Source organism: Stegostoma tigrinum, chromosome 3 (genome assembly GCF_030684315.1).
Source record: "Stegostoma tigrinum isolate sSteTig4 chromosome 3, sSteTig4.hap1, whole genome shotgun sequence".
Taxonomy (NCBI): domain Eukaryota; kingdom Metazoa; phylum Chordata; class Chondrichthyes; order Orectolobiformes; family Stegostomatidae; genus Stegostoma; species Stegostoma tigrinum.
Genome location: NC_081356.1, coordinates 109,292,275 through 109,423,154, shown reverse-complemented (window position 1 = coordinate 109,423,154; position 130,880 = coordinate 109,292,275). Strand labels below are relative to the sequence as shown.

At 42.8% G+C, this 130,880-nt stretch overlaps 2 protein-coding genes across 3 annotated transcripts in view; one reads left to right on the top strand and one right to left on the bottom strand.

Annotated features, from left to right (window-relative positions):
- The first annotated feature begins 9,722 nt into the window (after window positions 1-9,722).
- Window positions 9,723-77,019, top strand: serinc5 (serine incorporator 5). Of its 2 annotated transcripts, none has more exons than XM_048527479.2 (12): window positions 9,723-10,528; window positions 41,890-42,057; window positions 44,805-44,983; window positions 45,065-45,147; window positions 52,349-52,442; window positions 53,769-53,980; window positions 61,451-61,546; window positions 61,668-61,794; window positions 63,213-63,282; window positions 68,997-69,036; window positions 71,921-72,068; window positions 74,010-77,019. In XM_048527479.2, exons 1-12 carry the CDS (start codon window positions 10,502-10,504, stop codon window positions 74,158-74,160), a joined length of 1,395 nt encoding a protein of 464 aa, XP_048383436.1. In that variant the 5' UTR covers window positions 9,723-10,501; the 3' UTR covers window positions 74,161-77,019. The 2 variants fall into 2 exon arrangements, with proteins under 2 accessions (XP_048383436.1, XP_048383435.1); XM_048527478.2 differs by having other exon boundaries at window positions 9,725-10,528; window positions 71,918-72,068.
- A 22,001-nt stretch (window positions 77,020-99,020) lies between these two features.
- The window catches only part of thbs4a (thrombospondin 4a), a 135,116-nt gene continuing 103,256 nt past the window's right edge, over window positions 99,021-130,880 (bottom strand). The window contains exons 14-22 of the mRNA XM_048528285.2: window positions 127,716-127,834; window positions 124,626-124,678; window positions 117,986-118,179; window positions 114,948-115,126; window positions 113,962-114,010; window positions 112,446-112,642; window positions 108,043-108,215; window positions 102,573-102,712; window positions 99,021-99,255 (exon numbers count right to left, since the gene is read on the bottom strand). Of these exons, the coding sequence (XP_048384242.1) occupies window positions 99,209-99,255; window positions 102,573-102,712; window positions 108,043-108,215; window positions 112,446-112,642; window positions 113,962-114,010; window positions 114,948-115,126; window positions 117,986-118,179; window positions 124,626-124,678; window positions 127,716-127,834 (1,151 nt within the window). The 3' untranslated portion in view covers window positions 99,021-99,208. The remainder of the gene's footprint in view (window positions 99,256-102,572; window positions 102,713-108,042; window positions 108,216-112,445; window positions 112,643-113,961; window positions 114,011-114,947; window positions 115,127-117,985; window positions 118,180-124,625; window positions 124,679-127,715; window positions 127,835-130,880) is intronic.

The window sequence follows — 130,880 nt, the reverse complement described above, 5'->3', positions numbered from 1 at the left end:
CGAAATGTCTGCGGAACAACAAACCAGCTCAGCGAGCCAACCAACCTCAAAGAACAATGATATATTTCCAAGTCACGTAAATGAAATGCAAGAAACAAAAGCTGAAGAGTTTTGCAAATCAGAACTGTGTCCAGGAATGCATGAGGACTTACAGTCAACAAGCAATACACAAAAGACACCACTGATTGACCATGAACTACCCAGGGTGACTTTAACCTGCATATAGATCGGGAAAATCAAATCAGTAACAGTGCTGTAAAGGAAGAATTCCTGTAGTGTGTATGAGATAATTTTTTGGATGAATACATTGGGGAGCCAACTACAGAATAGATCATCCTAGGCTGGGTATTGTGTCATGAGAATGGAACAGTTGTCAGTCCGGCTGTGTAGGACCTTTGGGGGAAGAGTGACCATAATATGATAGAATTCCTTACTAAGGTGAAGAGTGACATAATTGATTCTGAGACTTGGGTCCTGAATCTAGATAAAGGAAACTACCATAATATGAGACATAAGTTGGCTATGTTGGGGAGGCAAAGCAAAACATTTAAAGATGCATAATAGAACTATGGTAATTGTTTTGCTTCAGTAAATTCTGAAGAAGGGTCCAGACCTGAAATAACACAGTGTGAAGCTGGATGAACACAGCAGGCCAAGCAGCATCAGAGAAGCAAGAAAGCTTGACGTTTCGGGTTGGGACCCTTCTTCAGACTATTATCTCCAGACCTGAAATGTCAGCTTTCTAGCTCCTCTGATGCTGCTTGGCCTGCTATGTTCATCCAGCTCTACACCTTGTTATCTACAGTAATTGTTCATTCCTACCTGGCACAAAACTAAAATGGGAAAGGTGACCTAACTGTGGCAAACAAGGAAAAATAGTGATACTATTAGATTTAAGGAAGGGCACAAATTGGCCAAAGAAAAGCCACAGAATTGAGACTTGGGAACAGTTTAGATTTCAGCCAAGAAGGACAAAAGAATTGATTAAGAGTAGGGGAAATAAAGTATGAGAGTAAGTTTGCAGGGAACATACAAACTGATTGTGAAAGCTTATTTCGGTTTGTAAAGAGAACAAAATTAATGAAGACAAATGTAGGCCCTCCCTACAGTTGGTAGCAGGGGAATGAGGACCAGGAAATGGCAGACTAATTGAAAACATATTTTGCTTCTGTCTCTATTATCCCAAAAATGTTGGTGAACTTCAGAGTCTAGGGAGAGGCAGGAACTGAAAGAAATTGGTGTTAGTAGAGAAATGGTGTTGGGAAAATTCATGGGATTAATGACTGCCCTAGGGCCCAAAAATCTGCAACCCAGAGTACTTAAGGAAGTATTCCTAGAAATAGTTGATACAATAGTGGTCTTTATTTGAGATTCTATAAACTCCAAACAGTTCCTATGGATTGGAGGGTAGCTAACATAACCCCATATTTTGAAAAATGAGGTGAAGATAAAACAAGGAGTTGCAGACCTGACGGCCTGACATCCGTTGTGGCAAAAATGCCAGAGTCCATGATTTAAAAAGATGTAATAGCAGACCGCTTGAAAAAACAGTGGGAGAATTGGACAGAACCAACATGGGTTTATGAAAGAAAAGTCAAGCTTGACAAATCTACTGGAATTTTTCAAAGATGTAACAAATAGAGTTAATGAGGGGGAGCTGGTGGATGTGGTTTACTTGCACTTTCAGAAGGCTTCCTATAAGGTTGCGCATAAGAGGTTAGCACATAAATTTAAAGCACACAGGATTAGGGGTAGATGACTGACAATAGACAGAGAACTGGCTGGCAGTCAGGAAACAAAGATTAGGAATAATAGGGTCACTCTCTTAGTGGCAACTAGTGATTAGTGGAGTATTACAGATATCGGTGCTTGGACTTGTAATATTTTGCAAAAATCCCCAGAATTGGATACATATGGACGGAGGTCTAGACTTTTTAAACTTGTTAAACAAAAACCATGCTGGGTCTGCAGAACCACCAACAGGCCTGTGAATGGGGCCTGGAGGCTATGACAAAGGAATGAATGTAGCAGGGAACATTGTCTCAATCCAACATCTTGCATTTACAATTTATACCTCACATCCGAGACGATTAATCCAGAGCCGAAGGAATCCGAGGCGGTTTTCACATCTCTGGCCACACAGACTGTAGAAGACATTGATACATGCAGGAAGTGTGGAGCCAAGGGGCTTACTGTAACAATCACCCCACAGCCAACATCTATCTGTCAAGTTTTTTTGTCTATTCACTCATCCTATGATGGTCGAGAAGGCATGTAGAATACCTCCCATATATTAGCCAAGGCATAGAGTTTAAGAGCAGGGATGTTATGCTGGAGTGTTGGTATAAAAGATTGGTTAGGATACAGCTAGAGTATTATGTGCAGTTCTAGAATGAACATTGTAGGAGATGTCCCTGCACTGGAGAGGATGCAGAAGAGAGTTACCAAGACGTTGGTTGGACTGAAGAGTTTTAGTTATGAAGAGAGATCGGATAGAGTGGAGCTGTTTTCCTTGGAGCAGAGGACACTGAGGGAGACCTCGGTGACCGAGATGTACAAAATTTGAAGGACATAGGTATGGTAGATTGGAAGAAATTTTTCCCTTGGTGGAGGGATCGGTAACCAGGGGGCATAGATGAAAGATAAGGGGGAAAGGGTTTAGAGGGGATATGACGACTTTTTTTCCAATCAGAAGGAATTCTGGAAATCACTGCCTGTAAAGGTGATAAAGGCAGAAACCCTGGAAACATTTAAGAAGTATTTAGATGCTCACTTGCAATGCCAAGTCATACAAGGCTATGGACACGTGCTGCTAAATGGGATTAGAATATTTAGGTGCTTCTTTTACATCAGTGCAGATTTAAAGGGCTGAAGAGTATTTTTCTGTTCTCTGCAACTTTATCTATATATGTTTGCAGATTCCTTATCTCTCCAATTCAATACATTTTCCCACTTACTTTTGTACCATCAGCAAATTTAGATACACTCTGCCCCTACTCTAAATCACTAATATAGATAGTGAATAATAGATACCCTAGGTCTGACCTTTGTGTTATTCCACTTGTTACATTTTTTCAGCCTTGAAAAGACCCATTCATCTTGACTGTCTCTCTTCTGCGTGTTAATCATCAATCCTCAACCAATGCTAATACATTACCCATAAATTAGTGAGCTATCTTATGCAATATTTGTGTGACACTTTATTGAACGCCATCTGAAAATCCATATAAATGGTATCTATGGGTTCCCCTTCATCGACTGTGCTTGTTTTTCCTTAAAGAACGCTTAACAAATTTGTCAAACAATTTATAGGATGTACTGAGTTTATTGAAACTGAGCACATACATTATTGTTGGTTCCTGTCCATGGTGTACTTTACAACAATAATATTGTGGAAGGAGGAATACCAATCAGAGAAACCCGGTAAGGTACTTGGGCAAATCTTTGAAAATGGTAGGGCAAGTTGAAAATGCTGTTAAAAATGCATATAGCATATTGAGCTTTGTAAACAGAGGTATTGAGTACATTACAGAAAACCATTACATGTTATACCCTCAGGAGTAAATAACAAGTAGTACGTTATGGTCCATTAGTCGTAACATAAATATTGCTTAATCTCCCCAAATCACAAGATAATCCAAGTAATGGAAACTGCAAGTGCTGCCAGAGATCTTTATTCTTTCTGATGATGTTAGTATATTACTTGCTGTGTTCAGGGTATCCTTTTCATTAGCAGTGTATGACTCACAATGGATTCATTAATAAAGCTGTTTAACATCTTTCTGTGCTCCTTTCCTGCTCTTGGTAAACTCTCCACCAGTAGATACAAAAACAGCTTCTAGGTCATATTATTTTCACAGTTGCACAATAAATAATTAAATAATACAAACACCAAGAACCGATCCACCTACCCCATTTTCAATAAAGGAAGACGCCTTGCATTTTAAAAATATTTCTTCGCAGGATGCGATATTGATGATAAGGTCAACATTTTATGCTCCTCATGGACCTTGAACTGAGTGGTTGGCTGGGGCATTTCAGAGGATGGTTAGTTATCAACCACATTGTTGTGGATCTGGAGTCACATATAGGCCAGGCCAAGTGAGGATGATAGGTTTCCTTCCCTGAAGGACATCAGTGTATGAGATGGTTTTACAACAATGGCTGATCTGTCATTGTCGTCAATATTAACAAAAGCTTTCAATTCCAGATTGGTACAAAACTCCAGGGTTAAGGTCAGAGTTTCAGACTGTGAGGCTAAGTGAGCAGTGAGTTGTTTTCTAATGATGGATCAGAGAGATACTGTGAGGAAACCAGAACCAGCAGGTCAAACAGTACAACTGGTATTTAGGGCTAGAGGAGTTTGATGTGGTTTGATAGGGTGAAGTCATAAATTCAGTAATGAATCCAGATGTGGTCAGTGTAATTTTGGATTTACTGTAGTTTATAAAAGATGTGTGACCCTATTTGAAAAGTCAACGTGGACTTGACAAACATATGGATGAGGATTTCAGTAGAATTGGAAAGAGAGCTGGAGCAGGAACGCTAAGGTTCCAGAGGTGAAGACAGTTTGCGATCATTGACGGAAAGGATTTGAGATTTGAAGCTCAGATCAGGGTCAAACGGAATCAAAGTTGTAATCTTTCAGATTCAGCCTGAATAAGCTGGGGAAGACAATAACAACTGGGGAATATGGTTTTTGGTTGGAGTTATCCAATTTGATAAATTGGATAAAACTATAGTTCATTGGTGACTTTGCATCAGAGAAGCAACCAGAGAATACGGTGGTGATCATCAGGACAAACATGCTGGCAAATTGTAGTGACTATTATGAGATGTTACATGTGGAGGATGATCATATCTCAATCAGGGATATATCAGGAATAGAAAGGCACCAAGATGGACTTTGGGAAACATTCAAGACAGTCATGCAGAACAGGGCAAAGGTCTTTACTGACTATGTTCACTCAAGTACTAGTGAAACCAAGTAAAAAAAAAGAAAAATGATTGAAGACAATGGAATAGTGAATTATGTTGAAAGCTTCCTGGAGAAAATGGAAGGCAAAGAGGGACATTCCACGATGGTAATACTTGTGATTTTGTGGAAACTTGACTAAAGTCGTCTCAGTGCTGTGACTAGGGCAGAAGAAGACAAATGATGAAGCAGCAAGTGAAGGGAGAGGTGAGTATGGGGACGGGTATTGGTGACCTGTTGAAGAACCTTTCAGAGGAAAGGAGAGTTAGAGAGAAGGCAGTAGTTAGAGAAACAAAGAAAGCAGAAGCGTTGAAGGAAATGGAACTGAGGAAATAGGACCAACTGGTAATGCAAACATTATGTTGGTTATTATGTACCTAGACTTTGACTTGGGAGGCAATCATGGGTACAGGACAGTTGGGAGAAATGTACAGCATAAGTCACCTTAAGTGAGACATGGTGAGATTTAGAAGCTGGACACTGGTTGAGAAGGTTGACGCCAAAGCAGCCAATTAGATGGTCTTTGTTCCATATTTATGTCAATCAAAAGGAGCAAACATGTGATGTATGTCTACATACTACAAGGATGTAATCTTTGTCTTTGCTTTAGACACCCTACACTTCATCACTGTTATCTTTAAAACCTCCCACAGGACACCAGGATGACCTAATTTTTAATCTCATTAAGAAACAGACCGTGTCAATTGACAGACTCTCACCCTGTTTCTAACTGAAGCTAGAGCCCTTACTTATCTGTATTTTGCAAGGTTTTCTTCATTGTTATCTGGAAAGAGAGTTCTTCCTTTCCATTATTTCTTCCTGGTCCTAAAATATCTTACCATTTGTTAATTATACCAGCGTATTTTTAAAAATTTTATTCATTGGTTGTGGGTGTCACTGTCTCAGCCAGCACTTGTTATCCATTTCTAATTACCCTGGTGAAGGTGGTGGTGAGCTACCTTCTTGAACCATTGCAATTTTTGGGCAATTAGGAAGGGAATTACAGTACCAAAATGATATGTTTGATACTCGCTTTGTATTCTGATGTATTCTGTTATTAATTCTTAGGCTACTACATAATAACCATTATATCTCCTATTGTTTCTAGTTCCCCAATTATATCTTGTTCTAAAGTTATCTGTTCTGGATGGGTACAGTTTGTTGTCTCAATGTCTCTTCTTAGTCTGTTTTTTTCACAGAATTCATTGCTGTACTTTCAAGCTTAGAGAGCTTCAGCAGATAGGGGTTGTCATTGAGAAAAAAATGCTTGGCATGACCTCAAAGGTAAATCTCAAAATATATCAGGATTTGGCAATGAAAATGGAATTGTGGTTTTGCAGCTAAACCAGATGGCCATGAGCTTAAACATTTAAAGACTTAAACATATAAACAGGAAAATAATATTCAAGGAAAGAGAAGTGATTACAAACAAAAAAAACCTTCTTGTGCAGGCAGATACCTGAGGTGCTGAGTATTTTAGATCCATTTTCACAAAGAACGATACAGCCAGAGTCTTGGTAAAGGAGTGGGTAGTAGAGAGATTGAACAAAATCATAAGAGATAAAGAGCAGATACTTAAATGTTTGGCTATGCTCAAAATAGAAAAGTCAGCCTGTCCATGTGGGCTGCATCCTGTGTTGCTGAGGGAATTAAGGCTGTACATTACGGAGAATCTGTTGACAATTTTCCAATTCTCTTTAGATTTGGAAGTGATGCCAGAAAAGTAAAGAATCTCAAATGTTACCCCTCTTGTTCAAATAAATGTTGTGGGGATGGGAGAGTGGGGAGGCATAATTAAAGGTAGCCAATGTATATGGTGGCTTTTCAAAGTCAAATGTACTGTCACTTAAAAATATGGAATAATAAAGAATAACCAGTATGATTTTTGAATTGAATTAGCTTTATTTAACATGTATGTAGATGAGTGGTGAAAAGTTTACAAATAACCACTTTCGGCACTGTTTTAGGTACAAGGTACAGATTTTTGAGTACGAGTTCTTAGGAAAGATAAATCAAAAAATAAAGGAAATAAAAAGCCCAGCATTACAGATCATAGGAGTACTTAGAAAAATAGAGAAATAAAACATTCAGAAAAACAGTCCTTCCAACCCAGTCCATGCCACACCCTTGCCTCCCATCCAGGCTGGACTTTGCATCACCTTGAGGCTGCAAGTCCACACTGAGGCCACGCTGGGTCAAAAGGCCATGGTGTTGCATCGGGGCATTGCCACACCAGGCTGGGAGACTGCCGGACCACCATGCCAGGCCAAGAGGAAACCACGCCAGGTCAGCGCTGAGGCTGATAGTCCATGTCTGTGCTGAGGCTGAGAGTTCAGAAGAGGAAGCAAGAAAAAGTAATGGATGGAGTGGACGAGATCTGGCTCTATGGCCATTAAAGATTTTAGAGTAGATTTGTATCTTGGGTTGTGGATGTTGTGGTTGGTTGGCTCACCGAGCTGGTTCATTGTTCCACAGAAATTTCATTACCCTGCTGGATAATTGCTGCTCTGATGATGTTACCCAGCAGGGTAATGAAACGCCTGCGGAACAATGAACCTGCTCGGTGAGCGAACCAACCACAACATCCATGGCCATTTGTTAAAAGAAAGTGGCATTGGACTTTCTTTGCTGAGTGCTTAATGATGTCATGGTGAGATGTGATATTGTGTAATTCAACGTTTGAACAGTGTTTGAGCCCATGGGATTTAAGAGGCAGTGACAGCATGGATACGAAGTGGACAGAAACCAAGAGTGGTGGGGAGTGGTTGTTTTAAACTAATGGCTTGAGTTGAATAAACTGAGCATCATTTAAAAGTTGTTCGATGACACTATGCTCAAATATGCAAGGAGAAAATGAGTAACATACTTCAGGAGGACATAAACAGACTGGTGAAACTGGGAGGCACAATTTAACACAAAGATGTGTGAAATGATGTATTTTGGTCAGAAAATAAGGAGGCAACACAAACTAAATGGTATAATCTTAAAGGAGATGCAAGAACTGAGAGATCCGGGAATGTACCTACAAAGTGCAATCACGCTTTTAGAACATTTGAAAAGGTTTTGAAAGAAAAGCAAATGGAATCCTTTGCTTTATAAACAGACATAGGGTACAAAACCAAATATGTTAGGTTAAACCTTTACAACAAACTGGTTATGCTGCAGTTGAAGTATTGTACTCAAATCTGGACATTACATTTTAGGAAAGATAGTAAAGCCTTGGTGAGGGCGTGGAGATTTACTGCAGTACTGTGAGCAGTTTTGGTCCCCTTATTTAAAGAAAGATATTATTTATTGTAGGCAGTTCACAGAAGGTTCACTGGGATCATCCCTGATATAGAAAGATTGTCTTATTTGCAATGGTTAAACAGTTTGGGACTCTACTCATGGCAATTTAGAAGAATGTGAGGTGATGTCATTGAAACATATAGGATTCCCAAAGGCTTTGACAGGGTAACTGCTGAGATGTTTTCACTCTTGGCAGAGTCTAGAATGAGAGGACATAGTCTCAGAATTAAGGGCAGCCAATTTATGACTGAGGTGATGAGGAATTTTTTTTCTCTCAGAGGTTTGCAAGTCTTGGGGAATCATTGCCACAGAGAGCTGTGGGGGCAGAATCCTTGTGTATATTTAATGCTGAAATAGATTTTAGATCAGTAGAGGAATTAAGGGTTACGGAGAAAGGAAAGTGGAAATGAGAAATGTTGGATCAGCTATGATCCTATTGAATGGTGGAGCAGACTTGAGGGGTTGAACAGCTTACTCCTGTTCCTATTTCTTACAGTTTTATGGTCTTACAGTGATATCAGGGACTTTTAAAAAATTCATTCATGGGGCATGCACATTGCTGACAGCACTTATTGTCCGTCCCTAACTGACCTTGAGGATGTGGTGGAGAGCTGCCTTTTTGAACAGCTGCAGTTACATGAAGAGGTTTGCAAAGTCAGGGTCATGTTTCTTTGAAAAGAGCAAGCTGGAGTGAGATTTAATACTCTTGTTCAAAATTATGCAGAGTTTTGAGAGTGAATAAGAAATCATTTGCAGTGGCAGATAGCAGAGGACACAGATTTATTGGCCGTAGAATCAAAGGCAAAATGAGAATTTATTTTAATGCAAAGAGTTTTGATCTGGAACATCACTCCTTGAAAGAATGAGAGAAGCAGATTTGTTATTAGCTTTCCGAAGGGAGTTAGAAATAAAGGGAAACATTTGAAAGTAAATGGGAAGAGCCAGGGGAATATTTTTCTCTTTTATAGAATGTGGACATTGCTGAAATGGGTAGCTTTTGTTGCTCACCTTTAACTGTCCTGTGTACTGAGTGTCTTGCGAGGTTCTTTCAGATTACAGTTAAGAGTCAATCACATTGTTATGGGCTTAGTCATGCACCGGCCGGATAGAATGACCAGGCCGTAGGGCTCATTAGAGAGAGCGACGACTGGTGGTAATTTAATGTAGCCACACCTCAGGTGAGTGGAAGAGTTGAGAAAGAGAGTCCTTCATGATAACCTCAGCCGGTGATGGAAATTGAACTGTCAGCATCACACTGCTTTGCAAGCCAACCATCCAAGCTAAAGCGACCTCCCATCAAGGATGGGAGCGATCGCAAGTAAGGCATGACCCAATTCCGGTAAAACGCCGGGAATGATCTGCCTCCCCCACCCACTCAGGCAGTGCATCCCGGTCATTGTTTACGATCCATTTTAATTTGTTGTTGGTGCCGTTGTCAAGTCACTTCACTAATCCACTGGCAAAGTCCAGTTCGTGTCGGTTCAGTATTTGGTCAATCCGTAGCAATGTCCCTCCATGGATTAAAGTGGCAATTCAGAGGAAAGCAATTGAAACACGCAAGCTCTATTCATGTGCGGTTATAGTTTTACCGCAGTAAAGTGCAGATACACAGGCAAATGAACAAATTTTACACATCCCCTTTTTTTAAACGCGCCTTTCGACCTTGTAAGCACTTTACAGGTGAATCAGTGCTGTTTTCGGGGTGGAAAATATTGCTTCATTGCAAATCGGGAGGACGGAATACGCAGTCGGATACCAGCTGAATCAACAAAAAAAAGTGGTCAATTTAATGCCAGGGCAAACGCATGTTTGAATTGAAGCGAAATGAGAAGTATATAGCAAGCTGTGCTTTTTTTAAAGAAACGATCAGAGGGAGTTTCCTTTAACAGCTACCGAAACCTACCACTGAAATTGACGTCTCCGGAAGTGAATTGTTATCGAGGACAGAAACACAGGGATAGATCGGAGAGAGGGAGTAAACCAGAAGCTGGGCTCCGCCTGCCCTTGTGTGTTTGAGGGAGAGGGAGAGGGGGAGGCCAGAGATCTTGACGCTGCTACCGCTTTGTCCTGTGTTCCTGGGGCGGTCTCTGGGCACATCTTCCCCTTGCCTCCCCGGGAACTCCCCTGCTCACATTTAACCTCGTCCGCAGGCGGCACTGGGCACAGTTGTACTTCAGCGCTGTGTAAGATTCGCCCTCCCAGCCCGGTGGTTTTGTGCAAGTCTGGCCTCTGACCGAGATGTCGCTGCCCTGCTGTGTATCGCAGGTAAGATCCGCGCTGCTGCTGGAATAAACCCCAGCCTTTCAGTCCGGGCTCTTCCACTGAACCAGGAGGGCAGCGTCGTTTACTATTAAAGGTTCATCTGCACCTACTGCGGCTGACGTTCTCTGAGTAATTTAAGCCTGAGTTTTGCAACAAACTGGACCACATTGTTGGTCCTGCGCATATGTCCGCGCTGCCTATCGTTCTGTAGGGACTGGGGTATATCAACGGTGTATAGCACATGCCAGGCTGGGGAGAGGTTATTCTGTTCATTCCCGGGCAGTGGAGATCATATTATCTATTGGGTCAATGTCTAAACAATTAAAAACTGTCTTACACACCCTTTTTTCAGCTCGACATCTCCCCAAATATCCCACTCTGCGTGGCTGTTTTGACTGAAGCGGGGCGAAGGGTTACAATCTAGCCACACCCTCAACAGTTAATACTTAACAGGGTGAACTGGTTCAGAGTTGATCACCGACTTTCGGGTTCGGAAGGTGCTCCAGAGAAACACAGGATCTGTCTCACTAGGTTTCGGTCACTTTTCAAAACTGTTCCTTGGGTCTGTTGCTGGTGGTTTAGTGAATCCGATCGTGGGCGCTGGTGAATTATTTTTAAATGAGTTATTTTCGCCGTGTAGACATAATGTTGCAAAACTAGTCAGCAACTCAGAGAGAGAGAAATCCAAACCGAGGTCTGTGTGTCTCCAGCTGAGGGACAAACAAGGCGAGTGAGATGCCACATCACTGAACTTTGACAGATGTAAACACTTGTGAAAAGGAAAAGCTGATTCAGCTGTCTGTGCAGATGTTGGTGTAGAATCTTGGCACAGTTTTCCTTCCGGATTCAACAGCCATCTCAAGATTCATCTTCTCTCGTGAATCAATAAAAACAATCATTTATTACCCATCATTAATTTTCCCTGCGCCCCCACAGTGGAGGGAACTACAGGTATTTTGACTCAGCAAGGGTGTTGTAATAGCAGTGTGATTTCATGTCAGCATGCTGTGTGACTTGGAGGGGAACTCACCCAGTGGCGGGAGTCCCACATACAGTATGCCATGGGGCAGAATTGTTGGGGGCCTGAACACACCAGTATTGCCCCTTCCCTCAATTTCCTCATTATCTCCCTCTTCCCATCTATCCCACCACCATGTTCTGCCTTATTAAACAGCGTAATAAAATAAAGGGAGAAATTGGCATGGGAGCTACACGTTGCACAATACTGAGGAAAAGCAGATTGCCCCTTTTCTTTAAATGTCATTAGCACAGATATACTGTGGGTATGCCCTCTGTGGTAATCATCAGAGTGATGATGGAAAAGTGACTAAGTTGCTGAAGGAACTGATTACGCAGCTATCCGGAGAGCTTGATGTGGGTATTATGGCTGGACAGGCTTCTACTGTCCATCTAGGCAGTTGGAGAATATACCATCACATTCCTGATTTGTGTGTTGTAGACGGTAGACAGGTTTTGGGAGCCAGGAGGTGAGTTGCTACAACAGGATTCTGACCAAGTGATCTGCTTTTCTAGCCCAGTGTTTGTCTGGCTTCTTGTAGCACCATGGTAGTCTCCCTACCTACAGGCCAGGAGAACCACATTCAAGTCCCATATGCTCCAGAGGTGTGTAATAACATCTCTGAACATGTTATTAGGAATTAATAGATGTGGCTGTTCCAGTTCAGTTTCTGGTCAGTGGTCATCCCTATGATTTTAATGGTGCTAACTAGACTTTGATTGCTCCAACAAAGAGCCAGGGTGTATTAAATTTCCTTCTGTGCTGGTTCTAGCTATTTTGGAGTTTGCCAGAATCGTTAAAATGATTCTGACACGAGGAAGTCAGCTCGGTTCAATATATAGCTATGGAGCAGTCAGGTGTCTTGCCTGTCACTTTGAGGGATCAGAGAGGACATGTCCCATGTTTCAAATGTATTTTTATAATTTTGAAAGAGAGCAACCTCAATGAGGATTTGCTTGTAGAATTAGGATAGTCGTTTTTAACTAATTGTGGGAAGAATGGTGCAAGCCTGAATTCACTCCTGGGAATCTGGCACAAAAGTTGATATACTTGACAACTTCCTCCTTAATTTCAAAAAATCTAGCTACCCAAAAAAATGGTAATACATTCTTTGCAACAATAGTATGCAGTTTCAAAGATTTATGTGAATTGTTTAAAGAAACATACTTACTTACAAAGCCATGACTTAAGTGGATGATGGAATTCATTCATGAATGCGTGGCTTTTTGTTATTTTTTTTGATTGCCCTTATTTAGAAACTTATGATTTCATGTCTTGTAAACACCTTGCTGAGGTGACCAAAGATGTGATACCCAATCAGCCTCCTCCTTCTGTGGATTTGATTTCTCTACCCCCCCCCCCCCCCCCCCCACCTCCTGCTTCAGTTTTGGAAGTTTAAAAACTAATTTTGGACTTCAGTTTCTTGATGGTCTTTGGAAAATTCCTTCTTTAATTGTGATTGAGATATTGAAAATTTGTCACTTTTGGGATCCCCTCCTTCACATTAGCCTCTCAATAAGCCCTTGGCACAGTTCAGGCTTTAGTTGATAGTTTCAGGCCTTTGGATAGACATATGTTTGCCTGGTTCAAATAAATATGTTGGAGGTTAGTTGTACAAAATGCGGAGGAATGGAATTGTGGGAGATATAGCAGTTTGGATCGGAAATTGGCTTGCTGAAAGAAGACAGAGGGTGGTAGTTGATGGGAAATGTTCATCCTGGAGACCAGTTACTAGTGGTGTACCGCAAGGGTCGGTGTTGGGTCCACTGCTGTTTGTCATTTTTATAAATGACCTGGATGAGGGCGTAGAAGGATGGGCTAGTAAATTTGCAGACGACACTAAGGTCGGTGGAGTTGTGGATAGTGACGAAGGATGCTGTAGGTTGCGGAGTGACATAGATAAGCTGCAGAGCTGGGCTGAGAGGTGGCAAATGGAGTTTAATGCAGACAAGTTTGAGGTGATGCACTTTGGTAGGAGTAACCGGAAGGCAAAGTACAGGGCTAATGGTAAGATTCTTGGTAGTGTAGATGAGCAGAGAGATCTCGGTGTCCATGTACACAGATCCTTGAAAGTTGCCACCCAGGTTGACAGGGCTGTTAAGAAGGCATACAGTGTTTTAGCTTTTATTAATAGAGGAATCGATTTCCAGAACCAAGAGGTTACGGTGAAGCTGCACAAAACTCTGGTGCGGCTGCACTTGGAGTATTGCATACAGTTCTGGTCAGCGCATTATAAGAAGGATGTGGAAGCTTTGGAAAGGGTGCAGAGGAGATTTACTAGGATGTTGCCTGGTATGGAGGGAAGGTCTTACGAGGAAAGGCTGAGGGACTTGAGGCTGTTTTCACTAGAGAGAAGAAGGTTGAGAGGTGACTTAATTGAAACATATAAAATAATCAGAGGGTTAAATAGGGTGGATAGGGAGAGCCTTTTTCCTAGGATGGTGATGGCGAGCACGAGGGGGCATAGCTTTAAATTGAGGGGTGAAAGATATAGGACAGATGTCAGAGGTTGTTTCTTTACTCAGAGTAGTAAGGGAATGGAACGCTTTGCCTGCAACGGTAGTAGATTTGCCAACTTTAGGTACATTTAAGTTGTCATTGGATAAGCATATGGACGTACATGGAATAGTGTATGTTAGATGGGCTTGAGATCGGTATGACAGGTCGGCACAACATTGAGGGCCGAAGGGCCTGTACTGTGCTGTAATGTTCTATGTTCTATGTTCTATGTTCTATGCTTGTGGCAGGCCATATGCCCACAGAGCCCCTCATCCCTCAGCAAGGGTATTTGTTCTTTCATTTCTGCTACATTTTAGGATGGCATTAAAATGGGCACTGAGGAGACTTGGGAGAAAATCACAAGGGATGAGAGACATCAGTTAAGGGGTGAGAATGGAGATTGTGTTCTTTTGAACAGAGAGAGTGAAGGTGAGATAGAACACCAGTTGCTCAATATAATGAGAGGTCGTGCTGAGTAAATTGGGAGAAACTGCCAGAGTGCTGGTTAGTCGAGGATACAATATAGATTTGATATAAATTTGTGATCAGAGAAGCAGTGAGATGATAATTTTTCTTTAATTTTGCTGAATGGAAGTCATGTTGCTGATTTTCAAACAGTCACAACAGTTTGTACTACAGGAGAAAAAGATGCTGATTGATTTGACAAGTCAGGTCTCATTGGCAATTGCCACTCATTTCTCCTGTAGTATAAATTGTTCTGCTTGTTGGTGATTCTTGCATTTATATTGATGAGGTCTGGAGGAAAAGCTGCAGGAATGTGGCTAGCTTTTCAGCTTAGTTTTTCTCCAATTAACTGAACTTTTATTAGGATCCTCAGCCTGAAAGAGAGGCGAATGCAGGTTTGGTGATAATGTTCAAAAGTACGTATGTATAATTGAAAAGAAATAACAGTTGGAGGGCTATGGGGAAATAGCTGTCTTGGAAAGATCTCTTTTTCACTCAGTTTCTGATGAGGAGTCACCAGATTCTGCTTTCTTCCCACAAATGCTGCCAGACCCGCTGAGTTTCTTCAGCAATTTCAGTCCTCCAGCACCCGCAGTTGTTTGTTCTAATTTATTTAATTTAGTTTAGTATTTTGTAAGGAATGTTGTTATGGTAGTCCCATTCTGTTTGCACCCTTCATCAATAAGTTAACTTATGTTTCTGATAAAAATCAAAGCACTCATACCAAATGTGGAAGGAAACAAGTTGGGTACGTAAGATGAATGATCAAAGCATGACTTCCCATGGTAAGTCTGTGGTTTTTCCACCCTTGGACAGAACTTACTTTGTCAATTCCAGTACTTAGTGCCTTTTTGAAATGCTGTATTTTCTTTGCCTGCCTAAGAGTGAAGGAGGTTTCAGTTATTATAGCAGCTGCTTTTACAGTTGATATGCACATTGCGCTGCTTCCTGCTGCTTGAAACTCTAATTTTAACCACTGCTGATGCACCCATCATCTTCCTCCCTGTGATTTGTATCCACCACTAAAGAAAGTGGACATTGCTGTTTTTTACAAAATGAGAACATGTATTTTTAGCTTCCTGTGATTGCATGGGTGCACCCAATCGACTGCAAAAAGGTTTGGAGATGGTAAGAATGCAGATGCTGGAAACTTGAGTCAGTAAATGTGGAGCTGGAAAAGCACACTTATTGACTGCAAAAAGGTGTTGCTTCTCATGCAACAACTATTCACTGTCAGTATCCCTAGGCTGAATTCCATTCATTTAACCAGGTGAATTTAGAAATTATAATGGAAAATCAAAAGTGAAAATCCAATGGATCATTTTAAGGAAAAAAGAGTAAATTATATGTATGAATACCTTCCATGAGGATTACAGTATCTTGCATATAAAGAAAAAGTGATATATCAGTGAAACGTTAAGATCATGAGTGACCAGTGTAAATTGAAAAGTTTGTAATTCCAGCCTATGTTGGTGGGATAGTATTTCTTTTTATCTTCACCTCTTGAAATTTGATGCATAGCATTGAAACTGCATGATTGAATTAAAACCATAAGCCAAATGCTGGTTTATGATTAAGATTTCTAAGGCAAAATGGCGGTTATTTTTAAATTAATGGGTTTAATTACCTTAAGCGCACCCTAAGCATGTACCTGACTTGGCTTCTCTCCTGCTAAAGCCCTCAGTCAAACCTTTACATTTGACAATTTCAACATAGTCCTAGCTAGTGTCCCAAATCAATCCTCCTCAAACTTCACATCATACTAAACTCTAACGCCCATGCCCTAATTCTGTGCATCTGTCACTTCATAAATATTTTCCTGGAGGAACTTGACTTGCATCAATAATTTGGCCAATTTGTCCGTCCTTGTGATGTACTGTATGTACCAACTGGAAAACAAAAAGTTTCATCTAGTTGGCTGACAGTCAAGCATCAACCAAACACTATCTTTTCATACTTAAATATATTAATAACATGTAAAGTGAAATATTCAAAGCAAACTTCAGTCATTTCATTGTACAGAACTTGAGTATTGCTGAATAAAGACACACATGTCAAAGCATTTCATCTTGTACTGCTCAGGACAATTTGCAAGAATTACTAAATTAAAGGGAAATATGTGAGAGGAGAGTGCCAATTGGTAGAGGTTTTACCGTGGAGGGTGCACCAGGTAGATGATGACTGACAGTTACCTCGAGACTTGTTTAAATTTTAAACCAGGGAGATTGACTAATGAGTCAAGACATTGCCCTGAGAAATAAACTAGAGAATAGCTGTCATGTATTCTGCTCTGTTGAAATAGGTGCACTGTGTGTTCAGAACAGAGCCCTGTGTGTTAAAATTTATATATATTATAACATCCAGAAGGTGCAAATGTGCTACGCTACAAATCCAACTGCTAATAGTAAAATGGTTATTAGCATAATTCTTTGCACACTTTGGGTGATTTAACAAATGTTGTCAAATTGTAGAACTGCATCCAATATTGGACACTTCTGAATTTTGCAAGTTGGGCTGGCTAGGTACAGTCAATACTGTTCCTATTGCAAACAATCAAAGGGATATGCTGCTTGATCTGCTCTGAACGTCTTTGAATGTAAGACCTGTACTCTTGGCCTCGTACTGGCACTGAAGTTCATGTAACACTTTGCACATTTATGTGATAGGCATAATGTCTTTCAGCTTAACAGTAACATTCTGTTAGTGGTGATCATCACTCGTTGCTACTGCATAAGAAGCAGACTGTCCAAAATTGGAAGAGCTGTCCCATAAAATAGTGAAATGACAGCCTGACAGTCATATTCTAAATCTTACCTTTGTAACTGATTTCCTAAATTCCAGTATAACTATTGCTGGATGTACCCTGGTCCACCAGCACAGAAGTGCACAAGGAATAGCGGCACAGTGGGAACGATTGGATTTGGCACCCTCAATATTGATTTATTTACTGTCATGTGAATCTTGTTACAAAATACAGCAAGAGGTGTTGTGTAGTGTATCCAGCATCATCTTAAAACACAGAAACGTAAACCAATACAGAACATAAGGCAGAAGAATGAAGAAATAGTGTCCAACTTTACAGTCTTTCTTGTTTAGTGCTCTGCTATTGGTGTGGTGGCCAGGCCCAAGCCCCCTTCACTGCCACTGGAGTGAAAGTTACCACTCTTTGGCATCATTACTGAGTCCTCGCCAATGCAGATGCCATTGATGCTGTTGGGTACTGCACCCAGCCCAAGTATGACTCTGCCACTGCAATGAGTCTGCTTGGACCCATCTTGTTGATGCAGCAGCTGCTGATGCCACTGTGTTTCATACTGGGCCCAGACTTGCCTCCACCGCAGTAGCCATGAGTTGGCACTGGGACTGCCTTTGTCGATGCTGAAGCTGCCAGGAACCCACATGTGTCTGCGACACTGTGATGCTGGGCCCACTCATCCCTGCTGATACTGTTGCTTGGTGTGCATGAATTCTGAGGTTTGGACTCGTGCTCGGGCTTTGTGTATTTATGTATACTGCAGAAGGCCTACAAAGGATGCTGGCTTTTGTGTAGAAATGTTTCTGTTAGCTTGAAGAAAAGTTTGTGTCAGTTACAATACTGTGGTGTCTAGGAAATTAATGTTTTCAATATGCACAATGGTTTTAATCTTGATGAAGGATTCATAATCATTGAGGATATTGATTTGAACTCTTCTGATTCTGTAGCGTGAGTCCAAACACCCTAAATATCAAACATAAATACAGAAGGTATTCTTACCACATGACCATATTGCTTAATAAGTAAGTTAGTAAAAATGAAAAAGGATCCCCTAAAATCCCCTGGGCGGCACGGTGACACAGTGATTAGCACTGCTGCCTCAGTGCCAGGAACCCAGGTTCAATTCCACCCTCATGTGATTCTGTGTGGAGTTTGCACGTTCTCCCCATGTCTGTGTGGGTTTCCTCTGGGTGCTCCGGTTTCCTCGTATAGTCCAAAGATGTGTGGGCTAGATGGGTTAGCCATGCTAAATTGCCTGTAGTGTCCAGGGATATGTAGATTAGGTGAATTAGCTATGGGAAATGCAGGGTTACAGGGTAGGGACATGGATCTGGGTGAGACACTCTTTGGAGTGTCCATGTGGACTTGATGGGCTGATGGGATTCTAGGGAAATCGTGAAGTAACACATGAGCAAATCTCAACAGCCAAATTGGGAAACCAATGCGTAAGGAGATCACAGAATAATAGGGTGGTTATGATTAGGGGATTTTAACTTTCCAAACATAGACAGGGATTGCCACAGTGTTAAGGGCTTGGATGAAGAAGAATTTAAGTGTGTACAAGAAACTTTTCCGATTTCAGTATACGGATGTACATACTAGAGAAGGTGCAAAACTCAACTTATCCTTGGGAAATAGGACAGGGCAGGTGACTGAGCTGTCAGTTGGGAACTAGTGACCATAATTCTACTAGTTTTACCATAGTGATGGAAAAGGATAGACTGCATCTAAAAGTTAAAGCTCTAATTTGGAAGAAGGCCAATCTTGATGGTATTAGGCAAGAACTTTCAAAAGTTGGTTGGGAGCAGATGTTTGTAGGTAAAGGGATGGTTGGAAAATAGGAAGCCTTCAAAATGAGATAAGGAGAACCTAGAGACAGTATGTTCCTGTTAGGGTGAAGGGCAAGGCTGGTAGGTGTAGGGAATGCTGGGCGACTGGAGAACTTGAGGTTTTGGTCAAGAGTAAGAAGGAAGTGTATGTCAGGTATAGACAGCAGGGACCGAGTGAATAACAAGAAGAGTATGAAAGCAGTAGGAGTATACTTAAGAGGGAAATCAGGAGGGCAAATAGGGGACTGACATAGCCTTGGCAAATAGGATTGAGGAGAACCCAAAGGGATTCTACAAATACATAAAGGACAGAAGGGTAACTAGGAGAGAACAAGGCCCCTGAAAGATCAGCAAGGTCACCTATGTGTGGAACCGCAGGAGCTGGGGGAGATACAAAATAAGTATTTTGCATCAGTGTTTACTGTGTAGATTGAGAACTTGGGGAAATAATAGCAACCTCTGAAAAATGTTGATATTACAGAGGGGAAGGTGCTGGACCTCTTTAAATGCATAAAGTTGGATAAATTCCTGAGACCCGATCAAGTGTACCCTGGAGTTCTGTGGTAAGCTCAGGATAACATTGCTGGGGCTCCTTGCTGACCTATTTGAATCATCGATAGCCACAGACGAGGTACTGGAAGACTGGAGGCTGGCTAACTGGTGCCCCTATGTAAGAAAGGTGGTAAGGAAGAGCCAGGGAACTATAGACTGGTGGGCCTGACATCCTTGTTGGGCACATTGTTGGATGGAATCCCTAGGTACAGGATTTGGAAAGGCAGGGACTGATTAGGGATAGTCAACATAGCTTTGTGCGTGGCAAATTGTGTCTCACTAACTTGATTGAGTTTTTGGAAGAAGGAACAAAGAGGACTGATGAAGGCAGGGCGGTGGACATGATCTATGTGGACATCAGTAAGGCGTTCAACAAGTTTTCTGATGGTAGGCTGGTTAGCAAGGTTAGTTAAACATGGAATAAAGGGAGAACTAGTTATTTGGATACAGGACTGGCACCAAGGTAGAAGAAGGAGGGTGGTGGTGGAGGGATGCTTTTCAGACTGGAGGCCTGAGACCAGCAGTGTGCCACAGTGGGTCTACAGCTTTTGTCATTTACATAAATGATTTGGAAGTGAGCATAGGAGGTATGCTTAGTAGGTTTGTACACCACACAAAATTTGAGGTGTAGTGGACAACAGGGGAGGTTACCCCAAAGTACAATGAGATCTTGATCAGATGGGCTGAAGAGTGGCAGATGGAATTTAATTTAGATAAATACGAGGTGCTGGAATGGCAAACCAGGGCAGGACCTGTACACTTAATGGTAAGGTCCTGGGGAGTAGTGCTGAACAAAGAGACCTTGGAGTGCAGGTTCATAGTTCCTTGAAAGTGGAGTCCCAGGTAGACAGGATAGTGAAGGCAGCATTTGGTATGCTTGCCTTTATTGGTCAGTGCATTGAGATTGGAGTTGAGAGGTCATTTTGTGTCTGTACAGGACATTGGTTAGGCCATGAGATAACAAGGTGTACAGCTGGATGAACACAGCAGGCCCAGCAACATCAGAGGAGCAGGAAAGCTGATATTTCGGGCCTAGACCCTTCATCAGAAATGGTTAGATCACTATTAGAATACTATGTGCAAATATGGTCTCTTTGCTATAGGAAGGATGTTTGTGAAACTTGAAAGGATTCAGGAAAGGTTACTGTAAGCATGCAAAAAAAAATTCTGCTCCTAGATAGAAGAGTGACTTCCTAAATAATTGTGTTGCTAAAATCTCAAAATTTATACATTTTTGATGATTGTTATTATTGGGACCACTGAATCCAGGCCTTCCTGGATCTTGGACACTGAATTGTTTCCGTGGTTTGTTGGCTGTTGTAGGAAACAGTTTTGTTCCTTGTTAATGGAAACAAGTGTAACAGTTGGGATAATACACTGCAAGCTGTTAAGCATCTGTGTAGTTCCATGCCTTAGCAAGGCGTTCGCACCTTCCAGGAAAGCGAAAGAAGCAAAATTAACAACAGCAAGGCAAAACTTACACATCGAGTTTTAGAAGCTGGTCAGAGACTGTGATTCAAAAGCAAAGACTCTGAGAAGGATGAATTTGATTGTTAAATTATTCTGTGTTCATTGTAGCTGTGAAATGGCTTGTTGTACTTGACTATAAAGCATGCAATAAAACCTGTTGAGTAACTGTCAAAGTAGCATTAATCTTCATTATTATGAAACTAACTAACATGCTAAAATTATGTCCTTTTTAAAAACCTCAGGAGTATGTTGGCAAACATGTCCAGTTTACTCTCAGTATGGTCCCTTAATTCAATGTCTCTTAATTCAAGTGACCCTGAAATACTTGAGATTTATTTTAGTACTAATCTACCACTTCTGTAATTAATTCAAATTCATTTTTTGCCAATAAACACTGTAGATGAGTTCACAAGAAACTTCATTCCTCAAGGAATGACTGGAATGTAGAATTTGTCACGTGGAATGGTTGGGGCAAAAAACATTGATGTCTTTAAAAGGGTGGGGTAAGGAGATCCCATACTGACTTACAAAGTAGAATTATGCATGCGTACGTATACCTGAAAAATTTGCAGAATTGTGGAGAAAGACTGGTGGTTTAATTTGATAGCTAATTAGCAAAGCTGGCAAAGAGCTGCCTTTGGTGCTGCATGATTCTAAAAGGAGGCTAGACATGTGAATGAAGTACAAGTATTTCTGCTAAAGTGTGTGTTTCGTTGATGTGATTGAACAATGGATGCTGTTTGGATAACGCAAACTTTCTGCTATCAGGTCTAGCAATGTCTCTATCACGTAACTTTCTATAGCACAAGGCCACACAAGAATGCAACTACAGCGTTATTGTATTATGTAATCTGATAGGGTGGGAGAAGACACATGTGGATCGTTAACAACAGCATTGACCAGTTGGAAATATCTCTTTCTGTGCTCTTTATTTGATGCATTTGGAAAATTAAAGTAGACCCGATATTTTAACTTGCTTTATTTCCCTTTCTTTAGAAGATTATTTAAAACTTGAAATATGTCTCCTCCATGTCCTTTAGTGTAACCTGTCCTTCATCCTACCAATTGGACAATTTGATGGTAAAGTTTCCATTGTTGGCTGTTGGCCGTGCTGTTGTAACTTTGCAAAGTGTATTCATTTCCGTGGAGCTCGAGTTGTTATTCCAGTTTTTATTGTGTTTTCTCTTTCTCCTTCCTTGTCAAAATAGTGCTGTACTAATTCAATGTATTTCCATTTCAGGCCTGATTGGAAACAATAAAATTTCAACTCCTGAGGAGTTATTGAAGTTGACAAGAAGTCAAATCTTGGGTTGCCCAAGCCTGCGTAAACCTAAATATGTCATTTGTTTGGGAGATTTCTTTAATTTTAAACTAATGAGAGTATTTCACAAATCACTAATGTGTACAAATAATGATTGTGTAAACAATTGTGGGTTTTATGCCACACCACGTATTTAATTGTTAGGATGCCCAGTTTTCAAATTATTTTCACACATTGTAACTTTTTTTGCTTGTTTAAATTTAGCTCCTCAATGCTTGTTTTTTAACATATTGGTAGCTTTGGACACCAGAAACTCCAGGATGGATTAATGTTATTTCATCTTGGACAAACCCATTTTGCTGTTGACTCAGTAGCTCAAGATTAAAAAAGTAACATGTTTTAAGAAACAGTGTTTATTATAATTTGGGGTTTGAGTGGCACTTGCTTTTTGTTGAGACTTGTTCTTGTTTGTTTAGTGTCCTTGAGTTTTTGCATTGAGTTGCTACATGTTAGGCATTCAAAGGGTACAATTATCTCTGTGGGAATCTGCGACCTATTTTTAACAGGTACAGAATTTCTTCCCAGGTATTTCTCCTATACTGCGATAGTTGCATTCTTGTTTGACCTTGCAGTATAGAATATCACTATACTTATACAACAGAAAGTTTGTGTCCACTATTCATCAATTGCATTACAACCAGTTCACATTAATGAAACATGCTTTGTAGCAGAAACATCTGTATCTCATTGTCAGTTTTTTAGTTGGATTGTTTAATGATGAGCATATGAATCAGAGATATAGCCGATTGAATTGCCTATCAAAGTAGGCACAGAAAATGGAATAAAGGTAGAGAAAGAAATATTTGTTTAACAAAAGAAAATAGGAGGCAGGAAAAGTAATTAATGTTAAATAAAATCCCTAACAATTAAACTAAAGGAAGGAAATCCCACACTTGTGAAATATTGCTTTCAGTTTGGTTTTGCTACAGTTAATATTTACCTTGCTCTTAAGAACATATGGCCCAAAACTGACAAGCCTAACTTTTCTGGTGAGTTTGTATGTGTTGTTTGCGTGCACCAGAACTTTGTTCTAAGCACTTTATTTAAATGTGCTGAATTTCACATAACTTATGGGAGAATAGTGCATGCTGCATAGCAACTTCCAGGTTTACATATTTTAACTGTGTAGCTGCACTCATAACATAACTGTGATCAGAGATAATGGGAATTGCAGAAGCTGGAGAATCCGCGATCACAAAGTGTGGAGCTGGATGAACACAGGCCAAGCAGCATCTTAGGAGCACAAAAGCTGACGTTTTGGGCCTAGACCCTTCATCAGAAAAGGGGGGTGGGGAGAAGGTTCTGAAATAAATAAGGAGAGAGGGGGAGATGGACCGAAAATGTTCAGAGGAGAAGATAAGTGGAGAGGAGCGTATAGGTAGGGAGGGGATAGGTCAGTCCAGGGAAGGTGGACAGGTCAAGGAGGCGGGATGAGGTCAGTAGGTAGGAAATGGAGGTGCGGGTTGAGGTTGGAGGAGGGATGGGTGAGAGGAAGAACAGGTTAGGGAGGCGGGGACGAGCTGGGTTGGTTTTGGGATGCAGTGGCGGGGGAGAGGAGATTTTGAAGCTTGTGAATTCCACATTGATACCATTGGGCTGCAGGGTTCCCAAGCGGAATGAGAGTTGCTGTTCCTGCAACCTTCAGGTGGCATCATTGTGGCACTGCAGGAGGCCCATGATGGACATGTCGTCTAAGGAATGGGAGGGGAAGTTAAAATGATTCGCGACTGGGAGGTGCAGTTGTTTGTTGCGGACTGAGCAGAGGTGTTCTGCAAAGCGGTCCCCAAGCCTCCGCTTGGTTTCTCCAATGTAGAGGAAGCCACACCAGGTACAGCGGATACAGTATACTACATTGGCAGATGTGCAGGTGAACCTCTGCTTAATGTGGAAAGTTACCTTGGGGCCTGGGATAGGGGTGAGGGAGGTGATGTGGGGGCAGGTGTAGCACTTCCTGCGGTTGCAGGGGAAAGTGCCGGGTGTGGTGGGGTTGGAGGAGAGTGAGGAGCGGACAAGGGAGCTGCAGAGAGAGTGGTCTCTCTGGAAGTCAGACAAGGGTGGGGATGGAAAAATGTCTTTGGTGGGGTCGGATTGTAAATGGCGGAAGTGTCGGAAGATGATGCGTTGTATCCGGAGGTTGGTGGGGTGGTATGTGAGAACGAGGGGGATCCTCTTTTGGCGGTTATTGTGGGGACGGGGTGTGAGGGATGAGTTGTGGGAGACACGGTCGAGGGCGTTCTCGACCACTGTGGCGGGGGGGGGAAGTTGCAGTCCTTGAAGAAGGAAGACATCTGGGATGTGCGGAAGTGGAATGCCTCCTCCTGGGAGTGGAGGCGAAGGAATTTCACAAGCTTCAAAATCTTCACCCCCCCCCCCCCCCCATCCCCCCCTGCATCCCAAAACCAGCCCAGCTCATCCCCGCCTCCCTAACCTGTTCTTCCTCTCACCTATCCCCTCCTCCCACGTCAAGCCGCACCTCCATTTCCTACCTACTAACCTCATCCCGCCTCCTTGACCTGTCCATCCTCCCTGGACTGACCTATCCCCTCCCTACCTCCCCACCTATACTCTCCTCTCCACCTATCTTCTTTTCTCTCCATCTTCGGTCCGCCTCCCCCTCTCTCCCTATTTATTTTCAGAACCCTCTCCCCATCCCCCTCTCTGAAGAACGGTCTAGGCCTGAAACGTCAGCTTTTGTGCTCCTGAGATGCTGCTTGGCCTGCTGTGTTCATCCAGCTTCGCACTGTGTTATCTCATAACATAACTGTCCGGTTTTATTTCCCTTACGTTCCTGTTTCTTGCAGTAAAGTCTGGCCTGTTTTTGTAAATAGGCCAATGGTTGAGTTATTTCACTTTCTCTCCTTTAATTTGGATATTTGGTAGTATAGTGACAGGAGTAGATCATCATTACACCACTTGATCATTGCTGCCAGTCAATTGGATCATGTCCGGTCAATATCTTACTGATTCAACACAGGTGGATCTATTAACCCTTATTATCCCTGTCTAACAAAAATGTTCACCAGTTGAAATATTTCCCTGATTAGGTCTTAACAGCTTTTTGGGTAGGAGCAGAGATTTGAAATCTGCACTACAGGTTTGATTAACATCAGTGTTACTGTGCATGTTTATACATTTATTTTCAAAAAAATTAAGGAATGAGGATGAAGAAATTGCTGTAGAAGAGAAAGCAGCCTACTGAATGAATGGGGCTGGCTGAAAAAGCTGAATTGATTCTTTCTGCTCCTATTTTCTTTTATCCCTGTGTTTATTTTGAGGTGTATTGCGTTTTTAACATTTTACAGATCTGACAATCCCTTGGAATGATCGGCTGAATGGCCTCTTTCTGTGCTGTAACCTTAGGATGCTTTTATGAATTCTAACAACCCATTCAGAAAGTTGAACAGTGCCTCATATAACCATTTTTAAAACTTGACTCTACAACCCAAACACAAACACGACCACACAAAGCAAGAGCCTTTCAATTGAGTTCATATCCTAGCATGTTAAATCTGGAGCGGATTTTTAATTATTGGAAATTTTTTCTCTTTTGGTTGTAAGTTCTAATGTAATCCACCTTGAAGATTGAGGCTTGGATTGTTGGACATTGGGTGAATTTTCACTGAAGGCTAATGCCAATTTTGCCCGCTATGTAATGGCAAGATTAGTTCTTATGTGTATACACAGAATTGTACCTGCCACTTTGTTCCTTCAGTGTAGGTGTTGAGACTGTGAGCATACAGGTAGCCTTGGAGTGAGCGAGCTCTTTGACAGACAGTGAAGAGTCTACAGATACAGCCTGCTCCAGTCTGTGTATCCCTGAGTGCATAGTGTCCTTGTAGCATTAAAATGACAATTGTTGGGAAAGCATTGAAGTACAGAGCATCCTGTAATAGGTTTGGAGATGTACCGTGAGGGCTCTTAGAGATTGGCATCCAACATATGCCAATATCTATAGATGAGTGCATTCATTGCCCATGGACTGTACCATGTTGGTCTGTGGTTTCCAATGTGGAGGTTTTTAAGAACAAGCGATGAACTGAATCCACCAGGTGCCCACTTTGACTTTTTTTTGGAGTTTTTCCAATGTTGCAATTGTTTGATAAGATGGAAGTCTGAATGTTAATGAGGTGTTGTAGAGTTAACAAGGCATTTAACAATCAGTAATGACTGTTAATTATCACTTTGTCACTGCTTAGCGAGAATCTTATCACCTTGTTTGTTTCGCAACGTGTTTATGCTTGTCATAGTGTCGATATTGAGCTGGGTCTCATCGGATTTCTGACCTGATTCTCAATCTTATGAAAGCCTCTAAATCTGTCCAAGCATGAGGGCTATGCAGTATCCTCCTTTTAAATATGGTCGATTTTTCAGAAATTTGTCATCTTTGGACACTTGACAATGACATGTAAGCTGTGGTCCTCACCAGCACGTCTTCGGACACTTGACAATGACATGTAAGCTGTGGTCCTCACCAGCACGTCTTCGGACACTTGACAATGACATGTAAGCTGTGGTCCTCACCAGCACGTCTTCGGACACTTGACAATGACATGTAAGCTGTGGTCCTCACCAGCACAACCTAACCACAGAGCCCAGCGTAGTGAGGTGTGAAGCTGTATATCTCTTCGTTTACCTTGTCAAGATAGTGCATGCCACTTTCTGAAAGCTGCCTGCAGTCACGCTGGTTATGTACAGGACAGGATACAAGAAACCTTCACCACTTTCAAGCCAAAACCAAAACCAAAATCATTCTCCCCGCAACACCGCTCCCCCCCCCCCCCCATCACCACCACCAAGTGTCATTTCCAAGCTTGTTGACCGTGTATGCTGAGCTCCAGGTTATTGCTCATAAACACATATGAGAAGATTGACCCTTTACCAAACTTTGGAAATTGTGCCCCTTTTTCCACCCGACCAAAACAATACAACATGACCAAAATCAATTAACATGGCTTGCTTAAAAATACGACATTTGAATTGGGAATCCTACTTTTCCCCCCAACTTTCCTCTGCCCTTAAATTTCTCCACCTCATCACAGCAATATGAAGTCTAGAAGTAAAAGCATAAATAGAACAAAGAACTATGGATGCTAGTGATCTGAGCAAAAAAATTGCTGGAGAAGCTCAGCAGGTTTGGCAACATGTTCTGAAGTGTCACCACTCTTGAAATATTAAATCTGCTTTCTCCCTGCAGGTACTGCCAGATCTGCGGACTTTTGCCAGCAATTTCGCTTTTAGAAGTGAAACCACACTATCCTGATGGCAAAGTCTGTTTTTCAAACATGTGTTGGTGCCAAGATGTTTTGCTGCTGAATAATTTGCACAAAACAGTCAGTGTTTCTATGTTATTAAAAGCTAGTGTGATGCCTTACACGCCTTACTTCTGTAACTTTTATTTTAAAATTATGAGTAAATAGTAGTAAATAATTCTATTGACTCTGTAAGTAAGTTATTTTTCCTGACTGTTCATATTTTTTAAAATCAAAACCTATAATGCAATATTCAGCTAAAAGAGACAGTTTTGAAAAGGACACGTTCTTTTTGAATCATTGCTTTATTGCTCAAAGCAATCAGAATTATGACTGAAATACAGTGAAGTTTTGCATACCATTAATTTTTATTATGTTATTACATACCTTCAGTATACCTTCTTTCTATTATTGTTTTAAATTCCCTGAAACTAGTGCCACTAGTTTGCTGACACCCTCACCTTGCCCAACGTTTTTTCGTGGCATGAGTCCTGATTTGCAGCCCTTTGCCAGAATGCTGCTTTTAAGAGGAAATTAGAGAAACTAGTTCCCAGAATGCAGGAAGGAGACATTTGGAAATGTAAGACGCAGTAAATCTAAGTTAAACTTCCTTTTATTTTAGTCCGGTCCAAATGCGCATGTTTTCAGTGCAATCCCAAGTAACCAGGAAGTAGCGTTTGGAAAATATACCAAGCTCTGCCCAAGTAAATGGACATATTTGAAAGTGTCATTCTCTCTGAGCAAACCTCGGCATCTACTGCCCAGGATACACTAAAGAATTAACATCATAGCGGGCTAGTTTGTCAGTGTTACAGCTCAGTGAGAAGGGTGAATTAACTCTTCTTGAAATCCCCTCAGGTGGTCGCAACAAAGATTTAAAATTACTTTTAACAATTAAAGTGTCGCTCACTATTTCAAAAATAAAGAAGCCAATTAATGTTTCCCTGAGTAGAAGAAAGAGGAATTTTATTACCCACTAACCCCAATAATAAAACAGCTATGCAGCATCAACACACTCAACATTTTTAAATGCGAAGTGTGTCCACTAAAGTGATAAGGAAATGTTGCTTAAGAAATCCGTGGAGTCTTTGAAGTGTTGAGCTAAAACCAAGACTGTGGTTACTTAGTTGATAAATTTTATCTTCGTTGAAATTTTCCAGGTTCTTTTTTGAGTTCTTGGTGACAGAATGCATCTTTGTCACTGAATGCTGTTGTTTTTAAGAGGTTGAGACAAAACAAAAACAGGGAAAGGGAGAGGGAAAGACCAAACACACTCTGGTTTTGCTGTTTTCAAATCATTCTTCTCTTTAATCTCAGCCCAAAAGCGACTGTCTGAAATGTGGTTCATTTTTATATTCTTGTGACGGGCTTCATTTATTTACTTAGATCATCTGCAAGTGAGTCTTTCATCCCAATAAGGACACTTCAAGAAAAGTATAAATCAAACAGGAGATTTGAATGGCTGGTTTTTAGACATTTTGATGGTACAAGATGCAGTCTGAACTGAAACTAGTTTTCAAGCAGATTTCATGAAGCTTGGCTCAACCTGGTCTAGTGTGGCTATTTTTAGTTAGTATTTCCCCTTTTGAAAGATGGATTTGTTTCATACTGGGTATAAATCTTAAGCGATGGAAGTTGAAAACTAATAGTCCATTTTTAGCATTATTAGAACAGTCAGGAACCCTGTTTTTAAAGCAAAAAGTCACATTGAATTAGTTGTTTAGTAACTACAAGGTTGGCTGTGTATTTGTGGTTACTGTGACCATCTATATCTCTCTCTTCAGTCATTTAATCAGACTCCTCCACTGACCTTTTATACCTGTCTTTTATGTTCCCAGTACCAGAGCTACTCCTGATACATAAAGATGGATGTGTAAATGAAAAGTGTTATGTCAACTGTTGGAAAAAATTGTGTGTATATTAAGACAACTGGATTGGGATGCAGCTAATGTTCTGTGTGCATTCCTTCTTCTAGGCAGGACGGCTTCACTGAGTCTCCCTTCTGTGTAGATCTTCTATAAATTGTTCCAAAGATATGACTCATAAACAGCACTGTATTTTTTTCTTATAGTGGGAGCCAAATTCTGTGGAAAGTTTTTGCTGTACGGCTGCCAGAGCACAAGAAGCCTTCTGTCATGCTCTCTTTCTATAGAAATGCATGAATGAGATACAGTCCTCTCTCCTTCGTAGAAAAAAACCAACAGGGCTTCCCCACCACATAGTAACACGTAGCACTTATAAGATTCTGTCCTTAAAGAAACTGTAGACAGCAAAGTGGAAACAAAATCAGTTTATAAAATCACTGGATACTAACATTAATATCCATGCAGCAGCAGCAAAAGATTCTTAATTAGGAATCTAGCCACATCAAACTTTACCAAATTGTACTCAAGTTGTCCAGTGCAATTTCTTGCAACAGCTCTAAAGTGGCAACCAGTGCAAAGTCTTTTTTTCTGAAGTGTACTTTTGCAATGATGGGAATTTGTTGTAATACTTCTGCCCCCTCCCACAGGAAATTGCTTAGCCTTATTAGCTTCAAAGTAGTAGTTTAGCATTTGCTATTGGGAATACTATCATTACTGTCTTCTAATTCCATAGTGTAGTTGACAGAAGGCAATAATGAAGTGAAAACCCCTGTCAGTCTACCCAGGGAGATTATGTAGGGACTGTGTTGGGAGCAAATTTTATTCAGATTAAAAGTTTTGAAGCTGAAATTCCCTTTGCTCTGCTTTAAATGTTTAATTGCTACAAATCCTTAAGTCACTTTTGATTGCTGTGATGAAGTATAACTTCCAATTCGAATTTGCCTTCCCATAAGAAAAGCAGCCCTTTGAATTCCGTTTAAACTGAGTAACTGTGGGCAGCATTGAGTTGTGTGACCTGCACTGCCTGTATTCTCACAGTGAAATAAATGCTTTGCGCTGCCAATAGTTAATGCAGTTGATGATTGACCAGCAAGGAGTCCCAAACAAGCAGAAGTCTTCACTTTAGCTTCCAGCATGATCTCAAGCTAATATTCTAATGGAATTGGCAAGGATGAAGCATTTGAACAGAATTGGCCCCAGTGCCAGTGAAAGTCAATGGCCTGCTTAGAAATATGAAAGAGACATATATTTATAACTGACATTGTAGTGAATTGATCTTCTCAGGGCAGTGACAACTAAGAGGAGGTGATCAAAAATTATGAGATGCCTTTTATGGAGTCAGTGAGGAGAAATGATTCCCAGTGGCCGATGGATCAGTAACCAGAAAAAGTACGTTGGTGAAAGGACCAAAGAAGATGCAATTTTATCTTAAACTTTCATCTCAAAAATGAAAATGAATGATGATTTGAAATGCATTACATGGAATGGATGTAGAAGTAGATTCAATACATTGCAAATGTGAATTGGATGTATGTTTCGAGAAGGAAATGAAAATGCATCTAATTGTATGATTCTGTCAAAGAACTGGTGACAGCGAGTTAGATCAAATGGCTTCCTTGTTGCTCTATATCTTTCTCATCAGCTTCACATAATGAACTGATAAAATTCTCCAGCATCCTTGTGCATGTACAAAGTTTTGGCTGTTAGTAATCCCTATGTAAAGTCTTGGATTTGAGGTGAGTACAAATAGGAAATTCTGGGCAAATGGATATTCTACCTTGTTGGATTTCTCAATGACTTGGTTTGGAGACTCTTCAGCTCAAGGGTGCAATGAGATGTTTATCTTGTCTAACCAAATGATGATTATAAATAGCAAACCAAAGGAAAATATGCAGTATTTCAGGCTTAAATGTTATAAAGATCAGAACAGATCTAATAAAGTGCTGCCCCATGCTCGCGTGTCAGTCGGGACAAGATGGAACTTTGTTGATATCTTCAGGAGCTAGTTTCCTGCATTGGCACAGGGGCATATTTGACTCTTTCAAAATGATTCCAAAGTTTAGACTTTTTTTTTCCTTGTTCTAAGGAAGTATAGACTTTCCTTGATTTAATAAAGTGCTTAGTCTGTTGTTGTTAAAATGTGTGGTGAATGCTGACAGTTTTTACAGCACACAGTGTTCTGGTCAGCAGCTGCTTTGTGGAAACCCTCAATCAAATGCTACTTTGAGGGATTAAATGTTTCTAAGATTAACCAAACTCTCATCTAGCATATTTGCACGAATAAAAGCCACTAGGCCCACAAATCTGTCATCATGCTCTTATGGCTTCTCAGACTTAATTAAAGCTTTTAGCTTCAAATAAGACCTGTAGAGTCAAGATAAGAGACACAAAACATGAAACATGTGGGTTGATAGCAACAAAATTAGTTGTTTTGTTGTTGTCCTGTTCCAGTTAAAATCCTACAGGTGGTAATATTTTTAAAGCATGGCCATCTCTCACTTATTTAGTTAGGAGGTTGTACCACATTAGGGTCTTGTGGTGTGGCGGTAGTGTTCCTACTTCTGAGCCTGGGGGCCAGGTTCAAGTCCAGTCTGCTCCAAAGTTGTGTCATAAGGCATCTGAACAGGCTAATTGGAAATAATCTGTAACACACTACTTACAGCATGAAATGTACCTGGTCAGTGTTCAGTTGACTCGTTGCCAATTTGATGCGTCGGTGATATGACTAAGCCAATTAACTTTGACCATTTCAATTAGCTGAAGTGATGCATGTCCATTCAATGTAATGCTGACACTTTGGTCAAGTAGAGTTGCCCAGCTGGCAAGTTTCAGTGACGTTGACGGAAGGACTTTATCCTTGTCTCGTTCCTTTGTGTCCTGGGTCCTACCTTGTTGAAAGGTGGAAGTGGAGATGGAACCAACTACTCTTGTTGGTTACCTCATCATCCAGCATGTTATCAACTGGATGTGATGGGACTGTGGCCATTTGCAAAGAGCTACCGTGCAAATAATCACCCCATATAGGTATACAACAAGCTGCAATCGAAACCAAGTACCCATAACACTGAGTTAGGGGGAACCTGTTGACTTTACCCAGCATTTTCGGGTCCCCCCCCCCCACCTCATAAAATTTGTTTGGTTGAAAACAAATCTCAGATAAATTGCCTGGCTTTTTAAAATCATTTTTCTGCTCAAAAGCCTTTTTCCTAATTGCTAAGATTACTTGGGAAAGGTCCCATTTTTAAGCAAGAGTTGGAATTCTTTGTTTTACTACATTTGCTGACGCTAAGGGATATCCGACAATGAAACAGTGCAAAGAGAGGAAGTCTATTTGTGTGTTTTCCTGGATTGGAGATATTATTTAGTTTGTGGACTAACACAATTCTGTGAAATATTAATGACATGATTATTGCTGTTTTCTCCGTTTGGATTCCTAAGTGGAATAGAATTAGTGACAGCTGTATCTCATGGTATCTAGTTACAACTCAATCTTTCTTTCTTTTATTTTCAAATTATTTATTTGATAACATAAGCAGTTAAATGTGCATTTGTAGCATTACTCTGATTTAACTGAAGGCATCGTCTGAAAAAGTGAGGGTGTATGTACAGGTTGTTCTTTGTGAATCCTTATTTATTTATTTCATTGGCAATTATCTCCATGTCAAGGGAAATTTTTAAGTCAATTAAAATTGAAATGGTTTAGGCCCAACTGTCGGTGGATTTTGATGTAGCATTTAAAGTAGAAGTCACTGTGCTGGATCGTAAATTTTCTTCATCTGCAGTGATCAGGTTTAGAGACAGTTTGTCCTCACTTCCGGTCTGGTGTCATTTAATAAGTATAGACAGAGAGATTTCTGATGAGGCCTAGTCTTGTGTATGATAAACTACATGCTTGTTATTAACTGCCATCCACATTTTATGCATGGGGAAACCTATAACCTAGCAAAATCAAATACTTTCTTTTAAGCTTTTGCATACATTCCCACCCTGCTGCTTCAAGGCTTTCTCACAGATTTGTCAAAAGGAAAGTCTCACCCCCTTTTCTTTGTCCGCTGCCCAGAGTCTGAATACCTGCTGTTGCATGCTGCCTCATGTAAACGTGCACCATATCAAGATTAGAATGTGTTTGGTTCACATGACCTCACTAGTTTATGGGTGTGAATGTTTTGTAAGAACTTAAGTAGAAACCAAATAGTTGTCAGTTTAACAGCAATTGTGCAGAGGTTATTGGAACCTAACATAAGTGATTGATCCACTGATTATTTGAAATAACTTGAATTTAGGAAAGAGTTGGCACTGATTTAGTGAAAGTTAGGCTTTTGTCTAACCAGTTGAGTTTTATAAGGTCACTAACGAGATGGCTGGGGAATGTCTGTTCACACGGTGTCCATAAGATATTTGATAAGACTCTGCTTGGATATTAATACACAGACCTGAAGGGGGTGTGTGTGTGTGTGTGTGTGTGTGTGAGACATGATGTAATGAAAGAATGGTAGGAGTAAGGATAGCGGATTGATACTCTAATTAGCATTATGTTTCCAGGGGATCTGTGCTGGGGTTTCAGCTTTTCATGAAGTGTGTCAATGAAGGAAAATGGTACGGTGTATCTAAGTTGAAGTTGACACTAGGCACAATAAGTGGTATACTTGCAGTGGAACAGTTCAGAGAGATGCAGACAGAATAAATGGACCAGATAGTGTTGCACTGAGATCAATTGCGCACAGAATTTAAGCCACTGGAGTGTAAGAGGTTGAGGGTGACCTTAAAGGTTTGTAAAACAAAATGAGGAATATCAATAAGGTGAATGATAAGTGTCTTTTCCCTAGGGTGGGGGATTTCAAGTCTATAGGAAACATTTTTGAGGTGAGAGGAGACCAATTTCTTAAAATGACATGAGGGATAATTTTGTTTTTTTTTAACGCAGTGAATTGTGTGTGGAATGGATGTCCAGAGGAAGTGCTGAATGCAGGTACAGTTACAACATTTAAAAGGCATTTAGTTAAGTATGTGAATAAGAAATGTTTGGAGGAATATGGGCCAAGTGCAGGTAGGTGCCATGAGTTTAGTTTGGGATTATTGGAATGGTTGGATCGAAGGGTTTGTTCCCGTGCTGTATGACTATGCTCCATTTGGGATCCGTCTGACATCCAAGAAATTGTAAACTTCTGATGGGCTGATTTGGTTGCTTGGGACACCCTGTGAATGAGTCTCGTGTTTTCCGTTTGTCAGAAACCTGGGCTAGATATGTGCTCCCTTTTCAGTGTTGCTACACTGTTTAATCGCTAGTTTAACTGTGTGATGAATAGTGTAATTAAACCTGCCACTCCCATGGAAGTACACCCCCAGGACCCTACAAGGATGATTCTACTGAAGTATTCCTCACCACCCCACCCCACCCCCCCCCGCCCCCCCCCCCCCCCCCCCCCCCCCCACTCCCTTCTTTACTGTAAGGTGGGGTATAAATGGAGAGCTTGTCAGGAAGGCACGGTGAAATTGTGGAAGATGGTAATCAATGTGTCAACTGGAAAATTCAGATAGGCAAAGGTAACTTTAATGAGTTCATAAAATGTTTTTGAAGTTCGTTAGAGAGAACATTATACTTAATTTGATATTGTGCAATAACAGAGGATCAGTTGACCTCGTAGTGAAGACACTTCTGGGTACCAGAGACCATGACAAGATTGAATTTTACAACCAGTTTGACGGAGACGGAGTGAGTCTGAGATACGTTCTTTTAAAACTTAAATCTGGAAAATTATGAGGGTATAAAAACAGAACTAGCTAAACTGAAATAGCAGATTAGTTAAAGGAAAGTCATGGGTCTTAGGACAACAAAGTATGGAGCTGGATGAACACAGCAGGCCAAGTAGCATCTTAGGAACCGGAAAGCTGATGTTTTGGGCCTAGAAGCATCTTCTGTTCTTATTATCTCATGAGTGTTAGGAAATTTTTCTGAAGATATGTTACAACACTGAACTACCTGGATTTGCAATTTTTAAACGGGGGGCTTTCAACAGAAACAAAAATCTTGTACTTTCCAGCAATTGTCAAATATCAAGATTGGGTGGGGGTGGGGGGTGTGTGTGAATGTTGTGGGCGAGCCATTGTCTGGGATTTCCCCAAGGCAATAGACAGGATAAATGAGGCGTTCCTTCCTCCCCATCTCTGTAACCTCTTCCATTCCTATAACCAATATCAGTCACAGGTTTTCTAGTACCCCCCCCCCCCTTTTTATGATATAAAATGTTCCAAGGCACTTCAGAGGCATATGATGAAACAAAATTTGACACCAGGCCTTAAAATGATCTGTTAGCACTCATAACATATTAAACCCTCTGCAATCTGTGCATTTCTTTGGCACCTTGGGCAACCCTGTTTTCTTTACAGTTGGTGGGCATGCTTATAGCCACAGCTCTGGAATTTCCTCCCTACACTTCTCAGCTTCTCTACCACTCTCAAATTCCTTTACAACCTACTTCTGAACAAAAACCAAAAGAACTGCAGATGCTGTAAATCAAGAACATAAAGTTGCTGGAAAAGCTCAGCAGGTCTGGCAGCATCTGTTTTCTCCTTCACAGATGCTGCCTGACCTGCTGAACTTTCCCAGCAACTTTGTTTTTGTTCTACTTCTGAACAAGCTTGTTGTCATCTGCACAAATAACACTTCTTTTGTAGCTGAGTCAAATTTTAACCGCTAATAGCTCCGTGAAGCACCTTGCTACATTTTGCTATTTTAAACACATGATACAGGTGTATACTTTGTTGTTGTGAGAATTAAACCAACTAAATGAATGTGTTGAAAACAACTGTAAGGTTGGTATGTTGGCTGTGGAAATCTCCAAGCTAAATATTTGTGCTCGTTCTGAATATTTTCTAATCAATCTATTCCAAGGTGTTATTTCATCTGAAGCAGGTGGGACTTGGAAACCAAGTTTCCTGACTCAGAAGTAAAGACATTATCATTGCCATAGGATTTCTTGTTCAGTGCTTTGTTAATAGGGTCTAGTATAAATCAATGCAATGCAATATCCTTTTCCCTTATTGTTATCAGTAATGCCAACTGTACCTAGATACACCAGTTTAAATAACACCAGTTGCATTATTATCCCCTTCTAGGTACTCACCTGTAAAATGTGATATATAAAAAAGGACAGTAAAAACAGCTTCAGAGATAGTAGGAACTGCAGATGTTGGAGAATCTGAGATAACAAGGTGTAGAGCTGGATGAACACAGCAGGCCAAGCAGCATCAGAGGAGCAGGAAGGCTGATGTTTCGAGCCTTGACTCTTCTTCAAAAGAAGGTTTAGGCCTGAAACGTCAGCTTTCCTGCTCCTCTGGTGCTGCTTGGCCTGCTGTGTTCATCCAGCTCTACACCTCAGTTTTTAAAAAAAAAAGCTTCCTTCTTTCTCTTCTCATATTAAATATGGAAAATGGGAAAAGAGTGGAAACTCAAATTCAAACTATTAAGTTACTGTGCAGATTCCTCAACGCCAAAACCTGTACTGTACCTCTGTCATCCAACCACTCCAGTATGTGACTGGACACTGACATACTGTGCAGAGGCTGGAATGGGAAGTGGAAGATGTAATTAATGCAGCTGGATGCTTAAATAAACATCCTTTTTATGCAAAATATTTCAAAAGCAGGCGTGTTTCTTCCAGGAGCAAGTTATTAAATAAAAGCAAACACTTGATGTGAATGTATAACGTATGGAGATAGATGAAAGTAGTGAGCAAAAACAAGTGGTCTCCCCAGCCCTTTATTGCTACTGCTTGGATACAAAACACCAAAAATGGATTTCATTTGTGGCCTTTTGAAATGTTTAAAGTTTTTCTATGCTGTGTGGAAGCTCATATTTACTTGAAGCACAGAATTTTCCAAACTTAACGTGTCCTTCCCTAGTCTCACTCGATCACATAGTGGCCATGATCTAACATGGGCTTACCAGTATATTTCTGGTCATCAGGTATTCCAAGCCTAGAGCTCCTCCAATGTTGCTGTCTGATAAAATGTTATGAGATTTGCAAGAACAAACTAGTGTGAAACTCACAGGAGATGGGAGAGGGAAAGCATGAGGGGGATAGTGATTACACATTTCCAACTACTGTACTGACATTTTATTTTGTAATTTATTCACTTGAATGTGGGTAACACTGGCTAGGCCAGCATTTATTGCTCTTGGCTAACCACATTGCTGTGGGTTTAGAGTTATGTAGCACAGACAAGATAATGACTACAGATTTCCTTCCCTAAAAGGCACGAGTAAACCAGATGGGTTTACTTGACATCGACAATAGTTACATGGTCACCATTAGACTATTTTTAATTCCAAATTTTTAATTGACAAATGGTGTTATTTTGAATTTAGTGTGCCCAGTGCATTAGCTTGGGGTTCTGCATTACTGATCAAGTGGTATTATCACTACACTCCCGCTTCCTGGGGGCATTTTTAAAAATGAATGAAGCTTTTTTTCTTGATTTAGAGTTTAAAATGTGTAGAATTATTAACAATTCATAATCTATCCACCAGTTACATGATTTAGAGACCGAAGTGAAAGTAGATTATAAAGATTTGCAGTGCAGTGTTGGACCCTGCTCCCACCCCTATCTCTGATTAAATTCAGATAAAATGCTTACTGCCTGTATTTATGTTTTGATTGCATAATATTTTGAAGCTTTTATAAATAGGATATTATTTTCACCGTTTGTCACTCCATTCCCTGTTGGAGCATTATCTCTGACTTTATCTCCCACTCTGCAGTGGGCTATGGTTTGGCAAAATAGATCTATCAATGTTCCTAGAACTCTGACACTTTTCTTTGAAGAAATGCTTTTAATTTTTATTATACCTTATCACATTTCTTGCGGCTGTCCTAAAGTGACATTAGTATATTACTTAGTTTTGAAGTGGAATGTTTCTTGTTATGGAAGCAAGTGCAGAACTTGTTTTGCAAGATTTCTCACATTTTAATGAGATTTGAATGGCCAATCGATATGTTTCTTCCCCGATATTTGATTGGTGGATGAATTTTGGCCTGAAGCCAGAACCCACAAACACGTGCAATTGTGTTTACCGGACAAACTGAATTTATACTCTAACTGCAAATGTTCGACCTTTTTTAACTTGACAGTTTATTTTCTTGTTCACAACTTCTAACCATTTATACTCTTTGACAGGTTGAGACTAGTAGCCCTGTCGAAGGACTGTGGTATCACAATTTACTGCAACAACCTTTGACTAGCCAATGGGGTACATGAGAGGAAATTCATCTATTTCGTATATGATGCACTTTATTTGAAAGAATATAAGAAATATGAAGTTGAGAAATTTGGTATCATCTGAGATGGTTTTCCATCCTTCAATTACAATCATGGTAACGGGGATCATGCTCTAGAAACAGTGAGGCTCAAGCTCTTTAATTGAAAAGAGGGTCTAATATGTTCACACCTTTAGACGATTGGAAAACTGTTTATGCTGAATTTGAGCAGATTAATCAGGAAAGGATTTTTGCCATCAGCACCCTTATCCCATGTTTTCAAACATTTAGGAGTGTTGGAAAAGAGGCAGGAATCTCAGAATCAAAACCAGCCCACCATTGCTTTGGATTTCTTACAACTTGAACGAAAAACTGACCCATGGTTTCCAGGATTTACAGGGAGGTGTTGGGCATGTCAGGTTTTCAGCTGTTTATTTAATTCCAAGGCAGAATGGATCTAGGAGCTAGATCATCAGAATTTCTACCTGAATACAGGGTCCATGCAATTAGTGTTGCCAGAGTGTTTAGTTTTTGAGTCTGGGAAGTAAGTCGTAGAAAGCCATTGTAGATTGGCTTGTGGAGCTTTCTTAAAATGACCCTGAACCTCTCAGATAAGTCTGTTTGTAAGAGTCAGAAAGAGATTTAATGTAGAAAGATGGAGATGTCTTTATTATTCACTATGCAGAGGGTGAGAAGGAGAGATTCAAACAACTAAGTTTGCAAGAGTTTAGACAATGCTGGAAATTTTTGTGTAGCTTCGACTAAGAATAGGAAGGTTCAGCATATCCCCCACCTTGAAAATCAGTTCAGGGATTGGAAGTTAACTATCTGGAAAAAGATTGCAAGCCATAAGGAGCTGAGAATAGATATGGGCTGATTCCTGAAAATTTAAGTATACATTTAAAGGCCAGAAAAAAATATAACCATGGAGAGGGATTTTTGACGTTTTTTTGAACTTAAATAGGGGATTTTTCTGTAGTTTAGAGAATAAATTACCTACGCAAATAATGTTTAGTCAGTGCTTTGAGACTATTTCTTGCAGTCGGGACTATTCCCCTTGGAAAGCCAAAAACCAAGGAGATTTGATAGAGGTTTTCAAAATCATGAGCTAGCTGGAAGAGTAGATAGGAAGAACCTATTCCTGCTTGTAAAAGAGAAAGAAATGAGGGTCATGGATGCCAGTGAAGCAAGTGTGACTTGGAGGTGGGGTTACCTTTATCATACAGCAAGCAATTAGGGTATGGAATATATTTAACTGGATACGTGGTGGAGACAGATTCAAGTGAGGTATTCAAGAGGGTATTAGATGATGATTTAGATAGAGGTCGACGGCATTGATATGGGGAAAAGGCAGGAAATTAGCACAAGGGAAAAGAACGAGTGAAGGCAAATGGGTGAAATGGCCTCTTCCTGCATTGTAACAGTTGTGATTCTCTTCAGCAGTGTAAAACTTTTAAGACTTTTTCTCTAATCATTCGGTCAGTTACTGAAAGTTCACATAACATTTAAAAGGTATAAGGTTCTTTGGGCTTTGTACCAAATTGGCGGCTGTACAACTTTGAATCCACAAGTACGTGGAATTTGTCAGAGTTCAAATGCTAATTCATTGGCTTTAGTTCTGGAATTCCCTGCCTCACAAAGCAGTTGAGACCAAAATATTTAATATTTTGGAGGAGGAGTTTGATATAGTTCTTGGGGCTGAACTCAACAGAAGGCATGGGGAGAAAACCGGAACAGGGTATTGACTTGCATGATCTACCATGAGCATATTGAATGGCAGAGCAGCTGGGAAGAGCTGACTAGCTAACTCCAGCTCTTATTTTCTATGTTTCTACACTGTATTGAAAGGTTAACATGGTTATGTCTGTTTTCATCTTTCTTCGGAGAAAGCACCTGTCTTTGAATATTTTGCTGCAGTTAGCAAAAGGGTGAATTTGTAAGTGGTAGCAGAGAAGTTTGAAATGAACTTTTAAAAATAGATGTTAAGAGGGTTATTGAAGTATTGACACAATACTGAAGAATGAAAAGGCAGTCAAAGTAAACTGCAGGTTGTTAGCCAAGATACAAGTTGCGAATAAAATAATTGGAAACAGAATTCCAAAGGAAGAGAAAGGAAAAAAAAATGAGGTGAAGTAACAGAGAGAGAGAGAGAGAGAGAGAGAGAGAGAGAGAGAGGACACAAAAGGAAGAAAGAAATAGACATATTTAAATGTGAATTAGAATTGCCAAGAGCATGAAATGGAAATCGTTGAATTGCAATGAGAGGGAAGTCTGAAAGTTTGAATTGGACAGAAAAAGAATTTGATTATGAAAATGGAGAAGCAGCAAGATATGCCCATTAAGTTCCCGGTTTTGATTTGACAATGAACCTTTGCTGAGTAGCTAAATTCAATGCAGAAGCAATTAAAATGTATTTTAACTTATTTGAGAAAATTGTTGCAAGGCTAGGAGAAAATTGGACAATCTTATCACAATGTTTTTGTAGAGGATGTGTTGGAGGTTTATTTGACCCTTTCGGTTAGATAGTCTTGTGACTGATTCTATAAAGTTTGCTGTGTTTAGAAGTTTTAGATGTTATATGCAGAGACTCATGTGGAATTTGCTGAAGCAAAGGAAATGATATTTGATCGATGGTATAGAGCAGCCTGAGCAAGACCTAAGGTTTTCAATGGAAATATTTTACAAACCATTTGTGTCTGACTTAAAAGATTGCAAAGTTTCTAGAGTAAGAGAAGCTGCTGCCATGGTTGCCGATTACAAGCTATATCATAAATATATTTAGTAGTTCACAATTATTTACAAACTATTGAGAAACCGGAGAGATAAGAACAGTGATAGAGAATAGATACAGAGCATAATATGTAGTTACATACAGTAATTTTTTTCCCCACGGAAAATGCTATACCAATGGGTGAAGTTTGTAACAACCTGGCACCGTTAAGTGGGTGTAAATCAGATCACTAAAGGGGCAAATTGGCTAATACCATCAGAGTTGATCTTGTAACGAGCTGGTTCATATTTGCAACTGATGTATTTTTTTTCAATAAGTTATTAAAAACCTTTCTTTTCTGTTTCTGCCCTCAGCTGGCCTGTTGCTGTGGTTCCAGCGACTGTTCTCTCTGCTGCAGCTGCTGCCCAAATATTAAAACCTCCACAAGTACTCGCGTCATGTACACTCTCTACCACATTCTAGGAACCATTGTCTGCTTTCTCATGTTATCGCCGAGTGTGGGTGAAATGCTCAAGACGCATGTAAGTAGTGAATCGTACAAGTTTGTCCTTGAGGGCAGCTTGTTCTATGCTCTGCTGTAATTTGCTTTTGTGCTGATGCCACAGTCTCTGCAATCACATTCATCTCCAATAAATCCTGACTTGTGACTTAGTAGATTTAACACCAGTTAGCATTTTTAAATTTTTTTTCTACTTTTTATATATAAAAAACCATACACTTACCAACTGAGCAAAAACATGGAAGTTGTATCACCTAAATAGAATCCAAACTAGTGACATAATAATTGAAATAGTTCATTTCATGTTTTGGGATTTATTGTTTTTTAAAGGACGGTCCAGCAGTTCTAAGGTCAAGTTCAATGCTTTTTTTAAATTTTCTGACTTCTTTTTAAAAAACTGAAATCATATTCTCAAACTGCCACAGTTCAATTTGAATTTGTTCTCCAGATTATTAATTCGGGATGCTGGATTGATAGTCTTACAGTGTAATCATTTCTCTTCCATAGGTGGTGAACACTGCTGGGGTTATATTCAGAAGAGTTTAAACCTCACTGAACTGTTTTATTTTACAAAATCCTGAATGTATTTATCTACCAACTTGGGTGGGGAGGCATAAAGATTTTATTAAATTGGAGTGTGTTCTGTTTTATAATGTTTTCTCTGAGAATCATACAGCTGCATATGGTTCTGGTTTCTCTGCTACAGGAGGGACATTATTAAATTGAGAAGGGTGCAAAAAGGATTTACAAGGATATTACTGGGACTGGAAGGTTTGAGTTATGGTTAGGATGGGACCTTTTTCCCTGGAATGCAGGAGGCTGAGGGATGATTTTATAGGAGGTTGATAAAATCACAAGGGGTAAAGATAGGATGTGTAGCTAAGGTCTTTTCCCTTAGGTGGAGGAGTCCAACCGTAGAAGGCATAGGTTTAGGGTGAGCGGGGAAAGACATAAAAGGGGCCTGAGGGACATTTTCTTCACGCACAGGATGGTGCGTGTATGGAACGAGCTGCCAGAAGAAGTAGTAGAACGTAGAACATAAAACAGTACAACACAGTACAGGCCCTTCAGCCCACGATGTTTTGCCGACCTATTATCCGACTAAGATCAATCTACCCTGCATACCCTACGTTACACTATCATCCATGTGCCTATCCAAGAGTTGCTTAAAAGTCTCTAAAGTATCTGACTCCACTACCACTGTCGGCAGCACATTCCACACACCCACCACTCTCTGTGTGAATAACCTGCCTCTGACATCTCCCCATACCTTCCTACAATCACCTTAAAATTATGCCTCCTCATAATAGTCATTTCTGCCCTGGGATAAAGTCTCTGACTATCCACTCTGTCTATGCCTCATCATCTTGTAAACATCTATCACGTCACCTCTCGTACTTCTTCGCTTCAATGAGAAAAGCCCTAGATCCCTCAGCCTTTCCTCATAAGACCTACCCTCCAGTCCAGGCAGCATCCTGGTAAATCTTCTCTGCACCCTCCCTAAAGCTTCTACATCCTTCCTATACTCGGGCGATGAGAACTGAACACAATATTCCAAGTGTGTTCTAACCAGGGTTTATAGAACTGCAGCAGAACCTCGCGGCCCTTTAACTCAGTTCCCCTGCCAGTGAAAGCCAACACACCATATGCCTACTTTATGACCCTATTGCCTTGGAAAGTACTTGGAGTGTGGATGGGGTACAAGATGGAAGTACAGTTATCGCATTTAAAGGCCATTGGGACAGGAGCAAGGGAAGAAAAGATTTCAAGGCATATGCACAAAACACTGGCAAATAGGACGAGTGTAATTTAGGAAACCTGGTCCACGTGGACGAGTTGGGCCGAAGGGTCTGTTTCCATGCTGTATAACTGTGATACTCTTTGTATATGAAAAGGAACTAGTTCAAAATTACAAGAGTCTCTTAGTGAACTAAGTGCACAGTACTGCGGCCGCTGGAAATCTGAAATAAAATTAGAGTGCTAGAGAATGCAGCGACTGTTGAGAGAAGAACAGTTAACATTTTTGGGTCCAGTGACCCTTTTCCTGGACTGGGAATAGTCAGGAAAGGGTGGGTATTTATCCTGACACCAAGGCTGGGGGCGAGAGGGTGGGAGTGAATACAGTACATGGAGACAGATCCCAGAGATGAAACAGCCCACTTAATTGGTAACCCATCTGCACTCTGCCCACCACCAACACTCAGTAGCGGCAATGTATGCCACCTACAAGGTGCACTGCAGCAGCTCTCCAAAGCCCCTTTGACTTCACCTTCCAAACTTGTGGTTCGAGTTGAGTGCTGTAATCCAGGGCCAGCAGCAGGGCCTGAACCTGGCTCTGCCATTTAAAATGACAAGAGCAGTGAATGCATGAGAGCATCACTGCTGGATGTTCAACTTTTAAGCCACGTACTATCCTGATTTGGAACTATATTGCCAGTTCCTTCGCTGTCACTCGGTCAAAATCCTGGATTGCCCTCCCAATATTTGCTGTGAGTACACTTGCGCATGCTGAGACACCAGTCAGATCAGCCAGGCTCTCGCTGAATGGTCTACTCCTGTTCCCAAGTCCAATGTTTGTATGTTACTGTTGGACTGCAATGATTTCAGATTGTGACTCTCCAACCTTCACAAGGACACTCGGGGCCAAGCATTCAGATGCCTACGTTCAATCAAAGATGCCTCAAAACAGCAAATAAGGTCACCTTCAGGCTTATTTGATCAATGGTTTAAGAAAACAATGGAATTGGTTTACTTTTGCCTCTTTTCTAGGTTACCTTCTATGGAGAGTTTTGCAAAACTATTAAGGCAGGCACTGATTGTGAAAGGCTTGTGGGTTACTCTGCTGTTTATAAGGTCTGCTTTGGAATGGCCATATTCTTCTTCATCTTCTTCCTGATAATGATCAATGTGAAGACCAGTAAAGATTGCCGAGCTTACCTCCACAATGGGTAGGTGTTGTTTAAAACCTGTCCATTTGAGAAGAAGGTTTATTCTGTGCTGAGATGTTAATGCCTGTATTTTGTGCCTAGGTTCTGGTTTGTGAAACTCGTAGTGCTGGCTGGAATGTGTGCTGGAGCTTTTTTTATACCAGATCAGGACACATTTCACAAAGGTAAAGCATAGGACCAGTTACTGTTTATGTATAGTTCTTTTGGAGCATTCACATCAATTCTGATTCTTATCTAACCCAACGTAATTTTAATATCAGGAATGCATCTTGTAAGAGCAGTGGGTACATTATTATTAAAGGTTTCTTGAAGAGACATTTTAAATAGACTATAATCTGATAGTTGCAGATTACTTTGAAAATTACATGTAAAACAGATACAGCAATTTTTAAAAAAAATCAGCACCAATCTGAAGAATTGACATCTGCCACTGGTTCTGGAGATGGTGAGAACTGCGGATGCTAGAGAATCTGAGACAACATGCTGTAGAGCTGGATGAACACAGCAGGCCAAGCAGCATCATAAGAGCAGGAAAGTTTTTGACATTTTTCTGAAGAAGAGTCTCGACCCAAAACGTCAAACCTCCCTGCTCCTCCGATGCTGCTTGGCCTGCTGTGTTCACCCAGCTTCACATCTGTTATCTGCTACTGGTTCTTTCTCTTTTGCCCTTTTTATCTTTTTTCAAGCCTTTTAAGAAAGAACTCATTCTGTAGCCAGCATTCTCTAACTTTCAATGGTTAGTAGGCAGAGCTGTTTAAGCATTTACTGCTTATCCCTCATCGACTCCAGGTTACAGTGAGGCACTGTCTTGAACTGCAATTGTCCATGTGGTGTACGTATCCCCATAGTGCTCTCTGGAGGAGAGTTGCAGGATTTGTTCTAGCAATAATGAAGGAATGGCAAAGTAGTTCCAGGTCAGGATGGTGTGTGGAGGGGTGCCATGTTCCTGCGGCCCTACCTTCTGAGTGCTAGAGGTTGTGGGTTTAGAAGGTGTTTTCAAAGGAGGTTTGGCAAGTTGCTGCATTTCAGGTTGCAAGTGAGACATATTGCTGCCACTGTTTGTCAGTGATGGAGGGAGTTAATATTTAGTTATGATCTGGATGAACATCTAGTGTTACATCTGCACTGCCCAAGAAAATAGGAAGTATTCCATCATGTTTGCAACTCATACCATTTAGAGATAAATAGGGATTCAGGAATCAGGAGGTGCATTACTTCTCAATTCCTAGTCTCTGTCCTGTTGGATTTATGCCCAGTTTTGTTTCTGGGCAAAGTAGCCCCAGGATGTTGGTAGTGAGAGATGTAGTGATAGTACTGCCATTATCAAAGGGATTGTTGGATGTTGCCGTTACCTGGCACTCAAGAGACACCTGTTACTGGCTATCCATCAGGCCAAGTCTGAATGCTGTCCTACTCTTAAAGTGCACAAACGCAAATGGCTTCAAGACTTCAGGAGTTGTGACTGATGCTGAACGTTGTGCAATCATGGCTTAACTTCTTCACCTCTGACCTTTTACGATAGAAGTTAAGTCATTGAAGATGGTTGGGCCTAGGACGCCTCAATGAGGAACTCCTACAGTGATGTCCTTGGGCTTAGATGATTGATCACCAATAACCACAGCTGTTTTGTTTTGTGCCATGTATGACTCTAACCAGCTGCAAGATTTAACCCCGATTCCTATTGATTCCTTTTTTTCTCTCTAGAGCTCCTCAGTTTAACACTCAGTCAGTTACAGCCTTGATTTCAAGGGCAATCATTCTCGTCTCGCCTCTAATTCTTTCTGGGTGTCTTTCCTGAAAAAAACGCTGAGTAATTTAATGGTTTAACCATTAACCTGGTCCAAATTGGAATTTGTTGGGAATTCAATCTCTGGATGGTGAAGAGTTAATGATTGTCACACTAACATTCCACTTAGCTCAGTTGAAAACCATCTTTTCGGTTGTTTTGGATGCCGAGATGGAAAGCATTCAAGAACTAATCAGGAACTGAAAATGAAGCATAGTACTGTACTGAGATAATGGGAACCGCAGATGCTGGAGAATCCGAGATAACAAGGTGTAGAGCTGGATGTACACAGCAGGCCGAGCAGGAAAGCTGACGTTTCAGGCCGAGGCCCTTCTTCAGAAATTTCTGAAGAAGAGTCTAGGCCGAAAACGTCAGCTTTCCTGCACCTATGATGCTACTTGACCTGCTGTGCTCACCCAGGGCTACACCTTGTTATCATAGGACTGCAGTTCTCTGTAAGTGTGCAGTATAATGTTATTTGAGTTAAGACACTGGTTTTAATGCAGCCCCACAACAAAGGTTTTCTCTAACCATCACCAGGGTTTAAGAATTGAGAAAGTCTGCAGTTATTGAGGCTGTTTTGTTTGACTCGTTCAATCCTATCCAATTGCAGCAGATAGGCTACCCACTAGCATTGATGTGAGTCTTCTGGAATAATAATCAGAATAAGGTTTCTGAATGAATGGAAAGCACTTGAAGCAATAAAGGAGCAAGAGCTAGTTGCTTGGGCAGCATCTACCATTTGCAGGAGCCTGTAAATGCTATCCACTGTGTTTCAGCTGTGGCGGTGACTTCAGTTCACTGATTCCAAAGGACAGTAAGTGCTTTGTATTTACAGTTCCATGTGACAATTTAAGTAGAACAATGAGAACAATGAGAATGTTGTTCTTATCTTGTAGATGGTAATTTTTTTTAAACTAAGCGCTTGATACGTTTTCTCATCAAATCCGTGCACACTGTTTTATTGTGTTGAATTTACTCAGCAGTTTCAAGATTGTACAAATTCCAAAAGGTGCATTTATAAATCAGTATGGTGTGATCATGAGAAATGTGTAAATAGTGATAAACTGGTCAGATTGAAGGTATGGGTGAATATTAAAGCTTCATCTCATTACCATATCTCTGAGGCAGACTGCTTTTGTGCATGTCAATTTGTTGAAAGCTGTGATACAATGCATTGCTTTACACTATCTAATGGGAGTTATTCATTGTGGCAATCTCAGGCAGTGTTATTTTTGCAACACAAAAACAGCAGTTGCTCAGCAGATCTGGCAGCAAAAATCAGAGTTAATATTCCTCAGTCCCTGAGGAAGGGTCACTGGACCCGAAATGTGTATTTTTTTTTCTTCACAAATGCTGCCAGACCTGCTGAGCTTTTCCAGCAACTTCTGTTTTTTGTTCCTAATCACGACATTACTGTTTTTGTGGGTGCTGATACACATTTTGGAGGTGTTTTCTTGGCTGTAGAGTGTTTTAGCATGCCCTGAGGTTCTGAATGCAGCTATAAAAATCAAGTCTCTCTGTTCCGTTGCTGTAGCCACATATGGCCCTAAAAAATTTCTCAACCTGCAGGCCTCCAATTCTAGCCTCTTGTGCATTCCCAATTTGAATCACTGTGTAAAGATCACCATAAGTACATTTCTTTCACAGATGAACAATATTCAATTGTGCACAAAATAATAGATTCGGGGACATTTATAGGATGGAGTAGGCCATTCTGCCCATCATATCCATAACAAACAACAGAAATCGGACTACTACAATCCCATTTTCCATCTTTTTGGCCCATGGCACTGCAAGTGAATATCTAAATGCTACTTAAATGCTTAGAGTTTCTGAATCAGCCATACTTTAGGGCAATGAAATCCAGACTCTAACACATTCTGGGTGAAATAATTTCTCCTCAACTCTCCTCTTGACCTTCTACCTCTGGTTCTGATTATTGACCCATCTAATGGGAAAAGTGCCTTCCTCGCCACATATGCGCCTCATAATCTTATACACCTCTATTAGGCCTCTCAGCTTTCACTGCTCTAAGAAAACAATGCCAGCCTATCTGCTCTTTGCTCGCGGCACAGTCCCTCTAGTCCAGTCTCTATCCTGGTAAAATGCCTCTGCATCCCCTCTAATGCATTCATGTCCCTCCTATAGTGTGGTGACCAGAATTGCACACAGTACACCAGCTCTGGCCTAAACAATATTTTCAGTCTAATGTCTCTACTCTTATGTTCCGTGCCCCGTTAATGTTCTGCATACCTTCTTAACCACCCTAACCGTAATCAAGAACTCGCATGGATGTGGAGCTTTTCACCATCTCAGTTCATCCCAAAGCACTTCACAGTTGACTTAATTATTTTGAATTCTGGCCACTATTATAATGTAGGCAATCCAATTTGTGAACAAGCTGATAAATAATGACGGGAGCAAATGGCTAATTGAATCATCTGACTCCCATTGAGGAATAAGTGATGATCAGACATTCCCTGTTGCTCTTTATACTTTTCAAAGTGTAATATTCTGAAGGGAGTGCAGAGTGATCTAGGTGTGTATGTGCACACAATGGTAGGAGACATCTGTGAATAAAGCATACAGTATTCTAGGCTTCGTTATTGCCGCATAGAGTATGTTGTGAGGAACTTAAATGACCCAGGTTAGACCATCTGGAATTTTTTGTAGAGTTGTGAACACTACACTTTAGGAAGAATGAGAATGAATTAGACAAAGTATAGACAAGGTTAATAAGAATGGTTCCAAGGATTAGACACTTCTGTGACAAGGACAGTTTAGAGAAGTTGGGACTGTTTTCATTGACAAGAAGATGGCTAAGAGGAGATTTCACTAGAAATTTTCAAAATCGTGAGAGACTTAGAGTAGATAGGGAGAAACCCTTGCCTCCCATAGGCTGGTTAGGAACCTGAGGGCACAGTTTTAAAGTGTTTTGCGAAGAAGCAAATATGAGAGAACAAAATTGCTAACGCTTTATCGAGTAGTTACGGTCTGGAATGCACTGTCTGGACGTGGGATGGAGGAAGATTCAATTGAGGAATTAGAGAGGACAGAGTGTGAGATAAAGGCAGGAAATTCACACAGAGCTGGTGTTCAGAGAGCCAGTGCAGATTTGACAGACCAAATGGCCACCTTCAGTGTAGCAATTCTGTGCTTCTGTAATAATGTGAAATCTCTTAAGCCCACTTGAGAGAATAGACTGCAGACAATTCAGAACCGCCCAGAACTGCCTGCTTTGATTGACTTGCAGCAATAGAAAATGGCAATGGCAACTGTTTCTGTTTAATTTTTTTGATATACATCAATAAATTGTCACAACTTTGTAGTCAAGGGCAAAGAATACATTTGAATGTATTAAGACAGGGAAGGCAGTAACACATTGTGAAATCTTGAATTTTGGAATTAACCCAAGTTTGGTTTTACTTTTGTTGTTTGCTATATGTGCTGTTTTGAACCAGAAAATGTAGTGGATTTTAGGATGACTAAGCTTCTCCTAGTTTGGGGAGTTTTGTAAAGTTTGTTTCACATTGTGTAACAATAGAGAAGAAATAACAAGACAGCAAATCATATTTATCGTTCCAAAATCTTTGGTTTCTTGCATTTAACAGCAATCAGCTCTTGAATGTGCCTAAGGTCCTGAAGAGAGCTCAATATATCTTTTAGAATTCCCAAGTATGTGAATTTAAACAGAGAGAGAAAGAGAGAGAGCGAGAATAAAAGGAGGTAACTATAGACAAGTTAGCATAATGTCTGTGCGTGTTGGGGAAAATGTTAGTCTATTATAAAGGATGTAACACTGGAACATTTAGAAATAAATACATAATACAATCAGTCAGAGCCCTGGCTTCATAAAGGGGTAATCATGCCTGGAAAAATTAGTTGGAGCTTTTTGAGGAAGTAATAAACAGGATTTTCATGCTACCACAATGTAGTAGTGACCGGACTGGTATTTGCCTCTGGTAGGATGCCGCTGTTAAGTCAAAGGACATCCTATTGCACAAATACAAAATGTAGTGTAAGAACTTCAGGGCCAATGTGATTCCGTTGTATAGACTGTATATTCCAGAAACGGGCAGATCTCCTCAAACCGCAGGGGTCTTTGGCATTCTCAACAAGTAAGGTATTTACCTTACTCAAATGCCCTTGCTTGAAAATGTATTGTCCAATATTAGAGATGCAATTGTACAATTGGGTAACATTCTTTATATAATCCTATGTATATACTGGCCACCCCTATAGGATTGTATAGGGCTGACAATATGACACACCCCTGTGTTACTGAAATCTAGATACATTATTACATAGGGCTCTGTTATTTGGAGAGACAGAAGAAGCATACATTGTGCCTATTTCAACTCAGCAAAATTGGTGACAGCATTCTCGATAACAAAGTGTGAAGCTGGATGAACACAACAGGCCAAGCAGCATCTTGGGACCACAAAAGCTGACGTTTCGGGCCTAGACCCCCTTCATCAGATAGGGGGATGGGGTGAGGGTTCTGGAATAAATAGGGAGAGAGGGGGAGGCGGACTGAGGATGGAGACGAAAGAAGATAGGTGGTGAGGAGAGTATAGGTGAGGAGGTAGGGAGGGGATAGGTCAGTCCAGGGAAGACGGGCAGGTCAAGGAGGCGGGATGAGGTAGTAGGTAGGAAATGGAGGTGTGGCTTGAGGTGGGAGGAAGGGATGGGTGAGAGGAAGAACAAGTTAGAGAAGCATAGACAGGCTGGGCTGGTTTTGGGATGCAGTGGGGGGAGGGCAGGTTTTGAAATCTCTGGTTCATTTCTCAGAGGCATGCTATAGCCAATCAAAGTCAATCTGCTAAGTTTAAAATTTAGAACACATTTAAAATTTTAGCAGTTAACTATCAGTCACTGTTTACAGATGCATGTTCCATAATAACATCTCTACCAGTGTCAACTTGCCATCCAATCAACATTCTTTTCTCGCACAATACAATTGTTGGTTTCCTGTTACTTGGATTGCAAATTGTCCTGATGAGTGCAAGACACACAGTTTCACCAAATGTACGTTTTTTTTCAACTAAAGTTCTGTGCTGTCAAAGTACTAAATGAAATAATAGTCCACTACTGCCAACAGTGAATATTAAATATTCAGTGTGGAGATTAATTCCTTCAGGTTTTAATTGTATTTGGACATTTATAAAAAGGCTAAGTGTTAAATTTTAAAAACGTGTTCTATTTTGTCTGTCTTTCCCCACCCTCCCCTTATTTCCTCCTTTATTGTTTTGTATATTTTAATATTGAATTTACACATTACTGGACATCCATCCTCACTTTATTTCTTAATTCTTCCGTCTGACTTGTTAAGGAGATATATTGGTAGTTGATTGTCCTCCTTGTCTTACCCTGCAATTATCAGCTCTCAACTTGTGATTCAAAACTTGTTCAGGCATGTGCAGGTTCAGCCTAATGGCAGAGCTCATTCAGTGTCCTGCACAGTAACTTTTTTTGTAAACCACAATACCCATGAAGAAATGAATTTTGTTCTTGTGACCCATAAATTTCATAAAGTAGCCTTTTACTAATGATTTGTTTTCCTTTATTGAGAACAGCATGGCTATACATTGGTGTTGCTGGAGCCTTCCTCTTCATTCTAATCCAGCTCATATTGCTCGTGGAGTTTGCACACAAATGGAACAAAACCTGGTAAGTTACTTCTCTTGAAGTGTTTTTTTTTGAGACTAGGAAGGCCATTGCAACTTGAATAGAAAGCCCAAAAAAGTTGTCACTAGATCTGTAGATGTACAGCAAAATAATCCAAATACGTTCTGGATTGGAAACAGTGAGAAAACCTTTGTTCTTTCTTCAACCAGGTGGTTGTAATGTCACAAGGTTTGTTTCTGAGACTTTTCCTGTTAAGAGAATTTGAGTTTGCATGTTGGGTTCTGTTTGTGTGTGTGTGCCCTTAAGATTCTCAACATGACAGTGAAATCTCAGCATCATTTTAGTCATGGTACATACACAAATAGCTGTCACCATCTCAACAAAAATGAAACGAATTGACAATCCTTAGATAATTGGCTACATTGGAGGTGACATTTTCTGCTTACGTAGATGAGGAGGGCAAGTAGCTGGCTGCATTGAAGTTAGATTAACTATTATCCTTTAGTGTCTGGATGATATTGTGCATTAAAGTACCTTTTCACTTACTTGCGTACAAACATCTCACAAGGAAGGAGAAAGCTATTTAAGGATGGGGTTTAGCCTGCAATGACAAGCCCCCTAACTACTTGCCCAATTAGCGGGAAGGCCACTTAGGAAGGATTCTCCTTTATCCTCACATCCCTTAGGACAGTTGTTCTTTAAGGACCAGGAATGAATGAATGAGCTGTTTAGCTTTTAAAACTATTGCTTCCAGCATAGTCAAAGATGAGTCTACATATTTAATGTATGTCTGTTCTCTCCTGCAAAAAGGATACATGGTCATATTGTATATAGGTGTCAGCATTTCTCAAGTGTAAGTATAATTAACCCATGGAATGGGCTATCTACCCTACGATGTTGGTGGTGTGGCTTCATCAGTAGTTCCACATTAACTAGTTTCCAGTGTCATGCAGGATGGTGACTGAAAGGGCAGGTAATGTTTCTTCTCCTGCATTCTGAAAGAGAACCCTGAAGTGACATTGAAAATAATTTGTGGGCTGTCTCTCACAAATAATGATGGAACAACATTGCCAGCAGTTTAGAATCGACACTGGCTGGCTTATTTAATCCAAGATGAAGGGAGACAATGGAAAGCTCTCAAGGGATACCATCTCTTTTTGAGTTAAAATAGAGAGCTTTTATTTCTAGATATAAAGGGTTACAGTGCATTAGTTGAAGTGAAAGGTACTCTCTTTCTCTCTGCAGCATTTTAATAAACTTCGAAGGAGCTAGGCACTATATCTCCTGTCTGATTATAATGTGTGGTCTTTTGTTTCCTGTCTGCTACCAAATGACAATTATTTCTTGTTTCTTGTGTCTTTTGAATAGGTGGGCTGGAACAGCAAACAATAAGTGTTGGTACGCTGCTTTGGCCTTAGTTACACTCATTCTTTACTCAGTTGCTGTCTGTGCTGTTGTTCTGATGGTGATATTTTACACTGATCCTGAAGGCTGCACACTAAACAAGATTTTATTGGGTGTCAACACCAGCCTCTGCTTCATCGTCTCCATGGTAGCAATTACACCCTGTGTTCAAAAATGTGAGTTGGTAACTTTGAATCCTGACTCCAGTGAACTAGCACTTTGCTAGTGTTTTTATGTTCAGCTCAGATTTGCATGAGAAAAGTTACGAAGATGTGATGTGAAACTCAATTGTTGGTTTGAAATGTGACAGTTGCGAAGTATATTAGGGTGGCACGGTGGCTCAGTGGTTAGCACTGCAGCCTCACAGCGCCAGGGACCCAGGTTCGATTCCAGCCTCAGGTGACTGTCTTTGTGGAGTTTGCACATTCTCCCTGTGTCTGCAGGGGTTTCCTCCAGGTGCTCCGGTTTCCTCCCACAGTCCAAAGATGTGAAGGCTAGGTGGATCGGCCATGCTAAATTGCCTGTAGTGTTCAGGGGTGTGTGGATTATAGGGGGAATGGGTCTGGGTGGGATGCTTCAAGGGGCAGTGTGGACTTGTTGGGCTGAAGGGCCTGTTTCCACACTGTCGGGAATCTAATCTAATCTATTTTAAAAAGAAAATAAATTGGCCTGGATTTTCTGATCCTCAGACTGTCGTCATTCCCACACACAATTCCCATCTACACTAGAATCTTGTGGAAGCCCCATTGTAATACACGTCAGAGGAATTACCTGGCAAAATGGATTTTGTTCTGGCAATTTCCCTACATCTGGAACCTCTCAAAAGTCTCCATTCAAATTGGAGGATGGAAGGGTTCAGTTGAAATTGAGTACAATAGTTGCTCCTGCTAATTTAGACTATTAAATCCTGGTGGCCTAATTCATGAACTAATCCCATACTCCATCTGTCCCCCTCTCCCCTCTAATATATCTCTCCATAACTCAATAACCCTTCCCCACATTGGGACCCAATCACTATTCCCCACTCTTCCCCCTGGACTCCCCTTTATTCCTGCCTCAGAATTGAACTGACACCCATCTCCCACTGGCAGATACACTCCCTCCTGTCCCACAATCATGCTACGTTTGTGTCAATCGCCCCCTCCTCCAATCCCCACCGCCGTACCCAATCCAGTCCCTGCTGCCAGACTCTTACTGCCACCTCCAACACCAACTAGATCTGACCCAGTCTCCAGTACTTCACTCTGGACCTGATTTCTGCTCACTCCAACCGACCCTAATCACTACATCGCTTATATGGCCCTTTTACCACCTTGCATACCTCCCACTTGGTATCCTACCCACTTGGCACATTACTATATACAAAGCTGGCATTCTACACCATTCTCGGAGTCATATGGCAAGGAAACAGACCCTTTGGTCCAACCAGTCCATGCTGAACCTAATCCCAAACAAAACTAGTCCCATCTGCCTGCTCCTGGCCCATATCCCTTAACCTTTCCTATTCATGTATCTATCCAAATGTCTCTTAAACGTTGTAATTGTACCGCAGCCATCACTCATCAGGAAGTTCATTCCACAGACAAACTACCCTCTGTGTAAAAAAAAATTGCCTCTAACGTGTTTTTTTTTTAATTTCTCTCCTGTTCCCTTAAAAATGTGCTCCCAAGTCTTGAAATTCCCCCATCCTAGGGAAATGACAACTACCATTAGCTCTACCTATAACTTTTATCATTTTATTAACTGCTTTCAGGCCACCTCTTAAACCTCCTACTCTCCAGTGAAAACAGTCGCAGCCTTTCTTCATAACTCAAACCTTCCATACCCAGCAACATCCTGGTAAATCTCTTCTGAACCCTCTCCAGCTTGGTAGTATCTCTCCTAGAACTGGGCTACCAGAACAGGACACAACATTCTAGGTGAGGCCTCGCCAATGTTCTGTGCAACCTCAACATGACTTCCCAACTCCTATACTCAAAGGACTGAGCATTGCAGGCAAGTGTGCCAAATGCCTTTTTAAACCAGCCCTGTCTATATGTGATACACACTTCAAAGAATTTTGGCCCTGCGCCCCAGGTCCTTTTTGTTCTATAATATTACCCAAGGCCCTACCCCTGTTTGTTGTACCGAAATGCAATACCTCGCATTTATCCAGATTGAACTCAATCTGTCATTTTTCAGCCCATTGACCCATTTGTTCAAGATCCCTTTGTAATCTTAGAAAACCTTCTTCACCATCTACTATGCCACCAATTTTGATGTCATCTGCAAACTTACTAACAATAACTTCTATATTTTCATCCTAATCATTTGTATAAACGGCAAATAAAAGAGAACCCAGAGCCGATCCATGTGGAATACCACTGGTCACAGGCCTCCAGTTCGAAAGCAACCCTCCACCGTTACTCTCTGTTCTCATGCCATTGAGCCAATTGCGTATCCAGTCAGCAAGCACACCCTGAATCTCATGTGACCTAACTTAAATTAGTCTACCATGTGGAAACTTGTCAAATACTCTACTAAAATCCAAATAATCAGCATCAACTGCACTGCCATCATCAGTCTTTTTGGTAACTTCCTCCAAAATTTCAATCGAGTTTGTGAGATATGATTTTCCTTGCACAAATCATGCTGATTATCCCTAATCGAGTTTTTCCTCTTAGTGCCCATAAATCCTACCTTTTTGCTTCCAACAATTTACTCACAACTGAAGTCAGACTCACAGGGCTATAGTTCCTCAGTTTCTCCTTACAACCTTTCTTAAAGGTACAACATTAGCCACCCTCCAGTCATCAAGCACCTCACCTGTAGTTACAGATATGCAAATATTTCTGCAAGAGGTCTTGCAATTTCCTCCCTTACTGGGAGTGTGTTCAGGTCCTGGAGATTTAGCCACTTTTTTATATACTTTAAAACCTCCCAAACTTCCTCTTCTGTAATGTGAACTGTTTCTCTGCATTCTCTAAAACTTCATTTCTTTCTCCACAATGAAAACTGATGCGAAATAATCATTTAATGTCTCTCCCATCTCCTAAGGTTCAACACAAAGATGACCTCCCTGATCTTTAAGAGGCACTAGCCCCTCTCTTGCTCTTAATGTATTCATAGAATCCCACTGGATTATCCTCAAACTTTAGGCCCAAAATGTCAGCTTTTGTGCTCCTGAGATGCTGCTTAGCCTGCTGTGTTCATCCAGCTTCACACTTTATTATCTTGGATTCTCCAGCATCTGCAGATCCCATTATCTCTATTCCATATCCTGTCTTTGCCTTCCTCATTTCTTTCTTAAGAATGCCCCTACACTCTTTCAATTGATTAGGAGATTCAATTGAACCAAGCTGTCTAGATCTAAAATAAGTTTCTGTTTTATTCTTGACTGGAACCTTAAGATCGTTATTCATCCATTGTTCCTTAATCTTACCAGCCTTGCCCTTCAGTCTAACAGGAACATAATGCCTCTGAACTCTGGCCATCAGACTCTTCAACATCTCCCACTTGACAGATGCCCTTATACCTGTGAACAGTCCACTCCAATCAACTTTTTTGAACATCCTTGTCTCATACCATTAAAATTTGCCTTACTCCAATTTAAAAACTTTCAACTTTTATGGAAGGCATACCCACTTCCATACCCCTTTTGAAACTAATAGAATTATAGTTGCTAGACCCAACGTGTTACCCACTTTTACTTCTGTCACCTGCCCCGCCCTTTATTGCCCAAAAGATGGTCTAGTTTTGCTCCTCCTTCAGGAGGACCATCCACATATTGATTTTAAAAAAACTTTCTTGAACATGTTTGACAAATTCTTTGCAGACGAAACCTTTTCTGTCCTACTATTGGGGGGCCTATAGTATAATCCCATCAAAGGGATCTTTCCTTTCTTATCTGTAATTTCTACTCCTATATTTTCACTGGGTGCTTTTTTCAGAAATATTTTCCCTAATTACAGCAATAATTGTAATTATTGTTTTGCTTACTCAAATGCACATTCCCCCCACCGCACCCACCCACACACACCTTATTCTTATCTCCTTTTCTAACCTTGCTGCAGCATCTGAAACCCAGAACATTGAGCTGCTAGTCAAGTCCATCTCTCAGCCGGGTTTCTGAAATAGCTACGATGTCCCAATCCCATGTTCTTAAACGTATCCTGAGTTCAACAGCCTTACCTGTAAGACCCCTTGCATTGAAATAAATGCAATTTAGTTCTTCAGAGTTACTACATACTTTGACTCTCTCTTGTCTTTCTTTTCTAATTAATGTGCTGTCCTCGTATTCAGAACCTTCCCCATCAATCCTTCTGTTTACCTTGCTATTTAGAATTCCTCCACTCCCCCTTTCTATCAGTATAATGTCTCCCTTTTATAGGGTGAGCAAATCTCCCTGCTGAAATATTGGTCCTTTTCCAGTTTAGGTTAGGCCCAGCTTTTTTTTTTCAGCAGGTCTTTTCAACCCCCAAAAGACATTCCAATTGTCCAAAAACCTGAATCCCTGAATGATATACCAGTTCTTTAGCCACTGATTTATCTCCTTTTTGACTTTTTTGTTCCTTCCCTCATTTGAGTTTGGCATGGGAATAAACCAGACGTTACTACTTTTAAGGTTCTATTTTGTTTAATCTTCTACATAATGTCTTAAATTCACTCTGCACTGCTTTAATCTTTTCTCTAAAAAAGTCATTCCGACCAATGTGTACAATAATTTCTGGCTTCTCAATCTCTTCTTTAACAATATGCTTGAAACGGTTGGAGACATCATCTGCTATCCTACTGCAGGCACCCCATGTCTACTCAGCTGGCATTCAACCATTCTATACTCCCTGCACCCTAACATCACATTTGGGTTATGTACTTACCAAATATCAGCAGCTGTTGAAGAGACTTTCACGGTCTTTATATCTAGCAACTGACTGGTGTGAAAAGGCGCTATCATGCTATGAAAGAACTGACAGAATGGAAGTATGGCTCTGCATTTCTGAAGGGTCCTTGAACAGAATCTCTCAGAAATGCGTAGTCCCTTATTTTGAATGGCCCAGAGTGGCAATCTTTTCGGAAAGTCCAATCCTTTCTATTTTTACGTGCGCTAAGTGTTATATGTTAATGCTGTCAAAACTTTCTTTTTATTTGCTGTTTTAGTCTGCCTGATCTCCCATGTCACCATTCCTACTGGTTTGTGTTTTGGATGGGGCAGGACAGGGTCACATGGTTGTCTGTAGGGAATGAGTTGATCTGTTTTGGCTGCTCTTTGTGTGGTTGATCTCCCTATTCAAAATAGTGCTTGATACCTGTCTCCAATCTGTACTGTGATGTGACCAAATGTTGTTACTTTCTCATTCCATAATTAATCTGCACCTTATCAATTCCCACACCCAATAGTGATATGGGTGTGGGAAGTGTCTTTTTTTTTAAAAAGCCTGGTATTCATAGCGCTAGATAATGTGCTCGTACTGTGACAGAAGTGGTTATGAATTGTCAGTTTGTGCTACATCGTCCCATGCAGAAATAACTGGACATTGCTTGGAGACATTTTGGAAAGGTGACACAGCTCTCTACTAGAAGAACAAAAAGTGAAAATCATATCTGCTGTTCGGAAGGAAAGAAATCCAGTCTGATTTGAAATTGATTTAGGTTGTGGGAAGGTTTTGAAACGCATATCTGAAGGGAAATCGTCAGTTAAAGTCACATAGTGCTTAGTGAGGATAAGCTGTGTGCTCTCACCTACAAAAGGCATGCCCTTGTTATCAAGGGTTAGAAGTGTTTCCATTTATGATCATGTTTTGTACTAACACCCTTCCCTGCTGTCCTTGACGCACAATACTTAATGTTCTGAAATTCCTTCCACAAGTTAATCTACAGCATTTCTGTTGTAAAGTAGACATCCCATTTTGTGTTGCACAATGGGCTTTGGCATCAGTGCAGATATTCCAGTGATTCATCATCCTGTGTGTGACATCCCAATTACCTGCCTCAAACATGTTGTTAATGACTGGTCCTTTGTTTTGTGTATATCTTTTGTACAAGTCTCAGAGTGAAACTTATTTTAAAGCAATGATTTGATGGCCATCTGTGCCGTACTGCCCCATGTAAGAGTGCATAAGGATACATTTTGCTTGCGTGTATTGCAAACTGATGCGGTAGAATGACTAAATCATTTGACATGCAGGCCCACTTCAAACATCAAAGAGTTTATTGTTTTACACTGCTGGGGATAGGTTCTCTGGGTGGTACAGGGACTTCACCACTGAACAAAGGAAAATGAACAAAGGAAAATGTGCAGTTTAAATACAGTTACTCAGCCCATTTCAGCAGGCTGTCATCTAACAGCTCATCCAATTAGCTGGCTGTCTCAATACCATGTGATCAGTGCATGGTCAGACCCTTCCCTTCTATCCTATAATGAATAGCAGAGTTTGGACTACCCTGGTGCAAGGCTTCTGTCCCAATCCCTCAAAGCTGTACCTCGACCTACTTGTCTGTACATCTGCTTGTGTTCCGCAGGGCCTATTGCATACATTTCGCAACACCCTTCGTGTGTTATCTTAATCTAGTTACCTTGGATATACTCCTTCTTTGAAGGCAGCTATTATTCTTGCTTATAGTTTAATTACCAGCAGCAAAGTATGGAAGCTGCTATTTTGGCAAAAAACCTTCCTCTGCCATTTTATGTCAACCGAGAACCACTTTCAGCCGTTTTATACTGATTTGGCATGGGCTTCCCTAACACATACAACACACAACTCTAACGAAGAGCAAGAGTAGGTTACCTGGGCCTTTGGCCTGCTTCGCCATTCAATAAGATCATGGCTGATCTGATTTTAACCTCCATTGTGCATCCCTCTACCTCTGCTCAAAAATCTTTAAGGATTCTGTATCGACAGGCGTTCGAGTGTGAAACAGTCTGGTAGGCTGACTTAGGAAAGGGGGTGGTAGATGCCTTCTTAAATAATATTCAACACAGCAATTGACTGATTGGGACTTCTGTTCCAGTACACACACTACTTCTTTTTCCATTTTAAACAAAATTTAAATACTTTCATAATCTTCGAATTCTGTCCATGTGACACAATGACAGCATGAATCTTGTTTTTCACTAAAATCTTTGGATATCCATTGACAAAGGTTCAGCATAGACTGCTGCCAGCAGCATAGCTCAGTGTGCACCCAAGTTTGCAAACAGTTTGGAAAGGGTTTTGTTTTGGGTCTCACTTATCTGCTCAAATATATTTGATGTCACCAAACATAAAATCTGTCATGAGGCAATGTGATTGGGCAGCATGTAACTCCCACCTCCTGACTCTCCACCGTCTACAAGGGAATACTCATTTTGAATAGGAGTCTGCTCTGTTTCATTTTCTTCTTCTTAAGTTCTTTTCCTGAAGGCAGGTGCTTGGTTTTATTGTTGGCTGACCTGCAGCAAGTACTACAAATCGGGCAAGGAGACCTGTACTGCATTGACATCAGCTACAACAGGGATTGGGTCTCATGCTGCTGGCACAAATCTGATCCATTCACTAGCTCTCTAGCTAACTGACCCCTGTTCTATTTGATTAAAGGGAGGATATTAGTCCTTTTGCATGTATTTTGTACATCAGTTCTTTGTCTTGCCTAATTCTTTTAAGTGATTCCCTGTTTGCATTGTCTTTCAGATCAGCCTAACTCAGGTCTCCTGCAGTCAGGAGTAATCAGCTGTTATGTAATGTATCTTACCTTCTCTGCGTTGGCCAATTCACCTCCAGAATATGGTACTTGCAAACTTTTATTTAAAAATGTATATATTGTGCAATAAATTATTATTGCTTTTCATTGGATTTGCTGCTTCTCTAAAGATTTGGTGGTGTTCAATGTCTTTTACTCTCTCTTCAGTTATGAAGCAAGGAGTGAACACTACAATATGCATTCCTCAGTTATTGGGCAAAGGCCTTCAAACAGATGACAAGCTTGTTTCTGTGCTGGGAGCCATTATCATGTATGGCTGTGTGCTCTATGCCTGGTAAGTTCATCTATTATTTTGCACTCAAAACAGGAATGAAAACAGAATCTGGGTATGGTCACAGGCTCAGACTTTGGCATTGATTTTGCACATTTATTACGCCAATTGAGAAAGCCCTTCTAGTCAAATATTCCATTGATGCAAACCAGCTTTCTGAGCATTCCTGGAACCATAAGTGTCGTGATTCAGGAGGCTGTTCAGCCCATTGTATCTGCACCAGCTGTTTAAATGCATTTCATGGCTCGGTGCCATCCTCTGCCTTTTCCTCCATACCTTTTGTACATTGGATGACTTTTTTAAAAAATTGAAACAATGCCCTCTTAAATGCCTCCATTCTAATTTTGATTTCAGCTGCTAATTTGGAGGCATCACATTAAATAAAGGTTGTAAGTTTTTAAAATAAATGTATACATGTGTAAGCTCCCATCTGCCACATCAGAAATTAATATAAATGTCACTGATGATATTTGAAGGGTTGTTAGAATTTGTAATTGTACAGCCCATTTTATCTCATTGTCATGGAATGTACAAGATGATGGGTGAAGTGAGAACGGGTCCAAGATGCTAAATAACATTATAATGCCTGAATGCTGCATTTTAAACACCAACAGTCATTTGGAGTCCTGACTTTAACTGTTCCTCCAATTTTTTTTCGTTCAACATTTTAAATTAAAATAATGTTTAAAAAGAAATTTGGGGTTGGAATGTAGAAGGTAACGGCTGAAACAACTATTTTAAAAGTATTTGGATGGCTTCAGGTTTGGCCTTGTTAATTGTAAGAGTGAAAACTGACATATTTTCACAAGGTCCAATCGTCAGTAACACATCGAAGAGCCCCCTTCTATCACAGATGGGGGGGGGGAGTTGGTGTTAACGAAAGTTGCTGTTGATATTTACAAATGCAGAACTCACTGAATGTTTACTGGGAGGCTCCTCACTTCCAATTCTCTCAGTTCAATTACTGTTAGGCAGCCTGCTTAGAAAAAGAGTTGAGTTGGGCCGAATCTCAGCCAGTTTTCAGGGTGTTCACTATGACCTGAGCTTGGCTGTCATGGACTGTTCTAAAAATACATTCATGGAGTTAAAGGACAAGTGGAAATAATAAGACTAAGGAGCTGGCAGGAGGGTGTTAGAAGAGACACTGTGCTGTATTGCAGCTGCTGGAGGAGGCGTGTTATGTAAATTAAGTGTTTTAATGATGGAACTAAGAAATGCATGTAGACAATGAACACACATGGTTTGGGGGAGGATTTGGCCTCTCTGCTGAGAGATATTTACACTGCTACAACCTGGAAAAATGTGGGAGTGGAGATGTGACACATAGTTCTTTTCCGACTTTGATTAATGGATTCTCAAATGGAATGCCAAAAGCCCCAACCTCATTTCGGAAAAAAAATGTTTCTTTGTTTCTTCTTTAGTCTAACGTCAACAACTCGTTCCAGCTCAGCTACCCTGGGGGTGAGCACTGTTCCAAACTCTAAACCAACTGTAAGTATGTATCCGATTTGCCAAAGTGGAATATTTGCTTCAACCTGGTGTGGTGTTGATTTGCACACATTCCAGTGTTGATTCATTGACTTCTGTCCCATGCAAATACTGTGGCATATTTATCCAGGGTGCACTGTTTTAATTGGGGTGTGGGACAGGGAGTGGAATGCATGAAGTATAAGTATGAAATATGAAGTATATCACCCAGTTGGATCTTTGTTGGAGTTTAACATTTTGTAGCATTTGGCTAGAACATCTTAGAAAGTGGTGTTGATATTTTAAGAAACCACTTTCTTTATTTGAAATTGTAATCACTAGTTAAGTGAGAAATATCATTTTTTAAAAAAGTAGCTAGTCTTTTTTTTAAAGATCAACTTTTTGTAAAAATCTCCCTTTGACTTGATTTTTGGAGGGAATTTTCCAGTTTTAAATCCATTTCAGAATGTAGGTCTGACAGAGATTTCATTTCATTTCCTGCTAATTGCAGAAGATTGAAAATTGGTCTGTTCAAGTCTGAATGGTATTGCAGATCTTGGGTGTGTCTTAATTTTTCAACCTTCTATTCCCTCAACCTACAGTGAAGGTTATACATTTCCAAACAAACATTCTGTACGAAGTTTCTGTCTATGGTCTGCTGGTTCCCTTTTTAGAAATGTGTTTTAAAATTGTTATTTTAGTAGAATTTATCAGTTTACTCCTTGCGAAATATTTACGTTAACGGTTTGTTGGGTGGAGTGTGTATAATTATAGATGTATGCATTGTGTGTTACTGAAAAATTCCAGTTGATGCAGATTCAAATAGACTAAATTGCACTCTCGCTTGCTGTCTCTCTCGCTGTGTGTCTGTGTGTGTGTAAACACTCTGTTAATATGCATTTTGTGGTCATGCCATTGCCAGTGCCCAAGTACTTGAGCATCAGAAACCTCCGATAGGGAGAAACTTCTCCCATGAGTAGACGGGTCAATTTAAAGTAAGCAGAGGTTTAGAAGGGATTCAAGGATCAACGTTTTCACCCAGATGGTGCTGGTTATCTGCGACTAACTGGTGGTAGAGGCAAGAACCCTCGAGGCAATTGGGAAGTATCGAGCATCTGAAATACCATAGCATTCAAGGTTGCAGACCAAGTTCTGTATAAAGGCATATGAGTACATAGACGCTTAATGACTGGTCAGAACAAAACGGACCAAATGTCCTTTTTCAATGCTGTAAAAACACTGACTCAGTCTGCATATTTACACATACATTCGCATACTTGAGGTGTAATTTACCCACAGCTTCTCTTGCATGATACTTCTGTTAATGGTGGTGAAATTAAAAAAAAGTCCCAGTGTTGCAATCTCATTGAATAAAGTGTTGAGTAAGCTTTTTGAACACATAGCGGTTATCATCACTGTGTAATGGTTGTCATCATCGTCTTCACTTCTAGGACTGATGTGCCACCTGTCAGTCTTAATGTAAGTTTGTGAAATAAGAATGAATGATAAGCAGTTCAAGTACAAAAGATTGAACATCCATGTTTGGTCTTGGGAAAGTGTGGCTTGAACAGTTTCAGTCCTGGAGAGGGAGATGCCCCTACAATGTGCTTTTATCAATATTTGTCAAGAATCAAATGCGCTGTGCTGTGATATAGTGGAATATGGATTTACTTGTGTTTATCCCTAAGCCGCATGCTATTTTCTTAAATCTTTCTACTCCATATTGGGAGCATTAAGCACTGAATGATGGGTGCTGTCTCGTTTGGGGGCACAATAGTGCAATGCAGTGCCTTTTTATAGGTATGACTGAGTGCCTGTTGTACATCTTCTGCAGAATTGTGTCCTGATCTGAAGAATAAATGAAGGGCATCAAACCCCGGCTACTTTTATTTTATACAAAATAAAAATTATGAGTTAATTTAAAGCTGCCTACATTCTGTCAAAGCTTTTTGTCTTGTACTCATCAGGATAAATGAAAGGAAGTAGGGGATTTGCAATGGAAAAGTTTGCTGATTGGTTGGCAGGTAGACTCTAGAAGAGGTGTTGCCATGGAGATTGCACCAAGGAGCTGTTGCTACCACATGTGTATTTTTAATATCAAAAAAGCTGCAATGCCTAGACATGTTCTTTTGGCCTGTAGGAGGAAAAGGTTAGGACCCTGCATATGATTACATACAATGTCTCCTTGGCAACCCCTCGACCAATCAAAGTCAACTTGCCCACCAGCCAACGCCCTTTTAAAATGTAGTAAAATGCTGCACTCCTTGGAATTTCCCATTCTAGCTTCTGTCCTGATAATGCAAGATGAAAATCGAAGTATATTATTAAGTTGGAGAGGATTCACAAGGGATTTAGGGAGTTGCCAGGAATGGAAGGTTTGAGTTATAAGGAGAAACTGGATAGACTGGGACTTTTTTCACTAGAAAATAGGACATTAAGGGGTAACATTTTTAGGGGTCTATTAATGCCTGAGGGGCACAGATAAGGTGAATGGCAGGTATATTGTCTCGAGTGTAGGATTTCAAGTCTAGGGGACTTATTTTTAAGGTGTGAAGAGAACATAGAACGTAGGATATCATAGCGCAATACAGGCCCTTCGGCCCTCAATGTTGCACTGACCTGTGTAACCAATTTGAAGCCCATCTAACCTATACTATTCCATTATCATCCATATGTTTATCCAATGACCATTTAAATTCCCTTAAAGTTGGTGAATCTACTACTGTTGCAGGCAAGGCATTCCATGCCCTTACTACTCTCTGAGTAAAGAACCTACCTCTGACATCGGACCTAATATCCATCACTCCTCAATTTAAAGCTATGTCCCCTCGAGCTGGCCATCACCATCCAAGGAAAAAGGCCCTCACTGTCCACCCTATCTAATCCTCTGATTATCTTGTATGTCTCTATTAAGTCACCTCTTAACCACCCTCTCTCTAATGAAAGCAGCCTCAAGTCCCTAGGCCTTTCCTCATAAAACCTTCCCTCCATACCAGGCAACATCCTGGTAAATCTCCTCTGCACCCTTTCCAAAGCTTCCACACCTTCCTATAATGCGGCGACCAGAACTGTACGCTATACTCACAAGTGTGGCTGCACCAGAGTTTTGTACAGCTGCAACATGACCTCATGGCTCCCAAACTCAATCCCTCTACCAATAGAACCTAACACGCTGTACGCCTTCTTAACAACCCTATCAACCTGGATGGCAACTTTCAAGGATCTATGAATGTGGACACCGAGATCTCTCTGCTCGTCCACACTACCAAGAATTTTACCATTAGCCCAGTACTCTGTATTCCTGTTATTCCTTCTAAAGTGCATCACCTCACACTTGTCCGCATTAAACTCCATTTGCCACCTCTCAGCCCAGCTCTACAGCTTATCTATGTCCCTCTGCAACCTGCAACATCCTTCCACACTATCCACAACTCCACCGACTTTAATGTCATCTGCAAATTTACTAACCCATCCTTTTACGCCATCATCCAGGTCATTTATAAAGATGACAAACAGCAGTGGACCCAAAACAGATCCTTGCAGTACACCACTAGTAACTGGTCTCCAGGTTGAACATTTCCCATCAACCACCACCCTCTGTCCTCTTACAGCTAGCCAATTTTTGATCAAACCGCTAAATCACCCTCAATCCCATGCCTCTGTATTTTCTGCAATAGCCTACCATGGGAAACCTTATCAAACGCTTTACTGAAATCCACATACACCACATCAACTGCTTTAGCCTCATCCACCTGTTTGATCACCTTCTCAAAGAACTCAATCAGGTTTGTGAGGCACGACCTACCCTTCACAGAACCATGCTGACTATCCCTAATCAAATTATTCCTTTCTAGATGATTATAAATCCTATCTGTTATAATCCTTTCCAACAATTTACCCACAACTGAAGTAAGGCTCACAGGTCTATAATTACCAGGGTTGACTCTAGTCCCCTTCTTGAACGAGGGGACAACATTTGCTGTCCTCCAGTCTTCTGGCACTATTCCTGTCGACAAAGCAAAAGGCTCTGCAATCTCATCCCTAGCTTCCCAGATAATCCTAGGATAAATCCCATCTGGCCCAGGAGACTTATCTATTGTCACACTTTCCAGAATTGCTAACGCCTCCTCCTTATGAACCTCAATCCCGTCGAGTCTAATAGCCTGTATCTCAGTATTCTCCTCGACAACACTGTCTTTTTCCTTTGTGAATACTGATGAAAAATGTTCATTTAGCATCTTCCCCCCTCTCTTCGGACTCCAGGCACAACTTCCCACAACTGTCCTTGACTGGCCCTAATCTTACTCTAATCATTCTTTTATTCCTAACATACCTAAAGAAAGCTTTAGGGTGTTCCTTGATCCTACCTGCCAAAGATTTCTCATGTCTCCTCCTGTCTCCTCTTAGCTCTCTCTTTAGGTCCTTCCTGGCTAACTTGTAATTCTCAAGCACCCAAACTGAGCCTCCATGCCTCATCTTTACATGAGCCTCCTTCTTCCTCTTGACAAGAGATTCAACTTCTTTAGTATACCATGGTTCCCTCGCTTGACTTACTTCCTCCCTGCCTGACAGTATTTACTTATCAATGACACGCAGTAGCTGTTCCTTGAACAAGCTGCACGTTTCAATTGTGCCCAGCCCCTGCAATTTCCTTCCCCCATCCTATGCATCCTAAATCTTGACTAATCACCTCATAATTGCCTTTTCCCCAGCTAGAACTCTTGCCCTGCGGTATATACCCATCCCTTTCCATCACTAAAGTAAACATAACTGAATTGTGGTCACTATCACCAAAGTGCTCACGTACCTCCAAATCTAACACCTGGCCTGGTTCATTACCCAGTACCAAATCCAATGTCGCCTCGCCTCTTGTTGGCCTATCTACAGACTGTGTCAGGAAACCCTCCTGAATGATCCGAAGTTCATCCAGCTCCAGCTCCAGTTCCCTAACACAGTTTCCGAGGAGCTGGAGTTGGGGACACTAGTGTTGACCCTTGCCTCCCACATTCTACAGGAGGAGCATGCCCATTCCCACTGTTCTGAATTCCCAAACAGACTATTGGGGAAAAAAAACTAGTAACCTTACCAAGTCGGCGCTCAGAACCTTTTTCTTTGGTTCGAGGAGGAGGATGGGTGGGATACACTACCTAAGTAGTCTTTTGGGTAAAGCAACTGCCCAAATATATTACCTCACTTACTCAGCCGTCCTGTGTCCTCTCCCGCTCAATGTGCGCTCCGACAGTTCACAAGGTAATTTTTAGAGGATTAACTTACTTCCCGACAGCAACCCGGTCCTCGCTCTCACTGCTCCTGCTGCTGCAAAAATGGAGAAAGATCTAAAAAAGATATGAGAGACAGAGTGGTTCTTGTATGGTATGGACTGCCAGATGAAGTGGTGGATGCAAGTACAGTAACAATATTTAAAAGACATTTAGATAAGTAGAAGAATAAAGAAATGGTTGGAGGGATATGGGCTAAGTGCAGGCACATGGGACTAGTTTAGTTTGGGATTGTGCTTGGCGAGGACTGGTCGGACCAAAGGGTCTGTTTCGGTCTGTATGACTATGAAAAGCTTCAACATTTAGTTAGCCACACTCCAGTTCTTACTACCAAGTGACTCGTTGACTCAGTGTTGTGACTCATTCGATGCTAGCATGTGTTGGAATGATAACAGTCCTGCCCAAGATCTTGTTTGATATGTTAGCATTCTGTTAATGTAATTCCTCATTATCTTACAGGAAGCTCGCTGCTGCTTCTGCTTTGTACCAGATGAGGAAGGTAAGCTCCAATCCTCCATTACTTGAGTTTGTAAACCGATAAATTGGGTGTCATTGCTAGAAACACACACAAAGCAGGCAAAATCACAATTGCTTGTCTCTTCTATGACAAACCTGACTTTCAGATCTACTAGAATCAGCAAACACAAAATTGTTGGCTTAATGATTCCAACAATGTGCAGTTTTGCTCCGGCTGCCTCCAGTTGTGGCGATTTTATTTCATCTGGGGACAAGGTGATCAGTATTATCAGGGATTTTAGATTTTATAAGCACATTTCCAGTGATGTTCAGGTGGTAATCTATGGCTGTTCACATCCTCTTTTGTTTGTTTAAATATAAATGATCAGACAAGTTGTGTAATGTTTTATGCTGAGTTAGTGAGAAGGCTTTTCCCCTTCTTTACTCCTTTCTGCTGTTACAATTTTGTCCTACATGCTGCATCTAAAACCAATACAATTTTGAGAGAATTGAGACAAGGACAAGTTTTAGGATCAGTTTTTATTAAATGTTCGGAAACTCTGAAATGCCACAACGATATGATATTGGAAAATGTTTGTTTTTAATATTCATCGACGGCAAAGCTAAGTAACTGGCTGCTTGAGCTAAACAGATTAAGTGGCAAGTAACAGACCGAGCTAAGTAATGCCATCACCTGTCAATCCGATCGAAGCTGTATTTTCCAGCCACATCCAGTCATGTATCACAATGGATGACTATACAACGCACTGGAGGAACAGGTTCCACAAACATCCCTATCCTTGTTGATGGGGAGCCCATCATATCAGTGCAAAAGATGACAAAGTGTGAGGCTGGATGAACACAGCAGGCCAAGCAGCATCTCAGGAGCACAAAAGCTGACGTTTTGGGCCTAGACCCTTCATCAGAGTGGTGATGAAGGATCTAGGCCTGAAACATCATCTTTTGTGCTCCTGAGATGCTGCTTGGCCTGCTGTGCTCATCCAACTCCATCTTGGATTCTCCAGCATCTGCAGTTCCCATTATTTCTACTGCAAAAGATGAGCTTGATTTGTTGGTTGCAGTAACGCTTAGCTCTGTCTGCTGCTGGCGGCGTTTGCTGTTTGCAGAAAAGTAGTCCTGTTTTGTAGCTTCACCAGATTGAGGCTTCATTTTTTATTTATGCCTGTCTCCTGGAATGCCTTCCTTCACTAACCTTCATTGACCAAAGGTAATGATAGAGTGGGGATATGCTCCGTCACACAGTTTGCAGTTTGTACTGGAGTAGGATTCTGCTGATGACCAGTCTGGAGTTAATAGATCTATTCAAAAGTTTGTTGCTTGGGAGCTATCATAGTGTCATAAAACACGATGTAAGGTATTCTCAACTCCTCCGAGGGTGCCTGTACATGGTAATCAGCAGGTTTCCTTGCCAATATTTGAGCTGATGCAATGAGAATTCATGGTGTCCAGATTCAATGTAAGGGGCTCTCAGAGTAACTCTCTCCTGACTGTACACCGTTGTGCCCACCACCTGCTGCTGGGACATGACATACCTGGGGATAATGCTGATTGTGTAAAATAAGATTCTGGAAATGGGAAGTTCTCCCAGTTTTGACACCAGTCTCCAGATGTTGGTAAGGAGGACTTTGCAGGATTAATGGTGCACTGTTGATTGTTGTTTGTTATGTTTCCGTTGTTTAAATTGATTCCAAATGGTCCGTTTGGTTTTGTTCCTTTCTTGAGATTATTTGACAGTTGATAAAACTAGCTTCCTCCATTGCAGAGGGCATTTGGAGCAACTTCCTGACTGAATGGTCTGGAGTCACGTGTAGGCCAGGTTTAATAAATGTAAAGCTCACCAGGCAAAGGTTTCCTTTTTGGAGAATATTCATGAACCAGATAGGGTTTTTATGACAATCAACAATGGTTTCGTGATCACATTAGACATTTTGACCTGTGGATATTTAATGAATTGAAATTTCACCTTCTGCCATGGTAGGATTTGAACCCGGGTCTGCAGCATGTTATTAGCCCACTGACAATATTACTGCACCATCACCTTGCCCCAGACTGTCCCATTCCCTGCCATCAGGAACAGCATAGTGAAGCTTTTCCAATGTGAAATCTAAGTATTCCCCTTGTAAAAAGCAATAGCATTCAGGTTGAAGTCCTTTTTTTTATTATGGTTTTGTTTATAGTTTATTTTGAAAAAGAAACTTATTTGTGTTTCAGTGCCAGCTTTCAGCAGAAATCGCAAACTGCATTGTTTTTAGTTGCTGTTTTCCTTTTAAGAGCTGCAGTTTATCACTGCTGTGTTTAATTAACTAAAGTTTCTTTCACATTGAGCATGCAATGGCAGAATTAGGGATATATAAAACCCTGAAAAGAATCATCTGTTTGACAGATGTGATTTCTGTGTAATTTTTCAAACATGTTTATCAAAAATTAAGCAAAGTCACTTGTATAGCATCTCTTTGCCCACAGGATGTGTGTGATCCTGGCTCCTTTAAGTTGCCGATAAGGTTAAGTGGAGCCACTCCAGGAATTTGGCTCAAAAATATCATTCACAATCAAGAAGTGGTGTGGAATAATTATCTGCTCCATTTTAAAATCTCTCTCCACAGCCTAACTGGATTTTCCCATTTTTTAAAAATCCAGTCACCTTCTGCAACTCTGGGGAGTGAAAGTTTGCAGCCAATAATCTGGCATCACTTTGCAGCTGTGATGTTTGCCCAGAAACTCCAGTTGACACAGAGCTTGTAGTGTACGTTTATGTTCTTTTTGTGAAATCTTGCAATAGTACCAGGTTCCCTCTGAGCTGGCTTGTGGATTGAACAGTAATGGTGGGACCCTCATTCTAAGTTGCCTTTCACAAAGGTGATAGCTCTGTGGTTTCATACAGTGACCTGTCAACTTTCACATAGCAGGTAACTATAAAATCGATGGAGCGGAGAAGGGAATCCAGAAGGTGATCCACAATGAAAACAGCGGCGTTGTGTACAGTTACTCCTTCTTCCACTTCGTCTTTTTTCTTGGCTCCCTGTATGTGATGATGATATTAACAAATTGGTTTCAGTAAGTAAACAGCAACCAATTTCTGTCTAATAAGCCACTGTAAGAGTAGAAGGAAAGACTCCCATTTGTAAAGTATCTAAACCTCAAATCATTTTGCAGGCAGTGAAGCAAAGTAGTGATGGTTTTAATGTAGGGAACACAATGATGCCAATTTGGATTTCCTCTGGTGCTTGCCATGAGGAAATGTTTTCTTAAAAAAAAAAGCAATTGAATGTCTGAATAAATTCGTCTCTTCAGCCAGACTATGTGCATAAATAAATCAATCTGTAACAGCTCCTATTTATACAACTAGGAAAGAAATAGATGAACATCAAAATAATTTATATAACGGTGGAATGAATCAAAGTCTATTGGTGCCTGGGAGCCCTCTGCATGTTGTTTAGTTTTGCTACAAAAGTTGGTGGTCAGCCAAGAAAAGGAACCCTGAGGTTTCTGTACGCATTTTCTTCTCTGCATTGAAGTCTGGATTTGGGCTGTGCTGAAGAATCATGGATCATTTACCCAAAATCATTCCCATTCATGGGGATGAAATGCACTTGGACCTAGAGTAGCGCAGGAATCTGCATTGTGCAGGTTATTACTGGGGGTTGTTGGTAAGCTAATTGGCTGGGTGCAATGCAGAGTAATGCCAACAGTCTGAATCCAGTTCCCCCACTGGATCAAGCTACCATGAATGACTGTCCCCCTCAACCTCTCCCCTTGCCAGAGGTGAGGTGACCCTCCAGTCAATTTTACTTGCCCAGTATTTTAGAAATTTGAAGTTCACTACACTGTAATTTTGAAAGACTGTGATTTGTAGATAAAAATAGAAATTGGTGTGAAATATTTTAGGGTTATGTGATTGATGGATATCAAACGCAGAATCCCACATTTTAAATGGGTGGCCATTCAGCCCAATGCCTGTACTAACTCTGAGCTCCCTATAGTTCTGCCTCCCTGTTCCTTCTGAAGACCCGTACAGGCTTTTTCTTCTGTTGTCCATCAAAAATCAGAAAAACAAAGACTTACTGAGGAAGGAAATATATTTAATAACTGAGAAATAAATTATGATCTTTTTACTTACTTTATTTGCCTTGGGATCTTGGTAGGTGCTCATAATTTTTTTTCCAAAGCTTAGCAAAAGAACTATTTTCCCCATCTTCCCTGTGTCATGCAGGGTCAAAGTCTAAAGAGTTGGTTGCTGACAGTGTGAATATGTTGGTTATTCTCCAAACTTCCCAAGAGTCTAGAAAGTTCCTTGTGGATTGGCAACCTGCGAATGAGATAAAATGCTTCTATTTAAGAAAGGAGGGAGGCAGAAAGTGTGAAACTATAGGACAATTAGTCTATCTTCAAAACATTGACAACATATTGTAACAATTTCTCAAGGAGGCAGTAGCAAGACATTTAGAAAATCATAACACAGGCAGAGTCAACATGGTTTATGAAAGAGAAAATATGATTAGAGTCCTTTTTGAGAATGTAACAGCTGAAATAAAGGAGAGACAGTAGGCGTAGTACTCTTTGGATTTCCAAAAGACGAGGTGTAATATGAAAACTTAGCTTGTGCACTAAGATCTCATGATGTTGGAAGTAACATGGTCAGAGGATTTGCTGACTGATAGGAAAGAAAGTCAGAATAAAGGGTCAATTTCAAGTTGACAAACTAGTGGAGGCCACGGGGATAAAATTGATGTTTGCAATATGTATTAATTACTTGAAATTTACTGCTGTTATAAGAAACAGTCTTGAGAAGATGGTTGAATTTTAAATAATGAACACCAATGAAACACAGCCATCTGTATTTTTAATTTTCACTGTATCTGAAGGAAGGAACTATTCTGAGAATTTATCGTACTGCCTAATAAACCATGTAATTAATAGCTAATTTACTTGTTCTAACTTTCTTCAAAGATGATGCCTATTTTAAAATTCAATTCAGTCATGTTTCTGTGTTCACAGGTATCATGAAGTTAATTTAGAAAACTTGTTTGAGCCTCAGAACGTCTCTACCCTCTGGATTAAGATGGCTTCCTGTTGGCTGTGTATCTTGTTGTTTTTATGGACCCTCATTGCTCCCATGTGTTGTCCAGGCCGTGAATTTTCAGTCTGATTTTGGTTTTACTTTCCCCAGTACTCCAGTTTTCTACGTCCCTCTTTCATCTGCTCTAGTCATGTTAAATACCTTTTTTACCCATCTTGTTGCATCGTAGCTGAGCTATTGACTTGTTTTTAGTGTACTGTAATAGTCCCTGTCTAGAAACAATCTCTTCTATGTCAGTTATATTTCTACAAGTTTCTATAGAGATAGCATTTAGGAGTGGGGTTTGTCATCCTCATCGGTAATTCTTAAGTTTGGAAAACATGCAATGTTGGTTAGATCTAGCAGTTCAAGTGGCAGGGCCAGTGGGATATGAGGATGAGTGATTATGAATGTTACATAGAACAGGAGTTCTGAAAATTCATGGGAATAATGCTGGATGTTATTTGTATTGAAACTGCATCGGAAAGATCAGTAATTACACGTTATTGTTCAAATCACAGTACCACATTATGTATAGATAGAAATGTTATGTACACTGACATACAAAGTAACCTAAAGGTTTAAGAAGGGCCTTAATTAAATTGCAGTCTAAGAAGTTATCACTGGATTTGTATCTGTCCCAATTTACACTGATGTTATTTGTCTATAAGTCTGGGTAAGAGTGGCTCTGATTCTACACCCTGGCAACTTCTAGACTGCAATGGAAACCTGAAAGTTCTTAGTAATAACAAAAATGTAAAATATCAATTCTTTCCATTCGAATATTGTCAATGTGATGTAGTCTGGAGTAAACTGGTAGGGATTTTTACGAGTAGGGATGTGTAAATTGCTCAGTATACATATAGACAAAATGTGAAATTCTTATTCAAGGATCAATTTAAATCTAATGCAAGTGTCTCCCCGATTTCTGAATTTCATTGTCTACCTCTCTCCACCCACACACCCACCCCATGTGCTAATGATTTTGTTTATTGCTCACTAAGAAGTGAAACCATTTAAGATAATTGCATCAGAACCATGTGGTCATGTTCCATTTGTGTTACAACTGGGATCAAAACATTTTGGCTTGATGTACCACAACCTGCCAACGAGAGTGAACTGAAAAGATGATGTCTGTTGAAAAATGTTAAGGTGCTAGGGTCAAATTAGAAAGTTGCACCTCCTATGATAAGTTAACATACAAAGAAATGGAAAAGGGTTGATTGAATGAGGTGTTTTGATGCGGGTATTAGTACATATTTATTTAACTTGAAAGGTTTTTTAATATAGTATTTGCAGAAATTTCTAGCATAATGCAAAACAAAGTAAGTTAGTGTTATAATAGCCATGTTGGCATAGAAAACTAAACCTGGTAAACAGCATGGCTGTAAACCTATTGGAGTGAAGTGTTTATGCTGCCTTTTTACCAAACGCTAGTCACAGTTTAGGCAAATGTTTTCTTCCATTTTAGCCAAGCAGTAACTGTTTTAGTGTGAAAATCTATTCTGATCTCTGACAGGCCAAATAAAGAAGCAGCCCACCTTAAATCCCTTTAGGCATTACAAAGTCAGATTGACATTGAGAATGCTTATACTCTCCGCCTTTTGCCACAGTGAACAAGTTTTAAAAGTTCAAAATATGTGATTGTGCCATTTGTTGCCTGGTTTCAGGAAGTAAAGGAAATCACATTTAATCATGTGGAATAATACACAAGGTTAGGATTTTCTACTTCATACAGGAACTGTGCAAAGTCAAGCTGTATTTCGTAGAACTTCTTTTTTTTTGCACAGAAACCTGCACAAGCAATCCACCCAAGCATTGGACATGCTGACACTGAGAACTGAAACCGAGCATGTAATTGATGGTTGAGTCTTGTTCTGTCCTCAGTCCTGTGGGGCAATGGGGTTTAAAATGTCTTATGATGTTCCTAGGATAAAGCTAAACATCTTTACTTACCTCAGTAATATCATATCAGCTTTATTGCCTGGTAGTAATTGTTCCACGGAGTTCTTTTCTTCCACTCCTAGTGAGAGTAAGCTTGAAGTGAAGAAGTTAACTGCAGCTGTTCCTAAAGCACATCGACAATCAAATGTCCAATCAATGATCTGCTCACATGCCATGTTAACACAAAAGCAGAGCTGGCGATTTACATTTTCAACTTTACACTTTCAACTTTACATATGTTAGAAGTCAAAACCTTACGGCAACTTGTTTTTAACATATAAAAGCAATTTGTTGCTGTACGTGGGTGGTTGGTACATATAAATGACTGCAGCAGAGTGCAGAGTGCTTCTGTGCACTGGAGTCTTCCTACAGTGTTCCATACGAAGATAGCAAAAATATCTGACTCATTCATCTTTTAAGGTATGCGGTACATTTTGAGAGGAATCGATTAATGACATGAATTTAGAGGTTTAGAGGTTGCACCTTTTCTTGTTTCTCAAAGTAGGAGAATGATAAATGAGTTTAGATCAAAACTGCAAGCAGCTTTTGTAGTTTTTGCTCACTGCAGTTGAATGCTGGAAACTCAAATATATGAAAGCATTGCTTTAAAATTATGTGTGCTGAAGTACAGGCTGCATTCAGACTACTTGGTTAACCCCTCTTCTGGGTTCCAAGATAAATGTAGTCTTTCTTGATTGATAATTTCTCCTTTCATTTGGTACGAATGTTGTTGCTGATGGAGTGTGATTTGCGGTGGATATTGAACTAGTTTCCTAAGAGTTTTTATTCCTACACTGGTGCTAAAGATGGGCCTGCCTTTCCAACTGGGCTTCACACTTTCATATGGTGGACTATTTTACATCTCCATGCCTCAGATATTCTGCAAAGTGCCTCATTTGGCACCCAGTGTCTAAGATTTAAGTGATAATAGGAACTGCCAATGCTGGAGCATCTGAAATAACACGGGTGTAATGCTGGATGAACACAGCAGGCCAAGCAGCATCAGAGGAGCAGGAAAGCTGACGTTCCGGGTCTGGACCCTGCTTCAGAAAAAGAAGGGCCCAGACCCGAAACGTCAGCTTTCCTGCTTCTCTGATGCTGTTTGGCTTGCTGTGTTCATCCAGCTCTACACCTGTTATCTCAGATTTGAGTAACATTTTACCATAAACACTTGTTCGAGGTAATGTTGCCTGATTTTTGTCTCCAACCTTTTGCCTGTTCCAAACAAGGACAAAAATCTTGGACTTTAGCATTCAAGATTTGTCAAGGGCAACTGGTACTACTTAAAGCTGTGCAAAATCTTTGTTCAAACATTCAAGGTGGTTTTCTAATGGGGGTACTTCTCATTATTGCAATCTTTTGATATGACTTTGTTGTAGCAGTTGTTTTGTTATTTGTGCCAGTCATTTTTGTAATATGGATTGCTTATTGTCAGGTATTTAATCCTTAAAATTGGCTATGCTAATTTAAGGTGGAAGCTTTATTTATATAGTTCCTGAATTGCTGATACTTGGATATACAGCTTAGCGGCAGGGGAGAAGATTGAGTTTTCTCAACTATGGGTTATATATCTTGAGTAAATTTTGCTAAATAGTCTCATTAAATTCTTTAATTATTTTGCAATGTATTCTTGGTTGTACAATGTAAAGTTCTACCTTTTAAAATGTTTTTATAAAGATTGTATGTTAATTTTTCAATTTTTAATGTAATATTGCTTTACTGACTTTATATTCTTAAGTGCACATTGTGTTTTTATTAAAATTCAACAAATTGGAGATTTTTCTGAAACTTTGTATGTCTTAATCAAATACAATTCCATTGTTACACTAACTTAGAAATGTTTTCCTTCAATTATTTTAATAAAATTGCATGAACTTGCGTGAAAGAGGAAAAAAAAGTCTTGCATTTATAGACCACCTTTCTCAGAATTTATGAAGGCATCAGTGCACACCCACAGATAGCAATTAAATAAATGGGCAGATTATCTGGTGTAGATATTCATTGAGGAATACGTTTTGGCTGTACACATGGTCCTGTTTGATGGATCATCTGACTGTCCTCTCAGTGCAGCAGTTGTGTCAGATTTAACAGATAATAGTCTAAAACCTCAAAGAGGGAGAATGAGCCTACATCAGTCTGACCCAGAATGAAAGTACTGCCAATGAGGCATGCCATTGAGTGTTCTGCTTTTTTAAAAAAAAATGAAATCATTAAGTTTATACTCTGCTCTGCTCTGCTGTGCGCTGTGGATTGGTTTCCATGATGACTTGAAGGAATCGCCCATTTCTGTTGCTCACTCTTGTCTCCGTTCACTAGGTTGATTTGTGTGATGATTACAATGCTCCTAATGGAATAAAGCATTCTCCAGTTTTCAATGTAGCTCTGTGTCTGGTCAGATCTACTGGCTTTTGGATGACATTTCAAACCAAAATCTATCTTCTTCCTAATAAAGATCCTCATCTATTGGAGAGGAGGTGTGGCTGGATGAAAATAGGACAGTCTGATACTTTCAGTTTAAAACCATAGAAAGGTGAAGTTTTGTCTACAGTGTCCCAACAAACACTTGCAGGACAGACATAGCATAGGCTTAGATACAAATTAAAACTCCCTCTCCATTTTACATATAGAACACTCCAGGACATGTACTACATAGGGTGAGACACAGATTAAAGCATACTAGCCTCTTCCATAAACCCAGGCCACATTCAGCATGGGGTTAGATATTGAATAAATCAACTTCTAGCGAGTTTTGAGAAGATTTGTAGCTCAGGTTGAGGTTCTGGATGCGAGCATGGCATTCCAACCAGAACTCCGTCAACAAACACATTGATTTGGAGCCCATCTACCACCCGCTGAGAAAAAGAACAGGAAATGACATCACAAACCCAAGGAAACCTAAACAGATAAATAGAAAGCGGGATGTAACACCAGTGCTTCACCGGAGGCTCACTGGTGATGTTACCTAGAATGGTGACGGATTGTCTGGGAATGAACCTTCCAGCTCAGTGAACCAGCTTACATCCAGAACAAATAAAGACCCACGCTTTTGTGGACCGAGAAGAAGAGTGTGACTGTGTTGGAGGTGGAAGGAAGATGTCGGGTTGGCTGTGCACCCTTGCAACTGGTGGATCTTAACGCTGGCTTCGGCCTAACGCTGGTTCAGGGGAGCAGCCAACCTGCAATGATGGCTGCGGCGAGTGCTCATGCCCCGGGTCAGGGGGTCCGGAACACCATCCGTGTTTCTGTGAAGAAGGTGGATGAAGGTGCACCTGTGGACCGCACCTTCTTCATGAAGAGGGTCCTGTTGGACTGTTGTGGGTTCGCTGCTGCGGACATTTACTGCCTACAGGATTTCCCCGGAGGAGGTTTTTGCGACGTGACCTTCAGGAGTGCCAAGCTTTGCGAGCGCTTCCTGGAGGTTTTCAAGGAGAAAGGAGGTGAGGGCCCCCTCTCTGTATTGACTGCTGTCCCGCTGTTCGTGATGCCAGCACAGAGGAGCCGTATGGTGACTGTACACATGTACAACCGGCATGTGCCAGCAGCTGATGTCCTGACCTTCCTCGGAAGGTACGTGAAGGTAGAAGGGGACCTAACCAACATCATGGACCCCTTCGGGATCTGGACCAGTAAGAGGCAGGTCAGGGTGACGCTGAGGACGGGCTCGGACGGGAACATCGTACACCCACCGTCCAGCTTCATGATCGGCAGGAGCAAGGGCTACCTGACCTACGCAGGGCAACCTAAAGTCTGCCATGCCTGTGGTAGGTCAGGTCACGTGACAGCCGACTGCAAAGCCACCATCTGCAGGAACTGCAGGGAGGAGGGACACCTTGCAAAGGATTGCCCACAAGAAAAAAGCTGCAACCTTTTGCGGGGAAGTGGGCCACCTCTATAGGGCATGCCTGCGGTGGGGGACCACCTACGCCCAGGTCGCCGGCAGGGGTAATTGAGGGCAAGCCCCCCGGAGGAGAGGAAGGCACCAGGGCCCTGCAAGGAACCCCTAATGTGTAGGAGGGCCAGGTCGTGCAGGAGGGCCCAGCCCCGCAGGATGGACCCGAGGCCAGCAAAGCACCCCTGCAGGATCCACTCCCCCACCCCCGACAACCCGGTGTCGATGGAGGAGGCAACAGGTGACCCAGGGGAGTGGACGACGCTCCGGAAAGCGAGGAGGAAGGCGCGCCGGCGGGCCTGGGCACCACAACCATCAGACGGGAAGAGGCAGCTACGGGGGGGCTATAAGAGCTCCTCTGACGAGGAGGATTCAGAGAGGGCCCACCCAAAGCAGAAGTTAAAGATCTCAAGGGAGAAGGAAAGCAGCATCCCGCTTCCAGGGGACGGGAGGCGCCCTGAGGCTCCCTCCGACACCCAGCCACGTGCCGCTGCGTCCCTGGAGGGCCCCCCGGAACTTCCAGGTGGGAAGGAGGAAACAGCGTGTCCCCAGCCTGACCCAGAGCCGGACTCTCCTGCCTCCGTACCCCCGTTGGGGGGATGCCACCCGGAAGGCAGCACGGACGGTTTCCTGAGCCCGGAGAGTGTCCAGCAGTTAGCCCGGGCAATGGGCATGAAGGGACAGATGGAGGGGCTGGACCTTGGACTTGGGGAGGGTACTGTGGTCACTGCCCACAATGGGGGTACGAATTGCGAGCATTAATGTGCGCAGCGTCAAGTCCACCGCAAGATGTGTGTCCACGTTGGCCTACCTGGCCACCGTCAAGGCGGACCTCCTGTTTCGGCAGGAGTGTGGGATACCGCACCTCGGCAGGTACGGGAAATGGTCCGGCGCCTGGACCTGTGGGCGATCTGGTCGGGGGGTAACGACTGTCGGTCCTTGGGCCTGGCTATTCTCCTGGGGGGGGCGCAACTTCATCATCTCTCAAGTTCAGGAGGTGGTGGGGGGATGCCTCCTAGTGGCTGATGTCACCTACAGGAACGCTCCCATGAGGCTGATCAATGTGTACGCCCCAGCGGTATGGAGTGAGCGGTTGGCCGTCCCTGCTGGCTACGTCCAGGCCGGTCATCCTAGGCGGAGACTTCAACTGCATCATTGATCCGGCGTGGGGACGGGAGGACGGGGGCGGGAGTCAACTGGACGTCACGTCCAGATTCCTGATGGGCACGGGGCACAGTGAAGGACGCCAATCTGCTTGACGTCTTCAGCAGCCCCGCAGACGGAGCGCAGCAGAGATAGACCCGTCTGGCTGCGACCAGGTGTATCTGCTCAAGGATAGACTTCCTGTTTGTGTCATGGGTGTTCTCGGTCAGTTCCACCGGCGTCGAGTTGGTGTTCTTCTCTGACCACTGCCTCCTGCTGGCCGACTGTCACTTACAGTGACCACCAGCGGGCCGGCAAGGGGACATGGAAGCTCAACACAACTCTGTTGACCCCAGAGAACGTCGAGGAGCTTAAGAGGGAGTACACTGGTTGGAGAACAGTGAAACCCCTCTTTGAGTCTCCAGGCGACTGGTGGGAGACGGTGAAGGAGAACATCAAGAGGTTCTTTGTCCTCCAGGGTGTTCGGAAGGCGAGAGAGATGCGGGGAAAGCTGTTGCAACTCCAGAAAAGGGTGCAGAACCTGCTCCTTCTGCAGTTGATGGGGGTCGATGTCACGGAGGACCTCCGTGAGGTGAGGGACCAGCGAGCCTCGCTCTTCGCCGCGGAGGCCTCCAGGATAATCTTCCGGTCCAGGGTCCGCTCCGTGGAGCAGAGCAAGACGTGCTTGCGTTTCTTCTTTCAGAAGTTGCACAAAGAGAGCTCTGTGCTTAGCCGGTTGAAGGAGGACGACGGCTCGGTGACGTCGTCTCGGCCCGACATTTTGAGGATCAGCAGATCCTCCTATGCCGGACTGTATGATGCGAAGCCCGTGGACAACACAGCCTCTGAGTCGTTCCTGTCACCTTTCACGGAGGTCTTAGACGACGGCACGAGGGAGTAGCTGGACCGGCCGATATCGCTGGACGAGCCGACCAGAGCCCTCAAGTCCTTGGAGAGGAATAAGACTCCCGGGAGCGACGGCTTACCGGTCGAGCTGTATTCCGCTCTGTGGGACCTGGTCGGCCAGGACCTGCTGGGGTGTACAATAGTGCGCTTCGGGCGGGGGAAATGTGCAAGTCCGTGAGGAAGGGCATCATCATCCTCATTTACAAGAGGAAGGGGAAGAGGGAAGAAATTAAGAATTGGCGTCCCATTTCACTATTGAACGTGGACTACAAAATCCTGGCCAAGGTCATAGCCAACTAGGTCAGGTCTGTCCTGGAGTCGGTGATTCACCCTGACCAAACCTGTGCTGTGCCGGGCAGGAAGATCGCTGAGAGCCTCGCGCTCATCAGGGATACGATCGCCTACGTGCAGGACAGGCGTGTGGACACCTGCATTGTCAGCCTGGACCAGGAGAAGGCCTTCGACAGGGTCTCTCACACTTACATGAGGGACGTCCTTTCCAAATTGGGGTTCGGGGAGGGTATCCGCAATTGGATCCGGCTGCTCTACACCAACAGCGTTAGCACAGTCTCGATCAATGGGTGGGAATCGGACAGTTTTCCCGTCAGATCTGGAGTCAGGCAGGGCTGCCCGCTCTCTCCTGCCTTGTTCGTGTGCTTTGTGGAGCCCTTTGCCACATCCATCAGGAAGGACGTGAGCCTGAAGGGCGTGACTATCCCAGGCAGCGGAGGCCTTCAGGTCAAGACCTCCCCGTACACGGATGATGTCGCCGTCTTCTGCACCGATGGTCGGTCGGTGAGTAGGCTGTTGGCACCCGAGGCCAGTTCAAACTGGCCGCAGATGTCCAAAGTCGATAGGGGTAAGAGCGAGGCCATGTTCTTTGGGAACTGGTACGACCGCTCCTTCATCCCCTTCACCATCAGGACAGACTACCTGAAGGTGCTGGGTGTTTGGTGCAGTAAGACTTGGATGGAGTGTATCACCAAACCGAAGCAGAAGCTCGGCAGGTGGACGCTCCGGTCCCTCTCCATCGCGGGTAAGAACCTGGTTGTCAGGTGCGACGGGCTTTCAGTACTGTTGTATGTGGCGCAGGCCTGGCCTATTCCCTGGACCTGCGCCGCTGCGGTCACCCGGACCATCTTCCACTTCATTTGGGGGTTGAGGATGGACCAGGTCTGCAGGGACACCATGTACAAAGACCTGGAAATGGGGGAAAGGGCGTACCGAACGCCACCCTCGCCCTGACGGCTACCTTTGTGTGCGGCTGCATCAAGCTGTGCGTAGATCCTCAGTACGCAAACACCAAGTGTCACTACTTACTGAGGTTCTACCTGTCCCTGGTGTTGCGAAGGATGGGCCTGGCCTCTTTGCCGCGGAACACTCCGAGTAGTTGGACCGTCCCGTCCCACCTGTCCTTCGTGGAGAAATTTTTGAAAGGAAACACCTTTGACCACAAGGCCGTCAGGCAGTGGTCAGCACGTAGTATCCTCAGGACCCTTCGGGAAAAGGAGAGGGTGGATCCCGTCGTGTGGTTCCCCATGCAGACTGCCAAAGTTGTTTGGCAGAATGCCTCATCGCCAGAACTTTCAAACAAGCACAAGGACATTGCTTGGCTGGCGATGAGAGGGGCTCTGCCAGTGAGATCCTTTATGCATGCCCGGAATTTATGCGCCACCGCACACTGCCCTAGATGCGGCTGCGGGGTTGAGGGGTGGGGGGGACGAGACTGTCGATCACCTCCTTCTGGATTGTGCCTATGTGCAGGAGGTCTGGAGGGGAATGCAGTGGTATTTGTCGAGGTTCGTCCCAAGCAGCTCTGTGACGCGCGAGTCCGTGCTCTACGGGCTGTTTCCCAGGATGCACACCGAGACCAACGTCAACTGCGCCTGGAGGACCATCAATGCGGTGAAAGACACTCTTTGGTCTGCCAGCTGAAAGAACTGACCCCGACTGAGTGTTGCAGACTGGCGCACTCCAAGGTCCAGGACTACGTGCTGAGGGACGTGCTAAAGCTTGGGGCAGCCGCCGCTAAGGCGCGGTGGGGAAAGACCACCATATGAAACCCCTCGTCCAGAATAGAAAAAAGGGCCCTATCTGGTAACTGGGCCCAGCTGGCGCCTTCCCCAACTGGTCAGGGGGCCAACTGGGGCTGTGCGGGGAGACGACTGCCGGGGTATTTGCTTTTTTTTTTCTTTTTTGTTTTGTTTTTTTCCTTTAGTTGGTGTACGTACCCCCGGGTAACCTGGAGCAGCTTGCATGACTGGGTAGGTGTATAAATATGTTTTATTTTTTGTACATCTTATGAATAAAGTATATTTTTACAAATTTAAAAAAAAGTGATGGAATGTCTGAAAACGAACCTTCCAGCTCAGCGAGGAGACTCACATCCATAAATCAACCTCTACATTGTCCTACATAAAATGCTCCCAGGTCAGGTAAAGTACAGCATTAGATATAGAATATATCTCACTGCACTGTCGCCATCAAACACTCAAGATAGGTACTACATGGGGTTAGATACAGAATAAAGCTCACTCTTTTAAACACTCCAGGAGAAGCATAGAACATAGAAAAGTACAGCACAGTACAGGCCTTTCTGCCCACGATGTTGTGCCGTGGAATAGTCTTAATCCAAAAATAAAATGGCCTAACCTACATTCCCCTCAATTCACTGCTGTCCATGTGCATGTCCAGCAGTCGCTTATATGTCACTAATTACTCTGCTTCCATGACTACCACTGGCAAAGCATTCCATGCGCCCACAACTCTCTGGGTGAAGCATGGGGTCTGATATTTCTCTAAAGTTAATCTCTTAACTAATATCGCCACAGTAGACTACCTGATGATATTTTGGGTACAACAGTGCTCTGGAATCAGAGATAATCAGAGAAGGTTGTGTGTTCTCAAGGTGGTTAGCTCCCGTTGTATCACAAACTAGCAGTCAGCAATGGGACTCAACAGTGAGGGTTGAATTCCCACACTGGCTGAGCTCATTGTGAAGGTTCTGTCTTTTCTTATCTTCACAGAGATGTCAGGATCCTCTGGTTAAACTTGCTACCGTTCGTCTCTCGCTAATGGAATGCTAGGCTGTTGTCACTTTAGACCATAACACATAGGAGTGGAAGTAAGGCCATTCGGCCCATCGAGTCCACTCTGCCATTTAATCGTGGCTGATGGGCATTTCAACTCCACTTACCCGCACACTCTCTTTTTCTAAGCTGAAAAGTCACACTTGCCTGAGAAACACTGGTGGATTCTAATTCTTTTTATTTAGAAGGAGATATTTAGTGATTTGTAAGTTAGGGGGAGCAGGAGATGGTTCCTGAATAGGCTCTGTGTGGGGCCAAGCTTGATGGAAAAGAAGACTTGCTTTGTTATTCGATATTTTGTATGACAATCTGTTGGGAAATGTTATTACACAACTCTGGAGCAGACATGGTTCAGGGGTAGACAGCACTGCTCTGCCATACAACCACCTTGTGTTGATATATGCTTCGTAGACTAAAGCTTTACAGAATTATAATAACGATATCGGCCAATTTCACAATGAAGAGTAATTCAATTAGCTTACATGTTAAAAGGTATTGGCTAAACTTTTACTGTAAATGGATGTAAATAACCCTTATAGCATTTACCTTCATCTTAATTGGTTGAATAAACGATTCTGCTTCATGTTTTTGTCCTTTGTCTTGCAAGATGTATTGGTCTAAATAGAGGTGACAGGTGTCTCACCCATTGACTCGGGAAGCTTGCCTTGACTGAAAACAACAAATACTGGAGAACACAGCAAGTCAGTCAACATCCATAGAGAGAAAGCAATGTTTTGAGTCTAGATAACTCTTCAAAGATGAAGTGAACGGGCCTGCCTTGCCTCCTGCCACCTATTAGGCAGTGAACTGGCCAATAGTGAGCTCTCCCCAGCATTGAGATCTCTGATATTGGGAAGTCCACTAGCCAGAGCCTGGCAGCTCCTGATTGATAGCCAAGGGAGGCAGTGACTACTGCCCATACTATACCTCCCCATGGCTGAGAATTGGCACAGATTGAATCATTGTTGTGTGGTGGCAGGACCAACATCGAGGGCAATGGGCTTTGCGTTTAACAACCCCTCATCCCTCCCAATAGCTGGTCCCTTCATCAGGCACTGAGTGACCACGAACCGAGCAGCATTTGCTTCCTGCACTTAACAGCACATGGAGAGAGTTGAAGATTGGTAATACATAGACTTCATAAAATAATGCAGAGAGTGGCATGATTGCTCAGCGGTTAGCACTGTTGCCTTTCAGAGTCAGAGACCCGAATTCAGTTCCAGCTGCAGATGACTATTTGTGGAGTTTTCACATTCTTCCTGTGTCTGCATTTCCTCTGGGTGCTCCAGTTTTCTCCCAGAGTCCAAAAATGTGCAGGTTAGGTGGATTAGCTGTGCTACATTGCCCATGGTGTCTAGGGATTTGCAGGTTAGTTGGATTAGCCATGGGAAATACAGGATTACACAGATTGGGGAGTGGTGGAGTTTGTAAGTCTGAGTGGGATGCTTTTCAGAGAGCCTGTATGGACTTGTTGGGCTGAATGGCCTGTTCCAAACTGTAGAGATTCTACAGTTCTACGAGAATGGTTTACGCAGTCTCTTGCCAATGAAGAGAGCGTGGTGAACCCTCAAATAACCATGCAGAGAGATGGAGGCAAGATTTCATAAATTAGCGTGGAGAGAGGAGATGCTTCATAAAACAGTATGGAGAGAGAGGTGAGACTTTATAAATGCATGAAGAAAGAGATGCAATTCCACATAATAGCACATCATAAGATAGTTGATAAAATAGTGCTGACCAAGTGGCGAGCCTTCATAAAACAGAGAGACAGTGCATAAAACAGAATAGAGAGATACATGAAGGTCCATCTTGGACATAGCCATAAGCCTTCATATGTCAGGGTGGAGAGGGGTTTTAATAAAGCAGCACAGAGACAGGCAAGAGTTCAAACAAAAAGCACAGCAAGGTGAGAATTTATAAAACAGAATAGAGAAAGAGGCAAAGGTACACACAACAGCAGCAAGAGCGAGGCAATGCTTCATTAAACAGCAGAGAAAAGAGAAACTGTGTAAGACAAGGCAGAGAATGAGGTAACACAGTGTGGGGCTGGAGGAACACAGCAGGCCAGGCAGCATCAGAGGAGGGGGAAAGCTAACATTTTGGGTTGGGACCCTTCTTCAGAAATCAGAAATTCAGAAAGGCAGAATGAAGCAAACTGTTGTTGACAAGGGAAGTCAGGGAAGCATAAAAGCTAAAAAACCGAGCATACAATGTGATAATGGGAACTGCAGATGCTGGAGAATCCAAGATAATAAAATGTGAGGCTGGATGAACACAGCAGGCCAAGCAGCATCTCAGGAGCACAAAAGCTGACGTTTCGGGCCGAGACCCTTCATCAGAGAGGGGGATGGGGAGAGAGTTCTGGAATAAATAGGGAGAGAGGGGGAGGCGGACCGAAGATTGAGAGAAAAGAAGATAGGTGGGGAGGAGAGTATAGGTGGGGAGGTAGGGAGGGGATAGGTCAGTCCAGGGAAGACGGAAAGGTCAAGGAGGTAGGATGAGGTTAGTAGGTAGGAGATGGAGGTGCGGCTTGGGGTGGGAAGAAGGGATGGGTGAGAGGAAGAACAGGTTAGGGAGGCAGAGACTGGTTGGACTGGTTTTGGGATGCAGTGGGGGGAGGGGAAGAGCTGGGCTGGTTGTGTGGTGCAGTGGGGGGAGGGGACGAACTGGGCTGGTTTTGGGATGCGGTGGGGGAAGGGGAGATTTTGAAGCTGGTGAAGTCCACATTGATACCATTGGGCTGCAGGGTACCCAAGCGGAATATGAGTTGCTGTTCCTGCAACCTTCGGGTGGCGTCATTGTGGCACTGCAGGAGGCCCATGATGGACATGTCATCTAAAGAATGGGAGTTGAAATGGTTTGCGACTGGGAGGTGCAGTTGTTTATTGCGAACCGAGCGGAGGTGTTCTGCAAAGCGGTCCCCAAGCTTCCGCTTGGTTTCCCCATTGTAGAGGAAGCCACACCGGGTACAGTGGATGCAGTATACCACATTGGCAGATGTGCAGGTGAACCTCTGCTTAATATGGAAAGTCATCTTGGGGCCTGGGATAGGGGTGAGGGAGGAGGTGTGGGGGCAAGTGTAGCATTTCCTGCGGTTGCAGGGGAAGGTGCCGGGTGTGGTGGGGTTGGAGAGCAGTGTGGAGCGAACAAGGGAGTCACAGAGAGAGTGTCTCTCCGGAAAGCAGACAATGGTGGGGATGGGAAAATGTCTCGGGTGGTGGGGTCGGATTGTAGATGGCGGAAGTGTCGGAGGATGATGCGTTGTATCCGGAGGTTGGTGGGGTGGTGTGTGAGAATGAGGGGGATCCTCTTTGGGCGGTTGTGGCGGGGGCGGGGTGTGAGGGATGTGTTGCGGGAGACGCGGTCAAGGGCGTTCTCGACCACTGTGGGGGGAAAGTTGCGGTCCTTGAAGAACTTGGACATCTGGGATGTGTGGGAGTGGAATGCCTCATCATGGGAGCAGATGTGGCGGAGGCAGAGGAATTGGGAATAGGGGATGGAATTTTTGCAGGAGGGTGGGTGGGAGGAGGTGTATTCTAGGTAGCTGTGGGAGTCGGTGGGCTTGAAATGGACATCAGTAACAAGCTGGTCGCCTGAGAAGGAGACTGAGAAATCCAGGAAGGTGAGGGATGTGTTGGAGATGGCCCAGGTGAACTGAAGGTTGGGGTGGAAGGTGTTGGTGAAGTGGATGAACTGTTCGAGCTCCTCTGGGGAGCAAGAGGCGGCGCCAATACAGTCATCAATGTAACGGAGGAAGAGCTGGGGTTTGGGGCCTGTGTAGGTGCAACTTTCCCCCCACAGTGGTCGAGAACGCACTTGACCACGTCTCCCGCATTTCCCGCAACACATCCCTCACACCCCGCCCCCGCCACAACCGCCCAAAGAGGATCCCCCTCATTCTCACACACCACCCCACCAACCTCCGGATACAACGCATCATCCTCCGACACTTCCGCCATCTACAATCCGACCCCACCACCCAAGACATTTTCCCATCCCCACCCCTGTCTGCTTTCCGGAGAGACCACTCTCTCCGTGACTCTCTTGTTCGCTCCACACTGCCCTCCAACCCCACCACACCCGGCACCTTCCCCTGCAACCGCAGGAAATGCTACACTTGCCCCCACACCTCCTCCCTCACCCCTATCCCAGGCCCCAAGATGACTTTCCACATTAAGCAGAGGTTCACCTGCACATCTGCCAATGTGGTATACTGCATCCACTGTACCCGGTGTGGCTTCCTCTACATTGGGGAAACCAAGCAGAGGCTTGGGGACCGCTTTGCAGAACACCTCCGCTCGGTTCGCAATAAACAACTGCACCTCCCAGTCGCAAACCATTTCCACTCCCCCTCTCATTCTTTAGATGACATGTCCATCATGGGCCTCCTGCAGTGCCACAATGATGCCACCCGAAGGTTGCAGGAACAGCAACTCATATTCCGCTTGGGAACCCTGCAGCCCAATGGTATCAATGTGGACTTCACCAGCTTCAAAATCTCCCCTTCCCCCACCGCATCCCAAAACCAACCCAGTTTGTCCCCTCCCCCCACTGCACCACACAACCAGCCCAGCTCTTCCCCTCCACCCACTGCATCCCAAAACCAGTCCAACCTGTTTCTGCCTCCCTAACCTGTTCTTCCTCTCACCCATCCCTTCCTCCCACCCCAAGCCGCACCTCCATCTCCTACCTACTAACCTCATCCCACCTCCTTGACCTGTCCGTCTTCCCTGGACTGACCTATCCCCTCTTTACCTCCCCACCTATACTCTCCTCCCCACCTATCTTCTTTTCTCTCAATCTTCGGTCCGCCTCCCCCTCTCTCCCTATTTATTCCAGAACCCTCACCCCATCCCCCTCTCTGATGAAGGGTCTAGGCCCGAAACGTCAGCTTTTGTGCTCCTGAGATGCTGCTTGGCCTGCTGTGTTCATCCAGCCTCACATTTTATTATCCAGCATACAATGTGGTGAGTATTATTGGGAAATCAAAGGATTGGCATGAAATATAAAGTTAATCTAGCTGGTAATAAAAGAGAAGATTGCAAGAGTTTTTTTTGATATATGAGGTCAGAGAAAGCAAGAGAGTAGATATTGGACCACTGGAATTTGAAGCTGGAGAAATGGAAATGGGGAGCAAAGAAATGGCAGATGAACTGAATAGGCACTTTGAAGTTCTGATATGCTGCTGATGCAGACTCGGTGGGGGGTGCAGAGGTGACTGTAGTGGCCACCACTAAGGAGAAGGTGATGGGGAAGCTGAAAGGTCTGAAGGTACATGAAACACTTGGACCAGATGGATTCCACCCCAGTGTTCTGAAGGAGATAGCGGAGGAGATTGTGAAGGTATTCAGGAATCACGGGGGTCAGGAATGGTGCCAGAGGACTGGAAAATAGTTAATGTAACAGCCCTGTTTAAGAAGGAAGGAGGCAGAAGACAGGAAGTGTTGGCCCTATAGGCCAGTTAGCCTGACCTTGGCTGTTGGTAAGATTTAAAATGCTCATTATTAAGGATAAGATAGTGGAGTACCTGGAAGTCCATGGTAAATTAGGGCTGAGTCAGCACAGTTTCTTCAAGGGGTGGTCACGCTTTACAAATGTCAGAATTCTTTGAGGAGATAACAAACAAGTTAGACAAAGGAGAGCCAGTGAGCATAACCTATTCGAGTTTCCAGAAGGCCATTGCAACATCACCACACAGGAGACTGCTAAATAGGATAAGAGTCGACAGTGTTAGGGGTAAGATATTGGTACGGGGACGGGACTGGCCGACTGGCACAAGGCAGGCAGTAGGGATAAAAGGGCCTTTTTCATGAAAGGCAGCTGTGATTAGTGGAGTTCTGCAGGGGTCAATGTTGGGGCAGTGTTATATAGTAACAATCTGGACAAAGGATTTAAGGGCATTATTTCTTGGTTTGCTGATGAACAATGATAGTTGGAGGGAAAGTAGTCTTGATGAAACAGGGAGGCTGCAGAAGGATTTGCAAAGGCTAGAAAAGTGGACAAAGAAGTTGTAGATGGAATACAGTGTGAGAACATATGAGGTTATATACTTTGGTAAAAAGAATAGAGGTGTAGACTATTTTCTAAATGTGGAAAGGCTTCTGAAATCTGAAACACACAGGAATTTGGGAGTCCCAGTTCAGGACTCTCTTAAGGTTAACACGCAGATTCAGTTGGCAGTTCAGAAAGCAAATGCAACTTTAGCATTCATTTCAAGAGGGCTAGGACACAAATGCAGAGATGTACTACTGACTCTGTAGACAGTTCTAGTCAGACTGCATTTGGAATATAGGAACCAGGTTTGTGCCCACTATCTAAGGAAGGATGTGTTGGCCTTGGTGAGAGTCCAGTGGAGGTTTGCAAGAGCGATCTCAGGAATAAAGGGTTTATCATAGGAGGAGCAGTTGAGGACTCGGGGTTGGTACTCAATTGAGTTTAGAAGGATGAGGGGGTATCTCATTAAAATTTACAGATTACTGAGAGGCTGATCTGTGGATCTAATTGATGGCTGTGGAGGCCAATTCATTGAGTGTATTTAAGACAGAGATAGATAGGGTCTTAAACAGAAGTTGCTGGAACTGTTCTGAGGAAGGGTCACTGGACCCATAACATTAACTCTTAATTTTCTTCACAGATGCTGCCAGATCTGCTCTGTATTTCTAGCAACTTCCATTTTTGTTCCTGATTTTCAGCATCCGCAGTTCTTCTGGTTTTTACTTAGATAGGTTCCATATTGGTAAAGGGATCAAAGGTTTTGGGGAGAAGGTAGGAGAATGGCATTGAAAACCATACCAACCATGATCAAATCGTAGAGCCAGACACGATGAGCCAAATGGCCTATTTTTGCCCCGATATCTTATGGTCTTTTTAAGAAACATTAATTTTACCCCATCAATGCCTTCATCATTTATCCAAACCAGATACATACAATAGTCTAACTTTAGCCAAACAAGTATCTTAGAACAATTCAGCACTTTTTCCTGAGAAAGTTCAATGTTTTTCTGTATTTTCCTATCTGTGCTGACACCTCCAAAGACAGAGTCTTCCATCCTGATCTCTGACACTCTGTACAATGATTGTTCACAAATTGCTTTTCCTTACGTACACCCTTATTATATTAAGGGTAGGCAATGGTCTAATGGTAGTATTGCTTGACTGTAAATCCAGAGACCCAGGTAACGTTCCAGGGACTCGGGTTCAAATCCTGTCATGGAAGATGGTGAAATTTGAATTCATTTTTTTTAAAAATTGGAATTAGGAGCCTAACATTGACCATGAATTGATTGTCAGGGAAATGCCCACATGGTTCACTAATGGCCTATAATGGGACTCCATTAGCAATATGTTTAGCTCTTATCTCTGGGCAATTAAGAATGTGCAATTAATGCCAGCCTAGCTAGTGATGCCCTCATTCTATGAACAAATTTAAAAATAAACCAAGGCTCAGTCACCATCTGTTTATTCTTGCAATTTTTCTCGGTTTGACACATTCCCTAATTTGTTCTCATTAACAAATGAGAACGTTTTCTGTGTTAAATCATGTATATGTGAAAACTAAGATCTCTGGGTTACACTATCACCACAGTGCCAAAAAGAAAGCAGAAGTCCTGCCCTTGGCCACCACTCTGGACAAATGCATACATTTTGATGTTAGATGCTTCAGTTGTTACAACTGACCTCTTATCTAACTAAAACCTTCTCAAGGGCAATTAGATAATAGTTTTTGGCCTAGCCAGCAAAAAACACATTCTACTGATAATTTTTTTTCTTAAAAACCTATATATGCAACACCCAATGAATTTCTTTAATCTTTATTTCCCTTAATACCATGTTGAGGTTAATAAAAATGTAAAGTACACTTATATAGATGAGGACAGACTTAGATTTTGTAATAAGGCTGTAAGGTATTTGAACAGAGTTGTCTCCAACCTGTTTACTAAAAACGGGTTTGATATCAGAAGTGAGGCTTTCAGAAGAGTAGGGAAAATGATTCCCGGAGAAAACTCCCAAAGATATACAATGCCATTTTTTGTGGTATCTACATAGCCTTCCACCTTGAAATGTGGCAAAAAATTCTGTTGCTAGTTTGCCATTGCGATGCCCTCTGTCATTGTGGTCCTGCAACTCACAGTTCAGAGCAGATCCTGTCCTGCCTAACTATCTTCCCTCCACCTCCCAATCGTCCAACACTCCCCACAACTGCCCGTCCAAACTAACTCTGGTTTTGCAGGCTATCGCAGCGTCTGTCATCAAATTTGACAAAATTTGTTTTAAAATGAGATTGCCTGTAACAATTATTGTATTAGCTTCATGTCTGGGAAATTCCTCAAAATTTGATAGGGATTTGTTACAGTGCCATTTGAGGAGAACTACTTAGTGACCTAACAAGTATTAAGTAAAATCTAGATGCAATCCCTTCGTATTAATATGGTCCAGTTCCCGTAAGCGCAGACATCAGCTTCTATTTCCTTTTATAATGTTCAGGCATATTATACAAAATATATAATTCCCAGAAATTGCTGTCCATTCAGTTGCCTCTGAATGGTGCTTGGTGATTTTATGATAAGTCCTGAATTTACTGGAAACTGTTTTTTGTGAGGTGTTTGTTTCACACTCTAAAAGTTTAGTAATCAAATATATATCACCAGTGTCGTGCATAAATAACAGCAGAGTCTCTGGTAATCCCAACTCAGGCTAAATGTTCCTGGGACATGGGTTTACATTTTATTCTTGTCGATGCTGAAACTTTAATTCAATAAAGTGGGCAGTTCAAATAAAATCTAGTCTAGTCTAATTGGGACTGTGTAACCACTGTCAATTGTAAAACCTTATGTTCCTTATGTCCTCTAGGGAAGGAATTCTGCTGTCTTTACTTGGTCTGGCCTACATACCCAACAATAATGTGGTGAACTGTTAACTGCCCTCCAAAATGGCCCAGAGAGCCCATCAGTTTGAGGGCAATTAAAGATGGGCAGCAAATGCTGGAAACACCACAATGCCTGTTTGTATTTGACATGACCACTTTGTAAAATGGTTTTTGTTACTGAACTAATCTATGCAAAGAGTGTTCAAATTTTAGTGTTAAGGTATTAAAATGTATGAGAATAAAAGCCTGATACCAGTTGAGGTATCTGTGAAGCTGTGGGATGGTCACAGAAACATAAGGGCATAAGATATACGAACAGGTATGGGCCATTCAGCCCGTCAAGCCTGACCTGCCATTCAACAAGATTGTGGCTGATCTAACATAGGCCTCACCTCCTCTTTCATGTCAGCACATTGTAACCATCAACTCCCTGGTATTTCAAAAATTTATCTACACCCCTTTACATGCTTTCAGTGATCCAGCCTCCATAAATCTGAATTAGAAAGTTCCTGACACCTACACTCTACAAATAGAAATGTTTTCACATCTCAGTTTTAATTGAGTGTCCACTTATTCTGCAACTATGTTCCCGAGTTTGAGACTCCCCTACTAGAGGAAACATCTTCTCAAACGACCTTGTCAAGCCTCCTCAGGATCTTGTATGTTTCATTAAGTCAGCCCTCATTCCATTAAACTCTGATGAACAAAAGGCCTAAACTCTTTATCTTCTTGATTAAGTCAACTCGTTCATCCCAGGAATCAGCTTAGTGAGTCTCTTTTGAGTTGTCTCCAATGTCACTGTTTACTTTCTTAAATGTGGGAAGCAGAACTGTACACAGGATTCCAGGTGCAGCCTCACCAACATCCAGTACAGTTGTACAAAGACTTCCCTGTTCTTGAACTCCTAGACAGGGAAGAATGTGAGAGGATGGTTCCACTAAGTCAGAGAATCTCAAACTGGGGAACACAGTTACAGTAAGTTTTTTTTTCTCTTAGAGAGTAGTTGATGCCTGGAATTCTCTGCTTCAGAGACAGGTATAGAGGCTAGACCACTGGAAGTATTTAAAGAGGTAAAGGATTTTGAAATGTCAAGAAGTTGAGGGCTATGACGTTCAAAATATGAAAAAGGAGTTGAGGCATGGGTGTGATCAGTCACAACTTTATAGAATGGTGGGGCAAACTTGAGGGGAGTCCTGCTTCTGTTTCTTATGTTCTAGAAAGTTACAGGTATAATAGGTTTGGAGCAAGTGATTGAATGGGACAAGCATAAAGAATGGTCTTTTATAGGGTGGATAATGGGACAGATTGGATGATAGCAGAGCTTGTCTTTCAGGGTCAAAGAGAATGATGATGGGCCAAGAGAAGAAACAAACGTGTCTGGAGTAGGTGTGCTGCTGTTTGAAAATAAAAATAAGAGTGTAAATAAAAGCGGAAAACTGAAACATGCAAAAAAGAAATAAAACAGGGAAAACAAAGATGACATCTTTCCTTGCAAACGCCTCTTCTCTTCTAACTCAATCATTTTAGTCAAACACAATTTGCTTTGAAGAAGTCCAAAGTTGATTTCATTTATTCACCCACACTTTACTCATTGACCATTTCCTTTCTGTTATTGTTAACAAAGCAGCCTGTCTGAACGGTGTCCCATCAACAGCTTCAACCTTCAGTGATAAAACTGGTTGTACCTACCACTGTAATTTGGGTTTAAGAACATTAGAGAAATTGAGTGTAGGCACGAAACCACAAGGAACCTTCAGCCTGCTCTCCTACTGAATAAAATAATTGATAGATTGTTACAATGAGTCCATTTTTCCACCTTCTCTCCACATGTCTTCATTCCAATTAACATACAAACAAATGCCATAGAGGGAGAGATGGACCATCCCTTGTGGGAGAGTCTAGGACCGGGGGCATAATCTCAGAATTAGGAGGAGCTTATTAGAGACACATCAGAGCAGACAGTCTGTGGAATTCTTTACTGTAAAGGGTCATTAGATATCTTCAAGGCTGGGATGGATAGATTTTAAATCAGTAAAGGATCAAGAGTTAAGTGAAAAGGCAGAAAAGTAGAATTGAGGACCTGATTGAATGGGAGAGCAAACTCGATGGGCTGAATGTCCATCTCCTGCTTCTACGCCTTATGGTCTTACTTGGCCTCTTGAACCTGCTCCACCATTCAATAAGATTATGGCTGATCTATTTATGCTTTAAGTTCCATATTGCCATTTTTCAATTGCCTTTAATTTACTACCTAACAAGAACCTACCTCTGCATTAAAAAAAATTAATTTCCCTAACTCCACTACCTTATGAGGCAGAGTTCCAAAGCTACACAACCCTCTAGGAAATTATTTCTTCTCATCTCTGATTGATCCCCATTTCTAAAACAATGCCTCATAAGTTGGACCCACCCATAACAAAGATCATCCTTTCTACTTTCACCGTGTCAAGGCTGTTCAGGATCTTATAACTTCAAGCAAGTCACCCCTCTCTTAACTTCCAGTAGAAACAAGCCCAGTCTGTTGAAACTGTGCTCATTAGACAACACAGTCATTCCAGATAATGATCTAGTGAAATCCCTCCAAACCACTTTTAATGTATTTACATGCTTCCTTAAATAAGGAGACCAAAATTGCACACGGTATTCAGAATACAGCCTTCCCAATACTCTGTGTAACTGAAGTATAACATCTTTACTTCTATGCTCTCTTTCTCTCAACTGAAAAGGCAAACTGTAGCTTTTTGGTGATGGAGGGCCTCTTGATAGCCACGCATTTTCCCTCATTACATAGTGATCCCACCATCCGGCTAGCTACGAGTCAGTCATACCAAAATCACGGTTCGTCGATGACTTTCTGAAGAAGGGTCACTGGATCTGAAACGTTAACTCTGATTCTTTGCCACAGATGCTGCAGGCCTGCTGAGATTTTCCAGAAATTTCTGTTTTCTTGATTCTCTTTCCCACACGGGGTGGGGGGAGTGTTGTTGAAGTACCAGGAGATTGATCAGCCACCACAGGAGCCAATGAGTGACACACCCACGCCCGCACCCCAACAAAGGCCCACTGAAGCCTAATCAGGCATCGGAGAGGCCACCTGCAGGCCTTCACCTAGAACTAAAACTCTCTGGGATGGAAGACCCCACCAGCTGGAGCTGACAACCGATCAAAAGCCAGCATCTCTTGCACTCAGCAGTGCCAATGAGGAAGTAGGGCAGCTAAAGGAACAACAGCCGTAGAGTCATGAAGAACCCAAGGATGTGATCTGGGGGAAGGTGAGGTTATGGATCACAGGGAGAAGGGCAGGAGGTTGGCAGTGAGGGCAAGGGTAGCTATCAGCATACACCCCTCTTCCCTTGGGGCCTTTTGTTGCCAGAGGTAAGACATGCAGGTTGACATGTTGGCCATGTTGCATGGTAACAAACCCATTTGCAGCTGGGCTAATCCCAGCAGTGGTGGGTTGGGGCCACACAAGGGCCTCAATTGACACTGAGGTGGGAAGGGCAGCTGTGGACTTTCCCCAACCCGACATTAATTCTAGTAATGGTGATGGGGTGCAAGGGGCAGGGAAGGTGATATCTGGGTCAGCTGCCACCCCATCTAATTAAGTGCCCTGACTATTGTCCAAACTCACCACCTCCTGGAACAAAAGATAGTGATGCTCAGTCTATAGATGGGACCTCTATTTGACTTCTCTGATCCAAAACTCAAAATCCAGTCCATAATGGAAGCAATATCCAGCTAAATTTGTTCATTTTAAATTTTTTTCAGGGTGACTATCATAATAATAACACAAAACCACACTAAAGTCTTTCACTGGCCATTTCACTTGAAGTGTTCTACTTTGGATTGTTTAAACACAGTAAATCCACCCGACACCTGCAGCTATTGTGCTATTTCAGGGTACAGTGTTGAAATTTATGTTTATAAATTACTAAATGTTTGCTGGTCAAATGTTCTCCTTCTGTTGTGAAACAATTCAATGATTCATATGGGGGCTTGTGAATAAATGACATACAAAATCTAACAGCATGTTATGCCTGCTGTTATTACTACTGATACAGTCACTGTAATTTTATTCCAACACAGGGCAATGCATTGCTTTAAGATTTCACAAATTATTCATTTGTGGTGTTGACGTAACTGGCAAGGTGAGTGCTTATATCAATTCCTGTTCGCTGAGATGGTAGGCCTTTTTCCTGACACTCAATGGCCTATTAGAGAACAGTTAAGAGTTTTACAATGAGCAACAGAAGTGCTGTCACATTTTGGCAAGACACTGTAAGAATGACAGATCTCCAATCTTGAAGGACGTTACTGAACCAGTGTAGTTTTCATTAACTTGACAGTGCTGTGGTCACTTGCAGTGATAACAACTTCTGAGAGGAGTACACAGCCTGTTCTTAGATAGAGACCAGACCTCACCACTGCCCCTCTAGTAGGTCCTTCAGTTCAGATGGAGGCTTGCGGGGGGATAAAGTAGGTGTCTGATCATGGCATGAAATTGAAAGTACAGCCGCAAGGTAGAGCACACCTGTTACTCTCAGATCCACATTAGATGGAAGAAGCATCCAATGACATAAGCCAGTCCAATCCAGCACAAGCCTAACAATTGGCCTATTTGCTTCAGCTTTTCCAGGAACTGAGCGACCAGGGTAATACTTTAAAACTTGAAATATGAATGACACTTTGCATAATAATCTTAGATATAGCTGCTATTTTTAGGGGCTGGGAGTGTGAAGTTATCTCTTTCTTCTCTCTATCTTGAAAACTCTGAGACAAAGTTTTGAAGTGTGTTCACAACACCTGCAAGTTAGTTCTGTACACTTCTTCAGATTTACAGTAGAGCTTCCTTTTTACTTTTTCACCAGTGACCTGTGTCAATTCCAAAAGTGCACTTGCTATAGGGAAGTGCAGTAATTTCGACCTCATCAGAACAAATTAAAAACAGAAAATAGACATTTCGTACATATCGTGAACCATATTACAGAGGAAAACCTCCTTTGCAGCGACATTACAATAAATAAGAATGCCGATAATAACTGATATAGTTAATATTTTGAAAGATATCAAGACTTTGTTATTGCGTTAAACTAAAGACAAACAATCAGAGCAATGTGATTAAACATGACTTCTTAAAATGTTTTATTGGAATTTCTAGTATAAATGCCAGAGACAGCTCTGAGACATAAATCTCGTTTACATGTTAAACCCACTTTTTTTTCACAGCTGTTTTAGCACCCCCCCAAGATATTCAGGACTAGCTCCATTTGGTTTCTCTGTCAGAGTCTTTCTGAGAACTGGCTACAACTGCTGTGCCTGAAACTCCTGGAAATCCTCAGGAATTGTATCTGAAAAGCAAGTTACTGATTGTTAGACAAAGGTTTACAAAAGCAGATTTACACCACACACTTTGGATCTCTTCAGAATCAGTGATTAGGCATTCAATGTTCTAGCGGCTTTGGCATTGATAGAGATGCCAAAAACTTGGCACATGCAGTGAACTGGCTATTCTGACATCTGTGTATGCCACAAGTGGGCAATGAATATGAACAGCAAATAGATATAAATAATCAATTAATTCTTTAAATTAAATGTTCTATTATACTAATCTGAAAGGGCAACCTTCATATTTGTGAGACAAACAACATTATTAGCTATCTTGTAAGCCATATTTGCTGCCAACATCCTGATCTGAGTGCATTACAGACACAGTGACACCCTCTTTGACTCAAAATAAAGTTGACTTTGGCTCCAAAATGGAGAGACTTTAGAGGCAATTAGAATTGCTATTTGGCAGAAGGTATTTTATTCTGGATGGCTTGTTCTTTTGCACAGTGTTTGGAACCAGGAATTTGAATTTATTTTTATTACCTACCTTTGGGAGACGGGTTTCTCTCAGCAGACTGCCATTAACACCATTCCTAGGTGCACTTCAGAAGGTGATGCTGAGCTACCTACTATCATGAGTTCAGTCCCCATTCTCACAATGAAACTTGGTTTGCTTCTAAAGAAGAGAGATCTCCAGGAAGAGCAGTACAAAAAAGCAGACCAACGTCAAACTGAATTCACGTGTATCCTCTTAAATCCAAATACACCAAGCTCAGTCAATTAGACCATTTTCTGAATGCCATGGCCAACATTCAGCACTCAACTAATCATATCAAAGAGCAGGCTAATGAATCGTGAATCAATCTTATTCCTTTTGGAAGGATGGGGGAAGGGTGCAGTCTTGTGCAGTGGTAATGTCCACACCTCTGAGCCTGGAGGCATGGGGGGTTTAAATCCCACCTGTTTCAGAGATGTGCCTCATATTTTAAAGGGAGCTAAAACAATTTATCCACAAGAATACAGCATTACTTTAGAGAGATCAAGACACACGCTCCTAAGAAAATGTGTAGGTCCCTTTCATCAACAGCAGAATAGATGTTCTGTCCAATGATGATTTGTCGCCCTGATCTTAAAATCATAGAGTCATACAACATGGAAACAGGCCCTTCTTCCCAACTTGTCAATACTAACCAGGCTTCCTAAACTGAACTAGTTCAATTTTCCTGCACTTGGTCCATATTCCTCTAAACCCTTCCTATCCATGTGCCTGTCCAAATGTCTTTTCAGTGTTTTAATTGTACATGCCTTTACCACTTCTTCTGGCAGTTCATTGCATATAAGCACAACCCTGATTTTGTTTGAATTCATGGAGTCATTGGGCAGGTGGCCCCAACTTTGGCCATGGGTGCCCACTTCAGAGGCACTAAGGAACTGGGTGCAGCAAGCTAAAAACTTCAATATGTTTAAATGTAGCTGGATCTCAATCTACGCAATATCCAGTTATCACAGCAAAATAGCCTTTTAGGTTTCTGCTGGCTCCACTTGTTCCAAGGTTGAGGTGAGTCCTGTAGGAAGGAAATGTTGGGAGCAGGAACCTGGGCAGAAGTCATCATGCTACCAATTTTATCTGCCCAGGTGGAACACATGATGAACCAGAAAAACATGTGACATTCACAGAAACCTCTCTGTTATATAGTGTGGAACAAGTTAGCATTCATGACTCAGACCTAAGACCATATCTAAGACCTCTTAGCTTTGAGAAGTTCAACAACGACTTTTGTTTCTAGTTTTGGTCAAGGATTACATGGAATTCTCAAGCTGCCTTCCACCTTTTCACATGTTGCAGTAACACAGCAGGTTAGGCAGATGCTGTTCCTCCACCTCCGCACTGTATTGACTCTGATTCCAGCATCGGCAGTTCTTGCTACCTCTGATCTTTTCAGATGTTGTTTGGCCTGCTGTGTATTTTCAGATTCAGAACGCACATATTGTTAATTGACAGAAACAACACAGTGTGGAGCTGGAGGAACACAGCAAGTCAGGCAACATCAGAGGAGCAGGAAAGTTGACGTTTCAGATCGGGGCCCTTCTTTGGAAATGGAGAGGGGGAACGGAGCTGGGAACTAAATAGAGGTAGGAGGGCTGGGGCTGGGGAAGGTCGGTGGCATGGTGATATCTGAGTGCAGGTCAGGAGTGGTGGGGATCGGCCAGTGAAGTGGGAGGAACGAATAGGTGAGAGAGAAGACAGACAGGTTGTGTCAGGTCAAGGAGGTGGGAGGGAGGATGGACGGTGCTGGGGATAGGTAAATGGGTTGGTGATAGGCTGGATGCAGGTAGGGGGTAGGGGGATCGGTCAGTGGGAAGGGGAGGATAGACAGAAAGAAGACAGACAAGTTTTGTCAGGTCAAGGAGGTGGGGATGAGAGGGAGGCTTGGACATGAGATGAGGCCAGGCCATAGGCTCCCGAGACGGAATATGAGTCATTGTCCCACCAGTTCGCAGGTGGCGTCATTGTGGCACTGAGGAGGCCCAGGTAGTCCCTGTCACCCAGGGCATGGGAGGGGGAGTTAAAATGGTTGCCGACCAGAAGGTTTTGTTGATTATCATATACACAGTGCAGATGCCCCACAAAACAGTCCCCGAGCAAGTGCCACAATGTTGTTCGTTCAGTGCCACAATGATGCATTCTGGAAACTGGAGGAGCAGCACCTCAAATTCCACCTTGGGAGCCTACAACCCAATGGCCTGAAAGTGAAATTCCCCAGTTTCAGAATCTTCTCATCCGCAGCCTCACCCCATGTTCAATCCTCCCTCCCATCCCTGCCTCCTGGACCTGACACAACATGTCCAACTTCTTCCCCACCTATCTGGCCCGCTACCCTTCCCACCAACCAATCCCCACTACCTGCTACCTACATCCAATCTATCACCACCCTACCTACCTTTTCCCAGCCCCACCCATCCTCCCTCCCACTTCCTGGACCTGACACAATCTGTCCATCTTCTCTCCCACCTATCCAACCCTCCCACCTCACTGACCAATCCCGACCACTCCCTACCTGCATTCATCTATCACCATCCCATCTACCTTGCCCAGCCCCACCCCTCCTCTCTATTTATTTCCCAGCTCCCTTCCCCCTTCCCAGTCCTGATGAAGGGTCCGGATCCAAAATGTCAACTTTCCTGCTCCTCTGAGGTTGCCTGGCCTGCTGTGATCCTCCAATTCCACACTGTGTTGTTTCTGACTCCAGCATCTGCAGTTCTTGCTGTCTCCTCTTGTTATTGGATAGTGCTGCTATATCTTCCATACAAACAGTGCCAGACAACAGTTCCTTACCATTGCAGCGGTATCTGAGGTTGGACCAGATGATGTTTTCCTGGGAAAAACAGAAGACTCCCAGTCTTCCACCTCGCATGGTGGTATCTATTGTAACTCCTGAATCAGCCACCAGATCAGAACCTTCATAAAACCTTGCTCTGTGAAAAGCACAACAGCTATCATGAACGACAATAACAGTTTAACATTTACTTTGCATAGTTCTGTCAACATAGAAAATGCTCCAAATAAGGCATTCACAGAGAGGTGTAAAGGAGGGGTCACCCAAAACTGAGGTGAAGAGGTGGGACTTATTAGATTAGATTCCCTACAGTGTGGAAACAGGCCCTTCGGCCCAACAAGTCCACACTGCCCCTTGAAGCATCCCACTCAGATCCATCCCCCTATTAACCCACACACCCCTGAACACTATGGGCAATTTAGCATGGCTAATCCACCTAACCTGCACATCTTCAGACTGTGGGAGGAAACCAGAGCACCTGGAGGAAACCCACGCAGACACAGGGAGAACATGCAAACTCCACATAGACAGTCCCCTGAGGCTGGAATCGAACTCAGGTTCCTCGAGCTGTGAGGCTGCAGTGCTAACCACTGAGCCACCATGCAGTCCGATGAAGATCCAACAGGAAGGGGAATTGGCATTTTACCTCTGAAAAGGCTGATCAGATCTATATAATGATCTGTGCTCTGGCAGTATCAGCAGAAGTTCTTACAAAGTTGCATGATTTTTAAAAATACATTCACATGGGCATCACCTGCAAGGGCTCATCTCTAACACTCTCTTTGAGAAGTTGCAGGTGAGTTGACTTCATTGGTACCCCCACAATACTGTGAGGGAGGCAGTTCCAGGACTTGGACCCAATGACCCTGGAGAAACGGTGATATATCTCTAAGTCAGGATGGTGAGTTTCTTGGAGTAGAACATGCAGGTGGTGGTGTTCCCATGTACCTGTTGCCTTGGCCTTTTATATGGTACAGTATGTGAGTTTAGAAGATGCTGTCAAAGGAGCCTTTGAAGAATATCTTGTAGATGATACACACTGTACATTAGTGGTAGATACAGGGTTAGGTGTTAGATTGCAAGCCAATCAAAACAGGCTGATTTGTCCTGGAAGGTGTCAAACATTTGGAGTGACATTTGTTTAGAGCTCTTGACACCACGTTTGGTCAAGTGCTGCCCTAATGGGAAGGGCAGTCGCACTCACTTCCCCTCTCGAGGTCAGCTCTGTGTCCATGTTTGAACCAAGGCTATTAAGAGGCCAGGAGTGAAGTGCTCTTGGCAGAACTCAAACTGAGTGGGCTTTTATGCAAGTGAGCGGTATTGCTGATTAAGTGCCACGTAGTAGCACCATCAACAACACCTTTTATCACCTTATGGGTAGATTGATAGCGCAGTAAATATCCAGGTTGGATTTGTCCTGCTGTCTCTGTCTTGTTCAACTGAGTTGAGATCTGATGAAGGCTGTCTGGATTCAACACGTTAACTCTGTTTTCTCTCAACAGATGCTATCAGACCTGGTGTGTTTCTCCAGCACATTCTGTTCTGTTTCAGATTTCAGATTTCCAGCAGCTACAGTTTTTTGTGTTTAATTGCTATTACGAATGACTCAATGTCAATGAAACAGCCACAGTCTCAGGTTAAAACCATTCTGCCATAAATTCAGCCCAAGAACTTGAACTTGTATGGTCTCATTTTCTTTTAGTCCTAGCCTATTTAGCTTTAACTTTATATGTTTGACATTTCTCAGTTAACACTGAAAAAAAGCTTTGTAATTAGCTGCGGACTGATACAATAGACATTGGGCAACCACATTTTTATCAGAGAGCTATATATTCTTGTACTTGAAAAGAATTTTAAAACATTCATTGTTGCCAATTCCTCCTCATCTGTTGTGATAATTATAGTCCTGACTGTTCTGAAGAAGAATCATTATAGACAAGTAAATATTTTCTCTTTCTGCAGATGGTGACTGACCTGCTGAGTTTTTCCAGCATTGTCCATATTTGTTTCAGATTTACAACATCTGCAGTATTTTTCCTCCATTATTTATGTAACAATTACAGTGAATAGGTATAACTCTAAGCCAGCTTCGACCCATTATCTCAGCCTGCTCCTGCCCCACCGAACTCATCTCCACCTATCTGGACTCCATTTTGTCCCCTTTGGTCCAGGAACTCCCTACCTACGTCTGTGACACCACCTATGCCCTCCACCTCCTCCAGGACTTCCAATTCCCTGTCCCCCAACACCTCATTTTCACCATGGACGTCCAGTCCCTATACACCTGTATTCCGCATGCAGATGGCCTCCAGGCCCTCCGCTTCTTCCTGTCCCGCAGGCCCAACCAATCCCCCTTCACCGACACCCTCATCTGCCTAGCCGAACTTGTCCTCACCCTCAACAACTTCTCTTTCAATTCCGCCCACTTCCTACAGACTAAGGGGGTGGCCATGGGCACCCGCATGGGCCCCAGCTATGCCTGCCTCTTTGTAGGTTACATGGAACAGCCCCTCTTCTGCACCTACACAGGCCCCAAACCCCACCTCTTCCTCCGTTACATTGATGAATGTATCGGCGCCGCCTCTTGCTCCCCAGGGGAGCTCGAACAGTTCATCCACTTCACCAACACCTTCCACCCCAACCTTCAGTTCACCTGGGCCATCTCCAGCACATCCCTCAGCTTCCTGGACCTCTCAGTCTCCATCTCAGGCAACCAGCTTGTAACTGATGTCCATTTCAAGCCCACCAACTCCCACAGCTACCTAGAATACACCTCCTCCCATCCACCCTCCTGCAAAAATTCCATCCCCTATTCCCAATTCCTCCGCCTCCGCCGCATCTGCTCCCACGATGAGGCATTCCACTCCCGCACCTCCCAGATGTCCAAGTTCTTCAAGGTCCGCAACTTTCCCCCCACAGTGGTTGAGAACGCCCTTGACCGAGTCTCCCGCATTTCCCGCAACACATCCCTCACACCCCGCCCCCGCCACAACCGCCCAAAGAGGATCCCCCTCATTCTCACACACCACCCCACCAACCTCCGGATACAACACATCATCCTCCGACACTTATGCCATCTACAATCCGACCCCACCACCCAAGACATTTTTCCATCCCCACCCTTGTCTGCTTTCCAGAGAGACCACTCTCTACGTAACTCCCTTGTTCGTTCCACACTGCCCTCCAATCCCACCACGCCCGGCACCTTCCCCTGCAACCGAAGGAAGTGCTACACTTGCCCCCACACCTCCTGCCTCACCCCTATCCCAGGCCCCAAGATGACTTTCCATATTAAGCAGAGGTTCATCTGCACATCTGCCAATGTGGTATACTGCATCCACTGTACCCGGTGTGGCTTCCTCTACATTGGGGAAACCAGGCAGAGGCTTGGCGACCGCTTTGTAGAACACCTCCGCTCGGTTCGCAATAAACAACTGCACCTCCCAGTCGCAAACCATTTCAACTCCCCCTCCCATTCTTTAGATGACATGTCCATCATGGGCCTCCTGCAGTGCCACAATGATGCCACCCGAAGGTTGCAGGAACAGCAACTCATATTCCGCTTGGGAACCCTGCAGCCCAATGGTATCAATGTGGACTTCACCAGCTTCAAAATCTCCCCTTCTCCCACTGCATCCCAAAACCAGCCCAGTTTGTCCCCTCCCCCCACTGCACCACACAACCAGCCCAGCTCTTCCCCTCCACCCACTGCATCCCAAAACCAGTCCAACCTGTCTCTGCCTCCCTAACCTGTTCTTCCTCTCACCCATCCCTTCCTCCCACCCCAAGCCGCACCTCCATCTCCTACCTACTAACCTCATCCCACCTCCTTGACCTGTCCGTCTTCCCTGGACTGACCTATCCCCTCCCTACCTCCCCACCTATACTCTCCTCTCCACCTATCTTCTTTTCTCTCCATCTTCGGTCCGCCTACCCCTCTCTCCCTATTTATTCCAGAACCCTCACCCTATCCCCCTCTCTGATGAAGGGTCTAAGCCCGAAATGTCAGCTTTTGTGCTCCTGAGATGCTGCTGTGCCTGCTGTGTTCATCCAGCCTCACATTTTATTATCTTGGATTCTCCAGCATCTGCAGTTCCCATTATCACTTCTATTTGAACATTAACTGTTTCCTCAATTTGGTTGTTTCAAATATGTTTGGAATATTAACAGTAATTACTTCCTAACTGTGTACACAAGTGATCAAAACATTGATGAAATTTTATTCTGATGTATTAAAAAAAACATAAAAAGGAGAAATATTTGGTACAAGATGTGGCTGCTCTTATTGAGGTAATGGAACATACGTACAGAAAGAAACCATTCAGCCCCTCAAGCTAGTTGAATTGTTTGGGATTGACATCAGGAAATTCTTCACAGAATACTAGTCAATTTGTGAAATGAATTCGCAGCTACAGAATTGGGGCAAATATCCTCTATTATCTCATGTAATAATGAATTGTATCCCTAATGCATTTCTATATTGTGAATTGATTTGATTTTGGTAACTGTAAATAGTTTCACTTTGGGTGTGGGTGTGAATGTGGTTAATAGGTATAGTTTTATCAAAATGCATCACACAATAAAAAGAAAAGAATTTAATGTCAAATCAGATGCTCAAAAACAGAAGGTGAATGAAAATTCTAAAAAAACATTTAACAGTTGACAGAACATGACTCCACACTTGCAAAAATAGGTTTTCAATACCCATGAGGTTATTTGGGAACAATTAACACTAGTCATTGTGTTAAAAATGTACTTAAAAGAGAATGCACAATGCTCAAATTTCTGTAGTGAACTTAGTTTATATCTACTATTCAAATACGTGCCGTATCATTGGCTGTATGAAGCATATAACAAGGACTGAAGGGTCTGTTTTCAAGCTGTATGACTCTAGGCATTGGATACAAAGATGCCAACACTTGTGCAGTGAGTTTTGAATAAACTCATCATCAGCCTAATGTCTAAAGTTACTGCATTTGTACACAAATCACAGCAAGCACCCATTGAGTCTCTCTAACTGTGACTATTAGTAGTTTACTGGCTATGTTGGATGGGTAATTCAGAGGTCCCCAGCTTGGGGTGGCACGGTGGCTCAGCAGTTAGCATGCTACCTCACAGCGCCACAGAACCAGGTTCAGTTCCACCCTTGGATGACTGTCTGTGTGGAATGTGGGTTTTCTCAGATGCCCTGGCTTCTTCCCACAGTCCAAAGATGTGCAGGTTAGGTGGATTGGTGATGCTAAATTGCCCATTGGGCCTGGGAATGTGCAGGCTATGTGGGTTAGCAATGGGAAATGCAGAGTTACAGGGATTGGGTGACGGGTAAGGATCTGGGTGAGATGCTCTTGGGACGGCTGAGTGTCAGCCCGATGGGTTGAATGGCCTCCTTCCACACTGTAGGGATTCTATGATTCTATGAAGAGAACCCACTGGGCATGATTCATATATAGCAATAGATTTCCACCCTACCTGATATATCCAACCTGTGGTCTATGCTGCAAAAACCACCGGTAAGAAATCTTATCTTCCCAACCCACATCTCTGGGGTCTTTCCATAGCAGTCGGACCTGGTCTGTGGTGTCTCCTGTATGCCAGAGCGCATTTCGTAGATGCTCACCAGGTCCAGTGTTTGACTTGACAGCCTAAAAGACCAATTTTGACAGGAAATTAGGACGTATACAAGTTGTATCAATCTCAATACGCAATTAAAAAGGTGAAATGTCAACTTTGCGAAAACAAATTTATTTCTTTACCAAACACAGAAATTGCATCTGAGGAGAGAGATCTGAGTTATGTAGTGGTATGTTGGCCTTCATTATGAGAGGTTTCCAGTATAAGAACAGGGAAATGTTGTTACTGTTATACAGAACCTTGGTGAGGCCACACCTAGAATATTATGTGCAGTTTTGGTCTCCTTTTCAGCTCTTGCTCTCAAGGGATTGCAGCAAAGGTTTACCAGACTGATGCCAGGGATGGCAGGACTGATGTATGAGGAGAGATTGACTAGCTGAGGATTGCTTTTGCTGGAATTCAGACGAATGGAGGGGGGGGGGGATCTCACAGAGACTTATAAAATTCTAACAGGACTAGACAGGGTTGATGCAGGGAGGATGTTCCTTATAGTGGGTGTGTTCAGAACCAGAGGTCACAGTCTGAGGATTCGGAGTAGACCATTTAGGGCGGCACAGTGGCTCAGTGGTTAGCACTGCAGCCTTGTAGCACCAGGGACCTGGGTTCGATTCCAGCCTCGGGTAACTGTCTGTGCGGAGTTTGCACATTCTCCCCATGTCTGTGTGGGTTTCCTCCGGGTACCCTTAGTTTCCTCCCACAGTCCAAAGATGTGTTGGTTAGGTGGATTGGCCATGCTAAATTGCCTGTAGTGTTCAGGGGTGTGTGGGTTATAGGGGATGGGTCTGGGTGGGATGCTCTAAGGGGCAGTGTGGACTTGTTGGGCCGAAGGGCCTGTTTCCACACTGTAGGGACTCTAATCTTAAAAAGAAATGTAGGATGGATTTGAGGAGACATTTCTTAACCCCAAGAGTGGTGAGCCTGTCGAATTCATTATCACAGGAAGTAGTTGATGCCAAAACATTGAATGTATTCAAAAGGTGGCTAGATATAGCCCTTGGGGTGAATGGGATTAAAGGTTATGGGGAGAAAGCAGGATTAGGCTTTTGACTTGGACGATTATCCATGGTCATGATGAATGACAGAGCAGGCTTGAAGGGCTGAATGGCCTCCTCCAGCTCCTATCTTCTATGTTTCTATGTCCAGTGACCCTCTCTCAGAACTGTCCTTGAGTCACTGGGCCTGAAATGGTAATGCTAATTTCTCTCCACTAACGCTGCCAGACCTGCTGAGCTTTTCCAGCAATATTCACGTTATTTCTGATTTTTAGCATCCGCAAATCTTTCAATTTTTATTTCAATACATTCCTTCTCTGGCCCTCCTCTAATGCCAGTATACCTTTCCATAGAAAAGAGAACCAAAACTGCTTACGGTATTCCAGGTGGTTTTAACTAGTGCCTTGTATAGTTTTAGTTGGACTTCCCTATTTTTATACTATATTCCCTCATTTCAAAGACCAACATTCTCTAATACCTGATGAACTTGGATGCTGGCTTTTTGTGATTAATGCACTAGGATCTGCAAATTCCATGATGCTGTAGCATTCTGCATTTAATTTCCCACACTATACTCCATCTGACAAGACAAACTTAGCAATAGTATATTCATTTCCATCATTCTAGTCATTAATATATATATATTTAGTAAACATTTGTGGCTCTAACACTGACCCCTGTGACATTTCACTAGTTACAGATTGCACTCCTAAAAATATTGCCTTTATCTCAAGTCTCTGACTTCTATTAATTAGCCAATCTTCTTTCCATGCTAACATATTGCCCCCAACACCATGGATTCTCATCTTATTATGTATGGTACTTTATCAAGTGTCTTTTGGAAATCCAAGTATTTTGCATTTACTGGTTCCCCTTTATCTAAACCGTTTGTAACTTCCTTGAAGAACTTTAATTAATTTGTCAGGCAAGACTATCCTTTTCATGAAGCCACGCTGACTCTGCCTGATTTTATTCCATATTTCTAAATGCTGTGCTATTACATCTTTTATAATAGGCTCTAAGATTTTACAAATGACAAATGTTTGGCTAACTGGCCTAAGTCACCTTTTCTTTCATAGATAACAAGGTGTGGAGCTGGATGAACACAGCAGACAAGCAGCATCTTAGGAGCTTCCATTTTTCAATCGTCTGGGACTTTTCCGAATCTGAGGACTCCCAGAAGATGTCTATTAGTTCATCCATTATCTACACCCTTCAAAATTCGAGCATCCATCCCATTATGTCCAGGGGACTTACTGGCCTTTAGCCTGATTAGTCTCCCCAGTACATTTTATCTGGTAATAAGTTATTGTGCTTATTTCCCTAACCTCAGACTCCTCCCACCAACACCCCCCCCCCACCCACCAGCACCCTTTTGACCCTTTGAATATTTAGTAATTCTGGAATGCTATTAATGTCCTCTAGCATGAAGACAAAATGCTAAATATTTATTCAACTCCTCAACTGTTTCCTGGTTCCTGATTATAATTTCCTCAGCCTCATTCTTTGGCTTCTCTTTTTTTTCTTCTTATACATTTCAAGGAGCTCTTAACGTTTGTTTTTATATTAATTGCATGTTTACCCTGGTATATCTTTTGTTCAACTTTTTGCTTTTACAGTTTTCATATCCGCTGAGACACCACTAATTTTTTTCTACATTGTATGTTTCTTTCACTTGGTGACACTGTCCTTAATATCCCTGGTTAACCATGGTCACTTTATCTCCTTCCTACAATCCCTCTACCCTGAAGGGATGTATCTTTGCAATGAGTCATGAGCTATTTTCTTAAATGTCTGTCATAGTTCCCCAACTATTTCTTCTGCTAAACCCCTTTCCCAGTCCAATTCTGCCATTTCCCCTAATATATTTATTTTTAGTTAAAGTTGACACAATTGTTTCCTACCCAAGTTTCTCATGCTCAGGCTGAATGCTAAATTCCAACTTGTCTTGGTCACTGCAACGCGCAGTGGAAGCAGCAAAAAATAAAATTAAGCCAAACATTTAACAGGAAAACGACATTGCTGAAATTGCAGAAATAACTCCCGAACAATACACTAATTTTAGTATCGGCCTCTATCAAGCTGCAAGAGCACAAATGATGAACTAAGAAGGGAATAGTTCTGCTGACAGTAATAAAAAAATTATTATAAATAGTAAGACATTACTAGTCTCTGATAAATCATTATCCAATGATAGGAATGTAGTTGACTCTTAACAGCCCTTTGGGCAACAAGGGCCGGCCAATAAATGCTGGACTAGCCAGCGATGCCCTCATTCCATGAATGGAAAAAACAAGGAATAAAGAAGGAAATAGAAAGTAGAGATGGTCAGAGAGAACAGATGCTGCAATTTTTTTTGGTGCAAGAAGGGGGATAAAGTGGAGTAACAAGAGGAAGATGTAACTTATTTTTATATTGCCATGTAAAGACCAGAAAGTGTTAGCAAGGACAGATGTTCCATGATGTTATTGAGGAACACAAAGTGATGTTGCAAGAAATCTCATAGTGTACAGTTTTGTCTCCTTACTTGAAAAGGATGTACAGGTTCTGGAGGTGGTACAGAGGAGGTTCACTTGGTTGATTCCAGTGTAAAGAGGGTTGGCTTAAAGCTTGGGTAGACTGGGACTGTGCTTATTGGAATTTTGAAGAATGAGGGAGGATCTTACGGAAACATATAAAATAATGAAGGGAATAGATAAGATAGAAGTGGGGAGGTTGTGTCCACTGGTGGGTGGAGCTAGAACCAGGTGGCATAGCCTCAAAGTAAGGAGGCCACAACAGGTACAGCGGATACAGTATACCACATTGGCAGATGTGCAGGTGAGCATCTGCTTGATGTGGAAAGTCGTCTTGAGGCCTGGGTTGGGGGTGAGGGAGGAGGTGTGGGGGCAAGTATAGCACTTCCTGCGGTTGTAGGGGAAAGTGCTGGGTGTGGTGGGGTTGAAGGGGAGTGTGGAGCGGACAAGAAAGTCACAGAGAAAGTGGTCCCTCTGGAAAGCAGACAAGGGTGGGGATGGAAAAATGTCCTTGGTGTTGGGGTCAGATTGCAGATGGTGGAAGTGTCGGAGGATGATGCGTCGGATCCGGAGGTTGGTGGGGATTTGCTATTAACAAAGTAGGCATATACAATACCTGCTGGCATACTCATCAGAATGCGCAATTAAAATTTAGAACACTACTAAAACCGCTTCCATTCTACACGACTGTCCCTGGCAAAATCTAAACAATTGACCTTGGGGCTCAGTGTACCTTGAGCTGGATACCAGGCTCGGCCACAGCACGGAATGGTGTAGCTTGCCAGTAGGTTTGCTCAGTCTGTTTCCACATGACCACATAGAAGCTAGAACTATCCTGGTATCCAAATATAAAGCCAGCATAGTCGTCATCTGTCATGGTGTTTACATGGAAAGTACCTTCAAAATCGACTCCATTAAAAGCAGTATAACCTGTAAGATCACCAGAAATCAGCTGTGAGGCCACTGACCCATGCTTCCTTAGAAAGAAGATTGGTCATTGGTTAGTGTGCATGCTCTCAAAATAGTAATACTGAAATGCAGTAGAGAGTAAACTGCACAGAATTATGTAGTATTTTACTGTAATTACTGGACCTGAACAAGTCAGATGTGCACTAGGTCTATGATTCACACTAATCTCTTTCCACCTTATTTCACCAAACTCTATCAGCATATCCTTCTATTCATATCATAGAATCCCTACAGTGTGGAAACAGGTCCTTTGGCCCAACATGTCCACACTGACACATAGAGCATCCCCCTAATCTATACATCCCTGAACATTACGGGCAATTTAGCATGGCCATTCCACCTAGCCTGCACATCTTTGGTATGTGGGAGGAAACCGGAGGAAGCCCACACAGACATGGGGGGAAAGTGCAAACTCCACACAGACAGTTGCCCGAGGATGGAACTGAACCCTGGGTCCCTGGTGCTGTGAGGCAGCAGTGCTAACCACTGAGCCACTGTGCCACCCCAAACCGTTTTGCTTTCTCTAGTTTCTCATTAAATCTACCTGTGCGGATTACACCCAACACTTCATGCGGTAGCAAATTCCAGGTCTAACTTGGTTTTTCCCAAGTTCCTGATTGGATTCATCAGTGATTAACCTATTATGAGCTAATTTATAATATCCCCTTCAAAGCAGGGAACTTTCACGATAAGTAAAGGTTAGTACTTGGGGCTGATAGAGAGGGGCCATGTTTTAGATTATGCGTCACTCTTCTACTGGCAGGTTTGCAGGTACCAATGGCTCATAAAGTTCCCAGGTGGCCTTCTGCTGCATTTTCACCTATTCTTAACCTGTGTGCAGTTTTATAGAGTGTAGTCAAGATGCTAGATAAGGGCTGGCCAAAATTTTTCATCCTGCAAGAATGGGGAGGGTATCCAGCAGATCACCCCTTTGCCTTCTCAGCAAACATTAAAATTCCCTTTTGTCTTTTGTTCTTTAACACATCTGATCACCAACTTCCCTTACCCTTTTCACTGACCTGCCCTTCGTTTTACTTAGACATCACATTTTTCATAAAACATAATGACTTTTACCTCCTCTTTTCGGAACTTTACATTCCATACCCTATTTAGTTTACTGCATTCCAAAACAAGATGAAACTGAAGTCTTATTTACTTGGTCTCAAATTTTATTTATTGAGTGTGTTCTATCAAGTTTCGTGACTATTATACATTACAGATATTCTAAAGCTAAATTACAGGCACCTCTACACTGAAATGCACTGAATAATTTCACATACCAACTGCCAGACCAGGATCACTGTTCATTGTCTGCACAATTTCCATGCCCTGTAATGAATCAGGTGATTAGGGAAGATGACAATAATAATTTGCTATTACATAACACATACTTTTATTTCACTTTCATATGGGAGGAGGTTACATAAAATAGCTAGGAGAAGGTAAGGCCAATGGAAGCATTTGTAATCAAGGAATGTTAAAATCAAAAGTTGCTGGAAAAGCTCAACAGGTCTGGCAGCATCTGTGAAGAAACAATCAGAGTTAATGTTTCGGTTCCACCGACTGAGGAACGGTCACCAGATTGAAAATGTTAACTCTGATTTTTTTCTTCACAGATGTTGCTAGACCTGCTGAGCTTTTCCAGCAACTTCTGTTTTCGTTTCTGATTTACAGCATCCATAGTCCTTTCGGTTTTTATTTAATGTTCAAATCAATGTGGTTCCAGACCAGGAGCTAATGTTGATCACTGAGGGGTGAACAGGACTTGGGTTGAGCTAGGATGTGGGCAACATATTTTTGGAATAGTTTAAGCTTATGGAAGGAGGCCAGCCAGCAGAACATTAGAATATCTGGATACAGAGGTAAGAATGGCATTGAAAACAGTTCTATCTTAAGCTTAATACAACTTTAACATAGTAAGATTTCCTAAGGTACTTCACAAGAGCTTTGTCAGACAACATTCAAATGAAAACTTGGTCAAAGTGGTAGGGCTTTACATAGCATAAAGAAGGAATGGACAGTCGTGATACACATTTGGAGAGCTGATGCAGACGTGATGGGCTAAATGGCCTCCTTCTGCACTACAACCCTTTTGTGATCTGAGGTAAAGGGAAGGAAATGTTTAGGCAAGGAATTACAGGATTTAATGGTGCCTGAGATGGTTAGGGCAGGTCTTCAGGGTTAGACAGTTGTTAATTAAAGTGGATAAGTATAAAACTGATGTGTTGCTGCTTTATGACATTATGTCCATTTAATAAAAAGTTACCTGATTAAGTACAACCCAATTTGGATCAATTTGCGCATCTCCTTCAGGGTCAAGTACCACTGTTTGGTATGCTCTGAAATCAGTCAGAGTCACCTCCGCATTCTCAGGACAAACATCGATTCTGTCAATGATTTGATCATGATCAAAATCACCTTCACAGATATCTCCCACTCCATCAACTGAATTAAAGAAAGAAAGCACAATAAAGTGTATTGTATTACTCGTTTGCTACATTCAATGGCATGTTTTACTCAGAATTCACTGAATTTTCAAACTTGCGTCCAAACAATCACACACTAGCTGCTCCCAGGGAGCAGCGTTGAGTTTCAAATTTTGTCACTATTACATAATGGTCAGAGCTGATCTAAGTGGGGTGAATAGTCACAGCCTGTTTGCATGAATTATCTTCAAAATCTTTGTGTACAAAGTCAGAGCCAGATATAGATCCCTACTCGACTCCTAGAGGATGCTCTTCACTGGTTGTTGCTGCTCTTTCAGGTCAGAAATAGTGACATTTCCAGTTTTAGACACCCTTGCCCCACCATTCTGCTCCTAGCCACACTGGCCATCCCCACCACATGGACATCAGTTGGAGAGGACAAATGAGCCATGGATTTTTGGCCCCTTTGAGAGTACAGAGAAAAATGGCAGGAACAATTCTGCAAATTCAAAACAGGATGCAATTAGAGGTTCACAGAATTGAACTTATTAAAACAGAAAAAGGCCGTGGGCGTCTTAAGATACACAAGTACATTGATAATGGTGGAATTTACTGTCGGTGATGTGAGTCACGCCTACGATTGGAATGCCCCATGTTAACTCGTGACAGGAATGTCCATCATATTAACTGAGCAACAGCAGTTTCACCCCAGATCAAGGATGTTGAATGGGTGGGAGGCCAAGCAGCTCTTCATTGCCCAGCAATGCTATTAGAACGCAGTGGATGCTGCTAGTAATACACATAGCCCAGGCCCAGGATTATCAAGCAAGACCCTTGCCCAGGCTAGCGATGGAAAAGTTGCAGAGTAAGAGTTATGGGAGAGGAGGGTCAGAAGTGAGAACAGGTCCTTGGCAGGTTCGTTCCCATCCCAATGCTGAATCCCTCAATCAAGCGCTCTGGAAGAGGTACCACCCTGACAAGGTTTGCTTATCAGGTTCCATGCAGTGAGTCCCCTGCCCATCTCTGAGTAATTACTAGCAATGCCAAGATCCCTAAGTTGGCACTAGTTGGAAGCTTATGGAAGGTGTAAGAAACGAGGCCAGCCAGTAGAATATTAGAGGTAACAATGTCATTGCAAACAGTTTTGCCTTGTGTTTAATACAGCTTTATCCTTCTAAGATTTCCTATGGCACTTCACGGGAGCTTTGTCAGAAAAATTTGCATGAAAACTTGGTCAAAGAGGTAGGGCTTTAAATAGCATAATGAAGAAGTGTCCTTTAAACTTTCCCCGCTGACTTTAAACCTATGTCCCTGAGTATTTGACATTTCCACCCTAGGAAACAGAATTGGACTATCTACTCTATCCACGTTTCTCATAATTTTATATACTTCTTTCAGGTCATCCCTTAGCCTTTGATACTCTAGCAAGAATAATCCAATCTCTCCTTATATCTAAGACATTCTAATCCAGACAACATCATGGTAAACCTCTTTTGCATCCTTTCCAAAGCCTCAGTTCCTTCCTACAGTGTGGGGACCAGAACTACACACAATACTCCAATGTGGCCTGGGTAAAGTCTTATATAACTGCAATGTGATTTGCCAACTTTTATACTCAATGCCCTGGCTGATGAAGGTAAGCATGCCATACATCTTCTTCACCACCTTATATACTTGTGTTGCCACTTTCAGGGAGCTACGGACTTGCATCCCAAGATCCTTCTATATATCATGCCTCCAAAGGGTCCTGCCATTAACTGTATACTTTCCTTTTGCATTTGACGTCCCAAAATGTATCACCTCACACTTGTCCAGATTAAACTCCACCTGCCAATTCTCCGCCCAACTTTCAAACTGATCTATATCATGTTGTATCCTTTAAGAACCTTCCTCACTATTCCCAACTCCATCAAATTTCACATCTTTTGCAAACTTACTAATGAGACCACCTACATTTTCATCCAAATCATTTACATATTTTGTAAACAACAAATGGTCCCAGCACTGATCCTCGTTGAGCACCACTGGTCACAGACCTCCAGTAGGAAAATTCCCCTCCACAACTATCATACATCTTCTATGACCAAGCCAACTTATCAACTCACCATGGATTCCATTAATCTTCTGGAGCAATCTACCATGAGGAACCTTGTCAGATGCTTTACTAAAGTCCATATAGATAACATCGACAGCTTTATCCTTATCGCTCATCTCCATCACTTCCTAAAAAAAACTCAATCAAATTTGCTTGACAAGACCTCTCCTGCCCAAAGCCATACTGATACCCCTGAGAAGCTCCATGATCTCCTGTGCTTTGCAAAGTAAGTGCCACAATCATCTCTCTACCACTTTTACAGTGACAGGGCCAGCACTCACACAAATGTCCCACTGCACACAGCCCTCATCAATGTTCATAGACTACGACTGTCACTATTGCTTGCATACTGGCTGTCATCATTTCATCTTCCAAAACTCCCTGCCCTCTGTGCTTCCTAAATACACTCTTTGACAAAATGCACAGGCACGCACAGGAGCAGCAGGCAAGTTTGTCAGAGGCACTCCATAAGCTAGACTGAAGGATGGAGGAGTCCACCAACATGATCAGTCTGGTAGTGGCTGTGGTATGAGTTACCTCCATAAACAGAGTTAAATCAGAACATAGAAGGGAGGGAATTACTCAGGAAAATCGCAATCACCAGAGAAATGGCCCAAAGTAAATTATTCAACCCATGAGCTGACAAGTGCCCAGATTCTGATGGACCTCATCCCAGGGCCTTAGAAGAAGTGGCTAGAAAGATAGTTGATGCATTGGTCTAAAACTCCGTTGATTTGAGTACGGTCCCATTAAAATTTGAACACAAGTAGCATTCAGACTCACAGTTATCATCCTCCTGCCCTGGATTAGCTACCAGCCTGCAATTATCTGGTCCAGGTGGAAATACATCTGGAATTCCATCATTGTCATCATCGTCATCACACTCATCTCCAAGCCCATCCTTATCTGTGTCCAACTGAGAGCTGTTAATGACGGTGGGGCAGTTGTCATTGCTGTCTTGGTGTCCATCTCCATCACTGGTAACGTAAAGCAGTGTTTTGAAATATAATAGCATGTTATCTTTTTGCTAGACTTGTGTTTGAAATAGCTAATATAAATATTTTATAAATCATTATAACTTTAAAATACACTTTTCTTTATCATTTACATTTATATCACAGGAAATAAACTGTAGAACCCAAGCTCAGAATCATACACTCATGCACACCTTCTGATGAACTTGGTCTGTTACACTCTAAGATAGAACATCATCAGACATGAATGGAAGTGTCAATATGAGAAAATTCAACATTAGTCTATTTTTAGAACTTTTAACTGTTGAAACGTTGTAAGATTTGTCAAGTTACATATTTTCCACTTACTTTAAGGAAGACACATAATATTACTGCTGCTACTGTGGTTTTAAATGGCTGCCAGATACTCATGGCAAGTGTGTTTTGACCATTGGGTAGCCAGACCAAATATTTGCATGGGCTGATCATGAACCAATCCCATTGATATTTGAGTGTATTTTATAGGCATAATTTTCCACCTCATGGTGGGAGACAGTGAAAGTACATACTATAAATTTGTGTGTACAATGTACATGATCTTCCTGTAGCCAAATACCAAATGGTCAGCCCTGGTAGAGGGTCCTTCCCACCAGCAGGTCATTCCAAAATAGACTCTTGTAAGGTACACTATCCTCAAATATTAATGGAATTAGGTAAAAATTGAACCAAGAATGTATTCTTTTACATCAGCCATTCTGATGAAGAGTCACTGGACTCAAAATGTTAACTCTGTTTTCTCCCTATATATACTGCAAGACCTGTTGAGTTTTGCCAGCAATTTCTGTTTTTGTTTGAGACTCTGTCTTGATTTTGCCATCAATATGGCATACCTATGTCAACTGTGTTGACATCTAAAGACAGCCTGAAAAAAAGGATGCTCATGAACATGTCAGCTGGACAGCACTTTAGCGTGTCTAGTCCCTGAATATCCATCCTTATTTCTCAATCTACCTCCACAGCTTTGGAAGCTCAGCCAAACTCCACAGAAATGGTGTAAGACTATCATTTCTGACCAAATGAAACACATCTCCACAGGCTCCACCAATTCTCTCATTAGCTACGGCAGGACATCTGGAAAAATCCAATTAAATTCAGGACTTACATAGTTTAACTAGCAAACTTTTCCCACATAGACATGCTTTAACAGCATTTGATATCCTGGCAGGATATTGGGCTTTAATTTCCAATATTGTTATAAGTGAAATAAATAATAAAGTATAACATCAAGTCAGAAAACAGTGCAAAAGCTTGTAAAGTCTGCAAGTTGCACGCTGATGATGATTTCAACGCTGAAGTAGCGAAAATAATCTACAGGAAGAATGAGAAATCTTTTGCATGTTTATCTGATTCAGCACTGCCTGCTAACAATTTGATGAAGTATTTGTTGTGCTTGTAGTAAGCATTCTTTATTAAATACTGTTTAGGAGTGAAGAAATTACTTACAATGAGCTGGATGCAATGCAGTTAGCAGCAAATTACTGCAGATGGTGGAATTTGTACTAAAAACAACAAATGCTGGAGATGACAGTGGTTTAAACAGCATCCATGGAGAGAGAGATAATGGGAACTGCAGATGCTGGAGATTCCAAGATAATAAAATGTGAGGCTGGATGAACACAGCAGGCCAAGCAGCATCTCAGGAGCACAAAAGCTGACGTTTCGGGCCCAGACCCTTCATCAGAGAGGGGGATGGGGGGAGGGAACTGGAATAAATAGGGAGAGAGGGGGAGGCGGACCGAAGATGGAGAGTAAAGAAGATAGGTGGAGAGAGTGTAGGTGGGGAGGTAGGGAGGGGATAGGTCAGTCCAGGGAAGACGGACAATTCAAGGAGGTGGGATGAGGTTAGTAGGTAGTGGGGGGTGCGGCTAGGGGTGGGAGGAAGGGATGGGTGAGAGGAAGAACCGGTTAGGGAGGCAGAGACAGGTTGGACTGGTTTTGGGATGCAGTGGGTGGGGGGGAAGAGCTGGGCTGGTTGTGTGGTGCAGTGGGGGGAGGGGACGAACTGGGCTGGTTGAGGGATGCAGTAGGGGAAGGGGAGATTTTGAAACTGGTGAAGTCCACATTGATACAATATGGCTGCAGGGTTCCCAGGCGGAATATGAGTTGCTGTTCCTGCAACCTTCGGGTGGCATCATTGTGGCACTGCAGGAGGCCCATGATGGACATGTCATCAAGAGAATGGGAGGGGGAGTGGAAATGGTTTGCGACTGGGAGGTGCAGTTGTTTTTTGCGAACTGAGCGGAGGTGTTCTGCAAAGCGGTCCCCAAGCCTCCGCTTGGTTTCCCCAATGTAGAGAAAGCCGCACCGGGTACAGTGGATGCAGTATACCACATTGGCAGATGTGCAGGTGAACCTCTGCTTGATGTGGAATGTCATCTTGGGGCCTGGGATGGGGGTGAGGGAGGAGGTGTGGGGACAAGTGTAGCATTTCCTGCGGTTGCAGGGGAAGGTGCCGGGTGTGGTGGGGTTGGAGGGCAGTGTGGAGCGAACAAGGGAGTCACGGAGAGAGTGGTCTCTCCGGAAAGCAGACAGGGGAGGGGATGGAAAAATGTCTTGGGTGGTGGGGTCGGATTGTAAATGGCGGAAGTGTCGGAGGATAATGCGTTGTATCCGGAGGTTGGTAGGGTGGTGTGTGGGAAGGAGGGGGATCCTCTTGGGGCGGTTGTGGCGGGGGCGGGGTGTGAGGGATGTGTCGCGGGAAATGCGGGAGACGCGGTCAAGGGCGTTCTCGATCACCGTGGGGGGAAAGTTGCCGTCCTTAAAGAACTTGGACATCTGGGATGTGCGGGAGTGGAATGTCTTGTCGTGGGAGCAGATGCGGCGGAGGCGGAGGAATTGGGAATAGGGGATGGAATTTTTGCAGGAGGGTGGGTGGGAGGAGGTGTATTCTAGGTAGCTGTGGGAGTCGGTGGGCTTGAAATGGACATCAGTTACAAGCTGGTTGCCTGAGATGGAGACTGAGTGGTCGAGGAAGGTGAGGGATGTGCTGGAGAAGGCCCAGGTGAACTGAAGGTTGGGGTGGAAGGTGTTGGTGAAGTGGATGAACTGTTCGAGCTCCTCTGGGGAGCAAGAGGCGGCGCCGATACAGTCATCAATGTACCGGAGGAAGAGGTGGGGTTTGGGGCCTGTGTAGGTGCGGAAGAGGGACTGTTCCACGTAACCTACAAAGAGGCAGGCATAGCTGGGGCCCATGCGGGTGCCCATGGCCACCCCCTTAGTCTGTAGGAAGTGGGGGGAGTCAAAAGAGAAGTTGTTGAGTGTGAGGACGAGTTCAGCTAGGCGGATGAGAGTGTCGGTGGAGGGGGACTGGTCGGGCCTGCGGGACAGGAAGAAGCGGAGGGCCTTGAGGCCATCTCCATGCGGAATGCAGGTGTACAGGGACTGGACGTCCATGGTGAAAATGAGGTGTTGGGGGCCAGGGAATTGGAAGTCCTGGAGGAGGTGGAGGGCGTGGGTGGTGTCACGGACGTAGGTGGGGAGTTCCTGGACCAAAGGGGAGAAAATGGAGTCCAGATAGGTGGAGATGAGTTCGGTGGGGCAGGAGCAGGCTGAGACGATGGGTCGACCAGGGCAGGCAGGTTTGTGGATTTTGGGAAGGAGATAGAAACGGGCCGTGCGGGGTTGGGGAACAATGAGGTTGGAGGCTGTGGGTGGGAGGTCCCCTGAGGTGATGAGGTCGTGAATGGTGTTGGAGATGATGGTTTGGTGCTCGGGTGTGGGGTCATGATCGAGGAGGCGGTAGGAGGTGGTGTCGGAGAGTTGGCGTCTGGCCTCGGCGATGTAGAGGTCAGTGCGCCATACTACCACTGCGCCACCCTTGTCTGCGGGTTTGATGGTGAGGTTGGGGTTGGAGCGGAGGGAGCGGAGGGCTGCCTGTTCTGCGGGGGAGAGGTTGGAGTGGGTGAGAGGGGTGGAGAGGTTGAGGCGGTTGATGTCTCGACGGCAGTTGGAGATGAAGAGGTCGAGGGAGGGTAGGAGGCCTGGGGGTGGTGTCCAGGAGGAGGACTTGTGTTGGAAGCGGGTGAAGGGGTCAGTGGAAGGAGGGTTGGGTTCCCGGTTGAAGAAGTAGGCATGGAGGCGAAGACGGCGGAAAAACTGCTCTATGTCCGACCGTGACTGGTATTCGTTGATGTGTGGTTGTAGGGGGACAAAGGTGAGCCCCTTGCTAAGGACTGGCCGTTCGTCCTCAGTCAGTGGGAGGTCTGGGGGGATGGTGAAGATGCGGCAGGGCTCAGTGTGGCTGTCTCCTCTGGGGTTGCAGGCTGTGGAGGTTGTGGGCGGAGCGATGAGGTCGTCGGCCGTGGGCGGGGTTCCGTCGGCCGTGGGCGGGGTTCCGTCGGCCGTGGGCGGGGTTCCGTCGGCCATGGGCGGGGTTCCGTCGGCGTCGGCCGTGGGCGGGGTTCCGTCGGCGGAGACCGTGGGCGGGGTTCCGTCGGCGGTGGGAGGATCGGGGTGGGCGGCAGCAGCTGAGGTGAGTTCGCAAAAAACAACTGCACCTCCCAGTCGCAAACCACTTCCACTCCCCCTCCCATTCTCTTGATGACATGTCCATCATGGGCCTCCTGCACTGCCACAATGATGCCACCCGAAGGTTGCAGGAACAGCAACTCATATTCCGCCTGGGAACCCGGCAGCCATATGGTATCAATGTGGACTTCACCAGTTTCAAAATCTCCCCTTCTCCTACTGCATCCCTAAACCAGCCCAGTTCATCCCCTCCCCCCACTGCACCACACAACCAGCCCAGCTCTTCCCCCCCACCCACTGCATCCCAAAACCAGTCCAGCCTGTCTCTGCCTCCCTAACCGGTTCTTCCTCTCACCCATCCCTTCCTCCCACCCCTAGCCGCACCCCCCACTACCTACTAACCTCATCCCACCTCCTTGACCTGTCCGTCTTCCCTGGACTGACCTATCCCCTCCCTACCTCCCCACCTACACTCTCTCCACCTATCTTCTTTACTCTCCATCTTCAGTCCGCCTCCCCCTCTCTCCCTATTTATTCTAGTTCCCTGCCCCCATCCCCCTCTCTGATGAAGGGCCTAGGCCCGAAACGTCAGCTTTTGTGCTCCTGAGATGCTGCTTGGCCTGCTGTGTTCGTCCAGCCTCACATTTTATTATCTTGGTATCAATGTGGACTTCACCAGTTTCAAAATCTCCCCTTCCCCTACTGCATCCCTCAACCAGCCCAGTTCGTCCCCTCCCCCCACTGCACCACATAACCAGCCCAGCTCTTCCCCCCCACCCACTGCATCCCAAAACCAGTCCAACCTGTCTCTGCCTCCCTAACCGGTTCTTCCTCTCACCCATCCCTTCCTCCCACCCCTAGCCGCACCCCCCACTACCTACTAACCTCATCCCACCTCCTTGACCTGTCCGTCTTCCCTGGACTGACCTATCCCCTCCCTACCTCCCCACCTACACTCTCTCCACCTATCTTCTTTACTCTCCATCTTCGGTCCGCCTCCCCCTCTCTCCCTATTTATTCCAGTTCCCTCCCCCCATCCCCCTCTCTGATGAAGGGTCTAGGCCCGAAACGTCAGCTTTTGTGCTCCTGAGATGCTGCTTGGCCTGCTGTGTTCATCCAGCCTCACATTTTATTATCCATGGAGAGAGAGCAAGGTAACGGTTTGAGTCTAGAGACCCTGCATCAGAGCTACGCTGTTATTTAAACCCAAACAGATTAAAATGGTAAAATAGTCTTTTGAGATATCCATACTGAAGTACACAATGTTGAGATGTGAACTCTTGCCTACAGAGCTCATAGTGACCTTCACACTTTAGCAAGGCACTGATAGTAAGTTGGCTTAAGCCGTGATCAAAACCACTACACCTCCAGGAACTGTTACACCTTTTTTCTGCCAGACAGCAGGAAATGTTACGTTAGACCAATTCAAAGAGTATTCTAGCAGGTATTTAAGAGACTGTCATGGCCAGAGCCCTGTAGACTCATTATTCTCACTCAAAAAGGAGTACTATGTTTGACAAAGCAGATTGTAAAAAGGGAGTAAATCACCAAAGAGAGATAAGACCAGTGGAAGATAGGCAGATAGCATTTCACATAGCCCAAGGACTGATCCTCCAATGGACTGTGATATTAACTTATTTTTCGTTGAACATTCAACCATGAAACTTCAAATGTTGAAGTCTGGATTAGATACAATAGACATCTTTTTAAAATTTAATTGCCAAGCATCATTTTAGAGCTTATTGTGCTGAACAAAGTATATCAGTGATTTTTATACATATGTTACAGAATTCCAAAAAGGCATCTAATGTTTCATTAGCCTCTCCCGAGCTGTTAAAATAAATTTATGCAGCCTTTCAGACAGCACAGGGAGGACAACGTCTCCTTTCTTACCAAGGAGAGACAGCACATTTCAGAAATATCTGACCATTGCAGTAAGGTACCTGTCTTGATTTGTGTCACAGGAATCTCCAACAAGATCATTATCAATGTCTGACTGTAAACAGAAAGAAACAGTGGGTGTTAGAGGTAAAGCAAACAGGTCACAAGACACTGCACATATAAGTAAGATAGATATTCCGAGAAATTCACATAGCACCTCACATAAAGGTTACAATTTGTGAAAGTTATTGCAAACCATACTCCAAAGAATAAAAACCTTTTTCTGGAGGAACTGAACAAGGAATTTCAGAATTCTATTTTGTTCAAAAAGCCCACAATTTATAGATAGTCAATGTGGCGTTTTCTAAATTCCTACTTTAGAAATAAAAACAGTCTGACTCCAAACCAAGACACAAAAAGATTCTAAATAAGGCTTCACACCTAACATGCATTGTCTGAACTAAAATGTCACCTCTTCTTTATACTGATAAGGCCTTTAGTTCCCTCAGTACAGTGACTTGAAAGGAATTCAGGGAGTTACATGTACATATTAATCAATTAAAACCTTCTAACTGATTAAAGATTTAACAGTATCTTAGATTCGTTTAATACATCCACATCAGTTGTGTGACCCTTTGATCTCTTGGTATAAATTCTGTGTCTGATACTACCTCTCTCACTAACACCTGAAGAAGGAGTGAGGCTCTGAAAGCTTGTGTTTTTAAATAAACCTGTTGGACTATAACCTGGTGTCGTGTGATTTCTGACCCTGTCCACCCCTGTCCAATACCAGCACCTCCATATCAGAATTCTGCCAGAAAGATCATTTTCGTCTCTCCATAGGAAACATAACAAACATGCAAATCAAAATAAACTATTTTCACCAAAGTACAACTTCCGTTTTTAATGTAAGTCAACAGGAAACAGGCAAATCAAAGCAAAATTTATTGATAATGATCTAAGATTGTGAGGGAGGCTGAGATATATCCTGTGTACAGACTGAGGAAATTATTCTGTTAAAGCAAAACAGATTATATTCTTTTAGAAAAGACAACCAGTAACTAGAGAAGTTATGCATTTTAACATGTTATGTTGGATTTTTATAAGGGGTGACTTGAGTTTCACATCTCGAAGCGATGCTTATTTTGAAGTAATTATATACAAAAATTGTATTTAGGCGTAATTTTTTCAGAATTTTTTTGATAACCTTTTGTGATGATCAAGAACAATACTTTGCACGTACTTTCCAGTTTAATACATTCAGCAGTAAGCATTTTTACTTCAGGTACAGTACAGAGAAATGCTTTTTGTTGAATGATTGAATTCTAAGACTGCAACGTCAAAAACTATTGTATTTATTCTGTTTACACTTTAATTTCGGACCAGTTGAGGACAACTGGTATAAAAGTAAATTGTCCTGCATACATGTGAGCTATTCAGGGACTTTAAATGCTGTCTGCATCTTTAAAAAGAAATGACAAGGGTTTGAATTTACCGTGCATGTTATGAACTTTCTATTGTCATTAAGTTATCAATACCAGTGCTATTATGATTTTATGATTAAAAGTAGATTTTGGTAGCACTCACTTAGTTCTATTACCCCTAGAATCTACGTGACACAGAAATGCAGAGCTGATGTGATAATGTGACAATATTTTAACAAACAGCAATCCTCTTTACTTTCAAGTGCGATACACAATGGGAATCTGAAAATCATTGATGATATGTCTCAGTCACATAGATGAGAGGAGGTCACTGTCACAATATGCAATGCAATGAAAAGTGTGCCCATGTGACCGAAGGCACAGTCACCTGATTGGGCAAAGGTAACAATTCTGCAGTCTTAGGGACACAGGCCTGTGACTTCACTTCAGCTGAAGGAGCAGCATTTCAAAAGCTTGTGATTTCAAATAAACCTATTGGACTATGACCTGGTCTCATGTGACTTCTGACCTTATCCACCCAAGTCCAAAACCTCTACAGCATGGTATTAGGGAGGCATGGGGCTGGAGAAGATTAAAGTCACTGTGAAGCAAATTGAGCAAGGAGGTGAGAATTTCAATGTGGCTGGTGTTTATCAGAATCCTTGATCTTTTGAAATGTCATGAACCTGTGGAAATCCTGATCACCGAAGGCTGTGGAGCCAAAGTATCTGAATATATGTAAGAAAGAAATAGATGGATTTCGAGGATAGTATTAAGCCAGAGAGAGTTCTGAAGAGATTTACCAGGATGTTGCTGGGTATGGAAGATTTGAGATATGGATATTTAAGGCTGGAAGGGCTGGGACGTCTTTCACTGGAGCATAGGAGGTTGGGAGGTGATCTTATAGAGGTTTATAAAACAATGAGGGGTACAAGTAGGGTCAATGGTAGACACCTTTTCCCTTGGATGGAGACTAGGGGGCATATTTTTAAGGTGACAAGCGAGTAATTTAAAAAAGGCGTGGGGTCATTGTCTTTTATACAGATGTGATTGGCATGTGGAATGAACTTCCTGAGGAAGTGGTGGATGTGGGCACAGTTACAACTTTTAAAAGACACTTAGATAAGTACATGAATAGGAAAGGTTTGGAGGGATATGAGCCAGGAGCAGGCAGGTGGGCCTAGTTTAATTTGGTATTATATTTGGCATGGACTGGTGTGTTTCTGTGCTGTATGATTCTATGACTCTGTCGAGGGATATGAGGGGAATGTGGGAGCGTGGCATTGAGATAGAGGAATGGCAGACTGGGCTGGATGGGCTGAATGGCATATTCCTGCTCCTACTTTGTGTTTCCACTGATGTTCTGGAAGCGGGCAGCATAACACATGGGTCATAGGTAATTGCAGCTTAGGGTAGAGTATAATACGGTTAGCTGAGTTTTAGATGAGCTGTGTTTTCAAAAGGGTAAGGGGCTAGATGAAGAGGAATATTGTTGAATCTGAAACCTGAAATGGATTGCATCCTGCTGCACTCATAACTCTCACTTCTGATTAACACAATTTGTTTCAGCTAAGAGCACTTGCAATCAAATGAAGCATGCAAAATGAAAATCGGAGCTGTTGCAGCATGCTTACTCTGTAACGGGGTGCAACCTCTTTAAGATGTCATTCAGCATTGAACAAAGTATTACAGTTTGCAAAGGATAATTACAAAGCTGCTCTCTCAGACCTGGTTAGGGTTGACAACATCAGGGCAGCTATCACAAGCATCGCCGACACCATCGTTATCTCTGTCCTTCTGGTCTATATTGGGAACTCTTTGACAGTTGTCCAAGAAATTTTTAATCCCTGGAGGAAGATGCAAAGGGTGCACATTACCTAAACCTGGTTTATCTGAATGACGAATGCTGAGATTCAACAAAGAGCAGGATGAGTTCATACTTTGGGATATGATAAGCACAAAATGAAAATGCAAAATAAAATTGGAAGATTATTTTTAAAAAAAGAGGAATAAGCATCAAATACTATTGATTTAACCAACTAGTATCTTCAATGACTGGATTTATAGAAATGTTATCACTAAGAGACGACAGCCTGTGCAACATGTCTGTGTCAGAGCAGAGAAAAGAAGTGCTACAACTTACACTGTCAACCTATTCAAATCCCACTGAACTCCCAGAACAATCATTCAATCTCTCAAATTGAATGTTATAATTTATTTTGGTATTTTTGGCAAATTTCAAAGGCTAAATCCTAAATTATATGCGTGTATAGAAAATAAGGTCAACTCTAATACCAATCGCTATAGAACATCAGACATCACATCATTTCAGTGATAATGGGAACTGCAGATGCTGGAGAATTCAAGATAACAAAGTGTGAGGCTGGATGAACACAGCAGGCACAGCAGCATCTCAGGAGCACAAACGCTGACGTTTCGGGCCTAGACCCTTCATCAGAAAAGGGGAATGGGGAGAGGGTTCTGAAATAAATAGGGAGGGAGGGGGAGGCGGACCGAAGATGGAGAGAAAAGAAGATAGGTGGAGAGGACAGTATAGGTGGGGAGGTAGGGAGGGGACAGGTCAGTCCAGGGAAGATGGACAGGTCAAGGAGGTGGGATGAGGTGGTAGGTAGGAAATGGAGGTTCGGCTTGGGGTGGGAGGAAGGGATGGGTGAGAGGAAGAACAGGTTAGGGAAGCTGAGACAGGCTGGGCTGGTTTTGGGATGCAGTGGGGGGAGGGAACGAGCTGGGCTGGTTGTGTGGTGCAGTGGGGGGAGGGGAAGAACTGGGCTGGTTTTGGGATGCAGTGGGGGAAGGGGAGATTTTGAAGCTTGTGAAGTCCACATTGATACCATTGGGCTGCAGGGTTCCCAAGCGGAATATGAGTTGCTGTTCCTGCAACCTTCGGGTGGCATCATTGTGGCAGTGCAGGAGGCCCATGATGGACATGTCGTCTGAGGAATGGGAGGGGGAGTTGAAATGGTTCGTGACTGGGAGGTGCAGTTGTTTATTGCGAACCGAGCGGAGGTGTTCTGCAAAGCGGTCCTCAAGCCTCCGCTTGGTTTCCCCAATGTAGAGGTAACCACACTGGGTGAAATGGATACAATGTGCCACATTGGCAGATGTGCAGGTGAACATCTGCTTGATATGGAAAGACATCTTGGGGCCTGGGATTGGGGTGAGGGAGGAGGTGTGGGGGCGAGTGTAGCACTTCCTGCGGTTGCAGGGGAAGGTGCCGGGTGTGGTGGGGTTGGAGGGCAGTGTGGAGCAGACAAGGGAGTCACGGAGAGAGTGGTCTCTCCGGCAGGCAGACAAGGGTGGGGATGGAAAAATGTCTTGGGTGGTGGGGTCGGATTGTAGATGGCGGAAGTGTCGGAGGATGATGTGTTGTCTCCGGAGGTTGGTCGGGTGGTGTGTGAGAATGAGGGGGATCCTCTGGGGGCGGTTGTGGCGGGGGCGGGGTGTGAGGGATGCGTTGCGGGAAATACGGGAGACGCGGTCAAGGGCGTTCTCGATAACTGTGGGGGGAAATTTGCGGTCCTGGAAGAACGTGGACATCTGGGATGTGCAGGAGTGGAATGCCTCGTCCTGGGAGCAGATGCGGCGGAGGCGGAGGATTTGGGAATAGGGGATGGAATTTTTGAGGCCCAGCCTGTCTCTGTTTCCCTAGCCTGTTCTTTCTCTCACCCATCCTTTCTTTCCACCTCAAGCCGCAGCTCCATTTCCTACCTACCCCCTCATCCTGCCTCCTTGACCTGTCCATCTTCCCTGAATTGACCTATCCCCTTCCTACCTCCCCACCTATACTCTCCTCTCCACCTATCTTCTTTACTCTCCATCTTTGGTCTGCCTCCCCCTCTCTCCCTATTTATTCCAGAACCCTCTCCCCATCCCCCTCTTTGATGAAGGGTCTAGGCCTGAAACGTCAGCTTTTGTGCTCCTGAGATGCTGCTTGGCCTGCTGTGTTCATCCAGCTCCACACATCATTTCAGTCTTTGCTTTTTGCCACTGAATGTAAAGTAGGAGGTTAACAGATATATCTATTTAAATGGAACACTTCATTACAGGGATTGGTTGATGTGGTGATCATTTAGATAAACGTTTGAAACCTAGCTATGGGGAGAGTACCCAGAGGTGGGCTTAATTCAGATCTGCTCTCGGCACAGATAAAATGGACCAAAATAGTTTTCTTCTGTGCTGAAAATAATCTATTGTTCGAATAATAGAAGATAAGGTATTATATTGACAAAGTATAAAGCAGTGAAGATTGGAAGAAAAATGGCATATACACATCATCTGGGAAAGCTATTTGAATAGCTAACAGTGAAGTTGAAGAAGAGCTAGGAGCTCTATTATATACGATCTTCAACATAACCAGTCACTGCACTGAAACAACACATTGAATATAAAACTATATATCTCATAAATCGCTGCAGAGGAAGTAACATTCAAGAGATACCTAGTGCTTGTTATGAGAGATCAGGGTCAATGGGATTTGAATAGGTTGATAGCACTGACACTGGCATGTTGTTTAGGGTGACTTCTCTCAGTGATAACATTTCTATGATCCCAGTCATTTAAATCAACTATTTTTGGCGCTTATTTCAGTTTCTTCATTTTTTTGGGAAGTGACACTTCAAAGCAGAGCTGCGGAGATAATGTAGGTTCCCCAAGGGCAGACATTGGAGTCACTTGCTACCTGTGTGAACTATGATGTTGTCAGACCTTCAGGGAATCTATAAATTCTGCATAGCACCATGTTTAGATGATACTCCACTAATGAATTTCTGCTCAGAGCCTCGTCCTAGATGATGAGCCAGATTTTCCGGTTACCAGATTGTCACATCCCAGATTTAGGACCCAAGATGCATGTCAGAAGCCTACAAATGTCCC

Coding starts and splice junctions, on each gene's coding strand:
- serinc5 (XM_048527478.2), top strand. CDS start 10,502: ATGTCGCTGCCCTGCTGTGTATCGCAG. Junction 42,058..44,804: donor GTGAAATGCTCAAGACGCAT/GTAAGTAGTGAA, acceptor CCTCTTTTCTAG/GTTACCTTCTATGGAGAGTT. Junction 53,981..61,450: donor TACACCCTGTGTTCAAAAAT/GTGAGTTGGTAA, acceptor ATTGTCTTTCAG/ATCAGCCTAACTCAGGTCTC.